The 144,179-nt window shown below is 35.9% G+C and overlaps 5 protein-coding genes and 1 long non-coding RNA gene across 13 annotated transcripts; 3 read left to right on the forward strand and 3 right to left on the reverse strand.

The window, feature by feature from the left end:
- Positions 1–3,758: 3,758 nt before the first annotated feature.
- Positions 3,759–4,998, forward strand: LOC107830195 (chlorophyll a-b binding protein 13, chloroplastic). The gene is made up of 3 exons (XM_016657680.2): positions 3,759–3,989; positions 4,061–4,222; positions 4,400–4,998. Exons 1-3 carry the CDS (start codon positions 3,873–3,875, stop codon positions 4,907–4,909), a joined length of 789 nt encoding a protein of 262 aa, XP_016513166.1. The 5' UTR covers positions 3,759–3,872; the 3' UTR covers positions 4,910–4,998.
- A 450-nt stretch (positions 4,999–5,448) lies between these two features.
- On the reverse strand, positions 5,449–18,693 carry LOC107830177 (myosin-2). 4 transcript variants are annotated; one of them, XR_012695670.1, is made up of 25 exons: positions 17,924–18,693; positions 17,560–17,661; positions 17,331–17,474; positions 17,094–17,244; positions 16,947–16,974; positions 16,597–16,765; positions 16,442–16,505; positions 16,295–16,308; positions 16,109–16,193; positions 15,018–15,121; positions 14,764–14,902; positions 14,047–14,165; positions 13,731–13,883; positions 13,548–13,637; positions 12,369–12,446; positions 11,794–11,949; positions 11,403–11,606; positions 11,065–11,270; positions 10,852–10,987; positions 8,628–8,757; positions 8,172–8,282; positions 8,001–8,101; positions 7,776–7,845; positions 7,050–7,253; positions 5,449–6,255 (listed from the first exon to the last, which is right to left on the reverse strand). XR_012695670.1 is itself a non-coding variant. In XM_016657664.2 (24 exons), the coding sequence occupies exons 1-24, from the start codon at positions 18,242–18,244 to the stop codon at positions 5,794–5,796; spliced, it is 3,471 nt and encodes a 1,156-aa protein (XP_016513150.1). In that variant the 5' UTR covers positions 18,245–18,693; the 3' UTR covers positions 5,449–5,793. The 4 variants fall into 4 exon arrangements, 2 of the variants coding, with proteins under 2 accessions (XP_016513150.1, XP_016513144.1); XR_012695671.1 differs by having other exon boundaries at positions 5,449–6,258; XM_016657664.2 differs by lacking the exon at positions 7,776–7,845.
- Positions 18,694–51,108: 32,415 nt separating this feature from the next.
- Positions 51,109–53,788, forward strand: LOC142164726 (uncharacterized). Its single transcript, XR_012695672.1, has 3 exons — positions 51,109–51,263; positions 51,365–51,419; positions 53,422–53,788. It is a non-coding gene; the product is annotated as an uncharacterized LOC142164726 (long non-coding RNA).
- A 395-nt stretch (positions 53,789–54,183) lies between these two features.
- LOC107810678 (cytochrome c-type biogenesis ccda-like chloroplastic protein) lies at positions 54,184–65,157 on the forward strand. 5 transcript variants are annotated; one of them, XM_075223162.1, is made up of 12 exons: positions 54,184–54,341; positions 54,651–54,806; positions 60,471–60,526; positions 61,381–61,511; positions 61,607–61,692; positions 61,786–61,817; positions 62,578–62,739; positions 63,567–63,639; positions 63,763–63,863; positions 64,203–64,295; positions 64,567–64,613; positions 64,760–65,157. In XM_075223162.1, exons 1-12 carry the CDS (start codon positions 54,281–54,283, stop codon positions 64,830–64,832), a joined length of 1,071 nt encoding a protein of 356 aa, XP_075079263.1. In that variant the 5' UTR covers positions 54,184–54,280; the 3' UTR covers positions 64,833–65,157. The 5 variants fall into 5 exon arrangements, with proteins under 5 accessions (XP_075079263.1, XP_075079264.1, XP_075079267.1 ...); XM_075223163.1 differs by having other exon boundaries at positions 60,474–60,526; XM_075223164.1 differs by having other exon boundaries at positions 54,207–54,345.
- An 8,216-nt stretch (positions 65,158–73,373) lies between these two features.
- LOC107825110 (uncharacterized) lies at positions 73,374–76,226 on the reverse strand. Its single transcript, XM_016651946.2, has 2 exons — positions 75,560–76,226; positions 73,374–74,367 (listed from the first exon to the last, which is right to left on the reverse strand). Exons 1-2 carry the CDS (start codon positions 76,224–76,226, stop codon positions 73,982–73,984), a joined length of 1,053 nt encoding a protein of 350 aa, XP_016507432.2. The 3' UTR covers positions 73,374–73,981.
- Positions 76,227–112,637: 36,411 nt separating this feature from the next.
- LOC107762820 (ADP-ribosylation factor GTPase-activating protein AGD5-like) lies at positions 112,638–119,957 on the reverse strand. Its single transcript, XM_075223168.1, has 11 exons — positions 119,708–119,957; positions 118,405–118,463; positions 118,172–118,262; positions 116,599–116,653; positions 116,390–116,480; positions 116,049–116,283; positions 115,408–115,615; positions 114,981–115,165; positions 114,660–114,896; positions 114,481–114,539; positions 112,638–112,989 (listed from the first exon to the last, which is right to left on the reverse strand). Exons 1-11 carry the CDS (start codon positions 119,756–119,758, stop codon positions 112,836–112,838), a joined length of 1,425 nt encoding a protein of 474 aa, XP_075079269.1. The 5' UTR covers positions 119,759–119,957; the 3' UTR covers positions 112,638–112,835.
- Between the last annotated feature and the right edge of the window lie 24,222 nt (positions 119,958–144,179).

The following is a 144,179-nucleotide window of genomic DNA, read 5'->3' on the forward strand; positions in this document are numbered from 1 at the left end:
CAACGAAAGACAAAGAAGGACATGTGGGAGGTGTTTTGCGGTGGTTGAATTGCTAGAAGATCAAGTGTGAAAAGTAGAAGTCGAGTAGTTGCTTAAAGGAGAGGGTTGAACCAAAGTGGGAGAGTGGCAGAGTAACATATGAGCTCTGTGGTAGGATGGTCACACGCCTTGAGGAAAGTCTGGAGCCATTTGGCAAATTCATGGTGGACAACGACTAGGTCAATGGATTGTTATTTAGGTGCAACATGACTTCGAGTTTGGAATGCATTTTTGGACGTTTAGCTGATGCCAATGGGGAAGAAGGAATCTCGGTAGGTCTCAGGGTTATATAATTGTAGCTTCAAACTAAGTGGGAGAGCCCCAGCGTCTATGATTGGACTGTGTGTTTGTCTACTTGTGCGGTTTCTGGTTATCAGTGTATTGCTGGGTTATTATGATTAAGAAAAAAAATCAGTAGTAATTTGAGCAAAGGATTTGAGGAATATGTGCTATCTTTGGCCTTATCGGTTCATGTTCAGGTTTTAGGAAGACTTAAGAGTTTATGCTTCGTGTGAATGTGATATATAAGGAAAGGAATTCAGTAAGTTACTTCTTGGAGAGGGTGTTTATGTGCTAGCAGGGCCTTGGAGTGTGACTATATTCGGTAACAAGTTAGAGTGCATGACTCTCAACAATGGACCTAGTAGGTTCAAAATTAAAGCTCAGTGCCTAAGGATTTCGAGTTCGTGGTATGGTTAAGTATCGAACCTTTGCAGCGGATTATAAAAATGGCTTGGAGTGTTCTATGTTATCTTCGGTCTGCAGTGTAGCATTGGAGGAATGGGAGAAAATAACTTAGAAATTCATAGAGGAATTTTCAGAATGGGTGTACTAGTTGAAGATGCGAATGTGCGCATAATGAGGGTATGAGATGATTTGTGGGTTTTGAGACAATGTGGTCTAGTGAAATGGGATCACTCAGGATGAGTGCGGATTGATTTCGTTATATTTTGAATGGAGCCATTGTTATTTCTAAGGAAAGTTTAGAGTAAATTAGAAGAAGTTGGTTCGATAGCAATAGATATTATCCCTGGAGAGTTTTTGCCATTTCCTGAGAAATGGAATTTCACACGTAAGTGGTATACTTGTATTTTTATCGCTTTGTCCATAGTGGAGGCGGGCTCCATAAAGGCATCTTTTCATTCCATGATAGATAGCAGAGCATGGTGGCCACGCTTGCTGAAATGCATTATTCCCCCGCAGAATATCTTGGGGGAATAAAGGCTCAGCAATCGAGCTAGGGTTAGCTCCTCTTCCTGGCATAGACGTCGAAGACAAGCGACTATCCTCCACACAGAAGGACTTACTTGAGCCAAGCATACTTGATAGAGGATGTAGAACTCCACGATGACGGAGTCAATCTCACTACTCAAAGAAAATGCCCCCAAAGTAAAGGGATACGTATAGAAATACGTAAAACCCTTCTTGGGTAAGGTTATCCGCTCCGCCAGGTCGGGAGCAATAATGTCTAAATTTTGGCAACGACAGTCTTCCGTCACAGTAGTAATACTGGAAGGATGGATGGCAGAAGGGTATAAACTAATGGCCCATGTACGAGGATTAGCAGAAGAAAATTTATCTTCGAAGTTTTTAGTTGTAACAAGACTTCTAGGGATGATGGAGCTCACCGTAGGAGGAGGAGCCTCATTGACTTTCCTTTATTCTTTGAGGAACTAGGATTTTAGAAGAGGAAGTCATTCTTTATCAGCAAAAATAAGGAACTCAGGAAGAAGGTTAAAGAAAGCTTGAAGACAAAGTGCGAGTTGAGTAAAGAGAGTTGGAGAAAGTTCAAAGAATTATGAAATGTAAATGAAGAAGTTTGATGTGTATAAGTAAAGCAATAGACGGCTAAAATTGTGGCCATAATTACCTCGATAACCGGCAAAAGTGATGTTGAATCGTTGGATGACGCGTGTTCGGGGCATTAAATGCGGAGAGACACACGTCTAATCAACCATCAAAAACTTTTCAAAGGGTGTTAGAGAGTTTCCCGCCAAGAAAGGTATCACTACCAACTTCCCGGTGACACAAAGTTATGACACCAGAAAGAAGAGGGACTATCTATATGGAAAAAAATATGTTCATATCTAATGGCCGCATGAGAAAGAAACATGTGAAATCGAAGGCAGAAGATAATCAAACCCGGAGGCAATGATCCCGCTTGTCATCGGAGAGAATGATACTCATAAAGACATTATAAATGCCGTCATCTGGTAGCATTCAATGAAGAATATTCTACAGTATTAAGTGCATAATCCGTTACAGAGAATATGGCTCACCGTTACACATTCTTCAATGGCCCTCATAATTGTCATTAAAGGGAGCTTAATCCTAGGACCGTGTTCCTTATGTGTAACTATAAATAGTGAGCTCTATCATCATTGTAAGGACACGAATTTTCTGACAAGCATATACTATACTTCATCAAAAGCTCAAATAACATTTTACTTTCTTGCTTATTTGCACTGTTCTTATTGCTCCCGGTAGTTGTGCGCCCCGAACCAAGATATCTGCCGTTTATCTCAATTTTAAAGCTAAGTCTTATATTTTTGTCTAATTCGTCTGTTATTTTTGGATCTTATTAACTTGTTTATAAACCACGTATAAATTCAATTATACCGTTTTACGGGTAAGCAAATATATAAGCCAAATTTATCGTTAATGTTTAGGTACGTATAATCTTAAAGTTATATATGTTCCAATTCAGTATATTATGTGTCGTTTTAATTTGTTTTATTTTTGTTTCTCTTGGTGTTCTTTTTTAAAGTTTATTGAGGATTCTAGATGAGCTGAAACTATTTAAGAAAATTAGTGCTACCCGTGCATCGGTTTTGAAATAAACTAAGGTCTGACAGAAACTAATTAAAGTGGAATATGCCAAACTGTCCAAAATTTTCAAATCTAGTATTTTTGTCTGCAAAAATTTTCATTATTTTGTAAGCAGTCAAGTATCGTCGTTCGTAATAATTATGCCAAACTCAATTACAAACCCTTAACTCTTTAGAACAAATTAAGGCTGGCTTACTATTTGTCATAAGCTTTTTTCACCATTTAAAAATTTCTAGTTATTTGCCTTAATGGTAACATGAACATTGCCAGTTGTCTCAGTTATCTACTCCATATATACATTAGCAATAGGGGCACGGAGCTAGCCCTTTGGATACGGATTTAGCTTAACCCAGTAATTTTTGTCCAAACTCCGTATTTGTTTAAAAAACTATTGAATTATACACAAATTATTAATTTAGAACTCAGTAATTTAAAAGAATTAAAATATTGAACCCATAAGTTTCAAATAACTATTTTGGAGAACTTCATCAAACGTTGTTCTGTCTGCTAAAAGAAACCTCCATTATGCCAGTAATTTTGGAGTATACATTTGAATTGGAGAGGTTCGAGTTTAAGGTTTCCAAGAGATTTTAAACTAAAACGTTTTAAAATTTGTAGATTATCTCTGCTTGTACGCGAGTAATGATGGATTGTGCAACAGTACATGAGTACGTAGTCTAACTGTCGTATAGTAATTACTCTGTTATTAACAGTTTGCTATAGAAAGATAATAATCTGGATAGGAGGATATGACTTGGAGATACTAAAATCATCTAAACACTTCTCATTGGTTGATGCACAAGCACAACTTCAAAAAAAATCTCACACCACAATTTCCTGTCCGTGCAATCTTAGCCACCCACGTAATATTGTCACTTTCTAAACACAAGAACTAGTATCCTTTGGGATGGACCCTCCATATTTTTAGCAGTTGTATATATACATTGTGCAAGAAACTTAGTCAAATGTGAAGTCCAAGAGAGAAATTAAGAAAGAAAGAGAGAATGGCAGCAACCGGCAGCTCCGCCACTGTTGTTAGAGCAACTCCATTCTTGGGCCAGATCAAATATGCCAACCCTCTTAGAGATGTAGTTCCAATGGGCTCTGCCAAATTCACCATGGTAAATTTTTCGTCTCCTTCTTTATAGAAAATACTTAATTCAGTTGAACTCATTTTGTTCAATGTTGTTAGAGTAATGATTTGTGGTATGGACCTGACCGTGTCAAGTACTTGGGACCCTTTTCTGCTCAAACTCCTTCCTACTTGACTGGAGAATTCCCTGGTGATTACGGATGGGACACAGCCGGTTTATCTGCTGATCCTGAGGCCTTTGCCAAGAACAGAGCTCTTGAGGTACTTTCTTTTTCTTTTACTCAAGTCCGGATAAAAGAGAAAAGTTATCGAACAATTATGTAAAAAAGGATAATTGATCTTCTGAATGTTACATAAGATTTGTATAACTGTGGACACTAATTTAGGATTGAGATGTAGTTGATAGATTGATGATGATTAAAATTGTAACAATTCCAGGTCATCCATGGGCGATGGGCCATGCTTGGGGCACTGGGTTGCATCACCCCAGAAGTTCTTGAGAAATGGGTCAAAGTGGACTTTAAGGAACCAGTATGGTTCAAAGCTGGAGCCCAAATCTTCAGTGAAGGAGGACTGGACTATTTGGGCAACCCAAACCTTGTCCATGCTCAGAGCATTCTAGCAGTGTTGGGCTTCCAAGTAGTTCTAATGGGCCTTGTAGAAGGTTTCAGAATTAATGGGCTTCCTGGAGTTGGTGATGGCAACAATCTCTACCCAGGTGGCCAGTACTTTGACCCACTTGGTCTAGCAGATGACCCAACTACTTTTGCCGAACTCAAGGTAAAGGAGATCAAGAATGGAAGATTGGCCATGTTCTCTATGTTTGGATTCTTCGTTCAAGCTATTGTCACTGGCAAAGGTCCTCTTGAGAACCTTTTGGATCACCTTGACAACCCTGTTGCTAACAATGCATGGGTTTATGCAACTAAGTTTGTTCCTGGATCTTAAATTTTACATTTTGACTTCCTCCACAAGAGGCTTGTACCACTGATTCATTCAGAATGCAAATATTTGGCACTATTTTGCCATGTGATAAATACCACTAGCATTTCATTTAACTGATCTTGTGGTAAGGACTATGCCACAATCCAAGCAAGTTAACACTAGCTGTATTAATCTTCACTAGCCATGTGCATTCAAGCTCATCACATGTCCCAATATTATATAAATTAGAAGTAAAAGCACAACGCAATCTCTATATTTTCTACTAGCATATAAATTTCAGGCAGACTTAAAAAACTCCTAAAAAATACTGAAACTAAAGTAACTCATGTTAACAGGAATTAAACTAAGGGGCGAGTTACACGAATAGCCCATACGTAATAAACTAGGTCAACAATGGCAAAAAGAGTTAAAGGGAGAAACAAGAAGAAGAATGCATATGCTATCTTTCTGTATGGACTTTGAGCTTCTTCAGCTCACAAGAATCAGGATATGAGATGAGAATAACAAACGCTCTCTATCACGTTTGGCCACTCATTCTGGAGTTGTAAACAATCAAGTAATCACATTTCTGCAACTGATCACCATCTTTCAGTAACAACTAATTACAACATATGCTAATGCAAAAGCATGTGGACTGAGAAAACTCTAGTCCTATTCTGGCAAAGCTATCTAGTGTAATTACACAACCTAGCATTGTTTACAACAGGCTATTCACAAACACGCTCTTAACTATCTAGGGGGGATCAGAGGATCCATAACCGAGCGCACACACTATTTCCCAATCTCCACCAACTCTGCTATGTTACCAACCATAAGTTGGGGAAATTAGTTTCACCTATATATTTTAAAATACCCTAGGGAAGAAAACGACTGATTTTAAGCTAAAATCACTTGCTCTTCTTACCCCACCATTTTCTACGATTCTTCCCTGCTTTAGAACAACCAAGCTTGTGTACTTTTGCCTTTGTCTCCTTTAACCGGACCTTGTAATCTTTTTTCCATTCCTCAAACCTGCACTTCAGTCTTCGGTACTCATCTGCAGGATTAGTAGAATGTAACTGCCCTGGTTTCAAGTGAACAATTGCCAAGGCTTCGTCGTCAAAATTCTGCTTCCGCTGCTCAAATTCCAGTGTGAGGTGGCTGACTATGGCTAAACCACCATTAACCTCTCTATTAGCTCCAACACCTAAGCTGTTAGTAAATTTAACTGGGGTGCATCCCGCAGGAGTGTCCATAGATGTTGCGTCATCAGAATCATAATAGCGAGGAGATGGGGAACCTTCAGGCTTTCCAGGTCGACCAGTAGTATCACCAGCACCAAGACTGTTCTTGGCTGCAGCCAGACTAGCCTGCTTTAGCAAAACAATTGATGTATCACCAAATTAGAAATTTCATCATTAAATGTTACAGTTACCTTAGTAAATCCGGAAATAGAATTCACGAGTATAAAGTCAATTTCCAATAGAAATATAAAATACCATTAGCCAATTAAAGAAGATTCTGTTTTCATTTACAAACATCAGGCTTCAATTTTGTTTTCAGCCAATGAAAGGGACATGGTGATCAGCCAAGCAATTAAAATATTGCTTCATAACAAAAGATCTGCTGACGTGAATGATGAAAGGGACAAAGTAGACCAACCCCAACCAATGAAAGAAGATCTTTGTTTCCATTTACCATCATCAGGCTTCAATCTTCTTATTAAAAGAAATGGCAAGGATGCAATCTTTACACCCAATATCTCTCCAGACACGGTAAAGAAAAAGGATGTTGCCTATCTCAGGATAAATTAGCATTTCTCAAACTAATTCTCAATTGGCCCACGGATGTGAGAAGAAGCAGTAGCAATATCAGTAGAGCTCCATAGAACAATGGATACCAAGTACTCCCTCCGTCCCAATTTAGGTGACCGAGTTCAAATTTTGAGAGTCAGACGAATTATTCTTTAAATATAATTTTTCATAAGCCTTTTAAATATTTTAATTATTGAGATTTATATTACTTTTTACGTAGTTTCCATACATGCAAATTTTATTTCGAAAAAAAAGTTTGAATCTCGAAAAGTGAAAAATACCACATAAATTGGGATAGAGGGAGTACAAAAACAGATCAACTATCTAGGATCATATTGCAGCTTACTCACCTGCAATGATGCCATTTGCTTTTGCCACATCTCTTCCATTGACCTCATCTTGACCTCATATTCTAGGCATCGGGCCTCGAATAGGTTTAATTGTTCCTTCAGGGCAACATTTTCCATTTCCTTCTCTCCAAGGGTTGCCTCAGCCTTTAAAAGGCGCCTTTCGAGGTCTTCTACAACAGAAGGTAAAATTTCTCGAGGCAACTCCTGGTTGCATAAAAGATTCAAACTTACTACAGCATCAACTAGGTTCTCAAGCAGTCAATAAAAATATTAAAGACTACAGTGTTGCCTCCACGGTTTGCATTTAGGCTAATATCAGACTTCAAGACTGAGAAGCCATAGTGCAATAAGAATTAAGAAAAAAGGAAAGCATGAAAATGAAGCCATTATCCTGATTGATCAGTCAGTGACTCTTCGCAAGCTGTCTTTTTTTCTTTTTTTGCTTCTACAAGGGGAGTGGGGAAGGACTAATGCATAAACCAAAAAAGGCCTCCCTACCCAGTTCCCTCACTGTCTTTTTCTTTCAATCTTAATAATGAAATACCCGGCATTTTCAAGATGCCAAAACATTTCATCTTCCAAAGTAAGAATAAAACAATGAAAAAAGACCCCCCCCCCCCCCCCAAAAAAAAAAAAAAAAGAGACACCCTGAAATCAGAAATGCAATTGCATACCCAAAATTGGATTCAATATCCCAAAAAATGAAGGGAAAAAAAAAAGGAATACCTAAAGTTGGCTTCATCAAACAGGCCACCAAATTCTTAAAGATATTAGTCCCAAAGCAGATTTTACAATTCTGAACGAAGAAAGAAGAAAAGTTCAATAAAAAATTATGGAAAAGCTTTTATAGAAAACCAATTATTCTGTTATATGTTCTATTAAGAGAACAAAAACTGAGGCAAAGTGACCTAGTAATAGTAAGGATATCTTTGAATCTTTATGATAGAGTACCTTGGCTTCCATTTTTCTGCCTGTTTTTGGGATGTCTACATTTAACGTTTTTGCACTCTGCAGTTTATTAAGATCCTTTCGAGCCAACCATCCACGAATAGCTGCAATTAAAAAGACGTGTAAATCTATTTGATTTCATAATTGCAGAGATGCCAATACAAATAACTTTACCTGATTGTATCTGCACAACAGCCACCAGCTGCTCATCACTTTTGTGAGCCACCTTCGCCTTAGACCCCACCGAAGTATTATACCGGTTTCTTGCTATTTCACCACGAATAACTACAAGAACGAATTTTGAGTCAGAATATCAGGTAAAATTCAGCATTGAAAATCTTAAAATTTTACTATATTGATACATCAGCTCAGAATTGAACTGGTTTATATCATTAGTTACTTTTGGAACTTTCAGCATTGCTTCATATAGCAGGAAATTTTATATTTATTCTTTTTCTAAAATCATCAGAATGGCAGACCTGGTGCTCAACACTTTGAAGATATCTAATGTAGTCCTCAAATGGACAAATACTCATCAAAAACTGATAGACACAACATTGTTCATGAATATCATCTTCTATTGTATTCAAAAGAAAAAGGGAAAAAGAGCTGCAGAGGGATCTGCTTTACATGATTGAAGTGTGATTACTCCTCCTTTCAGCTCATGGAAGTAACAACGAGCACGATGACCACGAAAGCACTTCTGCACCTCAAGAGTACCTTGCAGAACTTGGTTTCTCACATCCTCCAATGCAGCAATCTACATGTTAGAGAGACAGAAATTCAAAGATAGGCACACAAAAGGAAATCCAATCTTCAATTGTATAAACCCATTGCCTCATTAGAAGACTGTATTGGTCATACATATCAGAGGAATTATGTTAGCCATAAACCATATTTTTCTTCATTTCTGATTGTTCTTCTTTCCAATATGCATGGGACTACTCACAAACCTTCTCCAAAAGGACATATGCATCCAAAAATATGATATGCATCCCGTTGTATAAGAACAAGGGTGATGTCCAGAGCTGTAACAACTATAGGGGCATCAAATTACTAAGTCATACCATGAAAGTTTGGGAGAGAGTGGTAGAAATGAGAGTGCGAAGGACGGTGTCTATTTCAGACAATCAGTTCGGGTTCATGCCGGGACGATCTACCACGGAAGTTATCCACCTTATTAGGAGGATGGTGGAACAATACAGAGATAAGAAGAAGAATCTCCACATGGTGTTTATTGATCTGGAGAAAGCGTACGATAAGGTTCCTAGGAAGGTCTTATGGAGCTGCTTAGAGGATAAAGGGGTCCCGAGTAACTATATTAGGGTGATTAAAGACATGTATGATGGAGCTAAGACTCGGGTTAGGACAGTAGGAGGCGACTCTGAACACTTTCCAGTTATTACGGGGTTGCACCAAGGGTCTGCGCTCAGCCCATTCCTATTTGCCCTGGTGATGGATGCACTGACTCATCATATTCAAGGGGAGGTTCCATGGTGCATGCTATTTGCTGATGACATTATTCTAATTGACGAGACAAGAGGCGGCGTCAACGAGAGGCTAGAGATTTGGAGACATGCTCTTGAGTCTAAAGGTTTCAAGTTGAGTAGGACGAAGACGGAATACCTCGAGTGCAAATTTGGAGTTGAGCCGACGGAAGAGGAGTTGAAGTGAGGCTTGACTCTCAAGTCATTCCCAAGAGAGGTAGTTTCAAGTACCTTGGATCGGTTATTCAGGGGATCGGGGAGATTGACGAGGATGTCACACACCGTATAGGGGTGGGGTGGATGAAGTGGAGGTTAGCATCGGGAGTCTTGTGTGACAAGAAAGTGCCACCGTTACTAAAAGGTAAATTTTATAGAGCAGTGGTTAGGCCTGCCATGTTGTATGGAACTGAATGTTGGCCGGTAAAGAACTCACACATCCAGAAGATGAAAGTAGCAGAGATGAGGATGTTGGGGTGGATGTGCGGGCATACAAGGATGGATAAGATTAGAAATGAAGATATTCGAGAGAAGGTGGGTGTGGCCCCATGGAGGACAAGATGCGGGAAGTAAGACTCAGATGGTTCGGGCACATTCAGAGGAGGAACACTGATGCACCGGTGAGGAGGTGTGAGCGACTGACTGTAGTGGGCACGCGGAGAGGTAGAGGAAGACCTAAGAAGTATTGGGGAGAGGTGATCAGACAGGACATGACGCGACTTAGGATTACTGAGGACATGGCCCTTGATAGGGAATTATGGAGGTCGAGCATTAAGGTTGTAGGTTAGGGGAGAGTGTGAATATTTCTACAGCACAATAGAGTGAGACTATCCAGTTAGGAGTTAGACTAGGAATGTCATTGGTCGTCTATTGATGCTGGGCTTTACCTTCTACCTTCTAGTTGTACTATACCAGCCATCTATTTCGTATTTCGTATTTTGTATTTCGTATTTCGTATGCTGTATTTCATATTTCATGTCTCTTGTATATTGTGGTTATTTTTATCACGCATTTTTATGGTACTAATATATCATCTCCTATTGCTTTTTTGAGCCGAGGGTCTCCTGGAAACAGTCTCTCTACCCTTCGGGGTAGGGGTAAGGTCTGCGTACATATTACCCTCCCCAGACCCCACTTGTGGGATTATACTGGGTCGTTGTTGTTGTTGTTGTTGGTGGTGTCCTGGCCAGCTTGTGCCCATATCAACGCACCACACTTTTATTTGTCATAATTTGCTTCAACTATATTGTAGTAAAAATTAGAAAAGATGTAAACTTTCTGCAGTGTCTTTTTGATGATTAGGGCAATGACATTATTGTTTGAAAAGTAAACCTATCTTCATGTCTGAAAACGAGGAACTATGAGCTCACCTGTCCTGCTCGGAAATATAACTTTGTATATCCAACTTGGTACAGTTCCGGAAGAATATCAAATTGCTGAAGAATGGAAACTGACATACTTAGAGGATCTTGACATGCATTATCCTTCACCAGAAGGAAGCCGTACCTAAAATACCGCATTCATATAAGTCAAAAACAACCAAAAGGACAAGTCGGCGACAAATTAAGGATCAAGTATGTCACCTGCTTGTGAATTCTTGATGTGTTAACCTAGTAGGATAGCCAGATCTTGATATTCTAACCACCTCAAGAACACCACAGGATCTGAGCTGTTGTATGATAAGATCTTTGTCACACATGCCAGGAACCTGCTTATTATTTGGTTTTATGCAACATATGAAGTGCGGTGTTGTATTTTCCAACTGCTGCATCAGTTTGAACAAATGATCCTGCCAGAAGTTTTTGATAAAGGGAAACCTTGAGCAACTATTGGGGTACCCTAAGATACAAACTTTTATTTTCTAAAGTGCTCAGTTTGTTAGCATGATCAAGTTCTATAAAGAAGTTGAGAAAATAACCACCTTAAACTTAGTTGCAACACTTTGCTTCTGAAAATCTGGCACCCCTGTATAGGTTGATGGACTCGAGAATTCTGTATCTTCATTAGCAGAAACAGAGGCAAACAGCTGAGGTAGCTGGCCGTTACTTGATGAGAGTAGCTGAATAATGTCAGAATGCAGTGCATCTCTGTTCTTTTCTAAGAAGCCAGTTGCATCATAAGTAACCTGGAAAAAACAAATATAAATAATTACTTTGTCCAGAGTTAGACAACTACAATGAGTAATTAACTCGGAGATTCCATAGAGTTAGACAAACTGAGTAATTGAGTACTAGATGACAAGAAAATACTACTTAATATCCGTAGAACTATAGCACATGACAAGAAAAGATGCATTTATAAGAGAAACTGACCTCTCCAGCATAATGGCGAATATGAAATTCTCCTCTTTCACCTTTAAAGCAAGGGTCAGATTTGATCTGCTGCTGAAGTTTACTCGCGAAGGTCAAATCAGTGGCTTTTAGGGAATTTGATTCTTCGTTCAACAAAGATATAAGCCCAATGGGTTTCTGCAAAATGAAAAATGACAGTTCATCGATCAACTGGTATGTCCATTCAAATACATGTGGTAAATTGCGTAGCCAAAATACAGAGATCTTCTTTATGATTGACTTGATATATTGCATTTTCACTACTTAACCCATAAGAAGGAATAGAACGATAAGAAAATTGTGGTGGCAGCTATATCAAATAGAACTTGTGACAATACGAACAGATGCATTTTTATCCTTTGCATCCAACTCAACAATTAAACATGGAAAGAGTAAGACTAAACGGAAAAAGATGTAAAAGGCCAAAAAGGAAAAAGAGCAACAGTGTGATTGCGTAATTAAGAATGAAAGTATAATCCAGGACAGAAGAAAGCTAGCAGATTATATAAACTCCTGACGCCAAGTAAATAGGAAAAAGAACCAAAAGGCAGAAATACCTTTTCGAAAAGATCCAGGCACTCTTGGTTGTCTTCAAAATCAACTTTTGTCCAATCAATTCCGTCCAATTCATATTCCTGAAATGAAAAAAACATCAGTTCTTGCATCGACATCTAAAAATGATGCTGTAAGGAATATCTTCAGGAGAGTAATAAAGCCCGAAAATACAACAGGAAAACTACAGACAGGAAAAATCTGAGTCTAACAATCTTGTGTTTTTCTGCGTAACATACAAATTTCTGCAGCAGCCACTGATCTTAAATGCCCTAATAGTTTCTGTTGAAGGTAAATTACTCTAGAGTTGATAAGGAAGAGGGTACTAGCAGTACAAACAAAATCATCAATACAATTGAAATGAGAAAAAAGTGAATAGAGAGGAAGAGAGAGCGTATTGTTTTATTCAACAGTCCAAATCCGCGATCGTACAATGTTTCCTTTGAATATGTAAAGTACAAGGCTAATTCTTAGAAAGCTTATGAGTGAAAATGGAAATGGCATTAAGTATGGAAAGTAACCTGAGAGCTGGAAGTAGTAAGCTTGAAGTTTGATTGCCTTGATGACAGGTGATAAAGAATGGATTAGATGCCTTCGCTTGTTCATTAGTCCGACTTATATAGGACATGAGTCTCTTAGGGTCCAAGTGTAGGCGGAGTCTCCATTGAAGAGACATGAATGAGGTCATGGACCATTATGGTGCAAATCTCATCCAGATTGTCGGGTTGATTGAGGAGTTTGTTGGACTCTCAACCTTATCCCTTGAGACTCGGGCAGAGGAATTGGTGTGGGAGCGTCGTGGCTTAACAAATTGAAGTCATGGCCAGTAAATATAGGGTGCTCGTATCATTATTCCGGCTCGTACAGGACGGTTTAAGAATGGATATTTGATCCCGGAACTGGTCGTATTGAGTCAGTAGTGCGAGTCGGTCACAGGCTTTGAGCCTTGGAGAGGGATGGTTTGTTCGGGGCTTAGCTAGTTTAGCACGCGTAAGGCACGTGCTATTTTTGACAACTACAATTTCTCAGCCCCAGTTCTCATAAAAAGTTTCACTCATTATAGTCAGCTTATGCAAAACCGGTAAAGAGACTTGTTCCGTTTTACCTCCTTTCAGTTAAAGAAGTTAGTAGAGGAAAGGGATGAAGCAATAAGAATGAACTGGGGAGGATCATGATATGCTTACCTCTTGTTCAAGTTTCAAAAGATGTCGGTTGACATGTTGCCGGAGCCTCTCATTTGCATAGTTTATGCAAAATTGTTCAAAACTGTTTCTCTGAAAAGTGGGAATGGGACTGTCAAGTTGGATACAAGAAATCTTCCTATGCAGTATAATAGTTCTTTTTAAAAAAGACACAAATAAATTTACCTTAAATGATTCAAAACCATAAATATCCAGAATATTTATGGATCTACCCTTCTGTTCTTTACCCATTGCAAGTTTTCTGTTCATTTGATCAACTATCCAGTCAAACAAGTTTGCATAAATGAACTTCGCCAATGTATCTCTTCTATCAGTTGCCTGATCAGATTCAACATGAGTCACGTTCTCAAGAGAAGAAATAGGATTGCTAAATTCATATATAAGAATAATTAATGAAAATAGCACATCTTCTGGTAAATATCAGAATGAAATGTGAAAAAAGAAAATCAGCAAGAGATGGAATATAAGCACTTCGATTAACCTGCTCCATAGTTAAACTCTTGGCAACCTTATCCTTGCCGACTTGTATTTGGCGTGTTGATAAAGCTAGCATGAGGTCATTTACTCTGCATCCAATCAAGCTAGCAGCATTTGTAACAGCTGCAATATAAAAGATGGTGAGAAACCAAACAGATAAACGGCCTCCATGGAAGCACAGAATATAAATGAATACTAAAAAGTGAAGACCTTGCAAACAAAGTGAAGCAAGAAACTTCACAATTATTGTAACAAAGTAAGACCATACAAGAGGTGCAGGAAAGAATTATCATAAGAAGCATAAGAAATTCGCATGAATCACAACAACAGAGGCTCTATAACAATGTAAACCGCTCATGGCCCAAAAAGTGGACAAGCCTAAGAGAGACCCTCAAAATTGCAGAGAAATGGAGTTAACAAGAGTACTTCTGGAGTTAACATAACTACTCCAGAGAAAAGCAGCCAACTGACAATGAGAAATATGATAGACTGCCCTTTACTCGAAATGGAAGAAAGTGTTTAAGCTGAAACCGATTATATGGATGCTGAGCAAAAGCTAAGTCAAGAGATTCACAGTTGGAAAGCTAATTTACAATTGACCAAGAGTACAATTACTTATATATGTATAAGATTATGAAAATTATATCTGTATTTATTTCAGCTTGAACAAAAGTAGAAGAGGATCAACATTAGCTAATGCTACATTGATAAGATAGCCCACCTTCATTTTGCACAACTTCAACATGGCTTGCATTGTCAATTACTTCGAATGTTATATTTCCCAGCCATAAAACTGAAGCAATCATCTGAAAAACATGCTCCTGATCCCTTTCAGAAATCCTAAAAGTATTTAGGGCTTCCTGGTGAAAGTAAGAGAAACAAAGGAAATAATTACAAAAAAAATCCAGCACGGCATTGAACTGAAAGAACAGAAATCAAACATAAGTTGACCATGTCTTATCCCTTAAGGCTCACCATAAGCTTACGAAATTCCTCAGCATCATCAATATCATGGATCACCAAGCAGTCACTCTGGTTGAGATATTTGTATTCAGATGCACCTTTCAACTTAAGTTTATCTGAGAATGAATCACATAGAAGTTCTCAAGAAGAAATCTTTCTGCAGCTTTTATAACTAATTTATCAACAAAAAATAGAATCTTTAACTAACACCCCTGCCCTCCTAAAGAAGAGAAATAGAAACAAAGAATTATCTAAAGTTGTACAGAGACCGTTGTGACTTCTAGGTCCTACAAAACCAAAACAGAAAATTTATAGAGCACCAGAAATAAAAGAGTCATTTCAATCTCTCTTTTTTTAATCAAGAAAAAGTCTGTTCAATCTCTTAAATGTTGTCTTTTCTAGTAAAACAAAAAATTATATACACATAATATTGAAAGAACTTCCATTAAACAGAGTTTTTAACTCCAATAAAATTTCTCACTTTTTAGATGATTCATAAGCTGTATGCCTAACTTCTAGATTTTTCTGCTCCAGAGTTCCACTTCCACTTTTTTTAATAACACTGGTGTCCGGTCTAACTGGTGACACAGCGCTCATATTTCACAGGTTGCGTGCATCCTCCGACCAGAACATACGTTTTTGGGCGACTCTACCCACCATAACACTGGTGTCCGGTTTACCCACCTAGTTTTGTCGCCTCTGCTGGGATTCAATCGCTGGTCCTCATGATTTTCTTTTCAGACCACCTTATGATGCAGTCCCACTTCCATGTTTAAGAAGATCTTGTTGAATTACTAAGTTTTGTGTCTATTAATTTACTCTTATATCCTATTACATTGATTGTTTACAACTTCAAAATCACAGCCCCTGCTTCATCTTTAAGATCGCTGAAATTTCAGTTCAGGAAAAGATATGCGGAAAACATCTCAGGAGTTGTAACCACACAGCATCAAAAACAGAAATTGTTTTGGCAATGAAGTTACATCGCTGACTAATTGCACAATCACAACCAATGGAGACGGCAATGTTTAAAGCCATGTGAAGCCCTACGAGTGAAATAAGCAATAACAACAGCACAATGAGGTCCAGTATCAATTACAGACCTCTCAAAGTAGGTGGAGCCCCAGCACATAGTTGGTAAAAGATATGGTAGGACCTCTCTCCATTGACCAGTTGAACTACTCTCGACTGACCAAAGAAGACATTATGTTTCAAAAGAATTAGATTGCAATTGTACTGATATAAATGCAACATGAAGATCCAGGGTAGAGAGGAGAAGAAAATCCCACCTTTTCAAGAAGTACTACTCATTGTTTTAGCATTAGCACATTGGACATGCACAAAGAATTATAAAAGTCAGTAACAATGCCAAAACAGTTAGGAAACGACAATTACAATAAATTGCAATATCTGAATCAAATTTTGTAGACACATACAGGTTTGTATTTTAGCACTGCATATCCTTCCTGTTGCACTAAAATGAATTTCAATCAACTTTCCCTGCATCCATCAGGGACAACTGTCAGAACAAGTGCAACAAATGGGGAAATAAAGGAAAGTAACGAAAAAAGAGTAAGGCATAGAGACTGACAAATCGACTAGAGTTGTTGTTCTTGGAAGTTTTGGCATTCCCAAAGGCCTCCAGTATGTAGCTTGTTTGCAGCACCTCCCTCTCTATTGCATTACGGCCTCCGCCAATCATAGCCAAGTATTCCATTGCAATCTTTGCTGTTTCCGTCTTCCCAGATCCACTTTCCCCACTGTATGATATGAAGAGAAATTAGTTCCTCCCAATCACTAAAATCACCTTGATTTGATAATTACTATCTAAGACATCAATCACTTTAACAGCCTCACTACTCCTTCGGGGTAGGGGTAAGGTAGAAATACACACTAAGTATCTCGCAGCACTAAAGATACCAAAGAGACATTTTCACCAACCTTATGATAATAGATTGACTTATTTCATCTGCACGATTCAAAAGGTAAAAGCAAAGAAATTAGGATCAGCTTGCATCTAAGGTTTTTAAAACAGCTAACGATGAACTATTTTGGTATAATAACAATGAATATGGTTCCGTGGAAAACCTTCCATCATTCGATCGTATGCAGTGTCAGCAATAGAATAAACATGAGGATCATTCAAGAACTTCTGTCTGTAAGCTGTAACAAATTCGTCCCCATACAATTGGATATCTTTGAAGGGATTGATTGCTATTAAAACAGGCCCTGCCGTACTCTGCAGGCATAGCGGGACAGAAAGATTAAAAGTGGAGAGACATGAAATTACAAAACGAGGCATATAGGCAGTTTAGTATTACGCACATATATTGTGTCCCGTGCATATCTGTGTTGAAGGTTGTGAAGAACTGATGGCTCATTCAAATAACTAAGTTGCATTAGATCATCCACACCCTCAAGAACGTCAGGATTAGCAGGTAAAAGCTCTCCTACAGGCACTGTCACAACCTATAGTACGACAATGTGTAAGTACCATGCAGCTAGTAACTTTAAATATTCATCATTTAGGAATAGCAGGTATACGTGAACTCACACTGCGATCAGATAGTAATACTGTAGCTTTATCTCCTGAAGATGATTGAACCTGTCCTGATACCCATTGTCCATTCCTCAGGCAACACCAGATGCGGAGCTTCTGAAACACAAATATAGCTCTTAGCTACATAGAAATACTATCTTTAGAACAACCCTCAAAATCTTCCAACAGTAAACAAACCAAACACAATTAAGAAAACAGGTGGAGCTCCAAAACTACGCACTAATCCATCATTGAATTAAGGCAACTATAAGAATAACTACCAGAACTACGGATCAATCTGAAACAAGAGTTATATGAATAAAGACAGTAAATTTACAGAAATGAAGACAATGCATTTCTGACAGTAACTATATTTTACCTTGTTAATAAAATAATTGATGTTAGGTTCCATTCCTTTAACCTTCTTATAAGCCCCAAAATTAGCATTCCTTTGCAACCCTTTAGACTCTTGTAATTTCTTGCTACTATTCTTCTCCAATTCAACATCTCCTTTAATTCCCAAGCTATTGGGCAACATTCGCTTCGGTGAGGGAGGCCTAGTCTTGGATTTAAGCTTGGGCCGAGCCGGTAATGCCGGTGGCAAGTCTTTGGGTTTCTCATTTTCGTCCCTTTTCCGGAGAGTTTCCAGCATTTCCTCTAACGAACTACGCGCCATAGAATTTGGCGAAACGGACAACATCCTTTTTTTTCCCTCAGAAGTAAGAATTATATGTACAAAAAATTTCTCATTCCAATAAGGGGAAAATAAAAGGGAACTTCTTTTTAGGCTAAATCAAGAACATGGGGTTGGCTCATTATGTCGAGTAAACAAACTTTTTGAGGAAGACAGAGAATAATAAGAGAAGCAAAATTGCCTAAAGACAGAAATAGATATTATCTAATGAGGAAAGAAGCTTTTTTTTTCTGGTTTATCAAAAAGAAAAAGGATGTTCACTTTTGTGTGCCGTGTGTTGGTTGGTTTTATATTTAGAAAAACAAAAACTGCCGTTCAGACAGAACCAAAATAGAAAATAATGGATATGAAATTTTGAAAATTTATCAGTTTTGGTCGAGTATGTAGTAATAGGATTGAAAGAACCGTTGGATTTTGATGAAGGAAATTTAAATAAATTTGAATTTAGTGATATAGTATCCTACTACTAGTAATGTACTTTGCTAAAATAGCGTAGACCTGAAATTTTGCATTGGCAGACAGAGACACCTGAAAGGAAGCGGATAAAATGTGGCATTTGGTGGAATCTAAATTTGGTCCTATAACTCTTCTCTAATTACAGTAGTAGGCTTCAATTTTTTAATTCTTCCGTTTTACTTCCTGCTTAAAGCATTTTTTGTTCTTTCTCTTGTGAATTTTTGTTTTACAAACAATATTATTCTACATGTTTAGAAAAAATTTAAATCCATGTACCGTTATATACTAATTTATTTATTATGTATTATTTTTTTTGTTTCTACCATGTACGTAAATATAGGATATATTCAGGTCAAATTACTAGCGTTTGGCCAATGATTCCCAAATTTGTTTTGGAAAATCTGAGTTGGGTGAAGTTTGGTTTGAAGATGAAAATGTGTTTGGACATAAGTTTTCAAAACATATTTTACTTTTTTTTAAAAAAAATTATGAACATGACTTATACCCACAAGTTCTAAAAACTATCACAAATACCCAATAGAACCTTTATCAATAACATTCATTATGGGTGTGTTTGGTATAACGGAAAATATTTTCCGTGGAAAATATTTTCTTGGAAAAACAAGTAGTAATCTTATTTATTTTCTGGTGTTTGGTACGCAAATTAAGGAAAATGACTTCTCTAGAGTATTCATAAATAATTTAGATATAATAAACATGAAGCCATAAACTTTCAAACCAACAACCTTCCGGACCCACAAATTTCATAAACTTTCGAACCGCTAAATTTTCAAAACCGCAGAATTTCAAACCCGTAAACTTTATAATTTTTAAACCCGTAAACTTCCAAACACATAAACCTCCGAACTCGTAATTTTGGAGCTTGTAAAATTTTGAGCCTTTAAACCGATAAATAATAAATTAAAACTGAAAAATATATTTAAAAATTTTTTTCGGGGGGAGGGGCTGGGGGGGCAGTAAAACGAAAAAAAATTAAAAAAAAAAATAAGGTAAAAAAAATATTTTTTTTTGCGGCGGGGGATGGAGGGGTAGTTGGGTGGGTGGTAACGGAAAAACTGAAATTTGAAAAAAGAAACCTTTTTTTGGAAAGGGGGTGGGTGGGTTGGTGAGGGTGGGGAAGGTTGAGAAGGAGCTTTGGAAAATGTTTTCCCTTCTCTTGATAAGGAAAACATTTTCCTCCAATTGGAGGAAAATGAATTCATAAGGAAAATGTTTTCCAAAATATTTAAGTCAACCAAACATGGGAAAATTGGAAACATTTTCCTTCATAACAAACACACCCTATATTATCGCAAACCAATAGTCCTGAACATAAATAAATTTGGTACAAAATTATCATTTTTATAATGAACTATACAATACACTATTTGATGACTGAGAAGACGAAGCAGCATGGTTACAAAATAATAAATGGTGGGCTCTTTTGTAAAATATAAAAGTTTGGGCAATTTTTTGAAAAAAAATAATAGTAATATTTTGAGCCAAAACCAGATTTTGAGCTAGTTTTGAGATTTGGATTTTAAAATTTGCTAAAATATAAATAAATTTATGAACAAATATACATTTGCCAGAAAAAAGAAATCCAAATAAATTTTGGCAAAATCTATGGTTAAACGTGTTCTAGATATTGGCATGCTCCATAATTTATCTTATAGTGGGGTTACTCAAATTTGTAAAGCTGAAAAGGGCATTTCCGCTTTTGTGGTTAGTTGCTTTTAGTTTTGATGTTTTTGTAGCTTATTGAGTTGTCTTATGTAGTGTAGTGTCACTTCAGACTCTTTTTTTTTCCTTTTCGGTAAGGTAGGAAATACTTAGTATCTTGTATAAGTATGATGTAAATGAAAGTTCTAATAATAATTTGAGGCAAATATTCCTTCTCAAAGAACTCGCGGGAAATATTAATACAAGTGTAAATTTGATCATTTATGTCATGGGATTCTATCAGAAAAGGAAACAGGAACCTGATTAGCTTCTTGATATTCAAATAGAAGGTACTATCTATAAAATATTAAGCGAAATTCGAAATAAAATATAAAAAGAAAAAAACAGTCATCCTAATGGTGTTCATAGCTAAATTGGAATCATATTGGAATATCCTTAGCTAGTTACCTTTATCGCTATGGCCTATGAGCGATCCCTTTCAAGCATCTCGGGATAAGGATAGGAGTCCGATAATATCCCGTTTGGCATAAAAATTATTTCAGTATTTACAATTTTTGTTTGAGAATGAGTATTTGCTGATTGCTGAACTTTAAATGACATATTGAAAATGGAAAAATGTGTATTGAAAAGAGTTTATTTTTCTTAAGTGAAAATTATGTGACGTCCGTAATAAAGGACGGTCTCATGGCTGGCTCGAGGACGAGGCTAGTAAAGCCTTTTGCTTTAGGCCCCAAAACTTTTGAGGCCCCAAAAAATGTTAATGGTAAAATACGTAATAATATTTTGACTTAGACAATTTTGAACTTTGTAGAATAAAAGTATAAAATCTGTGTAAAAAGGTTTTTAAAAAAACAAAGAATATTTACTATTTAACATAAGAAATATTCTAGAACTTCGAATTAAACTGCTCAAATCTTTGTATTAACAAATAAAGTTTTTTACATCAAGATCCAAGGTAATGTATTATAAATACATGGCTAACATCTTATTAATTTGAATTAACCCTTGATAATATAAATAATAATAATATTACTAAATGAAGCTAAAAGTCATATATCTTGTATGAACTATTATATAAATAAGTAGAGAAGGAAAAAAGACAACATCAAAGTTTTTGTATATATTTGTATAGGTGTATAAAATTTAGATTCTTATTAAAATTCGGCTTTAGGCCACTAAATTAGTTGAGCCGCACTTGGACGGTCCAAAGAGGACGAACAAAAAAGGACTAACATGCTTATGATGAATGAGTGTGCATGATACCTTAGGTTAAGAGTCTCACAATGAAATGGGAGAGAAAAACGAAAAATTTTATATAGCACATTACAAAGTCACATGATCGATGATGGTGTAATCCCGAGCGGCAAATCTGTGAGATGAATTAGGTTAAAGCAAAAAATACTCAGAGGCCGGACACTCTTTCTATACAATATATATATATATATATATATACGCTGATTCCTTAAGGGGTGATGTATTCTAACCTTTTATTTTTCTTTTCAGATTCACCTCAAATACTCTTTTTGTATTTCAACATGAGACACCATTAACACTCTCATTACAAACATCTAATTTAACCATAAATATTTGAATAATACGCTATTATACCTTTTTTATTTTGATTTCTAGTCATCAACATCTGAATAATATGTCAGTATCTTTTCATTTTGAATTTCTAACCACGTGAACATTTGAATAATAGCTGCAAGCATGGTGTCACATGTTTGTAATCAATTTTTTATAATAAGGTTCTTTATACTTACGACCAAACTCCTCCAAATGAATCTTCAATAGTTCATATCCAACATAATTGTGCATCATAAATTTATGCGAAATGCTTTCTATAAGGAATGAATGTTAGGCATGGACCAATAGAGCAAAGGTGTGAGGTGTCCTTTGTGTATTTTCGCTTTAGTTTAATTATGTACTGCTTTCGAATATATGTTGAGTGATATAGCAACATTACATCCCATAAAAGTATCAATTATCTACCGTGATTGTGCAATTTTTTTATGCTACAATTTAACTAGTAATTATAATATGTTATCACTTTATTTTTTAAGTTACAAGAAATGGATAATATGACATGCATAGATAATTACATGTCATTATGGATCAACTTATTCTAAAAGTTAAACATTTTTTACACTATTAATGCACAAAATATAATGTACTCATCCTATATTATGGTAATCTTAGTCTCTAGTACTAGTATATTCTAGTACCATAAAAAATACTATTAGCATATTTTTAAAAAAGAAACGATAGGAGAAGAAGACGAAAACGTAACAATCCTTAACGATATCATGTTGTTCATTGGAGCCATGTAAGTGACTTCAAAATTTAAACTTTTGAAGCAGGTAACATTTGAAAACTGGGCTGGAAAATGTCAAAATTATTAATTGTTTATATGACACAAAGTCAAAGATTAACACAATGACTTATTATTTTTAAAAGAAATTGTGCCAAATTTTTCTCTGGTAAAGAAACGTCCTTTTCCGTTGAAAAACAAAAAAAAAAAAAAAAAAACTTTTTCCCACAAAAAAGGGATTTGTCTTTGTTGACAAAATTAAATAGAATGGAATCAATGGATATATTAGTTTGTAATTTGTTCTCTGTATTTACTGTTATATTTTGTATTTAAATTATTTACGGATGCCATAAATATATTTCAATAGATAGTGTCCCGAAGCTTATCAATTCGTCAGCAAAACTGATGTTGGGAATTAAAAGCAAATTTGACACTGTTTCTTGGCCATTATTAATGATTATAGCTTTAGACAGATAATACGTTAATTGAGGAAAACAAACATGCAAAGATAGACGAGTTAAAGACAAAGTGCGAATTTCTAACAAATCTAAAAGTGGGCCATGACCAAACCTAATCCTCCATATGTGTTGGAGATCAAAGCTCTCAGATGCCACGTTGACGTGATTGTGATCAATGATCATGGCCCATTATATCCATCCAGCTGCACCTCAATCCACCCCACCTCATTTTATTTATCATTAATTATTAATTGGTATACAGTCCTATTATCTATTACTACTACTGTTTATTAAACTAGTATTAGTACTCACGCACTAATTATGTCAAATATTTAAATTATTTGGATTGTATATAAATAATCTTAAAATTTATACTTTCTTAGTAAATATTGATAATCATTGGATATTAATTACATGAAAAAAATTAACTATTTCTTCTATTTTTCCTTTTTGATACCATTTTGCCGGTGTTATTGGATCCTAAAAATAGTCAGGAATCAAAATAATAACTCATATTTATGGCAAAACAATCAAATGTTGAGACAATGAATGACTTTTTGGATAAGACTTAACTCTTTTACTACTACTTGAACTCTTATTTGGTGTGTTGATATCTATTAAAAATATTTCTTTCTCAAAATTTCAGTTTCTAAAATATTATTTTTCAATAATAATTATTTTTATAATAATATAATTTAAAATATTATTCTTAATTCAAACCATTGTAGTTAGCTATCTAAAAATATAAAAAATTCTTTAGCTAGTGAATTTTTTTACTCCATTTTGATATTTGACACTAACCATATTAAATATCTGAGTTATTTGAATTATATGTAAATAACTTTAACATTTAAACCTTCTAAATAATTATAGATAATCGTCATATATTAATTAAGAAACACTACATGAAAAAAGACTAACATTTTCTCAATTCTCGTAGTGATAATTTTATTTTTGCACTATTCTCATAGGTGTCATTGGAACCTAAAAATAACCACAAAGTGAAATAGTAATTCATATTTATGGCAAAGTGTCACACCTTCTTTTTCGCCCGCGCCGCCGCAAAGGGACGCGGAAGGGAGTTTTTCCAATTAAAGGGCAATCGAAACGGGATTTTATTTAAAGATTCAGAGTCGCCACTTGGGAGATTTGTGGTGTCCCAAGTCACCGGTTGAATCCCGAATCGAGGAAAAGAATGACTCTGTTTAACAGTCTGCGCACCAGAAATCCGGATAAGGAATTCTGTTAACCCGGGAGAAGGTGTTAGGCATTCCCGAGTTCTGTGGTTCTAGCACGGTCGCTCAACTGTCATATTCGGCTTGATTATCTGATTTTATATAATTATGAACCTACGTGCAAATTTTAACTATTTACCGCTTTGTTATTATTTATTCAAAGAATTGCAACGTCGTGAGAATGCATCTCGAATTGCGCCACATAAATGTACCCGCAATTTTTGATACGTTCCAACTTCGTTGAGATTTGGATTTGGGTCACATAAATGTGCACCCGAGTTTAGTAAAATAACATTATTAAATACGCGCCTAAAGACTAATGCGTTGTTATTTTGAGAAAAAAGTCGTAAAGTTCGCTATGCGGCCTGTCTCGAAATCTAAGCATTCGAAATAACTGTCCGTTGAGGGCCCTGCAATTTGTGTATTCTTGTTTATCGAGGCTCGTCTCATTCATTATTTTTTTAAAGGAATTTGCAACGTCATGAACATGCATCTCGAACCACGTCACAATCAATTTACCCGTGATTAGCGACACATTTCGACTCCGTTGAGATTTGGATTTGGGTCACATCAATGTACACCCGCATTTAAGAAAGTAAATTATTAAAGACACGCCTAAAGCGACTAGCACATTATTATTTTTGAGAAGGCCGTGAAATCTTGCTAAAACGGCCCATCCGAAGTCTAATTAATTATTAACCATTTATTGAGAGCCACGCAGCTTGCGTTTTATTTGGCGAGGCTCGTCTCATTTATTTTTAAAGGGCATTCCTAAAGTGACTACATTTCTATTAAGTTTGTCTCTAAAAGAAACGAGAAAAGTCTTAATTAATTACATGCTTGACAAGTAGTTATTGGATTAAAGTAGATGATAACGGTAATTTACACTCGAACTCGTAAAAATGGAGAAATGTTTCATGCCTTTATTCTATAAGTGAACTACTAAAGCTGAAATTACAAAATGCATACAAAACTGTCAAGATATTCAAAACAAACTAACCATTCTCCAAATTGATTTAAACTAACATTCCTAAAATTGATTTAAACTATTGGAATTAACGGCTAGGAAATGTTATCAACACGGATTCGAATATTGGCCTATATGCTGCCTAACGGAATCGAACACTGCCTATTTAAAATCTGCCTCAAATACAAAAAGAAAGCTAGAGATGAAATATGACAACTAATCCCTTAACTTATTTGTTCATTCTACAAATTACATATTTAACTACATGGAGTCTGTAATTGACAACTACAAACTATAGTTTGAAAACCAAACAGTTCCGGTTAAATACAAGACTACGTCATGCATTCCAGTTGAGTTATAAAACTAAACTATATAAATACTTGTCACATATCTTATTAAACTATAGATACAACACTAATTCATCAAACACCCTAGCATTTCATTTCACTTTCACATCTCACAGCCACATCAGATTGATTCGAAAATGTACCTAGAAAGGGACCACAAGGAAAAGGAAGAAAAGGATCAGCAGGAGCAGTAGCAACACACAGCAACAACAACAGTAACGGAAACAGAACAGCCTAGTAACAGTGTTTAATAAAACCTTTTTTAGATTGAAAGACCAGTTAATGTTTTTCCTTTTTTTTCTGACCCCTCAATTCTCTCTTAATGTTCAGAAAATCCTCCTCTTAACTTGTGTCAAGCTCTTCTTCTTTATAGCCAAACTTGAAGCACTTAAATTAAATCACACCATCTTCTCCTCATCCCCCTTTTGAATCCCACTACTTAATGTTTTGTCCCCCACTATATTAAACAAATATATTAGTTCCCACTACCACATATCTTTTCTTTATTTAATTCTCTTATTCCCCACTACCGCATGCTTTGTCCCCCACTATATTAAACAATGTATTAATGCCCACTACCATATGTCTTGCCCCCACTATGTATTAAAAATGTATTAATTTAATATTATTAGTACTTAGTGGACAGAACACTCAAATTATCATTTTTTAAAACTTAAAATCCCGAAAATGCCCCTGAAACTACTGAAATTACCATTCTACCCACATCCCTTTCAATCTGTACCAAAACCATATCAGCTATAACCAATTCACCTAATCAATGATCCAATTAACAAACAAACTCTGAATAACAAACTCGTCCAAACAAACTCCTAATTGACAACGTTCATGAATTAACAACAGAGTCAGATTCATATCCGAACTTAACGGGACAAATAAGTAGATTTAAATCACTAAACTCAACATCAGTTGAACTCAAACTAAATCAAACAACATCATAACAAAGATAAATAATTCAAACTAAATCAAAAACTAAAGACCAACACATAAACACTCGACATTAAATCACTTGATGAAAAACTAACGAACTTCAAACAAAAATGAACACGAATTATCTCTAACACAAACAAAGACCTGGGTTCTAATTCAAACTAACCTATCGGAACACGAACATAATCATAGAAAGAAGAAAAGGAGCGGAAGATGAATTCACTGAATGAAAACTAAAAGAAAAGAGAACGGAAACCTATTAGTTTGAAGTCCGGGTTCGAACGGAACCTCGACGTATGACTGAGCATGACCTCAACGTACTGCCTGGAGATGGAGTTGCTGACGAAGAAGAAGAAACAGCAACAGCAGCAGCGCTGCTTGACGTGAGGGAGCTGGTGGTTTGGCGATGGTTTTTCCGGCGATTGGAGGATCGATGGCTTCAGGTGTTGGTCGTCGGACTGACGAAGAAGAAGACACAGCAACCGTGGTTGCTGGAGATGGCAGTAGGGTTGTTTGAAGCGACGTGGTCATTCATGGCTGGAGGTCGACGGACTGGTGAAGCTGCACGAAGCAGCGACTCACGTCGAGGAATGAGGAGGAGCAGGGACGACTGGTCGCTTGGTTTTGGACTGGAGGTTGACGTGGTCTTTCATGGTGGTTCGTCCATGGCTGGAGTTGAAGACGAAGCAGAAGAAAAAGGCAGCCATGGGAGGGTGGTTTTGAGCTGGAGGGGTCGCTTGGGTAAGGTGGTTTGTTTGGAGAAGGAGAGGAGAGGGGGCGGGCAGGTGTGACTGTGTGTGGCTGCGTCGCTGGTCCGTCGTGAGGATGGTGGTCGTTTGGAGTAGATGGTGGTGAGGAGGGCAGCCATGGGACGTGAGGGGGAAGGGGGGTGGTTTGGGGATGATGAAGATGAGAGGGGGGCGGGGTGGTTTTAGGGTTTTTGGGGTTGGGAAAATGAAAATATGAAAATGGGGGTTGGGATTCGTTTGGGTTATGGGGCGGACTGGGTCGGGTCGACCCGGTGGGGGTTATTTGGTTTGGGCCTGGTTGATTTAAATTAAAATGTGGCCCAATCCGATTTTCTTCTTATTTCCAATGCTTTTTTTTCTTCTTTTATTTTTTCTTAAACTAAAAATAAATTCTAAAAATCTTAAATTATCCTATAGAACTAAATTAATTTATAAAAATGCAAATTAACTCTTAATAACAATTAACACACAATTAAATAGCAATTACGATAAAATCACACAATTTGGACATTAAATGCTAAAAATGCAACGTACATTATTTTTATGATTTTTTTGTTCTTGTAAAACAAACTTAATTGCTCCTAATTGTAGAATTAAATCCTAAATGTAAAATGCGACATATTTTTGTATTTCTTTTATTAATTTAACAAATAAACATGCACGGACAAATACAAATAATTATCCAAAAATGCCACGAAAATTCTCAAAATTGCACACAAAGGAAAATTGTTTTATTTTGAATTTTTGGGAGTAATTCTCACATTGGTCAAAAATCACGTGCTTACAGATGCCCCTCTTTTTCCGAAAACACGAAGAGTTTTCGTGCAAAGATAAAGTAAGCAGATACGAGCGATTTTTGCCCATCCGAGTACTCCATGTGAAGCAATTTTTGAAAGATTTAACCGAACCTTTGCTTCAAAGGTTTCCTACATATCCCTGGCTAGAAGGGAATCAGGTTAGTGTAGTTCGGGAAGTTTTGGTAGTTGGGACTACCATGAGACTGCAATGTTACTGATGTTGCATGCTGTTATTACTGTTTGCCGACCTCCTTATTACACCATGCTGAAAGAAAACAAGAAGCTAGACTAAACTAAAGTCTATGAATTACAAAATCTTATCTAGATCTTCAGCCATGCTCTTGTGTCTCTTGTTGCTTTGATGTCTCGGTGACTCCTTTGGTATTTCTTTACTTCTGATTTGTATTTTATTCTCCCTTGACTTCCAATCTCGAACTGCTTATTTCCTTCTCGTGAGCTTCGCATTATCTTTCCATTGGATCTTGAACTTCCTTCCTCTGCTGGGGATTTTTATTGTTTCCCGCTGGGGATTTCGGTTGTATTCCTCTGCTTTACTGGCTTCAACACCAATCACTTCTTCAACACCAATTACTTCTGGCTCGACTTGTGGTCTTCCTTCTGATTTCTGCTGGGGTTTTTTGTTGTAACCCTCCGCTTTACTGACTTCAAACTTCCATGTATTCCTCTGTTATATGGGCGGACTCCCAACTTCAAAACTTAAAATGTAAATACTGAAATGTATTCCTCTGTTATGTGGGCGGGCTCCCAACCTCAACCAACAACTTCGAAAAATAAATCGTCATTCTGTTCTTCAGGCGGGGCTCCTGACCCCAACAACAACTTTGAAAAATAAATCGTCATTCCGTTCTTTAGGGGGGGCTCCTGACCTCAACAACAACATTGAAAAATAAATCGCCATTCTGTTCTTCAGGGGGGGCTCCTGACCTCAACAGCAACTTCGAAAAATAAATCGCCATTCTGTTCTTCAGGGGGGCTCCGAGATTTCAACAACTTCGAAAAATAAATCGCCATTCTGTTCTTCAGGGGGGCTCCTGACCTCAACAACAACTTTGAAAAATAAATCGCCATTCCTTTCTTCAGGCGGGCGAGACTTCAACAATAACTTCGAAAAATAAAACGCCATTCCGTTCTTCAGGCGGGGCTCCTGACCTTAACTTCGAAAAATAAATCGTCATTCTGTTCTTCAGGCGGGGCTCCTGACCTCAACAACATCTTCGAAAATAAAGCGACATTCCTTTCTTCAGGTGGGCGATATTTCCACAACAACTTCGAAAAATAAATCGTCATTCCGTTCTTCAGGCGGGGCTCCTGACCTCAACAACAACTTTGAAAAATAAATCGTCATTCCTTTCTTCAAGCGGGCGAGATTTCAACGACAACTTCGAAAAATAAATTGACATTTTGTTCTTCAGGTGGGGCTCCTGACCTCAACAACAACTTCGAAAAATAAATCGTCATTCCGTTCTTCGGGGGGCTCCTGACCTCAACAACAACTTTAAAAAATAAATCGTCATTTTGTTATTCAGGGGGGGCTCCTGACCTCAACAACAACTTCGAAAAATAAATCGACATTCTGTTCTTCAGGGGGGCTCCTGACCTCAACAACAACTTCGAAAAATAAATCTTCATTCTGTTCTTCAGGGGGGCTCCTGACCTCAACAACAACTTTGAAAAATAAATCGCCATACTATTCTTCAGGTGGGCGAGACTTCAACAACTTTCTTAAATTTTAACACCTTCATTCTCCAGGCGGACTTCTGATTTCAACAACTTCTTAAAAATTTCAACACCTCCATTCTCCAGGCGGGCTCCTGATTTCAACAACTTCTTAAAAATTTCAACACCTCCATTCTCCAGACGGGCTCCTGATTTTAGGAAAACTGAACATTGATAATATTAAGAAAACTAAAAAAAGTGGCTCCCCTTTTTTTCAAAATCAAACTTCCACTTTTTCAAATTATCCTAGGAGAATATTCGTCAGACTAAGACGTTTATCCTAGGAGAAAATTCATCAGACTAAGATTGTGATCCTAGGAGAAAGTTCATCAAACTAAGATTTTGATCCTAGGAGAAGATTCATCCGACTAAGACGTTTATCCTAGGAGAAAATTCATCAGACTAAGATTTTGATCATAGGAGAAGATTCATCCGGCTAAGACGTTTATCCTAGGAGAAAATTCATCTGACTAAGACGTTTATCCTAGGAGAAAATTCATCAAACTAAGATTTTGATTCTAGGAGAAGATTCATCCGACTAAGACGTTTATCCTAGGAGAAAATTCATCATACTAAGATTGTGATCCTAGGAGAAGATTCATCTGACTAAGACGTTTATCCTAGGAGAAAATTCATCAGACTAAGATTGTGATCCTAGGAGAAGATTCATCCGACTAAGACGTTTATCCTAGGAGAAAATTCATCAGACTAAGATTGTGATCCTAGGAGAAAATTCATCCGACTAAGACGTTTATCCTAGGATAAAATTCATCCGACTAAGACGTTTATCCTAGGAGAAAATTCACCAGACTAAGATTTTGATCCTAGGAGAAGATTCATCCGACTAAGACGTTTATCCTAGGAAAAATTCATCAGACTAGGTCTATTTTTGTTATCTTAGGAGAAAGATTTATCAGACTAAGATTTCTATCCTAGGAGAAAAATTCATCAGACTAAGATTGTGATCCTAGGAGAAAGATTCATCAGACTAGGTCTACTTTTGTTATTTTAGGAGAAAGATTCATCAGACTAAGATTTCTATCCTAGGAGAAAGATTCATCAAACTAAGATTTTGTATTGAGAGGAAAATCCATCAGACTAGGACTTTTATCCTAGAAGGAAAAAGGTGAAGATCAATGGCATGATTTTATGCACAATAGCAAGACAATTAAAGACAAAAATTTTGAGAAACTTCCCTTTGTCGGCTCTTTTATTCTTTTCTTTTTCTCTTTTTTTTTGAACCATTTTCCTTGCCCTGCTTTGTTCTTGTTTCACACAAAAAAAATTGCCAGTTTTGAAAATGGTGGTCGGTTTGTGGCCTTTGGTCTTGAGCAGCTTGGATTTTGCTCGATCAGCTTGAGTCAGCTTCAACAGCCTTTTGCTCTGCATCAACCCTAATTGTTTCACACCCGGTACCATTGTATTTCTGGCTCAATCAGCCTTATCCCAACCGGAGATCTTTTCTTAGATGATCTTTTCTGATATCTTAGCACTTTGTCTGTCAGAGAGAATCACAAGTTATCTTTGTTTGCGCCAACCCGGCTGACAAGAGTCTTTTGGGGGAGCCTTTGTATGAGTCCTTAAGGCATGTTTACATTAACAACTGAGTTTGCTGGCCAAATTTACTTTGTACAACTGAAAAGCTGGTGGCAGATTTTGAAATCTTTTCTTGCTTGTTTTGAGAAGGACTGACTCAGGGTGAATGACACAATGACGCAAAGAAAAATATTAACAAGAAATGCCCCTGTCGGAAGGACAGAAGGAAGAATTTTTTTTTTTCAATAACTAGCCTTAATAATCATGACATGCATTTTGGACTCAATGGCCTGATCTATCAAACTAATCCAATCTTCCTTTTTACCATTCTTATGATCTTTGAAGTCGGGCCTATCCATGCCAATCCTTTGCATCAGCTTCACGACTCACTTTCGACTAGTAGCGCCCGAGGGGTTTTCACCAACAAGTCTCTCTCATCTATTCATCTCTGCTTACCGTCGTCTTACAATGCCCGTGAGGGTTTTCACTAGTAAGACTCTCTCATTTTTCTTCTCTATTTTTTTTACTTTCTTGCGCAAACATCCTGACAGTGTTATATGTTGCGTGACAATCATTGCTCATTGCATGCTTCTCTTGGCATTCTTGAAGGCATATCGGGAGGTCTTTATTTGGAAGGTTTTGGATAGGGTTGGAAAGAAGGGTCGACATGAAGGCTCAAAGTAGACTCAAAATGAGGGGGTGTAGACTTACAACTCTTGGAATAGACTCTTTCAAAAGTGAAATAAAATTTTTGCCCCAGTTTCAGATGCTGGGGATTTTTGAATTTTTCTATTTTTTCTTTTCTTTTCTTCTAAATTCTTATTTGGTTGGACCGAACCGTGAGGCTGCCTACGTATCCTTATTTTTTTAAGGAATCAGGTCGAACGTAGTTCAAACATCTAACCTAACTATAATTTTCATCATTATTTCTTCTTCTTTTTTCAAAACAAGTTGCCCCAGCTTCTATTTTTGGAGGCAGACAATCCTTTTCTTTTTTTTTCTTGAACTTTCTAAGAATTGCCCCAGTTTGTACTCTTGGGACATGGACTCTTTTAATCTTTTTTTATCTTTTCTTTTTTTTTCTTCGTTTTTTTCATTTTCCGACTCTAAACTTTATTCCAAAAGAGGGTGGTCAAAGAAAATAACACATGCTCAAAGGGGTGGCAAAGGATATAAAGTGTTTGGGTAGCAAAAAAAGGGCCTCCTAGTCTCGAGAATGCCAATCATGCTATATTTTTGCGATCCCAGCATTGACGAACATGTCTGTCTTCTTGGTGTGTCGTGGTCACAAGACACTTTCCATCCCTTAATGTCAAACTTTCCAACAAACTTCAATTGATTCTTCCTCAAGCCCAATCTTCACAATAATTTGAAGGTGAATTTTGCTCGAACTTAGTCCCAAAGTACTTCAACGTTTAAATCAGTTTTTAAGATCTGGCCAAAATTTCTGCATGCATGTCATGTCATTAGAACTAATGAGAAAAGAACTAGAAATAGAATGACACAAAAGGACAAACTGTATTTTATTGAACAAGGATGGAAGGGTTTGACAACTAAACAAGCAACCTAAAATCCGAGTACAGCCCTAAAATAACCCAGCTAAAGAAAATAGCAACAGAACAGACAGACAAGACTCATACAAACAGAATGGAGGGATAGAAGGGTTTGACTCAATAAAATAAATAAAATCTGGATCACGACCCTGAAATAACCCAGATAATAGAAAAATATCAAAACAAGCTACCAAGATTCCTTCCTAGTGAGGAGGGAATGACTTTTCAATTGCTAGACTTGACATTTAGCCACAAATTTGCTCATCAGAATTAGCAGAGCCTTCTCCAATTTCAACATCATTAACTTCAGTCAGCAAGCTCCCGAGAGGATTCTCAAACTCCATGTCACCGGGTATCTTCCCCATAAAGTGTTCATCATGATGTGCAGGTAAAGGATTTTGCGCGATATTCTGGGTGTCACTATCTTGGATCACAATCAGATTTTCCTGGATCATCCTTACTATTTCTCTTTTCAAATCCCGACAGCTTTCAACATTGTGCCCCTGAGCATTGGAATGGTATTCACAGCTTTTAGAAGGGTCAAAGCTTCTTGCACGGGGGTCCACATGATTTGGAGGAATAGGTGCAATCATGTCATGATATTTTAACTTCTCAAACAAGCTTGCATAGGACTCTCCTATTGGCGTAAAATTATCTTTCAACCTTTGTTCCCCTTTATACCTCTGGCTTGGATGTGGGTTATAGGGCACCTGAATATTTTGTGGAGGCTGTTGGAGGTTTCGTGATGCTCGTGCTCGCCTTCTGGTGTGTTTTGGTAGTTGGGCAACATACTGAGGTGGAGCGACAAAGTATTGAGGGTTCTGAGGTGGATAATACTGCTCAGGGGAGTCATGGAAAACTTGAGGAGGCTGATCATACCTTCGAGATGTTCTCTGACGTCTTCTCGACCCTAATGTCATCATGATTTCTTCCATCTTCTCATTTGTGTCGCTAAAATTATCAGACTCAACCCGGACAGCCTGAGTTGCGGCTTTAAAAACTGCTTGACTTATAATTTTGCCTGTCTTAAGACCATTCTCTATCATTTCTCCCATTTTGATTGCTTCCGAGAAGGATTTGCCAACTGCGGACATCATGTTTTGAAAGTAATCTGGCTCTTGCGCTTGAAGGAAGATAGTTATTAGCTCGTGGTCATCCATGGGTGGCTTAACTCGAGTTGTTTACTCTCTCCATTTAATGGCATATTCCCTGAAACTTTCACTTGGTTTCTTCTTCAGGTTTGAAAGGGAAATGCGGTCTGGGGCAATGTCGATGCTGTATTGGAACTGTTTGACAAAGGCCTGTGCCATGTCATCCCAGACATACCAGCGAGACGTGTCTTGATCCATAAACCATTCGGAGGCTACTCCCGTAAGGCTTTCCACAAAATAAGCCATCAACAATTCTTCATTTCTTCCCGCACCTCTCAGTTGATTGCAATACCTTTTCAGGTGGGCTATGGGATCTCCATGTCCATCGTACTTTTCAAATTTGGGAGTCTTGAAACCAGGCGGCAAGTGGACATCAGGGAACATACATAGATCTTTGAAGGCAACACTCTTTTGACCTGCCGACCCTTGCATGTTTGTCAACCATTGTTCTAAGCTTTTCACTCTTTGGGTCATTTCTTCCTGTACCATCTTTCGGGCATGCTTCTCAATCTTTGCAGGAAGATCAAACGAGTACAAGTGATACTCAGGAGAGTGGTACTGCTCTTGTTGTGTCGCAAATTGTGACTCATGATGAGGCTGTCCTTGACCACTGGCCCATGCTTGACACATTTCGGTCATTTGCGGTTTCAGTATTCTATTTTTCTCCAGCACAGTAGATTCTTGTTGAACCCTCTGACCCTGAGTCTCTTAAGAACTTGTAACAGCTTCGATGTCAGTTATCATTTTCCTTGGATCTTGTGTTTCCATCTTACCACAAGTAGACCACCTCAGCTTTCTTCACAATTCAAAACATGTTAGAATGGACTCAGTCGGTCCTTATTATTATCAATATTTTTCATTTCTGCATTTTCTTCTTCTTTTTAATGGTGATCGAACCTGATATGGGTTGCCTACGTATCATGTGGGAACATGAATCAGATCTTGCGTAGTTCGGAAAGATCTGGAATAAAGTAAATAAACTAACTTTTTTTTTTGGATTTCGAATTTTCTTTTCTTTTTCACTTTTTTTTCAAAAGAAAGACTTATAAAGAAGAAAGAGAATATTTGTGGGTTTTGATTTTTCTTCAGCATTCTTGCAGAGAAAGACTTCTAAAGAAGAAAGCTTTTTTTTTTGAATTTTCGAAAAAAAACTTCTAAAGAATAAAGGAAATATTTTTGGACTATTACTCTGAATTTATGAAAGAAATACTACAAAAGAAAAGAAAAAATATTTTTGAATTTTGAATTTTTAAACAAATATTTTTGGATTTTGAGAGAGATTAAAAGGAAATATTTTTGTATTATTTTTTTTAAAAAAAATTGAGGTCTAAAAGAAAGACTTTCTAAAGAAGCGGGTAATGAAATTTTTTTTTGGATTTTTTGAATATGGTGGGCCGGAACCGAAGAGGTTTGCCTACGTATCTCACATCCGGTGAGAATCAGACCCGCGTAGTTCGTCCAACATAAACTAAACTTGTAAACAAGACTCCTTTCTTTTGTTTTTCAAATAAATCAAACTAAAAAAGACAATTTTTTCATTTTTCAAAATTTCGGCAGGGTTTTGACACTACTTGGACATTGGTTTTATTTTTCTAAAAACAAGTAGTTATCTCCCTACACTGCTATTTTTCTTTTTCTTTTTTTTTCACAATTTTTCAAAAATTCTCGATTTCAGAAACCGGTCAGCATGCAGATCTGAAGCAAATAAATGTGCAAAACAAACAGGATGCAGCAGGATGGTCTTTTTTCATTTCAGGTTGCTTGTCCTAGACGGACCCAACCCCTGTGTTGAGTCCCCTAAGTCAAATGCAACATGATGCAAATAAACGTTCCTACTAGGGATCCGGCATGAAGTCAAGTTATTCTAGGTTCAACCTGGGTATATGTTCTAGACGGTGTACCCGAGCGGACAACTCGAGTTGAGGAATGAGCTCCTTTCCGGGAACCAAAAGGCCAGCCGGCTTAGAAACTTTCCGAGCCTCTTTTATTTCAGGGTATGACACTAACAGAATAGGGAGTCTCAACCAGTAAGCACATCCCCGGAGGTGAGAAGAGAAGGTTTCAGCACAGTTTATATGTACAGTTCAAATAATATCAAAGCGGTAAAAAAGTATCATTTTGCACATTTAGGCCAAAACATGTAATAAGATCAAATAATAAATAAAGCCAAATATAACAATTCATCTAAGCTCGAATTCTGAACCCTGAACCAGAGATTCTGAGTTTATTCCCCAGCAGAGTCGCCAGAGCTGTCACACCTCCTCTTTCGCCCGCGCCGCCGCAAAGGGACGCGGAAGAGAGTTTTTCCAATTAAAGGACAATCGAAACGGGATTTTATTTAAAGATTCAGAGTCGCCACTTGGGAGATTTGTGGTGTCCCAAGTCACCGGTTGAATCCCGAATCGAGGTAAAGAATGGCTCTGTTTAACAGTCTGCGCACCAGAAATCCGGATAAGGAATTCTGTTAACCCGGGAGAAGGTGTTAGGCATTCCCGAGTTCCGTGGTTCTAGCACGGTCGCTCAACTGTCATATTCGGCTTGATTATCTGATTTTATACAATTATGAACCTACGTGCAAATTTTAACTGTTTACCGCTTTGTTATTATTTATTCAAAGAATTGCAACGTCGTGAGAATGCATCTCGAATTGCGCCACATAAATGTACCCGCAATTTTTGATACGTTCCAACTTCGTTGAGATTTGGATTTGGGTCACATAAATGTGCACCCGAGTTTAGGAAAATAACATTATTAAATACGCGCCTAAAGACTAACGCATTGTTATTTTGAGAAAAGCCGTAAAGTTCGCTATGCGGCCTGTCTCGAAATCTAAGCATTCGAAATAACTATCCGTTGAGGGCCCCGCAATTTATGTATTCTTGTTTGTCGAGGCTCGTCTCATTCATTATTTTTTTAAAGGAATTTGCAACGTCATGAACATGCATCTCGAACCACGTCACAATCAATTTACCCGTGATTAGCGACACATTTCGACTCCGTTGAGATTTGGATTTGGGTCACATCAATGTACACACGCATTTAAGAAAGTAAATTATTAAAGACGCGCCTAAAGCGACTAGCGCATTATTATTTTTGAGAAGGCCGTGAAATCTTGCTAAAACGGCCCATCCGAAGTCTAATTAATTATTAACCATTTATTGAGGGCCCCGCAGCTTGCGTTTTATTTGGCGAGGCTCGTCTCATTTATTTTTAAAGGGCAATCCTAAAGTGACTACATTTCTATTAAGTTTGTCTCTAAAAGAAACGAGAAAAGTCTTAATTAATTACATGCTTGACAAGTAGTTATTGGATTAAAGTAGATGATAACGGTAATTTACACTCGAACTCGTAAAAATGGAGAAATGTTTTGTGCCTTTATTATATAAGTGAACTACTAAAGCTGAAATTACAAAATGCATACAAAACTGTCAAGATATTCAAAACAAACTAACCATTCTCCAAATTTATTTAAACTAACATTCCTAAAATTGATTTAAACTATTGGAATTAACGGCTAGGAAATGTTATCAATACGGATTCGAATATTGGCCTATATGCTGCCTAACGGAATCGAACACTGCCTATTTAAAATCTGCCTCAAATACAAAAGAAAGCTAGAGATGAAATATGGCAACTAATCCCTTAACTTATTTGTTCATTCTACAAATTACATATTTAACTACATGGAGTCTGTAATTGACAACTACAAACTATAGTTTGAAAAACAAACAGTTCCGGTTAAATACAAGACTACGTCATGCATTCCAGTTGAGTTATAAAACTAAACTATATAAATACTTGTCACATATCTTATTAAACTATAGATACAACACTAATTCATCAAACAACCTAGCATTTCATTTCACTTTCACATCTCACAGCCACATCAGTATTGATTCGAAAATGTACCTGGAAAGGGACCACAAGGAAAAGGAAGAAAAAGATCAGCAGGAGCAGTAGCAACAACACAGCAACAACAACAATAACGGAAATAGAACAACCCAATAACAGTGTTTAATAAAACCTTTTTTAGATTGAAAGACCAGTTAATATTTTTCCTTTTTTTTTCTCACCCCTCAATTCTCTCTTAATGTTCAGAAAATCCTCCTCTTAACTTGTATCAAGCTCTTCTTCTTTATAGCCAAACTTGAAGCACTTAAATTAAGTCACACCATCTTCTCCTCATCCCCCTTTTGAATCCCACTACTTAATGTTTTATCCCCCACTATATTAAACAGATATATTAGTTCCCATTACCACATATCTTTTCTTTATTTAATTCTCTTATTCCCCACTACCGCATGCTTTGTCCCCCACTATATTAAACAATGTATTAATGCCCACTACCATATGTCTTGCCCCCCACTATGTATTAAAAAATGTATTAATTTAATATTATTAGTACTTAGTGGACAGAACACTCAAATTAATCATTTTTTAAAACTTAAAATCCCGAAAATGCCCCTAAAACTACTGAAATTACCATTCTACCCCATCTCTTTCAATCTGTACCAAAACCATATCAGCTATAACCAATTCACCTAATCAACGATCCAATTAACAAACAAACTCTGAATAACAAACTCACCCAAACAAACTCCTAATTGACAACGTTCATGAATTAACAACAGAGTGAGATTCATATCCAAACTTAACGGGACAAACAAGTAGATTTAAATCACTAAATTCAACATCAGTTGAACTCAAACTAAATCAAACAACATCATAACAAAGATGAATTATTCAAACTAAATCAAAAACTAAAGACCATCAGATAAACACTCGACATTAAATCACTTGATGAAAAACTAACGAACTTCAAACAAAAATGAACACGAATTATCTCTAACACAAACAAAGACCTGGGTTCGAATTCAAACCAACATATCGGAACACGAACATAATCATAGAAAGAAGAAAAGGAGCGGAAGATGAATTCACTGAACGAAAACTAAAAGAAAAGAGAACGAAAACCTACTAGTTTGAAGTCCGGGTTCGAACGGAACCTCGACGTACTGCCTCAACGTATGACTGAGCATGACCTCGACGTACTGCCTGGAGATGGAGTTGCTGACGAAGAAGAAAAAATAGTAACAGCAGCAGCGCTGCTTGACGTGAGGGAGCTGGTGGTTTGGCGATGGTTTTTCCGGCGATTGGAGGATCGATGGCTTCAGGTGTTGGTCTCCGGACTGACGAAGAAGAAGACACAGCAGCCATGGTTGCTGGAGATGGCAGTGGGGTTGCTTGAAGCGACGTGGTCGTTCATGGCTGGAGGTCGACGAACTGGTGAAGCTGCACGAAGTAGCGACTCACGTCGAGGAATGGGGAGGAGCAGGGACGACTGGTCGCTTGGTTTTGGACTGGAGGTTGACGTGGTTGTTCATGGTGGTTCGTCCATGGCTGGAGTTGAAGACGAAGCAAAAGAAAAAGGCAGTCATGGGAGGGTGGTTTTGAGCTGGAGGGGTCGCTTGGGTAAGGTGGTTCGTTTGGAGAAGGAGAGGAGAGGGGGCGGGCAGGTGTGGATGCGTGTGGCTACGTCGTTGGTCCGTCGTGAGGCTGGTGGTCATTTGGAGTAGATGGTGGTGAGGAGGGCAGCCATGGGACGTGAGGGGGAAGGGGGTGGTTTGGGGATGATGAAGAGGAGAGGGGCGGGTGGTTTTAGGGTTTTTGGTGTTGGGAAAATGAAAATATGAAAATGGGGGTTGGGATTCATTTGGGTTATGGGGCGGACTGGGTCGGGTCGACCCGGTGGGAGTTATTTGGTTTGGGCCTGGTTGATTTAAATTAAAAGGTGGCCCAATCCGATTTTCTTCTTATTTCCAATGCTTTTTTTTCTTCTTTTATTTTTTCTTAAACTAAAACTAAATTCTAAAAATTCTAAATTATCCTATAGAACTAAATTAATTTATAAAAATGCAAATTAACTCTTAATAACAATTAACACACAATTAAATAGCAATTACGATAAAATCACACAATTTGGACATTAAATGCTAAAAATGCAACGTACATTATTTTTATGATTTTTTTGTTCTTGTAAAACAAACTTAATTGCTCCTAATTGTATAATTAAATCCTAAATGCAAAATGCGACATATTTTTGTATTTTTTTATTAATTTAACAAATAAACATGCACGGACAAATACAAATAATTATCCAAAAATGCCACGAAAATTCTCAAAATTGCACACAAAGGAAAATTGTTTTATTTTGAATTTTTGGGAGTAATTCTCACATTGGTCAAAAATCACGTGCTTACACAAAGTACAAAGGTTGACACGATATAAACGATTCTTTGATTACGACGTGACTCTTATACTACGATTATGACGTGACTTTTATACTACGACTTGAACTCTTATTTGGTATGATTTTATCTTTCAAAAAATATTTCTATTTTGAAATTTCAATTTCTAAAACTTTATATATATTATAATAATGATTATCTTTATAATGATGCAAGTGAAGATATTATCCTTAATTTAAAATTTACTTTAATCGGCTATCTAAAAATTTAAATAATTTTTTGGTCGGATTTATTTTAGTATGACTCCACTTTAAGTTTATCGATATTTGTAGCCCCAGAATTTGAATTTTTAATATCCTATATATACAAAAAAAATTGTTCTTTGAATCATTAGATGTTAAATTAATTGATTGTTATTATAAAACATTGCATATATTGTCTTAAAATTATCAAGTAGTTTATTTTTCGACACCATACTTGGCTTAACCTCAATGCAAACTACTCAAATTCGAATATCATATCAGTTTGTTAGTAATAGTAATTTTTTAAAAACGACAAATAACGTAAATTAAAAAAAAATATTTGAAGATATCCTTATCTTATAATCTATGTATTTGAGTTGAAAAAAAAATATTAGAAATCGGTGAGATTAACTTTCAAATTTTTTATACTCAACAAAGATGAAACATAAGAAAAAATTTGTTGTCATCTTTTATTTCTTGTTTTTAGATCTTTCTAACATTTTTTTTCAATATTTATTTTCCTTTATCTTATTTTTTATGTCATTATTTCTTTTGTTACAAAAAATTATTTTTTTCACTATAAAAGGAAGAGTTTTAATAAAAATTGTCTACATATAAACTTTAATAATATTTTTAGTCTTTGGTTGAAATTATTTCATTTTTTCTTTTGGCTTTATCTAATCAGCCTAAATCGGTGCTCACCCGACCACTTAAATTAAAAAATTAAATGATGTGCAATTTATATATAATTCATATATAATATGTGTATAATCGTGTGTTGCCGGTATATCATCTATTTATATTAGCTATAAAAAGTAAATAATAAATATGGCAGGATATTATGTAAATATTTCATAAGATTTCGATATTTTGAGTTTATCCATGGTATAACTTCTATTATAATAATTTTAAAACTCTCTACTAATGTTAAAAAATATCTTATCTTTTTATTATCTTTGAATTAAAAAAAATTAAAGAGTTTTTTCGAAATAATTTGTTTACATTTTTATAAAAAAAATATTTCACTTCATACAATTTTTTTTTATATATACTCTTTGTTACACTTAAAAGTCGCTATAGAAACTATCAATTAGAAACCAATTTATCTCTTGTTGAGTTTGAAAAAAAACCTTTCACATAATCTAATGATTCAAAACTAATATTCTTCAACGAAACAAATATTATACCCTTGCAATATTGGCTTGACTACAGTTAAATGAAGGGGTTTCAGCTTATACCCTTCAATTCCTTGAATGTGCTAAATTGAAACTAATGATAGCAATTGTATAGCTAAAGTTTTGTTATTTGTTTAATGTCCATTTATGCAAATTGACTCTTCAAACAAATATTCTTCAAAAGAAAAAAGAAACAACTTTTTTTATTATTGACTGATTTTGTGATGTTTCTTTCTCCAGCATGTATGTTTACTTTATTATATATGTAAGTAAACTTTTATTTGGTTTTGTAAATTCTTTTTTGTTATTTAGATAAACATAGACGTATACCCTATATATTATATTTATTTTAAAAGTATTTCATTTTATTCAAATATGGCTACAGTGTTTCAAAGAACTATACTTATAGGATTTTAAATGTGAAAGAATTTATAGTTATATGGAGTAGTTTTTTTTTTTTTTGGCTAGAGGCGAAGTAGTATTTAAATAATTATAAAAAATAATAAAAGTTCCTAACATTATTACATATGATCATTAATCGAATTAAGTATGATGACATGATAAAAAAAGATAAATTTTGTTTTTAATCTTAATTCGGATTTTAGAACTTTATCTATAAATTCAAAATTATCTTTTAATTCAAATTCTGTGTGTGTGTGTCTATATATATATTATTATATTTGTATTTGTATTTAACTAAAATAATCGTATTTAACTAAAATAGTCAAATATAGAATAAAGTTACCATATACTATTGACATTTATTAGCTTGTCACTTGGCTTAACCATAATGTCAATTATATATGGTAACTTTCTTGATTTAATATATATATATATATTTTAATTCAAATTCCGTATATATATATTATATTTGTATTTAACTAAAATAGTCAAATATAGAATAAAGTTACCATATACTATTGATATTTATTAGCTTGCCACTTGGCTTAACCATAATGTCAATTATATATGGTAACTTTCTTGCTTTAATATATATATAGATTATTGTAAACTATTACTTTTCTCCTAGATTTGAGTTAAGAAATAAGGCATCTATTGAAACTGGTTACATACCTCCATAATTGAACTCCACAGATGAGTATAAATAGCATAATCTAAGTCCATATACTTACTCACACTCAATTTTTGCATCAAATTATATTAATTTATTATGATTAAATGATATGTTAATTAACTACGGTCAAGTGATATAATTTTATATGCATACCTATATTATGCATTTGTTAATTTACCGCAAAAAAACTAGACAATGAGTAAGGTCATTTTTCTCTCTCTATATATAATATATTAGTCTACGCTTCCCTTTCTGTTTGCTACCTGACTACTAACTTTTTACTGGCATGTGCTTCGATTAGCTTTAATCATGGCATGGAGTATCATTACAGAAGCGGAGGAATTGTGATTGCATGTGATATTGTGAGATGAATGCTAATACCCCAAAAAAGTTCATAAAAGTGTTCCAATTTATCTCTCTTTTTCCCCCTTTCTAATGCTACTTTCTCTCTTTAGTTAGCTTCTTCCCTTCTTTCTTTGGGGTTCAATTATAGTCTCCGATCCTGTCATCCATTTCTCGCTAGTTTTTACGATAGCACTTCACTTTCTGGGGTAAAACAAACAAAATAACAAAAAGGAAAACAAAGTTTCTTTCTTCAGTTCTGGGCTCCAGCGGACTGGAGAATAGGGGTGTTCAAAACCGAACCGAAACCGAAGCTTAATGACTTATTGGTATTGGGTTAACGGTTTAATGGGCGGGAAACGAATTGAAATTTTTTCATTAACGACTTATCGATTTGGGAGCGGATTATTCAATTTTCTTAACGGATAATCCGTTAACCCGTTAAGAATATATATATATATATATATATATATATATATATATATATATGCAAATTGGTTACTAAATTTGATCTTGAATCAAATAGGCATATCAAATTGCTATATGAAGATCGTCCATCATGGGCATTACCATACTTGAAAGGATATTTTTTTGCTCGAATGACAACAACTGGACGCTAAGAATCTATTAATGCATCTTTGAAAAGATTTTTACATGCAAGAACTAGTTTAAAAGAACTTGTTGAGCAGGTTGGTACAACGGTCAACATAAGAAACCATGCCAGTGAAGAGGCAACGATGCGACAAAAAGTATTACAATCCTCAAATTAAGACATTCATGCCAATGGAGAAACATGCATCAAAAGTCCCCATACCTTTTGCCTTTAAGTTATTACAGGATGAGATAATACTCTCTGTTGAATATGATTTATTTTCAAATAGTGATGGATCTTATATTGTGCGCCACTACAGCAAAACAGATGGTGGACGTTTTGTTTATTGGAATCCACTAGAAGAGGTTGTTCAATGTTCTTGCCAAGAGTTGAATTTTAAGGAATTTTGTGCAGGCATTCTAGTCGAGTACTTAATGCTCATAATTATTTCACGTTACCAGAGAAATACTTGTCGGCTAGATGGAGGCAAGAAAATTCATTGGTACTAAAATTCTCATATGATGAATCTCAGTAAGGATGATAATTAGTTCCAAAATCTTCAATCTATAGTTAGAGATTTGACTCGTGAATCAGTAAAGACGAAATGTCGTCTTGATTGTGCCAAAAGGGAATTAGGAAGAGTGTTGCAAGTTATTCAATGTCTTCCTGAAAATGAGCACATCATTGATGAGCATGAACATGTTGATATTAGTCAATCTACAGAACATAGTTCTCCAGATGAAGATTGTCATATTGAAAATCCCCAACAATCTCAGACAAAAGGAAGGAAGAAAGGGAAAAGGTTAATTGGTGGTGTTGAAGCTGCTAAAAAAACAAGATACTGCCATGTTCCTAATTTAGGTGGAACTGGTCATGACTTAAGAAATTGTCCACTCAAAAGAAAAATAACTGAAATTCCAATATCTCAATCTCCCCACAAGCAAGTGTAGTTTCATTATATTTAACTCCTATTAAATTGCTAGATATTCATAATGTATATAAATTAAAATCAAATTTTTTTGTGTTGTAGGTTTCAAAACGGATGGACAAGGAAGCTATGAGGTGATCCAGTTGTTATGGAGTCCTTTTGCTCATTGAAAAAAGTCAATGTAGATTGTCATTGTTAATAGATAGTACTGCAAAAATCATAAATTGCAACAACTCATTTTTTTGATTATGGATAGAAACATTTTTGGTAACTGAAAGAATCTGTTCTATATTTCTTAAAATGTTTAAGATGACTACAAGACGAGGGGGACTTTAGGCCTAACCTCTAATACTTACAAAATTCATAAATAAACTACTAATTTCTACAGAAAACAATATTAGAGGTGATTGTCCTTCCTTTTTCAAGAATTACAAGTGTTATGAATATGAAAACTTTTAGAGCTTCTGTAGTATCAAATGTTTCTGCAGTCGCGCCCTCCAGCTTCTTAGTTTCATGCTTTGTACAATTATAATCTTGTAAAACTTGAGACAATCAGTCAATGGATAAAAATAAGTTGCAACTTGAGAATCACTGCAGATGTTGGAAAGAAAAATTTCAGTTTGTAAAACATAGTTCGTGAGAGCATATAACATATCTTAATGTCTTTATAATAGACAATCACAACTTAAAAAATATTCCTACATTGCAAATCTTAATAATAATTTATTTCATTAAGGCGAACAAGCGATCCAACAACAATTGAAATGAAAATGGAAGAGGTAATTCTTTGACAATAGAATCATATATAAATATGTGAATCCAGGTCCATTGGTTAGACAACCAGCACATATAAGTCGCAATAAATACTAAAAGCGACATCAGGCTAGTAGAAGGTTCACTCTGCACCTTTAACCCATCAATTGGGCATGAGAGCATGCTTCTAATGTAAGTTCTCCGATGACCTCTAATATCAGTCTCATCCTTGACACCACCAAGGAAGATGCATACAAACTTTCTGCCCAGAGTAACTGAAATTGATGAAGCCAAAAATATCTTCCTAACCCTTGGTGGACCAACAAAGTACAACAATGCCTCTTAGCAGATAAAAAACAAGAATTTTTTATATGGAATTCCACAACCAAGTAAGGAAACATACGTAAGAAAATATTTGTGGGATTAAAGTGTTGCACCCTCCAACTTCTAATTCATGATTTGTACAATCATAAGCTTGTAAAAGTTGAGACAAAAAATCAATGGGTAATACCTGTAGAAGTTGAAAAAAAAATCTAGTTTTTCATCACCCTCAATTTGCATCGCAACTACCCTGCAAATTACTTGATTATCAAAACGTTCTGTCTGGATAACTTCAAGAGCTTACAAATAAGAAGTGTATCTATCATAAACTATAATTTTGCAACAGAAATTATGAAGAAGTCACTATTATCTTCAATAAGAACTTCCTATATAGGATTCCACAACCAAGTAAGGAAACGGAGGTAAGAAAACATTTGTGAGAGTAAACTGCTCCGTGAAATGTACATCTCGATTTAAAAAATCTATTTTTGACCCAAGATTAAAACTTTACTACGATTAAAAAATTCACTCGGAACTTATCTTTAGCCCCAAAATTGTGAGACAAGTGCAAATTTAAGGATGCTTACAGTGACCCAACACTAGAACGTTGTGTTACCACCAACAATGTCGATGTCTCTATGTTTCCCATCAATTTTACTTGTATAATATCAAAAATCCTGAATCATGGATGAACTTGGAGGAAGATCTATAAAAAATCGACATTAAGTTGAAAAGAAAAGGAAAAATTTAGGAGATTATAGAAATTCTTCGAGATTTAGGTTGAGCTTACAAAACTGATATTGGATGTCGAAAATGAAGCTTAGACTTCAAGAAATTCATCTCTACCAGCTGATTAGGAATAGAATGAGAAGAGGAAAGAGTTAAAGGGATTTCTGACGGGAGAGAGATCAGATTTATTTGGGTTTATTTTTTGGGATTTGGGGAAGGACAAAAAAGCCCTTAAGCTTAATTTGGTGGCCCTTAAATAATGAGGGTATTTTCGCGAAATACATCATATATATATATATATATATATATATATATATATATATATATTAAATATCAAAAACCCTTCCACTTCAGTCTTCCACTCTTCCACTACTCTATCTCTAAGTTCTAACGCCTAAATATTCCTAAATAATCAAAATTATGAAAAATATGTAACATAATCCTCATTAATTACTTTACAAAAGGCAGAAAGTTCATAATCAAATTCAAGCATACAAATGTTTTGGAATACTCATACATATGAAGTAGTATTACATTATAAACAAGTCTTTCCTAGGCATACTGCATAAAGGATGCAATATTACTGAACTTGACAAGATAAGTTAGCCAATGCATCAGTTATAAGATATAGGTGAGGGTGTAGAGATGTCTTTTTCAGGCATGAGCAATGAATATTACGGACACCTGATGAAAGGTGATGCGCCTGAAATCTTAATCGTAAATATGAACTAAGTGAGTTTTCAATTTGTAAGGGAGCTACATCCAGACATGGATTAACACTCCCATATGGGTTCTGAATTAGTACTCCGTTTATAGGTGCATATTTTCTAGTAATTCTGATTGAATATAGATTGAATAATGCCGATAAACCGTCAGATAAGAGCTAAACCGATACCAATCCGCCCGATATCTTATCGGATGGATAGTGGATTAATACATTTAAAAGCCGATAACCGATAAGCCAAACCGTTAAGAATAAATAACCGCCCGATGAGCAGTCCTACTGCAGAAGTGCAACCCTGGGTCAGCGTGTCGATACAACTTCAAAAGTAATCAAAATTTAGTCACTTTTCATATAAAGATAAATTTGAACGAAAACACTGTTCAAAATTCGAAAAATATTTTAGCATAATATATTATACTGGAATTCCAGTATAATATACTGGAGTTCCAGTATAATATACTGGAGTTCCAGTATAATATACCGGTCCATCATAATATGCTGGAAGTTCATGCACATGTGCTCCAATCTCCAGTATATTATGCTGGAACTTTTCGTGTTGCACCAAAATAGTGGCTATTTTTCAATGACTTTGCAAAAGCTAGCTATTTTTCAATTACCAGTCCGAAAACTGGCTAGCCCGTGCTATTTTTACATTATATTATTATGCGAACCAACAGTTTGGACTTGTGAAAATAGCACGAGCTAGCCAGTTTTCGGACTGGTAATCAAAAAATAGCCAGCGTTTGCAAAGTCATTGAAAAATAGCCACTATTTTACAGCAACACGGAATGTTCCAGCATAATATACTGGAGATTGGTACACTTGTTTATAAACTTCTAGCATATTATATTGGAACTCCAACACACGAAAAGTTCCATCATAATATACTGAAGATTGGAGCACATGTATATGAACTTCCAGCATTTTATGTTGGACCAGTATATTATGCTAGAACTCCAATATATTATGCTGGAAGTTCATTATATTATACTGGAACGCCAATATATTATGCTGGAATATTTTCTGAATTTTGAATAGTGTTTTCGTTCAGATTTATCTTTACATGAAAAGTGGCTAAAATTCGATTACTTTTGAAACTGTGACTATTTTTCAATTACCACTTATAAATCTGACTATTTTTGAACTTCACCCATTGGACTTGGATGCTTTTATTTCCGAAAAAATGACATTGTATAGCCGCTCTTAAAATAATAGCTGAAATTATATACTTTTTGAATATCTATACATTTCTGTATATTATATAAAAAATATAAATTTTATATACTTTTATGATTTCCGGATGTAAATAATTTCGCATGCATGCTAAAAGTGATATTTGCCCCTTTTTTTGTCTGCACAAAATTTGGATAAAATTCACAACTCGCCATTTTTCTCATGTTGTTAATGAAGCCATTATCATAGAATTTTAAATTTTACTGGTGAAACTCTATGGTATTTTTCCAAAAAGTAGTTAGTCCGTGCTATTACTACAAAAAAAATTATGCACATTATATTTATTTAAAATATCAGTATATGTAGGAGTAAATTATACTATTATTTAATCGACTTACATTTATTATCTTCGTATGCATTAAAAAAAAATTCACACACAACGAAACCTTAGTGCATCCACCTATAATTTTCTTAATCTTTATCCACACAAATTCGTTTGTAGTTTTGACTTTTGAATAACTTTTTAATTGCAAAATTTCCCATATCCAAGAAAAATGCCGTTATCTCAATTCTCACCAACGATCTTAATGGGGGCATTTTCATTTATATTCCGGAAAAGGTCCAAAAATATTCTTGAACTATTCGAAATAGTTCAAAAATATCATTCATTTATTTTTGGTGCCAAAAATATCCATGTCGTCTATGTTTTGGCACAAAAATACCCCTAAACTGTTAGTTTTGCCATTGAAGCTGACATGGTAGTCCATCCTTACGTGGTCGTCCACCTAAGCAATCCACATGTGAAAATTATTTTTTCGGAAATTTTATTTTTCCAGAATTTTTTAATAAAATAAAAATCAACATTTATTCTGAAAAAAGTAAAAAGATTCGAAAAAAATATTTATTTCGGAATTTTTTTAATTAAAATACAAAATCAACACTTATTCCGAAAAAAGTAAAAAATTTACGAAAAAATTATTCTTGATTCAGGTTTATGATTTGATTAAAAAACTCCATTGTTCTCTTTTGTGAATTTATGATTATAGATATCGAGAATTCATATAACCGATCCCAACTTGTTTAGGATTAAGAAACCAGTGTCTTTGTTGTTGTACAAATAAAGTTTTAATTTTTTTCTTGTAAACATTGTATGTTACTTTTTTTTTGGAGCTAAAGAATGTAGTTGAAACTATACAGGGATAATGTTCCAAGACATAACTACGCTATTACTGGATTCAAAAGCATTCAAAGACATAACTCCGAAATTCACAAATTAATCTTAAATTCACAAAAGAGAACAATGGAGTTTTTTAATCAAATCATAAACCCCAATCAAGAATAATTTTTCGTAAATTTTTTACTTTTTTCGGAATAAGTATTGATTTTGTATTTTACTTAAAAAAATCCGAAATAAATATTTTTTTCGATTTTTTTTTTACTTTTTTCAGAATAAATGTTGATTTTATATTTTATTAAAAAATTCTGGAAAAATAAAATTTTCGAAAAAATAATTTTCACATATGGATTGCTTAGGTGGACGACCACGTAAACAATTCTAACCCAGTTGGACTGCCATGTCAGCTTCAATGGTAAAACTAACGATTTAGGGGCATTTTTGGGCCAAAACATAGACGACAGAGATATTTTTTGCACAAAAAATAAACGGGGGATATTTTTGAGCTATTTCGAATAGTTCGAGGATATTTTTGGACCTTTTCCATTTATATTCCTTTTGGGGTCACCATTGAAGTTATACCCGCATTGCATAAAATCTTACAGAGTGTATCTGCTCGGATCTGAAATAGTTCATTCTCTTTAATGTAATTTCAAAAATTAAATCTGAAGTTCTTCTATCTTTCAAATGTAACTTCAGAAATTCGAATCTGAAGTAGTTCAATCTCTTCAATGCAACTTCAGAAATCAAATCTGAAGTACTTCTATTTTTCAAATGCATCAAAAATTCGAATCTTAAGTAGTTTAATCTATTGAATGCAACTTCATATTTCGAATCTTAAGTTCTGAAACATAAATTTGTTCTTCGAATTTCAACAATTCAATACACGAGCCAATGCCCAAATCTACTCCAAATGAGCTCAAATTTGAAACATAACTTTCAAATATTATAAAGAAAAAATCTCAATCATCAAAACAATAAAATTTAACAATTTTTTTACAACTAAGAAGAAGAAACTTTAAGCAAAAAGAAGAAGAAAACAGTAGTAAAGAAGAAATGAAAAGTGTATGTATTAGAAGTTATTCAAAAAATTTCGGTATCAATAAACCTTTTTAAAAAGGTGGATACAAATTCAATCAGTGACACAAAACTGGGCACCACACGAAAATTGGGATCCTTACACAAATAACCGGCTATATTCATTGTCTAGTTTTTTTTAGCCATATACATAAATTATGTATTCATTATACACAATTATACATATATAATACATAAATTTTTTATATATATATATTATACATCCATCAGTTATTTTTAATTTAAGTGGTTGAGTGAGTGGCTATTTGGGTTAATTCTTCAAAATTTTACATCCTAAATGGGCTCCAAAATTATCTTACTAGACTAGCTCCAGCTAGTGAGCGGCCTCCTGGCCCATCACGCAATCCGACCAGACTATTTCGATTTGCTGGACCCTAAACCCTTCCGTTGCAATTACAACTGCACAAGAAATCCTTACGTCTCCCTGTTCGCATAGCTATGGCGAAAAACAGAAACAAGAATAAGAAAAATGGTCGTGCAGCTATGGATGTCTCCTCTGACAAGACGGTCACGGGTCCCCAAGGTAATTAACTACTGTAATATTTCCCTGTCTTCGTTATCATTCTCTTACAAAAATTTCCGTAATTCCTGTTGAGTCATTATATGTCTATTGCTTAATTTCAGAAATGGATACTTCAGAGTCAGCAGCTCCAAAACCACATATAGGTGGATCACATAGGTCAGTTGTTTAATGTTCAATTTGTGTTATAAATACTTAATGATTAACAATCAAACTTGGTGCTCTCTAGAAAAATTGAGTTAAGGTGTGCTTTGTACATACTCCAGTAATTACACTCTCATGTATAATAAAATTCATAAAATTCTGAACTATTCTTGAGACAGTTTGGGGAAAAGAATAGTTTTTATCTAGCTAAGTTTGGCTGTTTTAAATTCTTTACCTAGGAATTCTATCCCTCTTGTGAGGTAACATATCACTTATCTGTAAACAGAAAAATGGATAAACATTGACTTTCAAATGTAAATAAAAGCCTTATGAGCTAATTCCTATCTGATGAACATGCGTGTAGAAGCACGTTGTAATGTGTTGAAACATATTTCAATAGTATGTTTGTTCACTAGCAATTTTTTGGGAACAGGGTTTGTTCGCTGGCAATTTTACTTAGATTATGCGCTACTCATTGTTTCATTATGTTGTATGATCATAAGAATCGACTCCGAAATACCTAGTACTTATAATTTATAATCAGTATCCCTTGTTATCATATTAATTTTTGAAAGACTGATATACTATTATCTTAAGAAGTGGCTTGGCGTGCTTCCTAGGAATTACTAATAGGATAAGATCGCATTATGCAAATTAGTCTACTTTAAGTTCTCCCATCACTATGCATATGCTTGTACCAACCTTTTTTTGGAGAGCAACGTATGCAGTCAGATGTCATTGCCGCTCCTTATAGTTTTTAGGATGCTTCTTTTTCTACCTGTACCAAATGTCAATACCCAGTTATTCCTTGATAGTTATCCATTGGGACTGTCATTGCTCTTGGATGGCTCTATTGACTTGCTATGAGACAAGATTATCTTAATTCATGAGCATGGGAAAGGATAAAAAGGAAAAGATCTTCGACTCTATTGTGGCTCTTTCGGCAATGATCCTGGATTTAACTGGAAGTGATAATTTACATAGCTTTGTAGGAAGGGCGCACTTTGCTAGGAGATAAGCTGCAGATATCAAAAATGAGAATCTTCGTCATCAGGATCTTAATGTTGATCTCTCTGAGAAACATTTTTTTGGTGTTCTTTTTCCCTTCCTTTTGTTGTTGTAAGGTGGTATTCGAGCTTTGCTGATTGGATTTGCTGTTAAGGCTACCAGGGGTTTAGTGGTACCGGTGTTGAAGCTGTATATATGTGCGAATAGTAGTGGGTTGATTTTGTAGTAAGGCGGTGAATAAATGCTAATTGACCCAATTGACTGGGTAGTGCAACCGGAGGTAGATAGTTTATAGGTGTGCCGGTCAGTTGGTGATTTTTCTTTAGTTTCTATTTATGCATACACTGCATTAGGCCTGTCTGTCTAGGTAACGTGGTAAATGGAAAAGGCATCTATCCTAAGATGCTTCACGCCGTGTATTAGAAGCTGACAACTCTAACTTCCTCCCTTGGTATCCATGCGGGTCTAGCTCCAATGTCTGAAGCGACCCCTAACCGTCCATTGCCTCAAACCAGGTTTTCTGATGACAGAACATATGAAGCATTTTAGTCTTGTTATTTAGGGGCCGCAAAAAGAAGCACATGGAGTTGATGGAGAAGTTAAGAAGTTCATGAGGTTAACACCTCTTTTTGTCAATAATATGAAGCGAAAGCTAAATAAGAAGTGACAATTAAAGCTTCTTGCATGCAGAGGCGGATTTAGGGGGGCGGAAGCCGAAAAATTACACTTACAAGGCAAAATTTATTTTCTACCTCTTTATATTATGTTTTGAATCCCCTTAACACAGCCCAAAAGCATAGCTTAGTGGTCAAGGGGGTTCAAAACCTTTGTGAGGTTATTGGTTCAATTCCCACTAGCTACAATCTCTTTTAATTTTTTAATTCTTTTTTGAACCCTCTTAGCGGAAATCCTGCCTCTGCCACTGCCTGCATGTGTGTATCTAGGGTGCAGGCAAATTTACACTTGGAATTCCTCACTTTCTGCTCACGTCATATATTTGTTATTGCAGAAAGATGAAGGGAGTACAGATGAAAAGGTCAAAGAATGTCCGGAAAATGAAGGCCATTGCCAAGGCTATTTCAAAAAATGAGAAATTGGAGGAAAGAGTCACGAGGAACGAAAGCAAGATTGAGAGAACTCAACATGCCAAAAAGTTATATGAATGAATGGATGGTTCTTTCGTCTGATTAGCTATGGAAGAGTGATGATTTTGTTTATTAATGTTCACTCCTAGGGCTTGTCAATGTAAAAGTTATATCTTCTTCATTATAATTGTCTAGCCTAAGCTTGTCAATGTTTTTGCATTTTCGAGTTAAACAACGATAGCGTGCAAATACTACTAGAATTGAATGAAATGCCATATCATTGGAAACTAACATGTGTAGCATGTGCTTGATCCAATAATATATTAACTTGTTAAGGCAAATATTTTATAATAGAGGAATGAATTGTAAATCGTTAGGAAAAGTTCCAATGCAAGGGTAACTCTAAACAATAATAAAAGTTTAAGGCTAAATATGGATCCTTTCTATCGAACAATTTGGATACATGAAGTCGACCAATTTCTAGTTGGAGCAAAAGTGAGCGATTTCAAATAATACGTGGACAAATTTGAACAATTTGTCAAATAAGTTTAGCACGCAAGAACATACTACAAAGTTGTCTTATAGCTCTATAGCTTTAACAAGATATGAAAGTATAGTGATCTGTGTAATATATGAAACTTTAAGGAGTGTATACGATAAGTTAAAACTTTACAGGAGGTATGTGTAATTTTTCTTTAAATGGACTAGAGAGAAAAATGAAAAAATATCAGCGGTTCCATCAACAGACCAAGCTCATTGCTATTAGTCTTCTACCTCTCTCTCATGGCGCTCCAGCTTGCTATCACTATCTCCAGCTTCAAGCATCTTCCACGAAGAATTCAGGGCAAGTAATTCCTCTTCAAACCTTGCCTGTTATCTTATGTATCCCCAATTTTTTCTTCTTCCTTTTTTTTTAATCTGATTATTCTTGAGGTCAATAGCTCGGCCAATTCAGTTATTTGTTCCTTTTGGTACAAATTTTGAATTCTAGTGCTTCGTTAGAAGTTTTGACACATGTATTTTGGTCCAATTGGATATAGTGTCTGCTTTCTGATTATTTACTGTATTAAAATTTCTATTTAATCATGTGATTTCTGTATTAGATTGTTATCTAAAACTGCGGAATTCTACTTTTCTCTGTTCATTCTTCTAGGTGCGCATTGCAATGTGGATCAAAGGAAAATGCTTAGCAGAAACATCTCATCGGGCAAAGAAAAACCGAAGGATCTCTGTGAAAATGTTTTTTCTTTGTCAAAGGCTTGCACCAGTACTCCAATTAGATGCACAATGTTCACCAGTGCTGTCTTAGGTATTCTCCTTGGACAATCTCAGTAATCATGAAAGTTCTTACTAGGGAGAGGTATATTCTTTTAGCATTCTAGTTCAATTGCCAGGGAAAATCATATATATGATGTTGATGTGCTCAGCAGTAGTAACATGTCCAGTTGTCCACAATTTGAGACTTGACTGCATAACCAGTGGCGGAGCCATACAAGGGGATTAAAAAATGTCAGACCTGGGATTTGAACCCCGTTGCCACTTTATTAGAACTTTTGCTTGACATAAGGGGATTCAACAGCTAATTTATAACCAAAACCTAGTTTCTGCCCTATTTGCACAGTATAAATTTTCGATGATGGGGAGTCAATTGAACTCCTTTCATTCAAGCAAGCTCCGACTTTGACTACAAAGAGCAACCAAAGATAGAAGCAATATACACAGAAAAAATATTACTCTAAAATATGCCTTACTAAAACGAGCAGCCAATCATTTCTTCAAGCGGACTGGTATATGTGCTTCAAAACGTAAAACAGAAGCTTAAAAGATTGTCTTGACAAGACTTCTTAATCCCCTAGAAGCCTTGCATTTCCTTGCCTTCTAAATTTTCCACTAACTGCTAAGGGAGCAAACCATGCCATATTGCTCAATGCCCCACTGCACGTTTTCTCTCACTAAACCATAACATGGTAACAAAGGCAATTCCTTTGAAGGGGAATCATGATCCGTTCAATCCAAAACATGTTCTGAACTGCTTTGGCGATGGAGTAATAAATGAATGACCAAGTCAAAGATTGTAGCTAGGGGTGTTCATAAAAATCCGGAAACCTGAACCAAACCGAAAACCATACCAAACCGACCAAAAAAACCGATACTTTTTGGTTTGGTTTGGTTTAGTTTTGGTTTTGAAATTTAAAAACCGATCAAATTTGGTTTGGTTTTGGTTTTAATAAAAAAAAACTGAACCAAACCGAATATATGAGTAGCTATTTTAAATTTATTATTACACCTATATATATATATGTATACTTTTATACAAAGTTTCAAAATTTTTATAATTAATGTTAATCGTTTGCACTTTTAGTACAGGTCTTTACCTTTATATTCTAGTTTGACTGGTAGTTTTCTTTTGTTAAGTGTAAGAATCTATTTCATGTTAAAAATAATATATTTTTAATTGAGTCCTTAAATTATTCATCACTATTTGATTCAATTATCATCAATATATCTTGGTAAATAATAGATTTCTCAAAGGGCAATTGATTTGATAGTGTTACGTTGAAAATGTGGTCGCCGAAATATGTGTTTGGTAGTGTATGTCTTATATTTAAGAAAAAACCGACATAATATTGATCATGCCCAGCTTGTTACAAAGGTAATCAACTCGAATTCCATTCAACGCCTTTGTGAACAAATCAGCCGGTTGCTCTCCTGTCTTCACGTAGCCAGTGGAGATCAAGTTCTCCTGAATCTTCTCACGAATAAAATGGCAGTCAACCTCAATATGCTTAGTTCTTTCATGATACACCGGATTTGACGCAATATGGAGGGCAACTTGATTGTCACACCAGAGTTTTGCTGGTATTGGATGCTCTAACCCAATTTCAGTCAACAGATGATGTATCCACATAATCTCACATGTAGACTGTGACATAGCTCTATACTCGGATTCTGCACTAGATCGAGATACAACACTTTGCTTCTTACTCCTCCGTGATACCAAGTTTCCTCCAACAAAGACACAATAACCTGTAGTAGATCTATCAATTTTCGATCCAGCCCAGTCAGCATCTGCAAAACACTCAATACGAGTATGATTGTGATTGCTATATAAGTCCTGGAGCTCCTTTCAAGTAACATAAAATCTGTTCCAAAGATGCCCAATGTTTGACTGTTGGTGCAGACATGAACTGGCTAACAACACTTACCGCAAAAGCAATATCTGGACGAGTCACAGTAAGGTAGTTTAATTTCTCAACTAACCTCCTGTATCTCTCTGGATCGTCAAAAGGATCACCATCATCTTTCATAAGATGCACATTAGGAACCATTGGAGTACTGTAAGGTTTAGCTGCCAACTTTCCAGTTTCTGCAAGCAAGTCAAGAATGTACTTTCTCTGAGACAAAAGAAATCCCTTCTTGCTTCTATTTACTTCTACTCCCAAAAAGTATTTCAACTGGCCCAAGTCCTTTGTATGAAACCTAGTATGCAGAATAGACTTGAGGGAAGAAATCCCAACATAGTCACTTCGTGTGATAACAATATCATCAACATATACAACGAGGAGAATAATGCCAGCTACTGATTTCTGATAGAAGACTGAGTGATCGCACTTACTCCTTTTCGACCCAAACTTTTGAACTACCTCACTGAACTTGCCAAACCAAGCTCGTGGACTCTGCTTCAAGCCATACAAGGACTTCTTCAAATGACAGACTTTCCCATACCCCCCCTGAGCAACAAAACCGGGTGGTTGCTCCATATACACTTCCTCCTGAAGATCACCATGTAGGAACGCATTCTTGATATCCAACTGATGTAAAGGCCAATTCTCGGACGCAGCTAGAGAAATAAATAAGCGGACAGAAGTGAGTTTGGCAACCAGGGAGAAGGTGTCAGAATAATCCACCCCATAACTCTGAGCATACCCTTTCGCCACAAGTTTGGCCTTAAGTCTTGCCACAGAACCATCTGGATTAACTTTAACTGTAAAGACCCACTTGCATCCCACTGGTTTCTTTCCCTTTGGTAAATCTACCAAATCCCATGTGTGGTTGTCCTCTAAAGCATGTATTTCCTCAAGTATTGCATCAGACCATCCGGGATGATTCAAAGCCTCCTTCACTGTTTTGGGTACGGAGATGGAGTCTAGAGAAGCAATCATAGATCTAGACGTAGAGGATAAGTGGTCATAGGAAACAAAGTTAGCAACAGAATATGTCGATTTGCAAGTACATGTACCTTTGCGAAGAGCAATAGGAAGATCAAGGTTATCTGGAGGATCAGGCAAAGAAGAATCAGATGATGCAGGAACTGGTGCGGGACATGTATCATTTGTCTCTCGCCTCCGTGAATAAACTTGAACAATTGGAGGTCTTGCTGGAGCAGGTACTGATGGCATAATAGTCGATTGGTGCTCAATAGAAGAACTGGGAGATCGAAGAGTATCATCTGATTGTTCTGTCAAAGTACGGGTAACCTGATATACTAGCCACTCATCTTCCTCCCCCTGGCTTGTAGAAATGGGAGGTGCATAGAAGAATGGTGTAGTCTCTAAAAATACCACATCAGTTGACACTAAATATTTGCCAAGCTCAGTAGAATAACATCGATACCCCTTCTGAAGGCGAGAATAACCCAAGAAAACATACTTTACAGCCTTGGGATCCAACTTGGAAAGAGATGGTCGAACATCTCGAACATAACATGTGCTTCCAAACACCTTAGGTTCCACCGGAAATAATGACTTGTTCGGAAAAAGAACACTATAAGACACATTACCATTGAGTACACTAGATGGCATGCGATTAATCAGAAAACAAGCCGTAGAAACCGCATCAGCCCAGAACTGTTTAGGAACCTTCATTTGGAACAAAAGTGCTCGAGCTGTCTCAAGTAGATGCCTGAAAAATGAGTAAACACTTCAGAGCGGCTCTTCATAAAGTAAATCCAAGTCATTCGAGAAAAATCATCTATAAAAGTGATAAAATACTTATGCCCAGTTTTAGAAACAACCGGACATGGTCCCCAAACATCAGAATGGACCAACTCAAAAGCTGACTCAGCTCGCTTATTAACCCTTGGACTTAACGAGATGCAATGGTGTTTTGGAAATCGACATGACTCACAATCCAATGATGAAATATTCTGAAACTGAGGACGGAGCTTCTTTAACAAAGGCAAAGAGGGATGTCCAAGTCGACAATGTGCTTCAAAAGGAGACACGATATTAGAGCATGCAACAGACCGTGGCTCCCAGTTATCAAGAATGTAGAGATCACCAGATATATATTCTTTACCAATAACCTGCATCGTCTTAAGATCTAAAAACAAACAATGATCGGGAAAGAATGCAACACAACAATTAAGGTTTTTGGTAATTTTACTAACAAAAATCAAGTTATAGGCCAAGTTTGGTAGACTTAATACAGATGACAGGGTAATAGAGGAAGTTTGTTTAACAGTCCCAGATCTAACACTGCTACAAGTTGATCCATCAGCTACAGTAACCGGAGAGAGTGCTTTATGTGAGCGATAGCTAGAAAAAATATTTGGATTACCTGTCATGTGATTTGTAGCACCATAATCGATCACCCATTTATTGGAAGAGGTGATAAGACATGTTTTATCTGACCCAGCAAAGGCAGTAACTGAAGAAGATTCCTTAACTGATTTATGATGTTGAAGGAATTTTAGAAACTCATCCGAAACCAAGATTGTTGGACTAGGAGTTGTTGCATTATTATTCTTTACCATCATTTTTTTTCTTTCAATAACAAACTGATTAAACTAACAGAGGTCCCCGAAGCTAAAAGATACTCAAACAGATCCAGGTAGATACGAAATTAACAATCTATTAAACATGATTCAACTTTAATAATCCACTCAACCAAATTAGAGAACCAAACGAATTTGTCCCCAACTCAAACAAAATTAGAGACCAACAAAGTTTAAGGAAAGACCCAACAGACAATATCAAGTCACTAATCGATCACCACAGTGAGTCAAAAATAAAGATGCAAGCTTCTCACACAGGCAACCTCCAAGAAAAATAACACATAATTAAAGAAATCGAATAACCAATAAACCAAACTCAAACCTGACCAAACAAAGTGAGAATAAGATTTGGTCTGAGGTTGTTCTTTGCCAAAATGTGGTTCTATGATCAGAGAACCACCACAAGTCAACTGGAAATGTCAAAAAGACCTCAGATTAGCTTCCGACCAAGGAATTTCCGGCAGCGGATTCGACTCAACTCCGGCGAGCAGTAGACCTGCTCTGATACCATATAAAGTATAGAGACAATAGAGAAATCTCTCTTGTGTTGTATTCAAGAAATAACAAGTATATATACAAGTACATAGAGCCTTAACTATGGAAAGAATCAAAAAAGAAATCCTATAAGTCTGCTGTGAATCCCTATAATTATGCTAGCTATGTATATTACATAAGATTATATCTACATTCAGATTATGTCTACATTCATTATCTAACAGTTTTTTTAGGGAAAAACCGATCCAAACCGAACCATGAACACCCCTATAGCCTAAAATTACTCTTATACTGTGATTTTGTTCCAGTGATTTTCTTCATCAAAATCAAATCCCCTCACTTACATGGGCATCTGAATGACATTAAGGGAAGCTGGACTCACTTGAGTATACTGATTTACTCAGAACTGCTGATGCCTTTTTACTGTAACTTGCTGAGCCCTGTTGCAGGAATCATTATTTCTGTTTCTTTACTGATTATGTATTATATGAGCTGTTTCATGTGTTTTTTTCAGATAGTTTGTGGACTTGAGTTGTGACATCGGTATTAAAGTCATTGAGTAACTGTAGCTTGCATTTTATATTGGCTTTTCCAATGGTTTGGACTTCTTCTTTTCTGTTTGTAAATGCTTGTGCATATTTTCATAATTATTTCATGCTTTGCAAGAAGATAACATTAATTATTTCTGTCTTCACATTTTAGCAGCAAATTTGGTTGCAACACATGCTGCAGATGCTGTGACCATGGAAAACATGATGGTGAGGATTCTTCCTTGTCAACCTTAAGTGTCTTACTTTGTTACTTGGTGCTTGTTGTCTCTTCTAGCCAGGGGGAAGAGGGTGCTTTGTTTTCTGTTGCATATATCCCTGGGCTATTGGGCTCTGTAAAACCATCATAGCACATGATAACATAAGATGACCTATCCAACATCTGTTTGATCCATGTTACCTTTTCTTTCTTCTTTTCTGTTCCCACTAGTCTCAAATTTACGTTCCATGTACTAATTACGTGGATGTGTGTCTTTTTTTCTGACCTATTGATTCTTTTCTTAGTACTCTGTTCTGTTTACTTATTCTTTATGAAAATAACAGTGACAGGAATAACATTAACAATTTAGAGTAAAGTAGTTCATAGAAGACTTTTTCCTGAGAAGCTAAATTTGTTGTACTTTCTGCAGCAGTTTGTATGTCTATTTTCTGGCTTAATGGAGATTTGTACTTAACAATCTTTATGGCGATAACATGTGGAAATTTTAATCTTTTATACACCAGTGTTAATGATGACACATTAATTAGATGCCTGGTTACATAAGATATGAGACCCTTGTTCAAACCTCAACAATTTGAGGGAACTGATGAACTATATAAACTTTGGACTGCAACTTGACCCACTGATCGAGCTAAATGAATAAAGCCACTTGTTCTCTGTACTGTGGGCCCAATTGAGTTTTATCTTTTTTATGCGTAGTTGCATTTGCTGGACATTTTTCTGTGGTTTTTTGCAATATAAGCTGGTATTCATTTGCTAGTGGAATGTATTGTCACATAACACACCGGTAAATCTTCACTGGATCATATGCTAAGGGGACTGTCATTTTCTTCATTGGCTTCAGGATTTTTCTAGTGCTGTCTATACTTTAGCTGATGGAAGCGTTGGAGATATTTTTGGTGGCCTTCTGTATTCTGCTGGTCAACAAGCTAATGAAGCTGTTCAGGGCCAGTTGACTGCTCTTAGTTTCACCAGGTCTAAATCTTGTATCATTTAAATTGCGTCTGGTACTGATAAAATGTATTTACAAACGTTTTGTAATTCTGATTCTTAGACTTTTCTCTTTGCAGTGTGGCCACTATTTTTGGTGCAGGGCTTGTAACTAGTCTTTCCCCTTGTACACTCAGTGTGCTGCCTCTGACCCTTGGTTATATTGGTAGGACTTGGAAGTTGAATCTTTGCTCTCTAAATATGAATCATAAGGTCTCTCCTCTCTGATACTATTTTTTGTTCTTTGAAAATGGTCTAGGGGCTTTTGGCTCTGGGAAAAGCAGAGTAGCGGTAAGAACCTTAACTTTATATTTAATTTTTTACTGTTTGTTCTTTGTCCTTTCCATTTTTGATGTGCATTATTTGCAATGAAGGAACATAAATTACATACCATATAGAAAATATTTTCCAGGTTTACATGTAAATCCTTTAAGGGGTGAATGTTATTTGGCTTATATGTCTTGATGGACGGCATGTGTATGATTTTCTCTATGATAATCATCTGTCTCAATTTCCACTTTGGGGCGTATAGAAAAAGTTCGAAATGATTCTAGATTTCAAATTCTCTTAACTAATCAAATTTAACGTTGTTTTTATTTGCGTAGTATTTGGTGTAACATGGCTACTGTAAATTTCACGAACTCTGATGCCATGGTTGACTTCCTTAGCTCAGTACAGAACTTAGTAATGGCACGTTACGTTTGGCTGTAACTCTCTCACATCATTTGCTTTTTGCTGGTTGTCATCCATAGAAGTTACACTTTACTGATAAAAATCATAAAAATATTGATCAAGTTTGAACTTCGATGTGACGTTTTTTCCATCAAACTAAGTTTGCAATCTACTAGAAATCAAACTAATCTCTTAATTTTTATACTCCACATCCAACCAAAAGGTGCGATATTTAATGTGAAAGGAGTACTAGAAAGTAGAAATTGCAGTTTCTATGAACAGAGCTTTGCAGGGTTCTGCATTTTCCACCTGACAACCTACTAGGGCATAGTGCTAGTTCAAATTTCATTGCTTTCACTTGGGCTATCCTCTTGGACAGGTTGTTGGGGATTCAATTGCATTTGCCCTGGGATTGGCAACCACGCTAGCACTGCTGGGCATTGCAGCTGCATTTGCTGGAAAGGCATATGGGCAAATAGGACAAGGGCTGCCTGTGGCTGCTTCTTTTTTAGCTATTGTTATGGGTTTAAACCTGTTAGAGGTAACTACATATGTTGAATGTTTAAATAGTGTGGTAATATCTTTTTATTTTAAGTATCAGTTGAGTACTATTGTTTTTAATCTTTATTGAAACCATGGTTGCATTTTTGTTTTGCCTGATCTTCAGAGCTTTGTCCTATTAAGGTATTAGGGCTTATTCGTTTAATATATTAATAATTTTGCTTGCATAAATAAGTATCAGTTAAAAAAAAGTTGATGTTCTTATGCAATACCAGATGTTGCAACATCACCTTTATTGTAATGAGAACTTGTATAGGAAAAGACAGTGTGATATGTGTTGGCGTTTGAATAAAATGATGACTGATAGTTTTGGTACCTGGATAGTGAAAATTGTGGGTAAAACCATCAGATCTAATTACAATTGTGTTTTTGGATTTAGTCAAAATTATGCTTTTACTGTTTAGAGGTTTCTTAGACGCAAAACATGCGAATATAGGTACAAGTCATATTAGTGATTGGTTTGGAATTAGTTCTAGTCTTGAGACTATCTTTCTGACCCTTATGACGTATATGTTCCTACTGAAGTTCATAATTAAGTTTCGTACCAGCAATTAACATGTTCCATACTCTTCCCTCCATAATCAAAAGGGCAAGTCAATTCACTAGAATTTGGGGAGCTTTATATTAGCATGTTTTATGTTTTAACGTTTAACTAGTAGCAAGAACTGAATGAATTTATCATCGAGCTTTATGAAAACAACTATAAATGGTACAAAAGAAGCATTATTTGCTAGTTTTCAGTTTGCGTTATTGGTTCCGTGCTTATATGCATTTACTTATGGTCTTCCTTCAATAACAATGCTGCAGGTAATAGAGTTACAACTTCCCTCATTTTTCGACAACTTTGATCCTCGATCAGCAGCTGCTAGCTTTCCTTCAAGTAATTAGCTATAACTTTTACCCTTCATTCTTGTTAGGACATAATCTCGGTTAGTTTGGGTATGGGAATGCTTGCGGTAAGCTAGATATTATAGTTTGACATTTTATACATTTGATTGTCTAGGTGTTCAAGCTTATTTGGCTGGTCTTACATTTGCCTTAGCTGCGTCACCATGCAGTACACCAGTACTAGCAACCTTGCTCGGCTATGTTGCTACTTCTCGGGTACCACAAATTTTGATATTTTGGTTCTCAGGATGATGAAATGATGGTTATCTTATGTTTGCTTCTTTTCTTTCTTTGGAAAGGGGCCTTCCAAAAAAAGTGACACAAAAAGCACAAGCATATGACCACCATCTTGGTCATTTTACTTAATCTTTGAGAGAATTAGGGTTATGTCATCAGGATTTCCTTCATATAGAAGTATTTTATAATGCATGCCGTGAATCAAATAGTTCAGCACCTGGCATTGACCATTAGAATTGCACACTGTCTTTGCATGTTATTTATTTTGGTTATAACTAGGTTGAATATAATTATCTTCTTAATAATCTTCTATAACAGGATCCAATCATTGGGGGCAGCTTGCTGTTGACATACACAACGGGCTACGTTACTCCCTTACTTCTTGCTGCCTCTTTTGCTGGAGCATTACAGGTAATCCATATGGTCCAAATAATTGTTATTGTGGCCAGCAACCTTTAGATGGTCTGAGGACCTCATGTTGCAGCATCCACGTTATAGAGCTCTGCATTTTAAGACAATTATTTTAAGAATTCTTTCTCCACTTCAATGCCACTCATCCTGCTTCCTTGTCTTCTCTCATGTTTCTTACGATTACTCTTGCCTGCTTGAGTTGCTGCTTGTATACGTTCATTATAAATTTTTTTCACCATTTAAGTTCTGACCAACTGCATGTCATTTGCAGAGTATACTTTCATTCCGCAAGTTCTCAGCATGGATCAATCCAGTCAGGTAAATTGTCTGTGAAATTTATGGCACAATTAGTCAGAGATACCTTAAATTTCTTCTACTTCAGTCACTTCTTCTCTAATACCATCTTAATCACATTCTTCTAGTACTCATCCAGATATTTGCCTGCTTAATTATTTATTTTGCAGTGGTGCACTACTATTAGGTGGGGGTGTCTATACCTTTCTCGACAAGCTTTTTCCGGTGACAATGGCTATGTAGGCTAATCAGCTATTCAAATAGCAACAGCTGGAATGGGGATGAGCTTTACCTGCTTCTTCTTACTGTTTGAGTTGCTTATGCTCAGGCACAGCATCGTTGAGTTACATAGATCAAAGTTTCAAGTGAATGAGTAAGCAAAGGTACCATATGTACATTGGATCTGTAACTTTCACTCCTACATCGTTGTAGAATGTTGTTGATATGTACCGGATATATCTTTCAGTTAGAATTAAGAAACAATAGAATCATGTATGTATGAGAACGTAATGCTTTTGTGTAAAGAGATAAAGTTGTAAGATCAATAGAACCTTTATTTCAAATAAAATTCGATGCACGGATAGCTTCTGATAAGGTGTCTCCTTTACAATTATGCATTAATTTTAAAATGAAATGCCATGAGACAAAACATGGTGATTGTAGAGAGCTCAACTTCAAACCAAGAGTTCGAGCCACCAAAGGAACAAGTGCAGAAAACCATTATTGACAAAAGGGACGATTGGTGGGTTATTCCCAAAAGTTTTAGAAGTTACGCTCATTTCAGGTGTACATTTTTCTAATTTAAATAAGAGAGAATTTTGACAGAATAGTTAGTTATAGCTTATCTTACCCCATCGTCTGAAGCTGTGAAGTACTGAGCAGTTACCTATCTCTTCAATTTCATAATCAACTTCTATTGAAATTTTTTGGAAGAAATTCAAAAATAGTTAGATTTATAAGTGATCATTCAAAAATAGCCACAGTTTCAAAAGTAATCGAAATTTAGCCACTTTTGATGTAAAGTTAAATCTGAACAAAAACACTGTTCAATATCCGGAAAAATACTCCAGTATATTATACTGGAGTTCCAGCATAAGTATACTGGAACTCCAGTATATTATATTGGAGTTCCAGTATAATATACCGGTATAGCATAATATACTGGAGATTGGAGCACCTGTGCACCATCTCCAGTATATTATACTCGAACTTTCTGCGTGTTGGAGTTCCAGCATAATATGCTAGAAGTACATACACAGGTGCACCGATCTCCAGTATAATATGCTGGAACTTTTCGTGTTGCAGTAAAATAATGGCTATTTTTCAATTTTGCAAACGCTGACTATTTTTAAATGACCAGTCCAAAAACTGGATAGCTCGTGCTATTTTTACAAGACTTTTACATGAGTTAGTGACAAGCATTTATAAAGAGTAGTGCTTTTTTTCTTTTTCTTTATCTCGTTGGAAGTTTTAATTTGTTATAAAGATATAAGGAAATCAACATTCCTTTTCCACTGTAGGTGTTATAAATTTATTACTCCATTATGTTAAGTATGCCCATCTTTAAGAGTGACATTTAACCTAAATTTGATATTCTTAATTTGGAAAAGAAGAGAAGTGTTTATTTCATTATTAGGATGACATGTGCGCAAGCAGCTGACCTATGGTAGCCAAAATAATAGAAGTAAATAAAAAAGAATAGATTAAAAAGAAAAAAAAGTAAAGTATATATTAATAATAACTTGATGGGAGGGACAATTAAAAAAGAGCTGGGTGTCCACTACCGGTATGGCTTTGAATGCAAATGCTTTAGTGAAGAATGGGGGATCTGCAGTCTTATGAACTAACAGTAGCGCTGCATCTACTTTGGTTCAGTTCTCATTATTTTCTGAAGTACTTTAAAGCTGCGTGACGATAAAACTCATTATCTGCTGAAATACTTGAAAGTCTCGTGACATGTTGTGAATAACTTAAAGATTAAATATCCTACTTTATGTCCATCATCTTTACTTTTTATACTTATAAAAAACTATGTAATTGCAATGGAAAGATACAAAGAAGAAAACACTTCTTCCTTCTTTCTATCTCTTCTTATTTATATTTTACTGCATTGTTTTTATTTTATAATAGAAAGCTTTTCTCTCATCTGTTTAATTAGAGTCTAACATAAAGCTACATGGATTAGGGCTGTTCATTCAGATCAGATATCCGAAATCCGAACCGATCCATTCAATTTTGGATTTCGGATTGCATCGGATTTCAGATTGTGTTTTTTAAAATTTCGGATTTCGGATCGGATTCGGATTGGTATATTTTAATCCGATCCGATCCGAAATCCGAAATTATTAAGGCATGTATATTACTACACTTTAATTTCAGATAGTCAGTACTTCCTTTACATCAACCTCCAAGTTATTACCCTTACAATTGCTAGATTTAGCTATATTGGCACCATAGTACTCTCATAATTGCATAAACATGAATTTTTCTTAATGTATTGCTTCTTTTACAAAGAAAATATACACATTAGTTTAACTTTGAGGCATAATAATACGATCTGAAATCCGATCCAATCCAAACTTTAAAATCCAATCCAATCCGATATAATTCGGATCGGATTCAGATTGCATTTTCTAAAATCCGAAATTCGAATCCGAAATGTGCTAAATCCGATCCGATCCGTGCACAGCCCTAACATGGATAATGTAATTGTTATTGGACATTCATCATTATACAATTAATTATATTCTACAGTAAAATTCTTCATATTTGATCAAATGACATGCAAATTTGGACAGTCCAATGTTATCAACCATGAGGATGACTTAGTTATATTGTTGGAGGAAAATGACTTAATCACATTATTGTTGGAACTTGGAAGATGAATTTGGAGAGTGGAATCTGAGCTAATTTCTAAACAATTCTTTATTAATCAGGCAAGGACAAAATATTGTGTATTATTACTAATATATGGAGGCTCCAGTGACAAACTAAGCTACTGAAGGTTTTCAGAGTTAGGTACTCTCCCTTCAACTTTTTTTTCTCCAGCGTTAATTTCTCCGTCGTTCGTCATTCCCTTAGTTGAAACCTGGCTCTGATACCACCTTTGCACGTCCTTAGTTGTTAACTAAGTACACGTGCGGCACTTGACAACTCGCTTACGATCTTGCACAACTTGCTCACGCTCTTGCTATGTCAAGTCAGCCTTACTACATTCAAGATCGCTAAGAGAATGGAAGAAAGAATACAAGAGAATTGTTAAAGAAAGCTTTGTATTAGAGAGAACTTGAATTGTTTGCTTGGTGAATTACAAATGAATGACCCCCTTTATATACTAGTCTCCTAGGGGCTAGTGTGTAAATATTAATTACTACACAAGTTCTTGATATTTACAAGATAAGGGTTTTTTCTAGAATTCTCTACAAGCCTAGAAGATTCCAAGGACTTTCCTAACAAATCCATAAGGATCTAGGTTCTTCCTAAGGAAATGTCCATACGTCTCTAGAGTCTTCTCACAAATGCTAGCCTTCTTCTTATGTAAGCTTCCACATGACATTAATATATGCCAAATGGCGCTTATGTGGCATGATGACATGGCGGGTCATCACACTCTCCCCCACCCAATATTGCGACGACCGACGACCGTGGCGCAATGCTGCTGCATAAACTCTCGGATTTTATCTTTCAATTGCCACAAGTCTTCATATCGTTCCCACGTGGCCTCCTCCGGTGATTGCCCTTTCCAATGGACGAGGAACATAGTGGTGGCTTTTTGCCCTTGTTTTCGCCTGGCCTGGTAATCTATGATAGCCTCAATCTCCCGATCATGCGAGGCGGTGATAGTCATTGGCGCCCGACTTGATTGGCCCCTACTCGGATCATCCTTATCTTCATGATATGGCTTAAGCATGCTGGCATGGAAGACAGGGTAGATCTTAAGATACGATGGCATGTCAAGCTTGTATAAGATCTTGCCTACCTTGGCGACGATCTTAAATGGCCCCTCATACTTGCGAATCAGATTCTGATGCATGCCCCATAGTGCCTTGAACTGTCTTGGGTTAAACTTCACCATGACCATGTCCCCAACTCCATAGTATGTGGGACGCCGCTTACGGTCCGCAAACTTCTTCATCTTCTTAGCTGCCTTATCCAAGTAGGACTTAGCAGTGTCGAGCTGCTCCTCCCATCCTTTAGCCATATGATAAATTTCCAAACTCTTTCCCTCGAATGCGGCTGGTAATAAATGTGGAGTTTGTGGTTGTTGGCCTGTGGCTAGCTCAAATGGTGTCCGCCCAGTGGACTCACTCCGCTGCAAGTTATAAGAGAATTGGGCGATGTCTAGGAGCTTTGCCCAATCTTTCTGATGCGCACTTACATAATGCTTCAAGTAGCATTCTAGTAAGGCATTGACTCGTTCCGTTTGTCCATCTGTCTGTGGGTGGAAACCAGTAGAAAAGTGCAGTTCCGTGCCAAGTATGTCGAACAACTCTCTCCAAAAGTTCCCAGTGAAGCGGGGGTCTCGAGCACTGATGATATGCCTTGGTAAGCCCCAATACTTTACCACGTTCTTAAAGAATAGCTTGGCGGCTTCCTTAGCGGTGCAACCCGGTGAGGCAGGCATGAAGGTGGCATACTTGGAAAATCTATCCACGACCACTATAATAGTACCATAACCATCAGACTTCAGTAGGCAAGTGATAAAGTCCATAGTCACGCTCTCCCATGGACGCTCTGCAACTGGTAGTGTCTCCAAAAGTCCTCCAGGTTGTTGTTGTTCAACCTTGTCCTGTTGACAGACAAGACAAGTCTGCACATAACACTCTATGTCATCTCGCATGCGTGGCCAATAGTAGACTGACTCAACCAAGGCCCTAGTGCGACGTTGACCTGGATGACCAGCCCACATTGTGTCATGACTCTCCCTTATGATCCGTCGTCTAATGTCTCCAAACTTAGGAATGTAGACCCGCCGACCTGTGGTAAGTAGTAGGCCGTCTTCTATCCAAAACCGTCTCGTCTTGCCTTTGTTAGCTAACTCGATAAGCTGTCTGGCTGCTGGATCATGTTGCATGCCTTCTTTTATAGCCTCCCGAATGTCCCATCTCGCTGAAGTGATTGCAGCAAGCTCGACTTTCCGGCTCAAGGCATCAGTTACAACATTACCTTTTCCCGACTTATACTCCAGCGCATAATCAAACTCGGCTAAGAAATCCTTCCACCTAGCCTGCTTTGGTGTGAGTTTCTTCTGTGTCTAAAAGTAGCTAGTAGCCACATTATCAGTCTTGACCACGAACCTTGACCCGAGCAGATAATGTCTCCATGTACGAAGGCAATGCACAATGGCAGTCATTTCCTTCTCTTGTATCGTGTAACGCTGCTCCGTCTCATTTAACTTGCGGCTCTCAAATGCTATGAGATGCTTATCCTGCATCATGACACCCTTAATGGCAAAGTCTGAGGCATCTGTGTGCAGCTCAAAAGTCTTGGCAAAGTCAGGTAATGCCAAGACTGGCTCCTCTGTTACAGCTGCCTTAAGGCATTCAAATGCCTTTTGACAATGCTCCGTCCAAACCCATGGCTTGTTCGTCTTTAGCAACTCAGTCAATGGTGCGGCCTTTGCTGAGTATCCATTGATGAATCGACGATAGTAGTTAACAAGGCCAAGGAAGGATCTCAACTCAGTTACCTTTATAGGTGCCTCCCACTCCTAGATAGCACATACCTTAGCCTCGTCCATGCGTAGCTCTCCATTGCTAATGACATGGCCCAAGAAGTGCACCTTTGATTGCTCACATTTCTCTCTCTTGATGTATAGCTCGTTCTCTCGCAAGACTTGGAAAACCTTCCTTAAGTGCTCCATGTGCTCCTCCAAGGTGTTGTTGTAGATGACTATGTCGTCTAGGTAGACTACCACGAACTGATCAAGGTAGGGACGGAAGATCTTGTTCATAAGGGAGCAAAATGTGGCCGGTGCATTGGTTAAGCCGAAGGGCATCACCAACCACTCAAAGGCTCCATATCTCGTCACACATGCTGTCTTTGGCTCATCCCCTTCCGCAATGCGAACCTGGTAGTAGCCCTTTCGAAGATCCACCTTGGTAGAGTACTTGGCTTGCCCAAGTCTATCGAACAAGTCAGCAATGAGCGGGATCGGGTACTTATTCTTCACGGTGACCTTATTAAGTGCTCGGTAGTCTATGCACAAACGCAACGATCCATCCTTCTTCTTCTGGAACAATACTTGTGCACCAAAAGGTGCCTTTGATGGGCGAATGTGACCAGCATCCAACAACTCTTTCAATTGTTTCTTGAGCTCCTCCAGCTCGGGCGGTGCCATACGATATGGGGCAAATGCGGGTGGTTTAGCCCCTGGCTCCAACTCAATCTTATGATCCACCTCTCGCCTAGGCGGCAAGTGCTTAGGCAACTCCTCGGGCATGACATCTTTGTTCTCCTCAAGCAACTTCTCTATGCAAGGCGGCACTGTCTCTTGAAAATTCTTGTCTTCCTCTAGACTTGCAATGGTTGCCACGAACGTGGGCTCCCCCTTCTTGATCCCCTTGACAACCTGCATAGCTGAGAGTTGTGCTTGGATCTATCCGTGTGGCATAGTCACTGTAGGTACCATGCAAGCTCTTTCTCGCTTCATAACCAAGAGACGTTGGAGGTAGGGGTCGATTAAAGTATGACAATGTCTAAAGAACTATTGCCCCAGTATGATGTCAAAGATATCCATAGCGGTTACGGTAAAGTTTGTCATACCTTTCCAAGTTCCCAATTTGACACCAACTCCATTAGCTACCCCACGAGCATTCTGTATCTCGGCATTCACGGTCTTGACGCGAGAGTTGGTTGGAGCAAGCTTCAATTCTAGTCTCTTTGCGGTAGCCTCAGTCACGAAATTATGAGTTGCTCCAGTGTCCACCATTGCACGAGCGAGCTTGTTGTTGATGGTGAGATCCACGTACTGATTTCCATTCTCGGTAGGTTGGATAGCTTGCTTCGTGACAACACTACATAATCCTATCATACCCAACTGTGTGGTTCCCGGACTCTCTCCTTGTGGCTGCTCCTTCCGCTCACGTACCATGGCACTGAGGCTCTTGAGGTAAGGACAATTCCTGAAGCCATGTGGCCCTCCGCATATATAGCATACCTTCTTCTCGACCTGTGTCTTCTTATCGGCGTAGCCCTGACGGCCACTCGACTTTTTGAAATCTTGAGTCTTGGAGTATTGTTGTTGTATCTCCTTGCCTTTGCCACGGTCTCCCCCACCTTTGACATTGTTAATCTTTGACTCCTTGCCATTGCCTTTGTCGTGCTTGTCATGCCTGAAGTCCATCAATGATTCGACCTCCACTATGGCTTGGTCTATATCAGTGACTTGTCGGCGTTGCAACTCCTGCTTAGCCCAATTTTGCAACCCGTCCATGAAGTGGAACAACAAGTCATCATTGGTCAAGTTGGGGATTTGAAGCATAAGGGTAGTGAACTCCTTGACATAGTTACATATGCTCCCTATTTGCTTCAATTCCCTAAGCTTGCACCTTGCCTCGTACAAGACATTGTTTGGAAAAAACTGTCGCTTGAACTTCGCTTTGAACTGATCTCATGTGGTAATAGTACATAGACCTTTATCCACATCGGCTATCTTCCTTCTCCACCATAGCATGACAGTCTCTGAGAGGTACAATACCGCAGTGTTGATCTTGGCCTTGTCGTCCCTCACTTTACCATGCCTGAAGTAGTTCTCCAAGTGCCAAAGGAAGTTTTCCACTTCTTGTGCATCATGAACACCTTTGTACACCGGGGGTTGTGGACCCTCGATCTTGGCCTCCCTCGTCACCACAACATTGCTGGCTACCTCGGTCACGCCAGCATTGACATGCTCCTCGAGTGACTCTATCTTTGCCTTCATAGCATCGATAGTACTCAAAGCCTCCATGAGTCTGCACTCTAAGGTAGTGATGGTTTGCCTTAGTTCCATCTCAAACTGTGTACGTCCCTCCAAGTCATTTCAGATACTCTCAATCTCTTCAAGAGTGTTCCCATCAAGAACGTTAAGATGCCTTCCACTTTCCCCAAGCGTTGTCCAAAGATCTCCATGGCATCCATCCCCACGTTCATCTTCATCACCCATTCTTTACCGAGCGAGACGTCCTCTGGAAGGACCTCCACTTCATCCTCGCTCGCCTCAATGGCAGATGGTTCTTGGGATGTAAGCCCTTCGTTTGACACAACCTCAGGTGGCACCTCCTGGCTCTGGTTGGTGGCATTCCTCTTTTTGCTACGGCCGATCTTGCCAGCAACATCCTGGATGACGTTGGCTTGGGTGTTGGCAGCGTTAATTTCTCTGTCGTTCGCCATTCCCTTAGTTGAAGGAAATGTCCATACCTCTCTAGAATCTTCTCACAAATGCTAGCCTTCTTCTTATGTAAGCTTCCACATGGCATTAATATATGCCAAATAGCGCCTATGTGGCATGATGACATGGCGGGTCATCACACTTTACTCCAAAACCTTTTTATATGATTATTATCTCACAATCACTGTATTTTAAAATTATGGTAATTTTCTAGTTCTTGATAATCAAATTAGTAAGAACCGATAAACAATTTGAGCAGACAAAATGTCGATTTTTTAAAGAAAAGAAAGATGGTTTAAAATATCACGTTCGGAATGGGGCAAATTAGTATTCCCCTCCTCACCTTGGTCCTGTAGCTAATCTCATTACCGAATTTGAGCCTTTCACTTGCGATAAAACACTGATGGCCTCAATTTTCCCGATCGAAATGACGACAAACCATGCGTTTATTTTGCATTTTCATCATCGTTATCAATCTTCCAAAAAGCTCATATACTCTTTTTAGCAGTCACTACATAATCATGTGATACTTTCATTCATGGCATGAAAGAAAAAAGTGTTATGGGAGGGGATTCTCAAATTTAATTTATTAATACTATCTCAAGTTTCCGTCATCCTACACACTCTTTTACTGTTACAGAGAATCGCGCCAACTTAGCTTCTATGGTTAAATGAAGCAAAGGACAGAAATCCCAAGTAGATCTAGCTTATTTGTTTTATAGATTTCATCAATTTTTGGTTTGGAAGCCATCATCCCTACCCAATTTGCTCATTTGTTTGCTTAATGCACTTACCCACAAAACAGTAAGGTAAACTGCAAAATGGGAGAAGACAAACTAATTCATTCGTTACGCTACAGGTTTTAATTCTTTTAAGAGAAAATTTTATACGATCATATGTCAAAGCCATCAAATTTCATAATGTCCAAAAGAAATAAAAGATTACTTTTCGCTATTGCCATCAAACATGGGGAAAAAGAGAGAGTTTCTCTCCGTTTATGTGCATAAAACAGCATCTGAAATTGTTAATGTGCGCCTCGATTGATCATCTCGGTATACTGTTGCAACGACTGCTGCCTCTGCAACCTCATATCCTCATTAAACTTCTTAATAAAAGCTTCAACTCGCCTGTTGAGCTCGTCCTGACTCAGCGATGGTTCTTTCTTGAGTTTCCCTGAACCAGGTGACCCAGTCAGCAGCGGCGAGTTGCCGGTGTTACGATCCTTGAACGTCTCGCATTTCTTCATCTTCTGCTGTGGTGGGTTGTTGCGACCACCGTGTGTCTCCCACGTGTCAGATTTTCTCAAGTGCCTCGTCAACGGCATTGCTCGCCCTTCTGTTATTGTCTTCCACGTACTCTCCAGCGTGTCCTGCCGTTTAGGCTTTGATACTTTCAGTGTCTTCTTTCCACCTGTATCAGCAGAATTTGAGTTTATTTAGTATATTACTAGCGATATCAAAAAATATTAGTCAAGTAAATTATGATTTAACTATATCTAATTTTTTTGATAAGTATTACACTTTGGTATTGTTGCACAAATAACCGGCCAGATTCAATGCTTAATTTTTCTAGTCGATATACATATATTATACATAAATATACATGAATTATGCATATATGTTACTTCCTTCGGTTCATAATAAGTGATAAATTTGCTTTGGGCACACCCATTAAGGAAATACTAAATTCTAGATGAAAATAGTTAGTATGACTAAACTACCCTCCATTAAATGTTGTACCATAGTTATAGTAAGCACTTCTCTTCTCAAATGTGAGGAGTAAATGACTTTTTATGGATACGTACATAAGGGTAATTTTGAAAAAAAAAATAAATTTTTTCTTGATCATATAAATAGACACTTATTTTGGACCAAAATAAAAAATCAAATTGGTCACTTATTATTGACCGGAGAGAGTATATATTAATTGGCTATTTGATTTAGCCATTAATTTACTAGCACATATTAAATTATACTAATAACATAAAAGCATATTATTAATGCATATAACTTAAATCCATTTATTTTTAACGGCTAACAAAGCATGGGTTATGGATGAGAAAGCACAAAAATGGATATACATGACTATTTTTGGGCTTATCGTATGGAAGTGTGAGCCGTGAGGTTGCAAAATAAGTTTTGCGATTTTTAAGTCATGTGTTTGTCGTTTTCCTTTAGTTTCTAAGGGATAATTTTCGACTTTACGGAGACCAAATCCCGTAATCCATTTTGAACTGTTACTTAAGTCAGCTCAGATTTTGCTAATAAGCTGCTCAATGGGCCATCAAGTAAAAAGCGTAAACTAATTAGGAATCTTACAAGTACATTTAAATTTAAAAAAGTGCTTTGGATAAGGGCCACTAGTTTCTAAAATCTGACAAAGGACCTAATAATACACTAGCCGCCCAACTACAACGGTAACAATTTGAACCACAAGTTACCGTTATCGACTGATTTCGCCGGAGATGTAAAGCGCACAACAATTAAGGACTTATTCAGAACCTAATCACTGTTCCGACCAGCTTAGTTGTTAGTGTGCCTGAATTAACTTACACACACAGAGAGACATATACGTTGAAAAAAAATGAGGAATTTGAATTTACCTTCGGGACTGGATTTGACATTTTTCCGGTGACTAAATCTGGCAGAAGCTGGAGGTTTCTCGGCCGAAAATCCTGAAACAACGGAATAATCTAAAGAGTCCTGTCTCATCACCGGCGCCCGAGTGGATTTCGAGATCACGACCTCGTCTCCGTGAGCAACAAAAGCATTCACGTTGAACGATGTCTCTTTCTCCGATACACGTGCATCCACTTGAGCGTACGGATTAAAAACTTCCGGAACTTTCTCGACCTTTGCATCGTAAACACCAGCAGTAGGATACTCGTAAACCATCGGCCTCGCCTCCACCGCCTGATTCTTCAAGACGGCGCCGTTCAGGTCATGAAGGACCGGAGAGTAGTAGTCTGTGGACGGCCTTACATCCTTAATCGGGTGAAACTGGGTCAAATTCTCTGGCGAAACGGCCGCCAGCGCCGGAGATGAGTTCTCATCGAGCTTGTTCTGCAACTTGGAAGAGGCAACAATTGTGATGATAATGCAGTTGATGACGAGGTATAGGTACGGAGGTTTAAGCCAGGAAACGACGCCGTTCCAAATAGACGGAACTTCACTGACGGCGAAGTCAGTGACAGCTGGAGCAGAGAGCTTTAACATAATAGCAGCAGATAAAACGGTAGTCGAAATCAGGAAAATTTTGAGGGATAACATGGAGTTAGTTGAACTTTGAAACAACATAGCCATGTTTCTTTCGCCGCCGGCTAGCTCCGACCGGTGTTTCACGTTTGCTTATGATTTGGGGAAGAGCCAAATGAGAATGAAGAGTTACGCTAAGCAACTTTAGAATATGTAGAGGCGAACCGTTACTTATATATACTGATTTTTTCTTTTCTTTTTCAGTTTTTATAACATGTTTCGCTAAGTTTATTTTTGGGCAAAATAATTTTTTTTTTACCAAAAGTACTTTTGGCGTCAATTTGAGGTGTTTGACCAAGCTTTTCGAAGAAAAAAAGTATTTTTGAGGAGAAGCAGAAGCAGTTTTGGAGAAGTAGAAAAAAGTAGTTTCTTTCCAAAAATACTTTTTTTGAGAAACACTTTTGAGAAAAATACACTTAGAAGCAATTTTTTAAAGCTTGGTCAAATACTAAGTGCTGCTCAGAAGTGTTTTTCAAATTAATTAGTCAAACATAAATTATTTCTCGCCAAAAGTACTTTTGAGAAAAACACTTTTAAAAAAAAGTACCTCTCAAAATAAGTTTGATTTTTGCAGCTTGATCAAACGGGCTATTAGACTGTGACACTGTGGAATTTGCTAAGAAAAAATGACAACTCATTTCGAGCTATACTTTTAAGGTGTTAAGGTGTAATCTGTAAAACAAAGTAAGTATAATTAGTTACATCTAATTTAATTATTTTTTATTTAATTTAATTTAAACATATTAACAGTATAAAAAATTTAATTAAGTAGGAGCCGATAACTTGAAAAAATAAAGTTTAATATTTTTGAATATAAATCTATTTACTATTTGAGGGAAATATATATATATATATATATATGCTAGTCAAATCATTTTTTCATAGGCTAATAAATGTATTGCTCCTGTTAAGCTTTTAATAGAATAATAATAACAATTCATGGATGAAAAGCATTTGTCCCATAATCAAATGTAAATAATTACGTTCTTTATCGATTTTAGATTATAAATACCAGTGGGGATGATTACTTATGTATCACTCCATTAGTCAACATGCTAAGGCACAGAATAGAAGATAGGTAAAAACTTTTTCACTCCCCATGTATATATCAATCTAATGAATACTTGATATAATTTATATATATAATTTTGTTTCTACCCACGATAATTTAAACTCTTTTCAAGTAAAATGCATGTCCGAATATTAGGGGTATACATGGACCGGATTGGTTCGATTTTTATCAAAACCATATATAGAGTTTGGTCGATGTTAAAACTCCTCCTAGGAAATTAAGCTCCTGTTCTGCCATAAATTTTGGGAGCTTTTTTCAATTTTTGTTTTTAAATATCTCTTTATTTATAAATTTTTAGAAATCCGAAAAATTGCTCTGGATTAGTTATCGAAGTTTTTTACCCACAAAAATTTAAACTCTTTTCAAGTAAAATGCATATCCAAATACAATTTCAACTTTCAAAAATTATTTTTCATTTCATCTTCAAAAAATCATTTTTCCAAGTTTCAACCAAATTTATCATTTATGTCCATATGCTAGCTAAGTATCGCATCCAAAGTAAAATTCTATCAGTCTCTAGACATGGTCATAAGCCAACAATAGTTTAACAAATAAATGATTCCAATTAGAAGAGAAAATTTGTAATTTAATTATGTGAAATCTCAACCAGCCAATCCGATCGGCATGTAAGGTGGGCATTTAATAGTGTGGAGAATTCAACAAGTTTCATTGGAAGTACATGGGGATTAGTTGGACAGTTTGCTTCAAGAATTTGACTAGAGAAATAAATAACAGTGCCTAAACTGACTTAGATGTAGTCTGAAGAGGAGGATTATTAAACTTAGAAAAATAAAATATATAATTCAACACGAGCTAACGTTGGATCCGGGAACGGGAAGTGTTTACCAAATGAGTCGCTGTGCCAACCGACCATACTTGAGCATGTCCTATTCGAGATTTAAAAAACACATATTTACGAGTTAAATCTTAAATTTTGAGCTGAGTAATATCATACTGCTTATTTTTTATATGAATTTAGGTTATATATATCGCCGTATAAAAATATTTACATTATCAAGTTATATTTATCGATTATAATATATATTTATTTTAATATATCATTTATTTTATTTTTAAGATTATATATTTCACATTTTAAAGAAACTTCTCTATAAATAATTTTTGATAGTGTAAAATAATTCTTACATCGACGTTTTATATACCTTAAATCACTTTTGTACCAATAGATATGTACTCCATTGTTTTTAAAATGCAATGGATGCGTTGACACTTTCTGCCGAAAATGTTCATCTGCCGTACGCATATTGATGGTATATTGTCATGCAGCTGAAAATCAGGTGTAGACGTGTTTATAAACTAATTTTCATATGATTATGCAGCTGGAAAACTAGTCCAGACGTGTTTATTAACTAATTATATACAAATGTATTGGGAAAAATTGCATTTATATATGCAAGTGACATGTTGAGACACGTGGACTGATCAAATAGTCAAAGAATTATAATTAGTCAAGAGGCACGGACAGCAATAGAAACAAGCAAAGACAAAGAAAGAGGCACGAGAGGACATTCGAAGGATTCAGCGCCCGTACCTATTTAAATCATTTATCAAAAGGAATGGATCTGACCATAATAAAGAGCGCAGATATGGATTCGACAGACATTAAATACTGGATACGTTAGAGAATTTGTATTGATTACAATGATTGTGTAACATAGTATTCAATATCTTTAATTATTCATAATAGCCTCATTATGATTTGGGGAAACCGCATATCTTCAAGATACCTATAAAAGGGAGGTATCTGATTACTTGTAAACACAAGACACAATTGGAATATACTTTGATTTACTTGTTTTTCTCCTGATTACACTCTGATTACTATAAATTACTTTCTTCTACATATTCTTTTGATTATCAATAACCCGCGTTCTTCTAAATTCTAGCTTTGACTGAAATTCTATTTTTTGGTTAAACAAATTGGTTCTGTTACCGGAAATCTGATAATCTATTTTCTTTTCACTTGACCTTCCTTGTTACATCAATTATGTCGAATAACAATGACAACGCCCCAGGAAACCAAGAGAACCAACAAAGTCAGGGAGGCCCACAGAATATTAACATTCAAGTTCCAACTCCGCAGGACTCTCCACGGCAATCTCGTGAGGGTACTCCTGATGGATCTCAAATAAACGAGTATGTTCAATTTGAAAATGCTGAAGCTGTTGATGAAGCTTTGCAGAAATTAATTACTGCTCAGGTCAACAAAGCTGTTGAGGCGCTTGTTAACCAGTTACCTGTTGCAACACCCACACCTTCTCCAAATAATAACACTATAGAAAACCCTCGTTCCGGGCTTGTTAACTCAGGCGGCGGTGGAACTCCCAGTAAACCATAGGAGAGAGAACCAGGTAATGTAATTAATTCTGATTTACAAAATTTAGTACTAATCTTGCAGAGACAGCTCAAGGAGCAAAGTGAACGCATAGAGCAGATACCCGGGGTGCCGCCCATAATCAAAGGGGTAGACATGGACAGATATTCGCAATAACCCTGAAAGCCAAGTGCTGCCCCACTCCCAATTCCAACAAAGTTCAAAATGCCTGATATTCCAAAGTATGATGGAACAACAAACCCATGAGACCACGTGACTGCATTCACAACGGGCGTAAAAGGCAATGATTTGACTAAGCAGGAGATCGAATCGGTATTAGTCAAGAAATTTGGTGAAACACTCACCAAAGGAGCACTAACTTGGTATTCCCTTTTACCTGAAAATTCTATAAACTCTTTTACTGAGCTTGCAGATTCTTTCATCAAAGCACACTCGGGAGCCCAAAAAGTGTAAAAAAGAATGGAGGATATTTTCAAAATTAAGCAAGGAGATTCAGAATTGCTTAGAGAATTCGTGGACAGATTTCAATGCGAAAGAATGACATTGCCGCGTGTACCTGATAACTGGGCAGCTATAGAATTCACAAGCAATTTGAATGAAAAAATCTCGGAAGCTACGAGAAGACTCAAGGAAAGCCTTCGAGAATTCCCAACTACAACGTGGAATGATATTTATAAAAGGTATAGTACGAAGTTGAAGATTGAGGAAGATACTGTTCCCCGATCTAAAAAAGAAGAAAGTATACATTTAAGACGTGCAGAGAACGAAAAAAGATCCGGTAAAAACAGGTATGAGCCCTATATGGGACCTGCGGGAAAGACTCGCGATCAAAACAGGATAATCAAAGGCATGATCACAGATCAAGAAACAAAGAATCAGGTTCTTCATCAAGATTTAGGAACGAGCGAAACAACTATGAGTCACGGGATAATGATAGAAATTTAAAACCGAGATTCGGAGGTTACAACTTCAACGTCAGCACCTCCGAGCTCGTAGCTATTTTGAAAAACATGGGAGATAAGGTTCGATGGCCAAAGGAAGTGAGATCGAATCCAAACAGGCGCAACCCTGACCATTGGTGCGAGTTCCATAATGATCACGTGCATAAAACAACATATTGCAGATTTTTACAAAGTGAAGTTGATCATTTATTAAAACAAGGATATCTTACTGAGTTGTTCAGCGAGAAAGGCAAGCAAGCATACATGAAGAACATGCAGGAGCCTCCAAAACCACCTTCTCCCAAAAGAACTATTAACATTATAAGTGTGGGTGAAGAATCAATGGTGTGTCATATACTATAGCTAACAATACTTCCAAAGTAACTATTACCCAAGGGAAACGGGTGCGGCATGTTCTAGAAGAAGGCAATATTACATTCAATGATGCAGATACAGATGGCATATTAATCCTTCATAACGATGCACTGGTAATATCTTTAATTGTGTATGATACTAATGTGAAACGAGTTTTGATTGATCCAGGTAGTTCCGTGAAAATTATTTTGCTAAGGTGCTACGTGAGATGCAAGCTGAAGATGGAGTAATACCAAAGACGCATACTCTATCTGGATTTGATAATTCCAGTGTCGTCACAAAAGGAGAGGTAACACTCACCACTTTTGCTGAAGGGGTCGTCAAAGATACAAAGTTCCAGGTAGTAGACATGGAGATGGCTTACAACATGATTCTGGGGAGACCATGGATCCATGAAATGGATGCTTTTACTTCAACCTTGCATCAAGTTATCAAATTTCCATCACCATATGGAATTTGTCAAATTCGCGGAGATCAACATACGTCCAGGGCTATTAACTCCGTTGCAGATATAAGAGCGAGAAGTGGAGGCAAATAGCAATCACAGAAGGCAGTTGAGGACATCACAACACAAACCTCAACTGAACAAGCGCGAACAGATGTATACTTAAGGCCTGATACCATTCAAGAACCAGAAGAGAATGAAGATATCAAAACAACGATAGAGGAATTAGAACCTGTCGTGTTATTCGCTCAATGGCCTAATAAAAAAGTCTATGTCGGAGCTAATCTTGACCAAGGAATGAAAGGTAAGTTAATTGAATTTTTAAAAACTAACATGGACTGCTTTGCTTGGTCCCACTCTGACATGATAGGAATACCACCGGAGGTGATGACTCATAAACTAAATGAAGATCCGTCATATCCTCCTGTGAAACAAAAGAAAAGAAAGTAGGGAACTTTCAAGAATCAGGTGATTCAAGAAGAAGTCCAAAAATTGCTAAAAATTGGTTCCATTCGAGAGGTAAAATATCCTAACTGGTTAGCCAATATTGTTGTGGTTCCAAAAAAATGGTAAGTGGCGGGTTTGTGTAGATTATACAGATCTTAACAAAGCCTGCCCTAAAGATTCTTTTCCACTACCACACATAGATCAATTGATTGATGCAACTGCATGTCACAAATTGCTAAGTTTTTTAGATGCATATTCAGGTTATAATCAGATTAAAATGGATCTGGCAGATGAAGAAAAAACTTCATTCATAACAGACAGGGGAACTTATTGTTATAAAGTAATGCCCTTTGGTCTAAAGAATGCAGGTGCAACGTATCAGAGGTTAGTTACCAAAATGTTTCAGGAATATTTAGAAAAGACAATGGAGGTATATATAGATGATATGCTTGTTAAAACTCAGTACTCAAAAAATCACATATCACACTTATCTGACACATTTTCAATTTTGCACAAATATAATATGAAGTTAAATCCCGAAAATGTGCATTTGGCGTTGCATCAGGCAAGTTTTTGGGTTTTCTTGTTTCTAACCATGGAATTGAAGTAAATCCTGCACAAATTAAAGCCATTGAGGAAATCCCTGCCATACTTTCAAACAAGAAAGAAGTTCAAAGATTAACAGGGAGAATTGCGGCCTTGGGAAGATTCATCTATAAATCATCAGAGAAGTGTTTTAAATTCTTCTCAGCTCTTAAGAAGCAGGATCATTTTGAATGGAATGACGAATGTCAACAAACACTTAGGAATTTGAAAACGTACTTATCAAATCCACCTTTGTTGGCAAAACCAAAAGCTGGGGAAAAGCTACTCCTCTACCTTGCTATTTTGGAGGTGGCGGTAAGTGCTGTTTTGGTCCGAGAAGAGCAAGGTAAACAATCACCTATCTATTACGTAAGTAAATCTTTGTTAGATGCAGAGACGAGGTATCCTCAGTTAGAAAAACTTGCACTTGCGTTAATCATGGCATCTATAAAGTTAAGACCTTACTTTCAGTGTCATCCTATCGTTGTGGTAACTACCTACCCTTTACGTAACATATTACATAAGCATGAATTATCAGGTAGGTTAGCTAAGTGGGCAATAGAGCTAAGTGAATACGAAATTGCATACCAATTTAGAACTGCTATAAAATCACAAGTATTAGCTGATTTCGTGGCTGATTTTAATCAGGGAATACAGTTAGAAGCAGAAAAAGAATTACAGGTGTTCAATGGAGCTAACCCAGGAACTTGGACTTTATTCACTAATGGCTCATCTAACGTGAGAGGAGCAGGTTTGGAGGTAGTATTGGTACCACCTACGGGTGAAACCATTCGGCAAGCTATTACATTCCATAACTAACAATGAGGCAGAATGTGAGGCTATGATTGCAGGTTTAGAACTGGCACGAGAACTTGGCAAAAATCAGATTATAATCAAGAGTGATTCACAACTCGTAGTTAATCAAATGCTGGGGACTGATACAGCCAGGGAAGCAAGGATGCAGCAGTACTTGGAAAAGGTACGGGAATTGATAAAACAATTTCAAGATTGGAAAATTTGACAAATACCCAGGGACGAAAATCTTGAAGCATATGCCCTGGCAAATCTCGCATCTACGGCCGACGTGGCAAACGATGCAAATGCCTCAGTAATACATTTATTTCATTCAGTTCTTGATTCTGATGCGAATGAGGTAAATTGTAATAACTTAACCTGGGATTGGAGGAACGAAATTGTTGCTTTTTTGTAGTATGGAACAGTACCTGATGACAAGAAAAAGGCTTATGCGCTTCGAAGGCAAGCCGCTCAGTACTACTTAAAACAAGGCAATCTATATCGTAAAATGTTCGGTGGACCCTTAGCAAGATGCTTTGGACCTTCGCAAACAAAGTATGTAATGAGAGAAATACACGAGGGTCATTGCGGGAATCACGCAGGTGGAAGATCACTAGTAAAAACCTTAATTAGGGCAGATTATTACTGGCCTAAAATGGAAGAGGAGGCAGAACATTTCGTGGCCAAATGTGATAAATGCCAGAGGTACGGTAACAATATGCATAGACCTGTGGAATTATTACATCCGGTCATTGCACCATGGCCATTTATGAAATAGAGAATGGATATCGTAGGTCCATTACCGCAAGCAAAAGAACAGATAAAATTTTTGCTTGTTCTCACTGATTATTTTACTAAATGGGTAGAGGCAGGTGCATTCAAACAGGTGCGAGAAAAGGAAGTCAGAGACTTTATTTGGCGGAATATCATATGTCGATTCGGTGTACAAAGGAGATCGTCTCTGATAATGGTCCTCAGTTTATTGGAGCTCAGATCACGGAATTTTTTCAAAGCTGGCAAATTAAAAGGATTATGTCAACACCCTATCATCTGGTGGGTAATGGACAGGCAGAATCAGCAAACAAAGTCATTATCAACAATTTAAAGAAACTACTAGAGGAATCAAAAGGAAACTGGCCTGAAGTGTTACCTGGAGTTTTATGGGCATATCGCACAACTGCAAAAACAAGTGCAGGTGAAACACCGTTCTCATTGGTTTATGGAGCTGAGGCTTTAATTCTAGTTGAGATAGGGGAACCAAGTACACGGTTCACATAGGCGACACAAAAATCTAATGACAAGGAGATGCGGGTCAACCTAAATTTACTCGAGGGGCGGAGAGAAGCTGCTTTAATAAGAATGGCTGCACAAAAGCAAGTCATAGAACGATACTACAATAGAAAAGCACACCTCAGGTTCTTCAAAATTGGGGACTTCATTCTTAAAAAGGTTTTTCAGTCTACAAAGGTAGCTAACACAGGGAAATTAATTCCAACATGGGAAGGACCCTATAGAGTGCGTGATGTTGCAGGAAAAGGAGCATATGAACTGGAGACAATGGATGGCAAGATACTACCTTCGCAATGGAATGCTGTTCATTTAAAGAGATACTGTTTCTAAGGAAAATCCACGGTCAGGTATAACCATTTTAAATCTCATTTTTGAATTGTTAAAATTTTACTAACGATTTTAGATGATAGGCAAAACGCTAACCCGTACTAAATGATGAGTCAAGACCTGTAAGGCATATGGAGTAACCTAAAATTCCTGGCCTAGGGTTGCAATTATTCTGATAGAAATGCAAACGGGTTATGCAGTCTTCATCTATAATCGTCCCTCCGAGTCCCGTATGTTTTTCCTTTTCAGGAAAAGGACCAAATGAGAGAAACTATCAAGTGCTCGAGGCTTCATACTTCAACACTCAAACAGTTGGGGAACTACATAATATACACGGACATGTGTATAAAGAAGGCAAAGAAGATTAAGGAAAAATCAAGCCTAAAAGAGTCAAGTGCAGAGTAAAAGTCATAAAGCCACGAGCTAAGGCCAAAGAAAAACCTCACTATAGTTAGGGTAAAGGCTATGTACTAAAACGGGTTATAAGGAAAAACCCCGTGTCTATTATTCTTCTTTTAAATGTGTTACAAGAAAAATAGTTATGAGAAATTTATAGATGTAATTCAAATACATGTAAAGTTTTATTCGGAACTAGACAAGGTTCAAAAATAAAAACTTGTCAAAGTTATTTCAGAGAAACATGTGTATTCCTATTTCTTTTGTCATATGATAATACCATTATGAAGTTGAGACGTCTTCTTCATTAAGTATTGGAATATAAAAGGGCCCTCTTTTATAAAACTCATGTTTAAATTAATCATGGGTTAACAGAAGCATTTTTCGGAAAACAAAATGCAAATTATTCTGTAAGTCCTTAAAAATAAAGGCGAGAATAAAGCAAGCAGAAGTTTAAGATAAAAAACTTCTTAATATGTAAAAAATAAATCTAAGACTAAGTTCGAACTTAGTCATAAAACTACGAAATTGTTTAGATTGCCCCATTAAAAGACTTGGGGACTGACGTTTCTAAAATCAACCCTCAAATGAAGTTAAGGGCTTGATTACAATCTTCCAAAATCAAAACAAAAACAAAATCATTTGAATGATTAAAACTGGTCACTGAGAAGTTTGTGGTATTGAGGTAGGAACGTCAATAGCAGCAGGCTCAATTTGGGTAGGTGCATCAATATGCGCGGTTTCAACTTGGCTTGCAGCAACGGGCTCGATCGGGTTTGAAATAGTCATGATACCCGTATCAGCTTCAACATTCATGAGAGCTTCAGCCACGGGAACTTCATCCATGAGAGAAGGGAAGTCTTGAGTTTGTTGAGCCTTTTCAATGGTTTCGTTGATTTTAGCTAACTCCAACTCCAGGTTGAAGTTTTCTTGGCCAGCTTCAAGTAGGGTATCACGACGGGAATTCAAAAAAGCCCAACTTGCCTCAACAGCAGATTTTTCTTCAAGGATCTCATAATCCTTTTCCCAAGCAGCGATCTCATTTTTTAGCTCTTCATTTCAGCCAAGGCGGAGCTGTGGGAAGCTAGAAGAGAGGCGTGGGAGCATTCTAAAGCACACACCTTATTAGCAAAGATTCTGAGGTCTTCTTGTGCTTGAGTCAAATTTTGCACAAACTCCCCAGCGTAAACTTCCTTTTGGTTTAAAAGAGCCTTTAATTCTCCGATCTCTTCACTAGCTTTTGTAAGCATGTGACTTTTTCCCTATATGAGAATCACTCCCAAAAATTCCAAAAATAAAACAATTCTTTGTTTGTTTGCAATTGTTGTGAAATTTGTATTATTTTTCTTGTATTGTTTGCATTTGTCTGTGCATGTTTATTTGTTATATTAATAAAAAATATAAAAATATGTCGCATTTGCATTTAATATTTAATTCTACAGTTAGGAGTAATTAAGTTTGTTTTACAAAATGAAAAAATCATAAAAATATGTATTTTTTGCATTTTTGGCATTTGACGTCCAAATTGTGTGATTTTATCGTTAATTGCTATTTAATTGTGTGTTAATTGTTATTAGGAGATAATTTGTATTTTTAGATAATTTTGGGTTTTTATAATTTAATCTTAGCATTTTTAGCTTTATTATTTAGGAAATTGAATAAATAGAAAAGAACAAAAATAGAAGAAATCGGATTGGGCCTTTTCTTCAAATTTTAAACCAAATGCCCAGCCTTCCCCTACGACCCGGTCCATTTCAAACCGGGTCGACCCAGTCCATAACCCCAAAGACCCAACCCCTTTGTTTCATTTTCATTTTTGATCCCCCTCAAAACCTAAAACCTAGAACTATCTGCCCCCTCCCCCCTCTCTCTTCCTCTCCATCTTCTCCAAGCCCATCCATGGCTGCCCCTCAAGCTCGACCATGGCCCTTCCTCGTCGACACACACACACACTCACACACGCACCAGCAGCTCCATAGCTGCCCTCCTCCATCGAGCTCCAGTCGCAGCACCTCCAACACCATCGTCGAAACCATCCAAAACACCAAACGACCAGACGACCCCTTCCATCGAACACCCTTCACCAATCCAGCCATATCGCCTCAAAAAGCCCCAGCACCACCCCTTCATCGAGCTTCGTCTTCGTCGTCGAGCTCCATCGAGCTTCATATTCGTTGTCAAGCTCGAACTCCCATGGCGGCTTTCTTTCTCGACGACCAGCAGCGACCACCAAACGACCACCCTTCACCAGTCGTTCGTTGCTACTGCTTCTGCTTCGTCAACCACGAACAGCTCCAGCCACCGCCATCTTCCTCCTCCATCGAGCTCCAGTCGCGAGCTTCACCATGAGCGACCTCATGTCGCGAGCTCCAGCCATCAACGACGCCATCAACGAGCAGCTCTAGCATGACGTGAAGCAGTTCGCCTTCACCTCCATGGCGTGTTGCCCGGGAAAAACCTTTTTCTTCATTACTAAGCAGCCATTTTCCAGCTTCTTCTTCGTCCCGTTTCTGTTGTACGAAGCCAGCAAAGTTCGAGCGAGAATCAGTGTCGATTTCGTCGAGTTACAGTGCGTCGAGTTTACCATTCGAACCCAGGTTCTTTGTTTGTATTAGAGAAGATTTGTGTTCATTTCTGTTTGAAGTTTGTTACTTTTCAAGTTTTTCAAGTGTGTTTATAATGTCGAGTGTTTATTTTAGTTTGAGTCATTCATCTTCAGTATAATATTGTTTGATTCATTTTGAGTTCAATTAATTATTGAGTTTAGTGATTTGAATCTACTTGTTCGTTATGTTCAATTTGTTACTGTTATTGAATCTGAAAGTATGTTTGTTGTTAAAAATGTTGTTCAGTCAAAATAATTCCAGTTTGTTTCTTTGCTGTTCATCATTTAGTTTGAATTTCTTGTTTGAATTTGTTTAGGAATTGGTTATAGTTGTTGTATTTTGTTTAGAAGTGATTAGGCGGATTGGATATAGCTGATGGAGTAGAATGGTAAATTGCAGTATTTTCAGGGATAAAATGGTAATTTCAGTAAGTTCGGAGGGGTATTTTTGGAATTGAAAATTTGAACAATTATTTAATCTGACTGCTCCGTCCACTAGGCATTAACAATATTAAAATAGTACATGGTGGGGGACAAGACATAAATTAGTGGGGAGGTGATATATTTGTTTAATATAATGGGGGACAAGACATAATGGAGTGAGAATAACTCTTTAGTTTAATATAATAGAGGACAAAACACAAAATAGTAGGGAATAATTTATTTGTTTAAGGTAGTGGGGAACAAAGCATGCAATGATGGGAATATTTCGGGGAGTGGTTCAAGACAAGAGTCTTGTTATAAATAGAGTCATTTTTTGACACAAAAGGAAGGGACTTAGACTTTTGGGGAGAGACTTGGAAGAAGAAAAAAGAAAGTTGAGAGAGTTGACTGAATTTTGAGAAATCAGAATTTGAGAGCAAAAGAGAAAAATAAGTTGAACTTTTACTTGAATAATTTCCGTTTGCCTTTCCTTGAGTGTTATTCAAAATCAGTAAACTACTGCATCTTGTATCTGTCTCTCTTCTGCTTTGACTGCGATTGTATTTTGGTACTGCCAGTTTTCAATCTGTTACTGGGTTATTCTACTGGTCGTTACTGGTTTTGCTGTGTTGCTGAACTTGTTTGTTGCTGTGTATTTACGCTACTGCTGTTTCCACTGATCTTCATCTTCTTTCCTTGCTTTCCAAATACCAGGTACACAAACTGGTACACTGGTGCATCTTGTAAGCTACTCGAAGCATGAATGCAAAAAGTGGGAAAGATTTGAAGCTGTAGTTTAATGTAGTCTTTTCTTTCTTTTACTGTCTATATTTAGAACATTCTATGCGCTGCCCATGTAAACTTTTTAAACGACTCACTTTCGAAACTCAACTATAATAACTCGTGAGCATGTAAATAAGTTAGAACTCTTTTTCTTTCACTATAGAGACGAACGGAATAGAAAACATAGTCACTATAGGTCGATCCTTTTAAAATAAAAATGAGGCGTGCCTTGCCAAACAAAAAATGAAAATTGTGGGGCCCTCAATAATTGGTCATAATAAAATACTTAGAACTTGGGATGGACTATTTAGTAAATTTCACTGCCTTCCCCAAAGATAACAACGCGTTAGACTCTTTAGACGCGATTTAATTAAATTACATTCTTAAATTCGGGTGCGCATTTATGTGACCCAAATCCAAATCTTAACGGAGTCGGAATGTATTAACAACCACGGGCGCATTGATTGTGATGTGGTTCGAAATACATTTTCACGACGTTGCATTTCCATAAAAAATAAATAACAATAAAAAGCGGTTTTAAACCTAATAAAAGCACACAAGTTATAACATGTATTAAAATCAGATATTTAGCCATTATAACAATTTAAGCGACCGTGCTAGAACCACGGGATTCGGGGGTGCCTAACACCTTCCCTCGGGTCAACAGAATTCCTTACTTAGAATTTCTGGTTCGCAGACTTCATTTGGAAAGTCGAATATTTTCCTCGAATTGGGATTCAAGATAAACCGGTGACTTGGGACACCAAAAGCCAAACCTTTCCCAAGTGGCGACTCTGAATTAAATAAATAATTCCATTTCGAATATTGTCACTTAAATTGGAAAAACTCCCTCACGCATTTATCTTTTGGGGTAGGCGCGCAAAAAGGAGGTGTGACAGCTCTGGCGACTCTGCTGGGGACCCAAACCCAGAACTTCGGTTCAGGGTTCAAGAATTCGAGCTTAGAATAACTGTTATAGTTGGCTTGTTTTATCTGATTTTTACATGTTGAGCCTAAATGTGATAACTAACTGCTTTTACCTCTTTGATATTTTGTGAACTGTATATAAACTGTGCCGAAACCCATCTCCTCTCTGAGTCTTCTAAATCATTAAGAAAGGTGCACTTCGTGTGACTTCTTTTCTGTTTAGAGTCAATCCCATTTTTGGAACGAGGTTCGGATAAGTTGCAAAGCCGGGTTGAGCTTCTGTATCCCCGGTACGCTTCCCCCCCCTCGGCTCGAGCTGTCCGCTCGGGTAAGCCAGGTCTAGAACAAACACCCAGGTTCTGAACCTAGAATAACTCAACTTCATGCCAGATCCCTAGTAGGAACGCTTATCTGCATCATGTGCATTTTTGACTTAGGGGACTCAACACAGGGGTTGGGTCCGTCTAGGAATAGCAACCTGAAACAGAAAAGACCATCCTGATGCATCCTACTTACTGCTTGTGCATTTTATTTGCTTTGGACTTGCATGCTGACCGGTTTTGAATATTGGGAAAATTTGAAAAAAAAAGAGAAAGAAAAATAGCAGTGTATAGGGTTAATCTTCTGCTTTGAAAAATAACAATGTCCAAATAGTGTCGAAACTCTGCCGAAATTTTTTTAAAAATATTTTTATTTTTAATAGTTTGTTTTACTAAAAGCAAAGGAAAAATAAAAAAAGAGTCTTTATTTTTGGAAATTGTTCGCAGAAAAAGAAAAAGAAAAGAGTCTTTATTTTAGTTTGGGAATAGGTTGTTTTATTGTTTGTTGAAAATGAAAAGAAAAAAAAAGAGTCGTTATTCTGTCTTGTTTTCAAAAAATATAAAAGGAAAATAGTCTGTCTTGCCATGAAAAATGAATATGAAAAAAGTCTTGTTTTTTTAAAAATAATTTTTTTTATTTGTTTATGAAATGCCCAAAAATAAAATGAAAAGAGTCGTGCTTTGAAAGTGGTTTGTTATTTGCTTATGAAATGCCAAAAATGAAAATGAAAAAAAGTCTTGTTTTTTTTTAAAAAAAAATATAGTTTGTTTTATTACCGAACTATGCGGGTCTGATTCTCACCGGATGTGAGATACGTAGGCAAACCTCATCGGTTCCGACCACAATTTTCAAATAATCCAAAAATATTTTCTTCCAGTCCCTTCTTTGAAAATATTTCCTTAAAAATTTTTTTTAAAAAAAATGGTTTCCTTCGTTCTAATATCTTTCATACAAAAAAAAAAGAAAAAAATCAATAAAAATCAAAATCTAAAATACGAGTTTCCTTCATTCTGAAGTATTCTTCCAAAAATCCAAAAAAAATATCAGAAACAAAAATCCAAAAATTGCTCTTTAGCTGTCTTTATTTTGTAAATATCCATAAAACTTTGAAAATATGAGTCCTAAAATATTTTCTCTTTTCTTTAGAAGTGCTTTTGTAAATAAATAAAAAAAAACTCAAAAATCCAAAATATTTTCTTAAAAGTGCCTCTTTCGAAATTAAGAGGTGACAACCAAAATCCAAAGAAAATATTTTCTTTCTTATTTAGAAAAAGAGAGAACAAATGAAAATTCAAACAAAAATATTTTCTTTTTTACTTCTAAAATTCTCAAAGTTCCAAAGAAAAGGAATTTTTAGAAGTTTTTCTTTCAAAAAATAAAAATAGAGTCAAATTCAAAAAAATATCCTTTTCTTCTTTTAAAGCATTTTTTTTAGAAAAATCCAAAAAGAAACAAAAATCCAAAAAAAACTTTATTCTTTTAAAGCATTTTTTGTTAAAAAAAAAGAGTTAGTTTACTTACTCCATTCACGACCTCCCGAACTACGCAAGATCTGATTCATGCGGGGTCATGATACGTAGGTAATCCCCATCGGATTCGATCATAGCCATAAAATAATTGAGTAAAAAATGAAAAAAAAAAGAGAAAAAAAATTAAAAAAAAAAGTGCCAAAACAAAAAAAAGAGCGGCAAAAACAAGATCAAGAGTGGTTAAAGAGAGGCAGGAATAAAAGAAAAGAGGTACATAGTGAAAATGGCTAGTTTAAGGTCGGGATGAAACATGCAACCCGTTCAAACACATGGTAGAAACGTTTAACTGTTTAGGTGCATTGCATCCCAACGTGCGATTTCCTATATGTTAAATGCCTCAAAACTAACAAGGTTGTGTGTGTGAGTAAATTAGCCAGGTTCTGTTCAGGTGATTGGTTTTGTTGGTATGCGTTGATGAATGTGCAACCTTACACGCAGCCACAAATATTATCCACAAAACTGAGCTCCACTTCCCAGAAATGTCTATCCTTACCAAGCTCCACATAATCCTCAATCAGATGTTCCCCGGTACAATCCTCGCCCAAGAGAGTCTTTCAGAAAGAATCAGTTCACCCCTATTGGTGAATCGTATTCAAGCTTGTTCCAAAAACTGATTAGGCTAGATCTATTGCAGCTAGTGGACCAAATTCGGCTGAACCCCGAGTCCCCACCACACTGAGCTGACACTATATGTGAATACCACTCTGGAGCAGTGAGGCACAGTACAAAGGACTGTTGGACCCTCAAAAGGACAGTTGAAGATTCGATTGAAGCTGAAAGAATCGTTTTTCGGGATGAAGAAGCTCCTGATGTGATGAACAATCTGTTGCCCGCCCACAACAACAGGCCAATAGTCGGAATGATTTGTGAAGATGAGGAATTTGATCCGGCACTGAAGGCCATTACAACCATTGCCGAGATAGAAGAAAAGTCATAAAATGGTTGCCAAACATGAAAGTTCCCCATCAGACGGGAGTTTCGGTAGCCAGTCTTGCTATCCTTTCTGCATCCAGATTATCTCAGGGTGTGATCCAGATGTTTTACTTTATTGTCTTACTTTCTTGTATAAACCCTTCTATCTTCAGAAAATTCAAAAAAATTCAATCATAATAAAAAAATGAAATTAATATTTCACTGTCTAGGAATGTCTCTTCTCTTAATCTTGTCATTTTTCTTTCTTATTCTCTTTTCAATTCTCTTAAATGCAGATTTTAATAACACGACATGTTTGCGGACTTCATGCCCGGATCCTGAAAGCTGTCAGACCTTGAAATAATGAATCAAGGATTAGATCGCAATGAAGATACGTTTAAGAAAATAAAACAAAGAGTTGGAAAAGCTGAAAGAAAATTGGGTCCAGATTGGAAAAGTACATACATTGCAACAAGAGTACTGCCAAAAGAGTGCGTTGTACTTGGGACACATCGAAGGAAATACCCTTGAAATAACTGTCAATGCAAATGCAGTCTAAAGGTACTATGTTGGATCCTACATATAGTTCTAATATTTTCCGGTTGAGATGACGAAGGCTTTCATTCTCGCTACTCAAATACTATCAACCCTTTGCAAACTTATTTGAGCTGGTTACTTTTCTTTGATTACCCTCTTTGGAACCTGAAAGTATTATTGAAAAATAAAATGAAAAAAAAAGAAATTGAAATGAAAAAGAAAAATGAAAAAAAAGAAGAAGAAAGAATTGGAAAAATAAGAAAATATATATATACAAAAAAAAGGAAGAAAAGAAAATGAAAATGAAAAAAAAGGGAAACGGAAGGGAAGAAGAAAGAGAAAAACAAAACAAAACAGAAAAACAAAAGGAAAAATAGAAAAAACAAAAGAAAACCAAACACAAAGTTAGCCTGAACTACGTCTGACTTGATTCCGAAAGGATACGTAGGCAGCCTCTCTCTGGAGTTCAGTCACACCAAAACAAAAATCCAAAGTCCCCCAAAAGTGAAACTGGGGCAGAAGTTATAATGGTTCGGCAATGATCCCGCCCAAAAGGTTCCAAAGTTGTAGTTTAATCCAAATTCTTTTCAACCCAAACCTTGTTCAAGTCCTTCTGATCAATCGGCAAAGCGGTTCAAAATGGGAGGATGGAGTTATTTGGATCTGATACAACAAAATGAGAGGAATAAAATGAGAGAGTCTTATTGGTGAAAACCCACACGGGCACCGTAAGGCGACGGTAAGCAGAGAAAATCAAAATGAGAGTCTTGTTAGTGAACACCCACACGGGCACTATAAGGAGATGGTAAGAAATGAAATGAAAAATGCCAGCTCGTGAAAACCCACAAAGGGTGCTCATGATCGAAAATAAGATCCTCACAGCCATCGACATCAACAGAGTCCTGGCAAGGTTCCTCGGTATTCAAGGCAAAGTTGTGATGAATTTTTAGAGTCGGACGGTTTATACAGATCAGGCATCCAGTCCAAAAGGCATGTCATGTTCATTGAAGTCCGCATGTACTCCAGATAAGTCCTTCTCTCCTTTCCCCGAAAGGGACACTTCTAGTTTTAAACTCATTCTCCATTCAATTATTTGTTTCTCTTTGAATCCCTTTTGGTCTAACACTGTTCCAAAACCAAGACAAAGAAAGGATGGCAAGACTGATTTACAGGGCTTTCGTTTGATACACACTAATGTGCAAAAGGCACCTAACCTCAGCAGGTGCATCAAGTCGACCTCGACTGGCCATGGAGGCCGATGCTCAGGAATCAAAACTCTTGGAAGGAGAAAATCAAATTAAAGCGCCTATAAAGGCAATTGAAGTTGAAAGGGTTGAGTTTCACATGGCTAATCGCCTTAGCGAAGTTGAAGAAACCAAGGTACCCCCAAATGCTCTAAAATTGAAGTTGGAAGAAAGAAGACAAAAAAGAAAGGCCTACAAAGGCAAAATAAAGTTGGAAAGGTTAAGTCCCACACGATTAGCCACTGCAGTTAGGTTTGAGGATCAAAAATTCCCTGATGCTCCGGAAAAAAAAATGATTAGCCTGAACTATGTCTGACTTGATTCCGAAAGGATACGTAGGCAGCCTCTCTCTGGGGTTCAGTCACACCAAAATAAAAATCCAAATTCCCTCAAAATGAAACTGGGGCAGATGTTATAATGGTCCCGCGGTAATCCCGTTTTGAATGGTTCCAAAGTTGTAAATCGATCCAAATCATTTTTACCCAAATCCTTTCAAGTCCTTACGATCAATCAGTGAGAGTGGTCAAGGATCAGAGGATACAACTACTTGGATCCGAGGCAAGAAAATGAGAGAAATAAAACGAGAGATTCTTATTGGTGAAAACCCACACGGGCACCGTAAGGCAATGGCGAGCAGAGAAATCAAAAATGAGAGAGCTTGTTTAGTAAAAACTCGCAAAGAGTGCTATCAGGCGACAGTGAGAAGAGAAATGAGAGAGGTCGACTAGCGAAGACCCGCAAAGGGCGCTGTCGGCCGAAAAGATGATTTCACCTCAGAAAGTTCTGGCAAGGTTCCCTGGTTTGGAAGCATAGATCCGTTTGGTTGATGAGAAAATGCAAGTTCGTGAGGGCCGGGCATCCAGTCCGAAAAGCATGTCATGTCAATTTAAAGCCAGCATGCGCCTCAGATAAGTCTTTCTTTTCCCCCAAAAGGGATGCTTCTCTTTTAAATTCATTTTTTCGCTCTTTGTTTACCTTTCTTTGAATCCCTTTCGGCTTAACCCTAAATTCCAAAACGTGCTAGAAAGAAAAGGTAGCAGGACCAGTTTCACAGAGCTCCGTCAAGCAAGAAGTAAAGAAAATACCCAGCCTCAGTAGTGCGTCAGTCCAATCCCGACTGATCATGATGTTGATTACCTCCAAAGTAAAGGCATTAAAAAAAATCCCCAATGAGATCTGCCCCAGTAAAGATCCCCAAGCAGAATGAGATGGAAGAACCAAAGCCTTACACGGGCGAATCATCATGAAATCCTAAAATCCGAGTCTTATCAGTTTGAAAGGGGGTCGCCTTTGAAGCCAATCGATGACGAAGTTCCTCAACAAAAATGAGGCTGGGACCAAGCAATTGGAATGATCAAGGCCACCGAACCAACCACCGTTTTCAAACTGACAATTGTTCTTTCTTTGGAAAATTGAAACAGGTGCAATCCAAAGCAACCGTGCAAGAAGCAGGTGCAACCAAAAGGGAAAATAAATGCACAAGTGCAAGAAACAGCTTTGTAGCAAGGAATCAACCCAAAAGGGAAGTTTCCTCCAAATTCTTTCCTGCATTTTTACTAAAAAAAATAAATAATAAAAAAAAAACGAAAAGAGAAATAAGAAGAAAATTCCAAAAAAAAGGTTAGTTTAGAATCCCCGATATCAACCTATTTTTCGCCAATATTAGGGCTCCAATCCCTAAGTTGAGATTTTAAACATAGGGCCTCCATTCCCTAGTCGTCTTTACCAATATTAAGGCTTCAATCCCTAAGTTGAGATTTTAGACATAGGGTCTCCATTCCCTAGTCGCCTTTACCAATATTAGGGCTCCAATCCCTAAGTTGAGATTTTAGACATAGGGCCTTCATTCCCTAGTCGTCTTTAGCCAACATTAGGGCTCCAATCCCTGAGTTGAGCAATTTTCATTTAGCCGACATTAGGGCTCCAATCCCTGAGTTGAGCAATTTTCTTTTAGCCGACATTAGGGCTCCAATCCCTGAGTTGAGCAAGTTTCCTTTAGCCAACATTAGGGCTCCAATCCCTGAGTTGAGCGATTTTCTTTTAGCCGACATTAGGGCTCCAATCCCTGAGTTGAGCAAGTTTTCTTTAGCCGACATTAGGGCTCCAATCCCAGAGTCGAGCGGTTTTCCTTTTTTAGCCAATATTAGGGCTCCAATCCCTGATTTGAGCATTTTTCCTTTTGCACACATTAGGGCCCCAATCCCTGAGTTGCGCGTTTTAGGCTTGAGGTTTCCAATCCCCTCATCAATTCTGTAGATTTTTATGGGCACCAATCCCTGAGTTGAGCGATTTTCTTTTAGCCGACATTAGGGCTCCAATTCCTGAGTTGAGTGATTTTCTTTTAACCGACATTAGGGCTCCAATCCTTGAGTTGAGCAATTTTCTTTAGCTGACATTAGGGCTCCAATCCCTGAGTTGATCAATTTTCTTTAGCCGACATTAGGGCTCCAATCCCTGAGTTGAGCAATTTTCTTTAGCCGACATTAGGGCTCCAATCCCTGAGTTGAGCAAGTTTCCTTTAGCTGACATTAGGGCTCCAATCCCTGAGTTGAGCAATTTTCTTTTAGCCGACATTAGGGCTCCAATCCCTGAGTTGAGCGATTTTTCCTTTAGCCTATATTAGGGATCCAATCCCTGAGTTGAGCAATTTTCCTTTAGCCGACGTTAGGGCTCCAATCCCTGAGTTGAGCGATTTTTCCTTTAGCCGACATTAGGGCTCCAATCCCTGAGTCGAGCAAGTTTCCTTTACCAATATTAGGGCTCCAATCCCGAAGTTGAGATTTTAGACATAGGGCCTCCATTCCCTAGTCACCTTTAGCCGACATTAGGGCCCCAATCCCTGAGTTGAGCAAATTTTCCTTTAACCGACATTAGGGCTCCAATCCCTGAGTTGAGCGATTTTCCTTTTAGCCGACATTAGGGCTCCAATACCTGAGTTGAGCGACTTTCTTTTAGCCGACATTAAGGCTCCAATCCCTGAGTTAAGCGTTTTTCTTTTAGCCGACATTAGGGCTCCAATCCCTGAGTCGAGCGGTTTTCCCTTTTTAGCCAATATTAGGGCTCCAATCCCTGAGTTGAGCGTTTTGCCTTTTGCAAACATTAGGGCTCCAATCCCTGAGTTGCGCCTTTTAGACTTGGGGTTTCCAATCCCCTCATCAATTCTGTAGATTTTTATGGCAATTAACTCACGAAATTTTCCTAGTGAAACTGGGGCAGAAAAATTTCGTTCGTTTGTTTGTTTTGTTGTCTGAGCAGGTTTGACCTCGAAGCACAGGGATCGAGATGACCTACAGAGTGAGTCTCAATCCAGAATAAAGAAAGGAAGGAAAGAACAAAGAAGATGAGCCCAAATACTGGAGCAAACAAAGTGCAGATCGCTCAAAATCTGATTGAAGTCACGAGCTCCGCCAATACCGTTTCACTCAATGCTGCAGAAATAAACAAGCACCTACAACTTGCAAGCATCAAGATTCAGATCGAAGTCTACAAGCAGAATCAGCTAAGACTCAAGATCAAGTTGCAAAAGAATTATAGATGGGAATCTTGTAACTAGTAGTTGATAGGCATAGCTAGCTTAGTTTTAATTCTCCTATGGTGTAATAAGGAGATCGGTAAAGCAGTAGTAACAGCACGCAACAACAGTAACAGCAGTATTGCAGTCCCATGGCAGTCCCAACTACCAAAACTTCCCGAACTACATTAACCTGATTCCCCTTTAGCCAGGGATATGTAGGAAACCTTTGAAGCAAAGGTTCGGTTAAATCTTTTTTAAAAAAAATGCTTCACACGGAGTACTCGGATGGGCAAAAATCACTCACTTTATCTTTGCACGAAAACTCTTCGTATTTTCGGACAAAGAGGGGCAGCTGTAATGTGATGACCCGACCCGTCGTCTCATGAGTTACTACCCCGTTCTTCCCATTTTCTGCTTTCTTATGTTTCATTACCGGTATGGGGTTCGTTAGAATTGATTTGGAATGATTTTGATAAGAAATGAGACACTTAGTCTCTTTTAAGAAGGCTTAAGTTGGAAAAGTCAACCGGATGTTGACTTGTGAGTTAGAGGGCTCGGAATTGAATTCCGATGATTCGGTTAGCTCCGAGTGATGATTTAAGACTTAGGAGCGCAATCGAAAGTAATTTTGGAGGTCCGGTGAAGAAGTTAGCCTATTTTGGTGAAGTTAGTATTTTTGCGATTTCCGTTTGATAGGTGAAATTTTGATCCGGGAGTCGGAATGGAATTCCGAGAGTTGATGTAGATTTGTTATTTCATTTTGGACTTGTGTGCAAAATTTGAAGTCAGTCGGACGTGATTTGATAGGTTTCGACATCGGAAATAGAAGTTGGAAGTTCTAAAGTTCATAAAGCTTGGATAGGAGGTTGATTCATGATTTTAGCGTTGTTCGATGTGATTTGAGGCCTCGATAAAGTCCGTAATGTATTTTGGGACTGGTTGGTGTTATTGGTCGGGGTCCCGGGGGCCTCGGGTGTGTTTCGGATGCCCAACGGGTCATTTTTGGAAGATTTTTGCCGTTTTGAGCATAAATGTAATGATCTAAAGGTTCATTTTTAGTTCTAGAGATCTAAATTTGATTTCAAGACTTCTAGAATTTAAATCATGAATTATAGGACTTATCTGGAAATTTTGGTTTAATTTCATCAAGTCGCGATTGGGTTTTTGACGCGAAATGTGAGATAATTGTTTAACGAGCGAAATGGGTATTGAACTAGGCAAACGAGCTCCGAATTGAGTTTCGATTGAAGAGTTGTGTTCGTATTATTATTTTTGACTCATAGGAATAAGAATCGTATAATTCCGAGTTCGTATGATGGAGTTAGAGCCATTTTAGTGAAAAATGGTTGTGCTGCAAATTTCTTAAAAAGCTGCTGTATTTTCTGCAGCAGTGAACAGTACCCGCGCGTGAACAGTACCCGATTTTGGGTCATTTTTGCACCATTTTCAGTCATTTTTGAGAGCTTTTGGACGGGGATTGAAAGGAGTTTCAACTGAGATCAATTAGAGGTAAGTTTTATGAGTTAAATACATGATTTTATTGAAGAATCATCCTTGAAATCCATGAAAACATAGCCAAATTATAAGAAATTAGGGCTTGAGATTGAAATTCTAAAATGGTGATTTTAGGGGCCAAATGGACTCCGATTTTTGTGAATTTAGTATGTATAGACTCGTGGAGAGATAAGGATCGTATTGATGTAAAAATTGCTGAGTTTCGATATGTGGGCCCGGGGCTAGGGTTTTGCAAATTTCATGAATTTCGACATTTCTCGATTGTTTTCGATTGGGTATTATTCCCTTAGAATATTGTGATGTATTCGCTTTGATTTTGGTTAGATTCGACGCGCGTGGAGGCCGGTTTAATGGTCAAAGGCGTCGCGGGCTAGAGATTTCACTGGTTCGAGGTGAGTAATACTTGTAAATGATATCTTGAGGGTTTGAAACCCCGAATTTGCACATCATAGTACTGTATTGAGGTGACTTGCACGCCGAATATGAGCGTGGGGTGGAGCACCGTTAGGGATTGTGACTTGGTCCATCCCGGTTGTTGATTTTACTGCTTATTTGACTGAAATTACTTGTTATCATCATAATTTGGGCTGATTGCCATGTTTGGGGCCTTGTGCCGACTTGTAAAATCCTTCGAGGATTGATATTACTGCTTAGCATGATTTGCATATCATCTAACTTCAGTCCAAGGTTTTAAATGTTGTTTTGCAAACCCAGTCGTATTTCTAAGTTTTGAAAACTTAAATGATATTTTAAATGCATTTCGGGTTGGAAACTTCGATTTTGTAAATGCCCAAGGGGCTTATTATATTATTTTCTGGACTGATTATAAAGTGACTTGAAACAGTGGTAACAATGACACTGTGTGATATACTTGAAACAGTGGTAACAATGACACTGTGTGATATACTTGAAACAATGGTAACAATGACACTGTGTGATATACTTGAAACAGTAGTAACAATGACACTGGATGATATACTTGAACAGTGGTAACAATGGCACTGTATGATATAAATTGGTCAGGTAACAATGGCTGACCGGTCAGGTAACAATGACTGACCAAGATATTGCGCTTGGGTTGTAGGAGCCCCTCCGGAGTCTGTACACACCCCCAGTGAGCGCCGTCGACGATAAATAAATATGGATGGCTCGGGCTGCACGCCGCAGTGGGTACTGGAATGTACCATCATATGCATTGCATTGCATTCATGCATTTGTTCATTATTTGTTGTTGTGATATTTCTGGAGATATTTATCTGCTTTTGCTGGTGCTATCTGATCCTTGAGTGTTGGGGCCCGAGTGGCTGACCAGGAACGAAGATATTGCCCGAGGGGCGGGTTTCTGTGCATAGTGACACTGATGGATGGAATTATTCTGCAACTGTTAAAAAGATTATTTTCAAAAGAGGTTTAAAACTGAGTCAGATATTTTATAAAGGATTTTCATGGAATTACTGTTTTCAAAAAGGGTTGTACCGTCTTAGATAGCATGATGAAGTGTACTTACGTGATTTCTTATTGCCCAGTTATTATTTACTCTTATTACCACTGAGTTGGAAGTACTCACTTTACTCCCTGCACCTCGCGTGCAGTTGCAGGTACTGTTCACCCGGTAGCGGGTTATTAGCGGACTGAAGGTATACTATTGTAGCTGAGCAAGGTGACTGTCAGCGTTCACGGCACCGTATTTCTTCATTGATTCTAAATTCCATTATGTATATTGGTGGTCTTGTATTAGTATTTAGATCTTTAGATGCTCGTGGCTTGTGACACCCCGATTTCGGGCTGAGTCGGGATGGTTTCCATTATTCTATCATGTTTACTTCGCACTTGTGATTATATTATCTGCGAATCAGACTTATTCCTGCTAAGACCTAAAACTATCCCCCCCCCTCCCCCCCTCTCTCTTCCTCTCCATCTTCTCCAAGCCCATCCATGGCTGCCCCTCAAGCTCGACCATGGCCCTTCCTCGTCGACACACACACACACTCACACACGCACCAGCAGCTCCATAGCTGCCCTCCTCCATCGAGCTCCAGTCGCAGCACCTCCAACACCATCGTCGAAACCATCCAAAACACCAAACGACCAGACGACCCCTTCCATCGAACACCCTTCACCAATCCAGCCATATCGCCTCAAAAAGCCCCAGCATCACCCCTTCATCGAGCTTCGTCTTCGTTGTCGAGCTTCATCGAGCTTCGTCTTCGTTGTCAAGCTCGAGCTCCCATGGCGACTTTCTTTCTCGACGACCAGCAGCGACCACCAAACGACCACCCTTCACCAGTCGTTCATTGCTGCTGCTTCTGCTTCGTCAACCACGAACAGCTCCAGCCACCGCCATCTGCCTCCTCCATCGAGCTCTAGTCGCGAGCTTCACCATGAGCGACCTCATGTCGCGAGCTCCAGCCATCAACGACGCCATCAGCGAGCAGCTCCAGCATGATGTGAAGCAGTCCACCTTCACCTCCATGGCGTGTTGCCCGGGAACAACCTTTTTCTTCATTACTAAGATGCCATTTTCCAGCTTCTTCTTCGTCCCGTTTCTGTTGTACGAAGCCAGCAAAGTTCGAGCGAGAATCAATGTCGATTTCGTCGAGTTACAGTGTGTCGAGGTTACCATTCGAACCCAGGTTCTTTGTTTGTATTAGAGAAGATTTGTCATTTCTGTTTGAAGTTTGTTACTTTTCGAGTTTTTCAAGTGTGTTTATAATGTCGAGTGTTTATTTTAGTTTGAGTCATTCATCTTCAGTATAATGTTGTTTGATTCATTTTGAGTTCAATTAATTATTGAGTTTAGTGATTTGAATCTACTTGTTCGTTATGTTCAATTTGTTACTGTTATTGAATCTGAAAGTATGTTTGTTGTTAAAAATGTTGTTCAGTCAAAATAATTCCAGTTTGTTTCTTTGTTGTTCATCATTTAGTTTGAATTTGTTTAGGAATTGGTTATAGCTGTTGTATTTTGTTTAGAATTGATTAGGCGGATTGGATATAGCTGATGGAGTAGAATGGTAAATTACAGTATTTTCAGGGGTAAAATGGTAATTTCAGTAAGTTCGGAGGGGTATTTTTGGAATTGAAAATTTGAACAATTATTTAATCTGAGTGCTCCGTCCACTAGGTATTAACAATATTAAAATAGTACATGGTGGGGGACAAGACATAAATTAGTGGGGAGGTGATATATTTGTTTAATATAATGGGAGACAAGACATAATGGAGTGGGAATAACTCTTTAGTTTAATATAGTGGGGGATAAGACACAAAATAGTAGGGAATAATTCATTTGTTTAAGGTAGTGGGGAACAATGCATGCAATGATGGGAATATTTCGGGGAGTGGTTCAAGACAAGAGTCTTGTTATAAATAGAGTCATTTTTTGACACAAAAGGAAGGGACTTAGAGAGAGACTTTTGGGGAGAGACTTGGAAGAAGAAAAAAGAAAGTTGAGAGAGTTGACTGAATTTTGAGAAATCAGAATTTGAGAGCAAAAGAGAAAAACAAGTTGAACTTTTACTTGAATAATTTCCGTTTGCCTTTCCTTGAGTGTTATTCAAAATCAGTAAACTACTACATCTTGTATCTGTCTCTCTTCTGCTTTGACTGCGATTGCATTTTGGTACTGCCGATTTTCAATCTGTTACTAGGTTATTCTACTGGTCGTTACTGGTTTTGCTGTGTTGCTGAACTTGTTTGTTGCTGTGTATTTACGCTACTGCTACTTCCACTGATCTTCATCTTCTTTCCTTGCTTTCCAAATACCAGGTACACAAACTGGTACACTGGTGCATCTTGTAAGCTACTCGAAGCATGAATGCAAAAAGTGGGAAAGATTTGAAGTTTTAGTTTAATGTAGTCTTTTCTTTCTTTTACTGTCTGTATTTAGAACATTCTATGCGCTGCTCATGTAAACTCTTTAAACGACTCACTTTCGAAACTCAATTATAATAACTCGTGAGCATGTAAATAAGTTAGAACTCTTTTTCTTTCACTATAGAGACGAACGGAATAGAAAACATAGTCACTATAGGTCGATCCTTTGAAAATAAAAATGAGGCGTGCCTTGCCAAACAAAAAATGTAAATTGCGGGGCCCTCAATAATTGGTCATAATAAAATACTTAGAACTTGGGATGGACTGTTTAGTGAATTTCACTGCCTTCCCCAAAGATAACAACGCGTTAGACTCTTTAGGCGCGATTTAATTAAATTACATTCTTAAATTCGGGTGCGCATTTATGTGACCCAAATTCAAATCTCAACAGAGTCGGAATGTATTAACAACCACGGGCGCATTGATTGTGACGTGGTTTGAAATACATTTTCACGACGTTGCAATTCCATAAAAAATAAATAATAATAAAAGCGGTTTTAAACCTAATAAAAGCACACAAGTTATAACATGTATTAAAATCAGATATTTAGCCATTATAACAATTTAAGCGACCGTGCTAGAACCACGGGATTCGGGGTGCCTAACACCTTCCCTCGGGTCAACAGAATTCCTTACTTAGAATTTCTGGTTCGCAGACTTAATTTGGAAAGTCGAATATTTTCCTCGAATTGGTATTCAAGATAAACCGGTGACTTGGGACACCAAAAGCCAAACCTTTCCCAAGTGGCGACTCTGAATTAAATAAATAATCACATTTCGAATATTGTCACTTAAATTGGAAAAACTCCCTCACGCATTTATCCTTCGGGGTAGGCGCGCAAAAAGGATGTGTGACAGCTTTAGATAGCTGCTTTGAGAAGGAGGACTCGAGACGCTCTTTGTCTTTCTTCGCTTGGTGTGAAGAAGCTTTTGCAACCGCCAATTCTGAAGTTAAAGCCCGTACTCGCTGCTCTAAGGTATTCTTGCTCTCTTGTAAGCTTTCTATATCAAGTTGAGCACTCTCAAATTGCCCCTTCCAATTGGTTGCTTCCAATTGAGAGTCGTGTGTTATCTTCTCCAAAGGGGCAATTCTTTTCATCAACTCTGTGCCGATGAGATTAGCCTAAAAAATAAGAGAAGAAATAAGAATCTCAAAGATGAAAAATTTTGCAAAGTAAAAAAGGGAGAGAAGGAAAATACCTTCATAGTGGCATGCACGATATCATTCATTAAAGTCAGGGAACTGTGGCTCTCCAGCTTTGCTTTTTCAATTGGGCCAATAAGAGGCTCCAACCATACATCCGCCTGACCTGACTTTCTCAAAAGACTGTTCTCAGCAGGAATTTCAATAGTTACCCGCCTCGTAGCGGCACTTCTACTTGAAGAGCATGTTTTAGTATGATGAACTATAGGAGGGGGAATAGTCAAAGGAGGAGCCGGAGAAGAGGTAAGAGTAGTAGAAGAAGGAACGGAAATAGCGGGGGCCAGTAAAGAAGGAATCACAGGCACGGGTAATGAAAAAGACGATAAAGGTATTTCGTCTAAAACAGGCGCGACATCTTCACGACCAAATCCACTGACGAAAAGTTAGTCGATAGACTCACGAGTATCGTGGGGAGTGACGTCATCATCAAGAATTATTATTGGGGTTTCAACAGGTTCGGTAAGAGAAACCGAAACTTCAGCTTCGTTATCGGAAATGATGCGTCTCCTAACTCGTGGCCTCGTTACCAAGGAACTCTCATTTTCCTCTTCTTCAGAATTTTCCTCTTCAGCAGCCTTCCTTTTCGCAGAAGAGGAACCCAAGACTATTTCTCGGGCTCTCTCTAAATAGATATGGGTTCACGAAGGAGTACGAGTCCCCAAAGAGACACAAGAGGCTGCAACTGCTTCAGCAGTAACCCCTCGAATAGCAAATCCTGACAAAAAGAAGGATAAAAGTTAAAACAATAAAGGAGAATATAGGCACGAAAAGAACAAAATGTGAACTCTTACCATGAGTCTTTACCTTCCAACCAAAGCGGTTAGAAAGTATTTTCCAAGATCTACCGTCCATTGGCGCGATCTTCAGCAATTTGTCTACCCAACCACGGAAATTGGGAACATCCCCCACAACTCCCATGGTTGCTAAAAAAAAGGGGAGGAGGTAAAATTATAAAAGTTGATAAACTTGAAAGAAGAAGGTACGAGAGGGATAAAAGACCTAAGTTCAAAATTCCACTTCTCAGGGAAGGGAACATTATCTTCACCCACTAAACCAACAGTGGGGGCAACAACAAATCGGGTACACCAGCCACGATCATTGACATCTTCAGGGCTCACCAAAACCCTCTTACTCCTGGCTACTAGTGTAAAAACATCATTACGAAAAAGCCTAGGTGAGTAAAGATGAATCAAGTGAGGGAAAGTAAATGGAGCTTCAGCTTTAGTGGCTAAATGCCTTAAACAGGCAACAACTCTTCATATGATTGGGCCAATTTGACCCAAGCAGACATTGAAGAAACGGCAAAATTCAAGAATGACTAGTCGATTGCTGGTCTAAACCCTAAATTAAAAGGGTAAGTGTAAACAAAAGAGAACCCAGTTAAATAGGAAGTAATTCTCTGATTCGGATTAGGAATAATAATGGGAAAATCATTACTCCAATGACAGTCCTTACGAACCACAAGAGTCAAAACCTCTGTAATTTGAGTAGGGTAATCATCGACACGATCTAATGCAGAAACCTGGTTTCTAAGAGATTCTCTGTCATGGTAAAAAGACAATTCTGAAGGGACTATCTCATCTACTAAAGGTTCGTGTAAAGTTTCAGAATGATCTTTACCCCTAGAAGAAGATTTGCGAGAAAGGGAACCTCTGGTTCTAGAGGAAGGACCAGAACTAGAAGAAGGCATAGACGAACTGCCTCGAGTAGATCCTAAACTACGAAGTCTACCTCCCCTTCTGTGCCTAACAGAGGCATTGGGGAAGGAGTCAGTAATGAAAACTCTCTCAGGGCTAGGGCTTGGAGAAGACATATCGAAGAGGAATGATCTAAGGAAGAAGTAAATAGAGATTTGGAGAAATGAGTGTTCAATAAGCTTTATGTGATAAAAGACAATGGAAAAAAATATATTTATACCGATAAGCAACCGCCAAAGGTAAAAGTGCGGAAGTGGAAAGATCATAATTATGATAACTGGCACTTTATTAATAGTGGAACCGTAAAAACCTTGAAAAAGGCTGCAAAAATTGCAGAGCCAATGAAAAATTGATACGTGTACGAAATATTAAATGGAAGCGACAATTGAAGCGTCAATTTTGTCATAGCATTAATGGTGACAAAAATTCTCGTTTTAATGAAATCCACTTCCCAAATATTCAATTGATGAATAAATAGAAAGTGGGGGGACTATCTGTATTGGGAAAAATTGCATTTATATATGCATGTGACATGTTGAGACACGTGGACTGGTCAAATAGTCAAAGAATTATAATTAGTCAAGAGGCATGGGCAGCAATAGAAATGAGCAAAGGCAAAGAAAGAGGCACGGGAGGACATTCGAAGGATTCAGCGCTCGTACCTATTTAAATCATTTATCAAAAGGAATGGATCTGACCATAATAAAGAGCGCAGATACGGAATTCGACATGCATTAAATACTGGATACGTTAGAGAATTTGTATTGATTACAATGATTGTGTAACATAGCATTCAATGTCTTTAATTATTCATAATAGCCTCATTATGATTTGGGGAGACCACATATCTTCAAGATACCTATAAAAGAGAGGTATCTGATTACTTGTAAACACAAGACACAATTGGAATATACTTTGATTTACTTGTTTTTCTCCTGATTACACTCTGGTTACTATAAATTACTTTCTTCTACATATTCTTTTGATTATCAATAATTCGTGTTCTTCTAAATTCTAACTTTGACTAAAATTCTATTTTATGGTTAAACAACAGATGATATGTGAAAGGTAATATAATGACGGGCAATGTAATTCAAGTAATAGGAAGTCCTCTTTTTTCCCTTTTTCTTTTTCTCTTTGAATATAATTTCATTTCTGGTTGTTAATATTTTTTTAATTAATAGGTTGGAAAAACGGAATAGAAAAAGAAGGAAAAAAACAAATTCAGTTACATTTATTACCCGGAGGACGCAAGCATGAGAGATCCGATCTAAGCTAGCAATAACAGTCTGTTGTTACTTAGCTTGTGACAGATCAATTAAGAAATAAAATACTTAGAAAATCACACATGCACAACGACCGAAGCCAAAAACAGGTTAAAAACGTAGAATTTACTCTTATTTATTACACATTTGTATTCTGGTTCAATTTTTCTAAATAGTTAAAGTTCGAGTCGGTCCAACTTTTTTTTATCTATTTTGACAAGAGTGAGCTCATAATTTTTTATGATTATGCCTGGTTGATGTTGTTAAAAATGTCGAACAGATCAGTTCAAAATACCCATACGTAGTTTAAAAATTGTGTGATGATCGTATGTTTAGCTAATGAATTAGTTAATCATTGAAAAGCTCAAAATTCGAATCCGAATCTACAAAGAAATAGAATCCGAGACAAGATTTAGCTCAAATACAAAGAAATAGAATCCAATATTCTCTCATTTCTTTGTCTTTCTTTAATTTAGAGTTTAAGTTATATACATCATCAATGTACGTAGGTAATTCTTTTACAGTATTAGTTAATTAATCCAAAAACATATACTATATGTAACTAAGTTTCCTTAAAATATAAAATTTATAATCTTAAAGATAAGACAGAATACTTGTTACAATAAGAAAAGGTAACTTTGAGATGTTCATAGTGTTTAGCTAATGCACGCCAATCTCCAAAAGTCCTTGGTTGATGTTCACAATACATAGGCTTTCATTAGCTCCAATTTTATTTTTATTTAAAAAAAAAGAATATCATAATAGTAAAAGATGAATTCATCTCAATTAACAAAGACATTATTTTAGACACAACTTTTGCTCGTCTATACGAGGAACTAAGGAACAAAGATGGGGAGAAGAAGTTATTCCGACTCGCTAAGGCGAGAGAGAGGACAACTCGGGATCTGGACCAAGTGAGGTGCATAAAAGATGATGACGGCAAAGTTTTGATGGGAGATGACCAGATTAAGAGGAGGTGGCAGACCTACTTTCATAAACTTCTAAGTGAAGAAGGGGATCATGATATTATACTTGGGGAATTGAGGAATGCCGGCAGTCCCCACGAATTAAGTAATTGTAGGGACATTGAGATCGATGAAGTCATGGAGGCAATGCGTAAGATGAAAAGGGGCAGAGCTACCGGGCCAGACCAAATTCCGGTTGAACTTTGGAGGTGTGTGGGTAGAGCAGGCTTGGAATGGCTTACTGGATTGTTTAGTGTTATATTCAAGACTAATAGGATGCCTGAAGAGTGGAGGTGGAGTACAATGGTTCCGTTGTATAAGAACAAAGGTGATGTCCAGAGCTGTAACAACTATAGGGGCATCAAATTACTAAGTCATACCATGAAAGTTTGGGAGAGAGTGGTAGAAATGAGAGTGCGAAGGACGGTGTCTATTTCAGACAACCAGTTCGGGTTCATGCCGGGACGATCTACCACAGAAGCTATCCAACCTTATTAGGAGGATGGTGGAACAGTACAGGGATAGGAAGAAGGATCTCCACATGGTGTTTATTGATCTGGAGAAAGCGTACGATAGGGTTCCTAGGGAGGTCTTATGGAGCTGCTTAGAGGATAAAGGGGTCCCGGTTGACTATATTAGGGTGATTAAAGACATGTATGCTGGAGCTAAGACTCGGGTTAGGACAGTAGGAGGCGACTCTGAACACTTTCCAGTTAGTACGGGGTTGCACCAAGGGTCTGCGCTCAGCCCATTCCTATTTGCCCTGGTGATGGATGCACTGACTCACCATATTCAAGGGGAGGTGCCATGGTTCATGCTATTTGCTGATGACATTATTCTAAATGACGAGACATGAGGCGGCGTCAACGAGAGGCTAGAAGATTTGGAGACATGCTCTTGAGTCTAAAGGTTTCAAGTTGAGCAGGACGAAGACGGAATACCTCGAGTGCAAATTTGGGGTTGAGCCGACGGAAGCGGGAGTTGAAGTGAGGCTTGACTCTCAAGTCATTCCCAAGAGGGGTAGTTTCAAGTACCTTGGATCGGTTATTCAGGGGATTGGGGAGATTGACGAGGATGTCACACACCGTATAGGGGTGGGGTGGATGAAGTGGAGGTTAGCGTCGGGAGTCTTGTGTGACAAGAAAGTGCCACCGTTACTAAAAGGTAAGTTTTATAGAGCAGTGGTTAGGCCTGCCATGTTATATGGAACTGAATGTTGGCCGGTAAAGAACTCACACATCCAGAAGATGAAAGTAGCAGAGATGAGGATGTTGAGGTGGATGTGCGGGCATACAAGGATGGATAAGATTAGGAATGAAGATATTCGAGAGAAGGTGGGCGTGGCCCCCATGGAGGACAAGATGCGGGAAGTAAGACTCAGATGGTTCGAGCACATTCAGAGGAGGAGCACTGATGCACCGGTGAGGAGGTGTGAGCGACTGGCTGTAGTGGGCACGCGGAGAGGTAGAGGGCGACCTAAGAAGTATTGGGGAGAGGTGATCAGACAGGACATGGCGCGACTTAAGATTACTGAGGACATGGCCCTTGACAGGGAATTATGGAGGTCGAGCATTAAGGTTGTAGGTTAGGGGAAAATTGTGAATATTTCTACAGCACAATAGAGTGAGACTAGCCAGTTAGGAGTTAGACTAAGAATGTCATTGGTCGTCTATTGATGCAGGGCTTTACCTGCTAGTTTTTACTATACTAGCCATCTATTTCGTATTCTGTATTTCATATCTCTTATATTGTTGTTATTTTATTATGCATTTTTATGGTACTAATATATCGTCTCCTGTTGCTTTTTTGAGCCGAGGGTCTCCTGGAAACAGCCTCTCTACCCTTCGGGGTAGGGGTAAGGTTTGCGTACATATTACCCTCCCCAGACCCCGCTTGTGGAATTATACTGGGTCGTTGTTGTTGTTGTTGTTTGTATTATTTTAGACATGCAATCCAAAAAGAAAGAAAGATATATAAGTCGCTCGAAAAAAAACTCTTTTAATTAAGAGCCTGAAACCAACCAAGTCCTCTACTCAGCCCTGGTAGAAAGATTATGGGTATCAATGGGTTTTTTTACTGTGGACAAAGAGAGGTGATGATTTTGGGGTGTAGTGTGTTTCTTACGGTGATGATTTTGGGTAAGTATAAAGAGAGGTGATGATTTTGGGTAAGGACAAAGACAAATATAGTTTTCCTTGGAAAAAAGAAGAGTATCTTAAATGTAGGGGATTATGTGTAACTGATACACAATATTTAATGTATGTTTCATTTCCTCCTTTTTATGGTTTTGTATAAAACTAGTAAATATATGTATATAAAGTAATTAATAAGGAACCTAAATAAATATAGTAAATAGGTTTCTATTATAATATAGCTAGGTAAAAATTCCTTATTTAAACAGTTACCTGTCATTAATTTTAAAACAGCTTGGCGGTGCAAATTTCTTTATAGAATAAGTAAATACTTCAAAAATTCATTAACCTTTGCAGTACTTAAAAGAAAGAGAAACTTTCAGAAATCACTATATTTTAGTGGTTATTAGCTAGTTGTAGCTATCATTTATTATATTACTTTCTATAGCTATGTTTTCAGTTTTTTTAGAGTATATTCGATGTATTTAAGCTAATGTATTCATGAATACAGTAGCATTTCTAGCCGTGAAACAGGGGATTACAGCTAGACAGATTTTTGTATTCGACTGTATTTACGGTGTGAAACAGGGGATTACAGCTAGACAGATTATTGTATTCGGCTATATTCACGATATGTATTTGTGAATACAGTAACGTAAATAGCGCAATTCATTGTCTATTTAGCAGTTTTTAAATGGAAAGTGAATCAATTAACATAATAAACTCCTAATATAACTCAACAAACTCAATTATAACACACAAAATTTTGTATTCCAGTTATAAAAAAGATTCTCAGCCGAAAAATACCCCAAAAACATAGCAATCTTCAGAGAAAAAATGCTGAATATTTTTCTCAGTCGATAAATACAACAAAAACAGAGCAATTTGAATACATATATACATCTGAATACATAAATTATATTAATTAAAAAAATATATGAATACATTTATGGAATACAACGAGACAGTGAATACAATGAAATACATGGAATACAGCGAGATACATTGAAATACAATGAAAAAAAAGGTAACAGACTTCAATGAAAATACAGCGATATATATTGAAATATATTAACAGAAAATTCAAGTTGCTCAGCCCCAAACTCCGTCGTCTTTGTTCAAGAACAACCCTAATGTTGTCTCGTCGAGAGGGCCGCGATACTGACTAGAAACGCCACTGTTCCTATTACCATAATATCCTCACGTGCGCTTCAAAAAACCTATTCTTTACAATTGAATTTGAATGGCGCTTGTGGATTGGGACGGAAAATCTCAGATTGGGCAAAACGACGAAGAGAAGAGGAAGACAGAGATTTATATAGAGTTTTGTTTCTAAATTCCAGATTGGTAATATAATCTGAAGAGAAGAGGAAGATGCAGAACCCTAAAACCCTCACGTTTCGATCCGAGCAGCAAATAATTTTCTGGCATTACAATGCTTCCCTCAATTTTTCTCTCTCATTCCCGTTTCGATCTGTATTTGGGAGAATTGTGGTTGCATTCATGGAGAAATACTGGAGTTGAGAGAGAGAGATGGTGGAGAAAAATCTGAAAGAAAGAGAAATAATACAATGCGTATTTTATGACTTAAGAGTAGAAGGTGACCATAAATAGATATTTAGCTATAAAATCAAAAGGTAGTTATGAAATATAATTTTTTAAAAGGACATCTATTTTTTGAAATAAATAAGGTATCAACCTTTGCTATAAGAGGTAACTAATCCTAAAAGTAGTATGTTCAACTTTACCCAGGTGGGCTGCTGTGTTTAGCAACTAGATGGAAAGCTTTAATATCTTTTAATCTCGCCCAAGGAGCAACCAAACTTATAGTAATTGCAAGGGAAGCTAAAACGGAAAATAGCATTTCTTTAGATTAAGGGAGATTATAGGGGAACATCACCCAGAACAGTAAATGCATGAATGAGGGAAAGGGAGGAAAAGAATCGAATTCCATCCAATCTTGAGCGCTTATTTTTTTCCAGATACAACAATACAAATCAAGCCATAACCTGAAAACTCAATATTGCTCCCTCTACATTAGTTTACAATCTCCAAAGCAGGAGTAGAACAACAAAAGCTAATTTCCCTGTGGAAAAAACAATTTGTATACTAACAACTAGTATGCTTCCTTTCTCGTGTAGAGTTTTCAGCGTTTTGAGAACATCCCCTGCGTCAAAGAGGAAAAGTCGTATTCTTTTGTCGACTGCGTAGAACTTGATGAAATAGGAGTAGCTGCCTGCATGCTAGGTCCAGACGGCAAAATACCGTTGCTGGAAGAATTTTGTCCCATCGAGTAGAAGCTGCAAAATAAAAAGATAACTATCAATTACATCTCCATCATAAAATACAAAATGAAAAATTAAACAAGTACCCAAAATTTGTTCCTGCTAAGCACAATAAATGGTACAACTATCAAAAATTTATTTCCTAAGGTTCCTTACCCAACATCAGTATTAAACTAAATCAAAATGTAAAAGACGATTGGCAGCTGAGCTCGTCAATGTAAATTGGCTATCAAAATCAGGTCATATGAATAAATCCGTCCTAATCCAAAAATAAAATAAAAATACAAGCCATCAAAAGCAACTGATAATCCAATATAGACATAGCTTCCAAAATCAGATCAGCAGATGTAGCTGTGAAAATCCCCAAACAACTGCAAACATTCAGATCTAGAAATCAAAATCACTCCAGTTTCTGTCAAAAGGAAAAAAACTGTGGGGAAGATGATGCGACCTTGTCTCTTCAAATGGTCGCACAAAATTAGCCATGTTTGACTAAAGTTAATATATTTTTCTACCAGTAGAAGAATATAAGACAACAAGGCACAGCCAGTAGAGTGATCTAAAAATAGCAAGAAACTTAGCTGCCATACAACAATAACATACTCAGTGTGATCCCACACAAGTGAGGGTGGGGCCTTGTGCGATGTAGAAAGGCTGTTTTAGATAGACCTTGGTCTCAAGAAAAACGTTTTCAAAACAGGTTTAAAAAATACAAGAGTAAAAAAGCTAAGATGAAATACTGAAGAAAAAGAAAGTGATGACAACAAAAATAGAAACCTAGCCGCCATAAATATAATCAAATGAATCAGGTGCGTCATATTAGATTTACCAGGGGGGGGGGTTGTATGCGTGCAAGAGCAAGAAGGGATTAGAAAGGAAAAGGGTAATAAGGCTCCATGGATTATGCGATTGCCCTCTTCTACTTGATCATCACTAAATCTGTTTTACTTTTTATTGCAAGAGAGTCTTCTATTGTATACTTAAACCAACTATGAATGGATCAAAAGTCAGAAACTAAGTTCACGTTCAACTGTTTCCTTTTGAGGGAAAAAGGTTAAGTGAATTAGTGTCTCAAAACTCTAGGATCAAATAATACTATCCGATGGGGTCTATCCACAATCCACTATTAGCCAGAGGAATAAAAGGAGAGAGCCTTGCAATCAAATGTCATGTTGCTCGGACTCTCCAAAAGTGCTGCCGCACCGTGTCGGATCCTCCAAAAATGCACTAAATTTGGAGGATCCGACACGCACCCAACAATATTTTTGAAGAGTCCGAGTAACAGAGATCAAATGGAAAAAGCAGCTGGGATCTAGCAAATTGTGAGTTACGGGATATCATTCAAGAGATTTAAACGGCCAAAAATCGGCAGGATATGCTGCATTGCGTTAAGTTGTTCAATATAAGGTCTTAACAACAGGCCCTCTAAGGACAATGCAGCAGTCGCAGCAGTCGCAGCAGTCACAACAGTCTACATTTAACCAACAACAGGTCAGAGGTTAATACCTGGATGTTGAAAGTGGCACAGCGTTCCCAACTACATGTGTCGGTCCCATATTGCCTACCTAGTTTAGAAGCAAAATAAACAGCTTTGAGCAGAGTCTTAAAGACAAAAGGTCAATGACAAAATTTGATATCCATGTGTAATTTTTCTCTTCCCTTGATAAATAATACTCGTGTTCTACCTGCATATATTTCTCCGGCTCAGTCTTACCAGCTGCTGGCATCATCACACCAGGGAACTGATAGCCTAAATTTGGCCAATTTTGATTTACCATATTGGCGCCGTTAGGGCCTTGCTGTGCATTCACAGGAATTTTTACAGCGCCACCAGCAGCAGCCGCAGCCATTAGTAAAGACTGTTGTTGTGCCAGCATGGCGAGCTGTTGTTGATGCATAGCAAAAGGTGACACCATATTGGACTGTAAAGGCCAACATCATTTTTAGATAAAAGCAGAAAAGTTAAACATGACCAAAAACTTCAACTTCTTGTAGCAGTATTGTACCTTGTCAAAAAGGCTCATTATATCATTTTTTACATCTTTCTGCGGCTTCCCGGATGAGGCAGAAGGCAGAATTGATGGTAAATCCTGGAATAAATCTTCAATTCCAGAAGCAGAAGCAGATTGAGACTTCTGATCATCAGTTTTTGTAGCCCCCGTTTTTTCTGCTTTTGTTGCTTCTTGAGCAGCTGCAAAGTTCACAACTTTCTTTATAGGAGAAAATGAGCTACAAGAGGAGTATTACAGCTTCAATTCAAATCCCAAGAAAAAATGCACGCTGTTGATTTCTCAAACTCATTTCATAACCTCTCTCTAAGCTAATGGAAGAAAGACGACTGCACTCTCTAAATGTTAATTGTAAAAAAAAAAAGGGGGGGGGGGGGGGGAAGAAAAAGAAATACGTTTCAAACAAAACTGAGGCTTAACATACACTGGAAACCTGCCCATGAGTTATCATCGGTAGAAGCTGCTTCCGAGCCATTGTCACTTGGAGAATCCATAGAAAGCATGTCAAAAAGATCAGTAGCATAATCAACTTTAGGAGGATTCGTAGCTTCTGCAACCTGCTTTATAGATTCAGCGACTACAACAGGCTCTGCTTTCTGATTTGTCTGGTAAGCAACCTGACTCGAACTTACCTGCAAGTAGTCAAAACTATGATAAAGTGTTGATTCTAATCCAGAAAGACTAACAAGTAGTAAGAAATAACAAACAGCAGTTAGGAGCAGTTATACACAAGGACTAACGAGGGGATATGGATACACCACATACCTAACCTAAAAAATTAAGATGCAAGTATCTCGTAACTCAAAAGCAGTATGAGTAAGAGCTGCTTAATTCAACAATACGGGTAAAGAATCAATACTCAACACCAATAATAACTGCAACCAAACCCTAACGGCTAAGATCCAATCAGCTCATATACCTAAGGCAAGTCCAGTAGATATACCAGCAAATGAAGAGGATTTCAATCAAAAAAAGACATGAGACAACAATGAGACAAAAACATTACACCTGAAAGGTAAAAAAATGTGGAGAAAGCCAATTTGATGAATATAAAGTTTAACATACATGCTCTGGCCCTCTAGGAGGCAGTGGTATACTGACTCTAGCAGCAGGTATATCTTGCTTTGTGTTCGGGGCTTGAACGTTCTTCCTCTCATCAGATGCAACCCCTGAGTTAGTCGCATGTCCACGCCCACTTCTATCACTGTTTTGTTGCCATTGCACTGAAGCCCTCTCTTCTTGAACCCTGGAAGGTGGTTTTTGTATCCCATCCTTAGGGACCCACCTCTTATCTTCATATCTTAACAAAACACAGGAGATGCCATGGATAAGTACAAAATAATAGATTGAGGGAAGAAGACCACATGAAGGTATAAATTGTTAGGAGAGACTAAGTAAGCACGTACTTTGCTCGGATGAAATTCTCAATACCAACTCTATCATAATTTGGAGGCAGCTCTGCTTCCCAATAACTATTTGACCTCTCATTTCCCATTGCTATATGAACCCAAGAGATAAAAAGTAGAGGAAGAAAAAGACGGTTATCTAAAATTAAAAAATTTCTCTATCAAATCAAAATCTAAACTTTGATAATTATAGGAAACAGATATCTTACATTGAATAAATGCAACTTGTTCAGGAAGCCATGTGTCTAGAGTAGCTGATCTGACCTGTAATTTCAGAGACATCAGAGAATACAACAAAAAAATTGAAGTAACATTCTTACAGACTAGAAGGTCAGAGAGGATTCATATAGCCTACCCTAACTTGTTTGGGACTTAGGCACAGTCGTTGTCGCCAATAATCATTCAGAGCACAATGAGTTGTTTTTCTTAAAGTGAATATTTTTATTCAATATGTAAGATGTGGAATTTTTATTTTTTATTTTTATAAGAAGAGATGTGGAATTATATCCCGCATACAGGCAACATACCAAAAAGTAGAGAACCTACAAAAGAAAAAGTATGTGCTCTGGGAAAGACACCCAATCTTCTATAGAAACAAGAACCTCATGGGTTTGACTAAAAATAAGAGGTTATTCCTCAAATGTATAAAACTAGACTCAACCTACAATAAGCCATTTAAAAATACAGTTTTTTGTGTGTGTGGGTGTGGGGGGGGGGGGGGGATCCAGAAACAGAAGGACGAGAATAGAGAGAAATTATCACATGTTCCAATTGATAGATGCTGTGTATTAAAAAAAAGTGCACAAGGATTATTGTGATTATTATGCATATAGTTATCAAACCAGACTACAAGAGACACCTAATCTTCTATAGAAAAATGAAACCCATGGGTTTGACGAAAAATGAGGCAATTCCTCAAATGTACAAAATCTAGACTGAAACCACAATGAGCCATTTAAAATACAAGGATTGTTGGGGAAAAAAGAGCTCCAGAAAAAGTTGAAGAATGAGACTTGAGAGAAATCTGATCACATGTTCCAAGTTCGCAGATACTTCACAACCACACATTAACAAAAAGTACACAATGGTTATTGTGATTATTATGCATAAAATTATTGTTTCGTGGACTTTTGCCTAATAATTACTAGCATTTTTCAGCAAACTCTTTTGCCGGACGAAAGCAGCAAACAAGTTCCAAAGACAATATTCATTGCAATTACTCATTTCAAGGATTGTGGGTATTAGTTAAATGACTCCATTCAGCCGACATGTCTTCATGACATTAAGATGTTAGAAATTATTTCCTGGATTCTCATCATAAAACACAGAGAAGATGAGGAAATGTAGAGTGATTTTCCAAACAAAGTACATGACTATCCCTCTAAATCAGAAGAGAATGCAATAACAGAGGAAGTTAGATTAGATTGAATATCAGCAGTAGAGTCATACAAATTATGAATTAATAGATGTGAAATGATCACCATCCTCGTGATCAAAAATCAACATATGTTAAGTAGGGGTGGCCGCAGCTGAAAAAGGAATGAGTTTTAAGTTTCAGTCGTAGTTAGTCATTCAAAGAATTTTATCTCAATCAAGAATATTAAGCAACAATACTATGGGAAACAGCAGCAACAACAAGGAATCTAAAGTTGACCATGACCTTTATTGTTCGCAATTTCTCAATTGGGACAACACTTATAGCTGAAATACATGCAAATGCTCACATCATTTCAGACTTTTAGAATATGTGGGACATTTTGGTCATGATGAGGAATATATCACCTTCGATATGTGCACCCCCAGACTTCTGTGGATCCCAGAGCATTGCATGCAAATAAATATCCCCAGGTTCACGCTTGCCCATCTAGGACCCCTGCATTGGTACAAAAGTAAAGTACGGTCAAAATAAGGACTCCAAAGAGTTTATTAAAACCAGTTCTGTTCAATTCAATGATCTATTAACAAGCACATCCGAGCTTCACTTTGCCACATTTGAGATACATCCTAATACGTACTTGGCTTTGCAATCTGCACATTCCCTGTTCTCGGGCAATTTAAGAAGTCCTTCTAGTATCTGCCAAAAAGCCCAGCGATGAGTTAACTTGATGTGAACACACACATTAATCGAAAATAAACCCACCAGAAAATCAAATGTGAAGGGAAAAATCATTATATAATCCACACATGAATCGGAAATATACCAACCAGGAAATAAACTGTGAAGGGTAAATTCATTATATAATGCACACATGAATCGAAATAAACCGACCAGGAAATAAACTGTGAAGGGGAAGTTCATTATAGAACCAAAAACTACATAATGATAATCATGCTTCCTTATGGTCTTCCTGTGGTTAATCATGTTATTTGCTTTGATTAAAGAAAATTTTATCTTTCTACCTCCAAGGAAAATAAGTGAGGGGCTAAGAGTAGAGGAAGAAGAACAGATACCACAGTTTCCTTTTTCTTTTCTCGCAGTATTAATACTTACATGACATGTGCACAGCTTTGGTGATTAAGAATTCTAAATCAGGACTTAATGCCTTCAACTCAGATGCTAGTATAGCTTTGGCAGTCAGGACTTCCAAAATCGGGAAGAGGAAATTCTCATAGAGACATTGGATTAAACTGGTTTCACACTGCTTCTTAATTATGAAGAAACTATCTTTCCTGTATCTCTCCATGGGTAAAGCTCTGGAGATCTCTATTCAACAATAGATCATCTCAATGCTTCACATATAATTTCTATTCACACTTCTGTAAACATTTCTAGCTAGCAATATCACTAAGAAGAAAGTTGACGGCAGAATGGTCAAATGTTCAAAGGCTTTGACTTTAGGTTCTCAATACCAGCTATATTCGTATTCGAATCAACTGAACAAGCTAAGAAAGGAATAATATGTCGATAGTGCCTTGGTAATATGAACAAATTTCACCTAATGTCCTTAAATTATTTAAAACAAATAAAAAATGATGAGTATCCGGGAAAGCTGTCTATTTTTCCTTTTCTATTAGGAAAAGAATGAACATCCAAAATTCAAATTTCAAGCCAGCTGCTTTGAACCAGATCATCATTTCAGTGCTCAAACTATCATATACGAATAAAATTAGCAATAAGAGTCCAATTTTAAGGAAAGGGGAAAAATGATCCACTAAGCCCCAAATCTCAAATATAAATTGATAAGAGCCAATAAAATATATCCACAAAAACTAACCAAGAGTCAGACTTTATCAAATCTAACTTAGATCAAAACTAACTTAGATCAAACGAGAAAAAAAGAAATTTGGGGAAAAATCATGAATCGGAAGTATATATACCTTTCTGTGCTTAGCATTAAGCTCTTTTGTAACATTAGCCTTCTCGTTCATGGTGGCGACGGGCAAAAGGTTTTAACGGAAATGGAATTGGCCGACGGAGAGAGAAGATATCGGAAAAAATGAAACTTGCTGATCTGATTCCTCTCTCTCTCTCTCTCTCTCTCCGACGCGTAAAAATCAATATATGACCCAACGAGGAAATGCAACTGGATGAGAAATGAGGAGGAATCGCACCTGTCTCTCTTTGATTTTGACTTATTTATTTGCTTTTTATTTATTTATTTGCTTTAACTTGTCTTTTTTTTTTTTTTCATTCCTACTTTGTGTTCCCGTGCGAACTGGGGCGCTGGTGTAAATATATGGCTAGTTCACACGCGTGAATTAGTGGAAGTAGGTCCACCATAAATACCATAGCCTTATTAAAAATCTGTGCTATTTGTACGTCATGTGGATTTTGAAGTATTAAATATTTATTTTTTACTTTGAACTTAAACATGAATTTTTAAATTAAATGAATTATATACAATTTTTATTAATTTTGTTCTTATGAGAAATAAATCTTTTTTAAAACAAATAATAGAATAGTTTAAGTACTCGAATAGTAATAATAAAATTATATAAAATAAGATAAAAGGATTATTTTATTAAATCTGCTTGTTAACATTTATCCACACCCAATTTTTTTCACTTCACTTTCCTATTCTTTTTACTGTTTTAGAACTATCAAGGGGTCCGAACATAGAATGGTGGAATGAAAAAATAATTGAATTTTTTCCCTTTTCATACTAACCTAAAACTGGTAGTCGTTAAATCAAATACCAATTTTGTTTAAAGCTTTTTTGGTATATGAGACGTTTCCTCCAATAAATGTTTTTCACTCTTACGAATACGATCCCTGGCTGCCATTTTTTTTTTCCTTCTAACTTTTAATTGGCAGCGTATATATTTATGGGTTCTACTTTCGATATTTGAGGTCCAGTAGCACCAAGCTATCCTAAATTCATGTGCGTCAATTTAATTTTTTTCATAATTTTGTGTGTTTGTTTCGTAAATTATTAATATTTAATTATTTAATTGGACAGAGTTTGTGTTTGATCTATCAATATAGTAGATACTTAAACTATAGGGATTCTACGCTAAAAAGCTCTACATTTTACTACGCTTAAAGGTTCTATATTTTACTACGCTAAAAGAGCACTAATCTTTAAGCAAATAAATAATCTAAACTAAATAAAAACAACAAATATATTTTAATAACATAACATTCACGAAATTACATATAAAACAGTAAAAGAAATTTAAGAACATTTTTATTAACAAAAGAAAATGATTTCTCAACTTTTAAATATTTTTTTAAAACACTAATATCTTAATCCGGATAAAAATATCATACTAGTTTAATCGCAAACAAAACACAAAACAACATGGAAACACATTAAAGATAACTAATATGCATTATTATACGAGTTTCGACATAAACTAAATTGGAATACCTCGATTTATGATTTTAGAAAAGGTGAAAATTGAAATTTTAAGCCCGAAACGAGAAAACCACAACAATAGAAGGCTTAGGTTGGATGTGGGACCTACAATCTTATTTTTTTGTGTGACGAGTGGGGTCCACTCGGATTTTTTATGGAGAAAAAGAGGGGGATGGGGGGGGCGTTGTTAGCGACTTAGGGTGTTTTAAAAATGAGGGGGGAGGGGGGGTCTGTTTCTGTTGTGTAGGGAAGAAGAAAGGCTTTTTAATTAAGAGGTATAGCGTGGTATTAATCGGCGCTATATATAACGCGGTATTACTTCGCGCTATATATAACGCGGTATTACTCCGCGCTATACCTTAACGGCAGAAATGTCGTTAAAGTATAGCACGTTGTAATACCACGTTATATATAAAAAAGTGTCTTTTTTTTAGGAGTAAAAACGTATTTTGAGTCCAAAAACCCCAACATTTAGGTTTGTTAGATAACTCCAAGGCTTAACAAAAATAATTGGTTTAGTTAAATAACTCCAATGCTTTTGATGGTTTGTTGGCTAAATAAGTCTCTATTACACTATTTTGCTTAGTGCCCGACCCCACCGAAACAAACTGTGACAGCAAAGTGCCAACTTATCTGCAGTGTTTAAGTTTATTTATCTATTTATTTTTTCTTTTTCACCTAGTGTTTAAAAAGTTTAGGTTTGCCTACAATTTCTCTTCTTTTTTGAAGTGGTGTTTTAAATTTGGGTTAAATTTCCCTTCCTCGTTTTGGGTAAGAATTAACTTAAATTGTCATTCACCCGACGTTTAAATAAAAAATAGATGGTAAAAATATAATACATGTATAATTTATATATATTATTTACAAAAAAGTAGTAAACAAAATACTCAACCGGCTATTTGCGTAAAATTTCATTTGTTTCCAAAAAATTGCATAAATATGATAGTTTAGGGATGATTTTTAATTTTTGAACCCTGCATATCTTGTATGGAGAACTTCAAAGTAAAAAATTAAAAGTGTTGCCCATGAAATAAATGAGGGATAATACTTATTAAATTTAAAGTTCTGCCCATAAAGCAAACATAGACAAAAAATAGTGCTATTTGAGTACATTACGGGAATTTTTCCTATATATACTGTAATAGGAACTTATTTACCCACTTTCTCTAGGTTTTGTAGTTTTCAAAAAGTATCTAAATTTTATTTACAAATTATATATATTCCTCCCTTAAAAGGCTCTCACCTCATTAATAATGCATTTAATTAGAGGATTAATTATATCCTTTCCTTTTTTTCTCCTCTCCTCATTTCTTACATCCTAATTTCTTCTGTAGATCTCCTTTTCTCTCTCTTTGATAATTGTACGTCTTCAACAAAAAGCTGGTAATTTTGCTTTATTGTTGAATGATTTTGGTTGGAACTATCCAATACTGGATATAATGTCATAAAGGAAAATTCTATGTTCTTATTATCCTTAAAATATTAAGAAAGTGATCCCTAATCTAACAATTCCAATAACATGAGACTACTTTCCAGAATAGAAACAAAAAAAACTTTTTTGTGCAGTTACAAATTTATACACAAATGTCACGATATAAAAATATTCAGTTGCTAACCAAGTATCTTCAACAATTCAAAAATCCTTAAACTCTAGCAAAATTATTATTAATAGGATAATGACTCATACAAATCCAAATGTGAAATAGGACACAAACTTACAATTGCTCATGGCCATATACAACTAATGTACAATTATAATACATTTGGTATATAATTATATTTCTGCAACAATTATGATACAAATATTATTCATATTATAGAAGAGCCATGGGATGGTCGACCACTGCTCTGAAGAGTTGTACAAAAAGCTATGTTAATTGTATTACTAGTATTAGTACTCGCGCGATGCGCGGATACAAATCATGTCGGATTGTGATTTGGATTATTTGAATTATGTATAAATAACTTTAAAATACAAACCTTCTAGATAAAATTTATAGATAATCATTAGATATTAATTAAGAAGCAAGACATGAAACCATTTCGCAAATCTCATATTGGATAACCTGTTTTCTTTTTCTATATTTATATAATCCAATAGGTTAATTTTAGTACTTGAATTTCATTTCGTTATCAATATTAAAAATTACTAACTATGTCATGTGGTGATTTGTCTCGTTTAAACATATTAAATTATATTATTTTAATAAAATTCTCAGTATTAGTTTATTGGAAAAATGCATAAGTACCCCCCTGACCTATACCTAGATTCTCAACTACACATTTTTCCTTTGCGCGAATTCTATTACCCCCCCTAAACTTATTTTAAATGGAATTATTTGCACCGTTAACGCTAACGTAGCAGAGTGTGTGTATTTCACTCTCCCTTGGGAGAGAAGGGAGAGTGAGAAGCAAGAAAAAACGATTTTCAGATTATTTTTTATTCTTTTTTACCATTTTTCTTACTTTTTTTTTCCTTTTCCTTTTCCTTTGTCTTTTTTCTTTTACTTTTTTTTCGTTTCTTCTCTAATTTCGGCGGATATTCATTCACCGGCGACTTTGTCTAACTGTTTTTCTTCCATTTTTTCTTTTCACACACAAATTAAACTCTCAAAAAGATCTATTCATAAGCAAAACAAATTACACTCAGATTTGGGGGAAAAACTTCATCATTCGAAAAACTTCCCATGCCAGAAAAAAATGATGTATTAAAATTTTAACTGGAAAAAGTTTTCTCAGCTTATATTTGTTTTTATTTCTTTTGCTCTTCCTCCCACACATAAATTACACTTTCAAGAAATATATATATATATAAACAAAATACATTTAGATCGGGATAAAAATCTGTCACCGGAAAAAAGAATTCGCCAGAAAAAATGGTATTTGTGAATTTCCGACGACCACCATTTTATGCCGCCGATGACCGAAACAAAAAGAAATAGAATGAAATAACCAAAAAAATGAGAATAATAAGAAATAAGAAAAAAGATAAGGAAAAGAAGAAAGAATAAAAAAAGTACTAAAAATACATGTGGGGCGCGTGTAGCTCACCACTTGCCAAGAGTTTGGTTGTCTAGTTTTAGGGTGGTATTTGCTCCATTTAAAATAAGTTTAGGAGGGTAATAGGATTCCCGCAAAGAAAAAGTGTGTAGTTGAAAATTCGGGTATAGGTCAGGGGGTACTTATGCATTTTCCCTTAGTTTATTTTTTTTTTGTCTAAAGCTTAAATAAGTCTTATTCTTTTAAATTTTACACAATTTTTTTGTTCTTTGCTTATAATTATTAAATTATTTATTATTTGATATTATTATACTTTCATGTGGGTTTTTTGGCTTACTAATTGACTTAATATTTTGCTTATTATCCTTTTAATAAGTATCAATAAATATTATTTTTTTATTTTTGAAATTTAATATATTTTACGCTTTTATCCTTTTACTCGAAACTATTTTACTATTTAAATTTATAAATAATATTTTGGAATATTATTCAGTTATTTAATTTATTTTATTTTAAACTAATTTAATATATTCTCACATTATATCTATTTTTTTTCTCTATACAGTCTCTTCCCTACTAAGAGATTTTTAATTAATATTTTACTTGTAATCAAAATAATATCATATTTGACTTTAAGTTGTAACTTTGATTAGTATAAAATATTAATATATAAGTTCCTTGATTATTATATTCCAAATCTATTAAGTTTTTTTATATTTATTTTTTGTATTACATGCAATAAAAATCTCTTTTAGTTTCAAGATACAAAATTTGACTTTTAATTTTAGTTAATAAAATTACTTATATTAGATATTTATTTTATATTTTTTACATTTTAATTCTTATCTAGTAAGACTTTAATTTTTGGGGGTCATATCCATAGTTTGAGCATTCTCATCATAAATTTAAGAACTTTCTAATATTAAGCAAAATTGTCTTTTTCTTTCATTTCTAATATTTAATTTTTTTTTTCTTTTGCTATTATGTTATCAAATATATGGTATTATCACAGTTTCATATGGCTTTTAATTAATTTTCCACTTTATTTATTATTATTATCCATTATTATCCTTTAATATAATATAGATAAATTTAGAATTTTTTTAATTTTAAAATAAATATCTATTTTATTTTAAAAATATTGATTGAATTCTTAAGTTTTTAAAATTTATCAATAGTATTTTTAAGTATTTTATTTCACTTTATTTTATTTTCTAAACTAATTCTTAGCATAAATATTCTCACACTATTTTTAATATTTTTAAGTTCTTATTTTATCTGTTAGACATAAGTTGTGTGGTATTATCCACAATATCATCTTTCTTATCTTAATAGATAAATAACAACTTTCTCATCTCAAATTTAAATAATTTTTATCATTTTTCTTTATGATGAAAGTTTTGATTAATTTCTCTCTATTTATTCCTTATTTTTGCTATTCTATTATTCAATACATAATATTATTACATTGTTATGTGGCTTTCATTAGCTTGTTTAATTTAATATCTATTTCTACCACACTCATTTTATTATTAATCATAAAAGTTAATTTCTTATTTGTTTGAACACATTATATCTAATGATAATATTTTCACTATCATTTTATTTCTCCATGTACTATTTCTAAAAATAATAAAATCATGAAATGAAAGAAAGCGGATCAAGTGGTTAGTTAATAATTATATTTGTAAAGTTATCAAAATTTATTTAGTATAAGAATGTGAGTCAATTTTAATTGATTTCTACCATAAATTAAATTTGATCAAATTTAAGTTGTTTTAATCCTTATTAAATTTGTCTAAAAATCTATTTAGATTGTGTCTTAAAAATACTAAGTAGAAATATTTCTATTTAGATTATTTCTCCATGTACTATTTCTAAGTGACATTTTCTAAATATGCCACTTGGCTTAATGTCATGCCTCACTATAGTTAATATAATATAATATAATATAATATAATATAATATAATATAATATAATATAATATAATATAATATAATATATATTTTTTCTTATCTTATAAATAACTTTATACTTTACGTAAGATCTTATTTTACTGCTTGAATTTTTTAAATTTTTGAAGTCAATAAATCTTTAATATCTTAAGTAAGTTTTATTTTATATTTGAACTTACTTCAAAGTATAAATAGTCATAGGTTATCTCAATTTACGTTTTTCTATATTTTTTAATTTTTTTCTATTTTAGTTTTTTAATTAATTTTTTACCTCCATATTTCTAGCTAATTTAGAAGAAAATCTATGAGTGGATCAATATATATATATATATATATATATATATAAAGAGAGAGAGAGAGATTAGATTTGTCTAAGATATATTTAGATTATGTATAAGATTTATTAAACTACTTCCTTTAATTATGTTTCCATTTATAATTTCTAATAATTAATGTTGTTCTACAATTGCCAAGTGGCTTCATTTTAGCTTGCCACTTGGCTTAGCCACAATGCATACTACTCTCCTTTTAATATAACTAATATTAGTACTCGCGCGATGCGCGAATAATATTAAAGAATGTGAATTATGTCATGTGAATTATTAGCTTGTCGCTTGACTTAACCTCAATTGTTCTCCTTTTAATATAACATAAATATCTATTTTCTTATTCCCAAAATATTTTCTCGAAACTTTTATTCTATTGTTACGTTCATCTTCAAAAGTCTAAAGTTATTATAAACTAATAAATATTATAAATATCAACAAATTATCTCTATCCTTCACTTTGTACATTTTTATATGATGTTTTAATTAATTTGTCTCATTTAGAATTTCACCTATAATTGAAATAATATCAATACTCAGTACTAATCAAATATAGAAGATATAGATGCATATTACTCTCCTTTTAATATAATATAGATAAATAGATAGATTATAATATATTATATATGAATTTATTTTTTCTTTTTATTATAGTAAATTTTTTTGTTAACTTTTATTCTACTACTTAGATTAATATTTAAATTTATTAATAATATTATTTATTATTTTTATTTTATTTATTATGTAATTGTAAATTATAAATTTTCACACGCTATCTCCACCCCCTCTTCCTTTATTATTTTTCCTACTATAAATTTCATAAAGTTATTCTATTTAGTATTTAAGTCAATAATAGATTAAAAAAATAGAAGAGTATCTGCTCATATTTTTTCATCCTTGGAGTTTTTTCATATTAAAAAACTTGGATATGATCTGATTTATATATTTTTCAATTCAAAAGCGGTTTGGTTTAAGAAAATAAATTAACAGAATAGATATAGATTATTCTTATTCTTACTATGTAGTTATTATTTTTATCCTTTTTAAAATCTTACCAGTAAAGATAAGATAGTAGGTTGTATCTTAGAAAAATATTAACTTTCTTTCCATTCAGATTCAAAATAATCTTATTTAATATCTTTTCATTTAAATTGAAAAAATAATTTTACCCTTAAATTTAATTTAAAACTTATTATAACTATTGTCCTAAATTGCCAAGTGACTTTATAGTAGTTTGTCCCTTGACATAACCACAATGCAAACTTTATTCCTTTATATATATTTGACTTAAACACAATTTAGGAGAAATTAATTATGACATTTCATATCATATTTGTCAAACTAAATATTTTGTTAATACGTACCTAAATTAAAAAGATAATATCACCTAAATTTCAGTTGAAAATGTATCATGAAGGAAAATCAGTCCAAATTCAATCCTTTCATTTTTCATTTTGACCAAAATTAAAGAAATAATCTTCCTTAAATAAAAATATTTACTACATAAAACTTTCTTGAACAATTTACAAATTTGGTATTCTTCTAATCAACATAATGTTCCTAAATATACCATGTTTTCATATTATCTTTATCCTAATCTTGTCAATCTATATTAGATTTTGTGTTAAAAGTGCCAAGTGGCATTTTCTCAATAAGGCACTTGGTTTAACCTCATGCTTCACTACTCTCCTTTTAATATAATATAGATATAGATAGAAAAATTTTAATATCATAAGTAAATTTTAGTTTTATTTTATAGCTCCAAAGTACAAATAGTCATAGCTTATCTCAATTTATGTCTTTCTATATTTTTTATTTTTTTATTCTAGTTTTTTAATTAATTTTTTACCTCCATATTTCTAGCTAATATAGAAGAAAATCTATGAGTGAATATATATATACACACACACACACACACACAATATATATATATATATATATATATATATATATAGATAGATACAAATATACATATAAATATAAATATAGATATAAATATAAATATAGATATAAAGATTGGATTTGTCTAAGATCTATTTGGATTATGTATAAGATTTATTAAACTACTTTCATTAATTATGTTTTCATTTATAATTTGTAATTATTAATGTTGTCCTAAAATTTCCAAGTGGCTTCATTTTAGCTTGCCACTTGGCTTAATCACAATGCATACTACTCTCCTTTTAATATAACTAGTTTTAGTGTACGTGCGTTGCACGTGTGCATCACGTTAATAAATATAAAATATATATGAATTATAGAAAAATAGCAATGGAGGTTAAATTAAATGCAATATATGTTTAAATGATGAAAATAAATATTAGTACATTGATGCAATATATAGTTGAATTCAACATTTCTGAAAGAATTTAATGTAATTAGTTCTATAGTATCTATAATTATAAATATTTTATTATATAAGATACAAATATGGTAGGTTGTTATTTCATCTAACAACTCTTTGTAAACTCTACGTTCATAATGTCATTATACAAAAAAAAAAATTGCTCATTCAAAGTTAATCAAAATTATAGACAAGCCAAATGAACCTCCTCTTGTGTAAAAAAAATTTCTAGATTCTTATTGATCTAAGTCTAAATTCCCTACTTTGCACGTTCATCCAATACCAAATAAAAGTTAATACTATCCTAAACTCACTCCAAATACACTATGCTATTGATAACTTTGAAATTTCAAGAGTTCACATTATTGAGGTCAATTTTTTAAAATTATAGGGAGGGGTGGGGGTGGGGTGGGGTGGGGGGGATTGGGGGGAGGATGACAAATATATAGTTATTTCAAGAGTTCCAAAATGCATTAGTTTATCTTAAGTTTAAAAAATGAACTGTAGTTACAAATTCGCATAGTATGACTGTAGCTTAATTTATTTCTAAATTAACATCATTTTAGTTCAGTCTTCTAGAAATTTAAAGTTGAGATAATCAAAACTCTTAAAATGTTAATAGGAAAAAGGCGAACATACATTGTTGATGGATGTTTCATATTTTAGGCAATCAATTATTGATAATTTAGAGAGAAAGGAATACTATTATATACCTCATAGGCTAAGAATTAAAAAAACTTTAATGGAATGTACTAAACTCCAAAAGAATATTTATAAAAAAAACTGATCAAATAAAAAATGATTTAATAAGTTAAAATGTAACTCAATTTGAAGTCCTAATTGTTAGGATCTTCGTAAGTAAAATTCTAGTTGATTTGAAGTCCTAAATTAGGAAAATAATGAAATGACTATTTTGTCTAGTGTAAAATTAGCTTTTAAATAGTAAAAAAGATATTTCAATAAGGACTTCATGCTTTTAATATAGTATAGATAGATAAATAATTTCCTACGTAGTTTAAGTGAGAAAAAATCTAATAAATAATTTTTTATTAATTTAAAAGTTCTTATTATTAAGAAAATAAGTAATGACCCCAATTAGTCATATATTTTACTCAGGAAAATAAGTAATGACCCCAATTATTCCTCATAATTTGTATTTCTTAATTTTAATTTAATATGAAAGTAATAAAATAATTAAAAATATATTATTATTCACTGCTATTCAACTATGATAATCTCTTGGTTGAACTTTGTATAATCCATAAGAAATTAAGAATAATATATCTCAGTTTGCATTTAATAAATAAGATATCATATTACTTAATTTAATCAAAATATAATAGAAAATTATGTTAAGAAAATCATTCTTTTCCATTCTAAAGTATTGTCTTGTTATTAAATAAATTCCTTAAATTGAATTTATTTTAGTTCTTAGATTTTAAATTGATACGACATCTAGGGCCAAACTCCCAAATATTTGGTAAGAGAATATTTAAGTAAAATCGTTTTTAATATTTAGCTAAGAGTTATTGCTTAAATCTTTGGTGTTAGAAGTAATGAATTTTAAAAGGAAAGAATTTCTAAAGCTACATTTTTTCTTTATTTTAAATTCTTCGATTATAGAAGTTTTGTATATAGTTTGAATAAGGAGTGATTTAATATCTAAAATTTTAATTAATTTTGAAGTCCTAAGTATTAAAAAAAGATGATTATTCCTAAATATAAAAGAAACAATTAAATGTCAATTCCTAAATATTAGGGAGATAATTAAATAAATAATTTTTAAATATTAGGATAATATTTAAAAGACTATTTGTCTAGTCTGAACTCTAGTTTTAAAGGGTAAAAAAGGCGAACGATATTTCGCTAAGGGCCTTCGTGCTTTTAATATAGTATAGATATAGATATAGACTTATATGGCATTATCTAATTTCTTCACTTTTTGTCATGTGTGTTAGCACTTTCTTTTCTTTTTGGCCACCTATGCTGACGGAGCTATGGAGAATCATATATTTGCTCTCTTTTCGAAGACTACTCTTCATCCTCCTCCTATCCAATGACATCATTACTCTTAATTTTAAAATTCCTTTTTGTCAAAGAAGAATCCAGCTATTCAATAGCCATGAAACTGAAAAATCTTAGGAGAACTGGAGGAATACTTAGGCAACAATAGAAATGAAAGGAACTTAGATAGAAACATTAAAACCATAACTACGTTTGATGATATTAAATGTTAACTCCTTTGTAGATGGTAAACTTCATCATATAAATTTATTGAGGACATTTAGAACATAGAATTAGTTTCTTTCATGGCTTCTTTTTGACCTGGAGCTCCCTAGAAATACTTGCACAGATCTCAAATGAGTGTTCACCAATAATAGCATCATATACTTTTACTACCAGAACTATTTGTATATATTATGGATACCTTGCTCTTCTTATCATGTAATTTGAGTTAATTTAGTTAGATCATTGGTTCATACTTATTTTCTTTTTCTAGATTATGCTTTAAATAAACATGTCAAAGCTGCTTAAGACTCTTCCCTGTTTTATGGCTAGCTAGCTTCAATAACTCTTGAATCATATAAAGTTTGTGAAAATCATCCAAAACATGTAGTTTACTATTTGATAAAAGTTTAGTTTTTATATTCTCTCGAGTACTTCACTACTTCATACAATGTGGATTTCACATGATTTTCCTTGTAGGGTTTGTGACAGCATGTGTTTCCTTCAGGAGTGTCGTCCGAGTTCCCAGTGCTTATTTGGTCCAGATATATAGCATTTGGGTTGAAAGAACACAAATATATATAATATCAATAGAGCGAGATGATTTGGTGTTAAAAGGTTGTTTTCCTTCCTTCTGCAAGGATAAAAATTAATGCATGTTTGGGATGGGGCAAATATATCTGAATACAATTGGAAAGGTGAATAAGATACAAGGTTTGATTCAGGTTTTCTTATCTCCGATCCATTGTAACCTATATCGAGAAGCATATTTCTTGTTTGGCTCAGGTCTGCATGCTTGTAATCTCATAACTATTTATGGCAAAACCTATAATCTAACAATTAGGAACGTTGTATCTGCCCGTGACAATTAGGAAGGAATAATCGACAATTTTTGAGTTATTTCATCGTATTCAGAAACTAATTTCATCGTTGGATTTCCACCCTTTGGAATGTTTGTAATTCAAAGTTGTATGGAGTATGTGTTATCATCTATATTGGTTGATATCATTTAACATTTGAATATTGCGTTGAAGCTTGCTATTTTATGGCACAATTACGCCCAAAAAGGCAAAGGGAAAAGAAAAGTATTTCTGAAACTCTTTAAAGGAAAAGCCTCATGCAGACAGTTGGAAGCGCGACCAAGTAATATTGTTTGGCAGTGGTTTCTAATGTTTCGTACAACAACAAGTTATGTGATCCACATAAAATCAAAATATTATATTCTCGAAGCTTTCCATTTCAAATAATGCCTTATATTCTTAACTACCATTTTGCTCCCATTGTTCTTATCAAAGTTAACAAAGCAGTTTCTTTGTGTTAGCTATTCAAAAAAAATATATTCTTCCATATTTGTTCCAAACTACATAATTGAATTTACGAAATGGCAATTTTGGTGTATTTGCAGGTAAGAACATATAATACCACTCCCTCCGTCTCATAATATGTGTCATAGTTATTAAAAATAGTTATCTCAAATTATTTGTCATTTTAGAAGTTCAAGACAAAAGTGATTATATTTTTCCTTTTTTACCCTTAATAATCAATTGCATTCACATTTAGTAAAAATATTAGATAATGTCATTGATAGAGATGACACATAAATTAAGAACACTTCTATATATATATATATGTAAAGTTGGGAATTGAAAAAGTGATGTGGCACCTCTTATATGCTAGAATAGCCATTTATCTTTTTTATCCTTTTTTTTATAGAATTTTTATCTTTGTTTTTCCATTCATCTTATTTTCAAAAATCTATTTAATAGTGTCTAAATGTATTATTCAATAAATGAAAAAATATGTCCCATCGGTTACATCCGTTAAAAGATTAATGAGGAAACACATTCAAGTAAAAAGAAGATGAAAAGACAAAAACCTTTCATTGTTTAAAACTGTTTATTTGTAGTGACCCAAAAGGCCATCACTTGTTTTAAAACGAAATTCTGTGTTCTGAGGCCTTAAAAAACCTCTTTTAGCATCACCTCGATTTGCGTGCTCAGTCCGGGCGCATAGCCGGAAAGCCTGGATGTGAAAATCTGTAAAAAATGATAAATTTTGACTGTAAAATGAGCTAATTTGACTTCGGTCAATATTTTGGGTGAACGGACTCGGATAGGAAAATATGGGACTTGGGCGTATGCCTGGAATCGAATTCCGAGGTCCCAAGCCCAAGAAATGAATTTTCAAAAAAAATTATTTTCTGAAATTGTTTAAAGGAAATTTAAATGAATTTTGATTAGAACATGTTGGTATCGTGCCTGTATTTTGGTTCCGGCGCCCGGTACAGGTCTTATATATGATTTAAGATAATTCTGTAAAGCTTGGTAAGAACCGGAGCCCGTTTGACGTGATTCAGACCATAATTGAAAATTTTGATGTTTAAGAAGTTTTGATAAATTTCATTGATATTGAGGTTTAATTCGATGTTTTTGATGTTATTTCGGTGATATGAGTACACGAATGAGTCCGTGAGATGTTTTTGAGGTTGTGTGTATATATGGTTTGGAGCCCGAGGGCTTGCGTGAGTTTTGGATAGACCACAGGGTGCATTTTTGAACTTAGAAAAATTGCTGGTTTTCAGCTGTGCATAGCAGCCCTGCAGGCTTCGCAATTGCGAAGCCTGGCTCGCAAATGCGAGTGGCTTGTCGCAATTGCGAAGAAAGCCCAGGCCATCTTCCTCTCGCAAATGCGAGATTATCTTCGCAATTGCGAAGTTTTCCATTTTGGCCGGTGATCGCAAATGCGATGCTGTGGTCGCAATTCCCAAGTCGCAAATGCGACAGGTTGATCGCAAATGCGAAAATCTAGTCTTCCCTGAAGGGTTCGCAAATGCAAGCCCTGTTTCGCAATTCCCAAGTTAGCAGAGGTCGGGGTTCGCAATTGCGAACCCCTGTTCGCAATTCCCATACCTGCGACCTGCAACTTTTATACTTAGCCGATTTTAAAACCCATTTTTCATATTCCCTCAAACATAAACACACTTAGGCGATTTTCCAAGGATTCCTTCCTCTCCAAATCAATTGTAAGTCGTTTTTAACTAGTTTTCTTCAATCATTAACATCTTTTAACATGATTTCAACTTCAAATCAATAATTTTCATGGGGGAAATTGGGTGTTTTGGGTATAACCTAGGTTTTTCAAAAATTGGGGATTTGGACCTCGATTTGAGGTCCGATTTCAAAACAAATCATTTATTTGGGTTCGTAGGGGAATGGGTAATCGGGTTTTGGTTCAAACCTCGGGTTTTGACCATGTGGGTCCGGGGGTGATTTTTGACTTTTTGGGTAAAATTTTGAAAAACTCATTTTCATGCATTGGGGTTGATTCATTTAGCGTTTATTGATGTAATTAAGTAATTTGTGACTAGATATGAGCGAATTGACGGTGGAATCAAGGGTAAAGCTATAATTGAACCTTGAGTTGTGTTCGTGGCATCGAGGTAAGTGTTTGGTATAACCTTAACTTGAAGGATTAGGAGTTGAGTCCTATTTACTATGTGGTAATTGTTGAGTACAACGTATAGGCATGGTGACGAGTATCTATACGTTGGTGTCAAGCATGACCGCGAGTCTTATATTGTGATTTTCATGATTTCGTTGTATTATTCATGTCTTGGTGAAGATTTCTAATTGTTGTATAAAGTTTGTGGAAAGAATTGTGAACCATGATCATTGAGGAGTGTTGGCTCAAGTTGTATAACGAATTGTGAAAGTGTAAGTGACAATTGAACTTTTAGAGCATTGGCTCGAGTTGTGAAATGAGTTGTGAAGGTATAAGTGATAATTGAACCTCTAGAGCATTGACTCGAGTTGTGAAGTGAATCGTGAAGTAAAAGTGAGAAAGAGAAGAGATTATTATGTTGTCACCCTTCCTGGGCTATTGTTGATTTATTTGTTATCTCCATTGCCGGGATGTGGATGTTATTGATGTTGTTCCCTTGTCGGGATTTAATTGTTGACTTGTTGCTCCCTTGCCGAGATTCTTATTGCGAATTTCCTTTATTTTCTTGCCCTATTGTTTGTGATTGTAGTTTGGGTGAGGAAGAGAGCTAAAGCACGAAGGGTGATGCCGTGTAATTTATATTGATTCTTATGGTGAGGACGAGAGTAAAAGCACGAAGGGTGATGACATGCACTTATTTTTGATTTACCTAATTCTTACTGATAATTGAGTTATGTTGTCCTTTACGTTTATTTACTGATTTTCTGTTGTTACTTGATTTTATTTTGATGTTATAGATTCTCTTACCCTATTTGCCTTGTGATTGTTGTTTGGGTGAGGAAGAGCGTAAAACACAAAGGGTGATGTCGTATATTGTTTTGGAAAGAGAGTGTTAAAGCACGAAGGGTGATGCCGTGTATTGTTTTGGTGAGAGAGAGTAAAATCACGAAGGGGTGATGTCGTGCACTTGTCTTTGATCTCCTAATTTTTATTGATAACTATGTTACGGTTTCTCTACACTGAATTGTTGGTTTCTTGTTGATACTTGTTGTACCCCGCAACATGATTTTCCCTTCCTATTTTCAATTGAACTGTGGCGATCATCATACTTATTTGTTGCTCTTCTATTACTATTTGATGTTTTCCCCGCAGCATGCTTTCCCCCTCCCATACTTGACTGTATATGACTGTTTCATTCTGTACTTCTTTTCCGCTGTATATAGTTAAATTGCACAGGTTTATTTGGTAGTCTGGTCCTAACATCGTCATTACTTCGCCGAGGTTAGGCTAGGCACTTACCAGTACATGGGGTCGGTTGTGCTAATACTACATTCTGCACTCTTTTGTGCAGACCCCAGTGTTGTAGACTTCGGACCGCAGTGAGATTGCAGAATCTTGTTCATCAGGCGACCCGAGGTAGCTCTGCAGGCGTTCGTGGGCCTTGGCGTCTCCTTCTATCTACTTTCCTGTTTCTTACACTTATTTCCAGAGACAGTGTTGTATTTAATTCTTTCAGACCTCTATTTGCAGTATTCTTAGACCGTCTGTGAAACTGTGACACCAGTTCTGGGTAGTCGAAATCCAACCAGTTGTAATAGATATTCATGTTCAGATAGCTTATTGTTTTTCTTCCGCTTATGTTATATTCCGCTGTTTAAATGTTATCTCTTCACAATTGTTAATGAATATAAAATTAGGTTAAAAAGGTAAACTGTTCACATAATTGGCTTGCCTAGATCACATTAGTAGACACCATCACGACTCCCGAGGGTGAAAAATCCGGGTCGTGATAATTTTTACCATATAAAATAAAAGGTTTGGAGTTTCATGTTCTGTTGATGTTTAATCTGATCACTTATATTTTTTTTCTATCAAATTGTTTTCATTTTTCTTTTTTCTATCATTTTCTATTTACGTCCTTCTAAAATGTCTAACAACATAAAGTATTTTCTCTTCTTTTTCCAAAATTAATAATCCTTATATATATGTAATGCTGGGGCTTGAAAAAGTGATATGACACTTTCATCGACTAGAAAATGAATTTATCTAATTTCTTATGCTTTGGGGTATGTTTTGTTTCTTTTTCTTGAAAGTTTAGGTTGTCAGAGAATGCAAGATGAATCCCACCGAGGCTTCCATAGGACATAGTGTTTTTACTGATGATGTCCTAACAACACAGGTAACAACATAATAGTATGGACGTAATGAATTCTTCATATACTAAAGTTTAATTTATATTATATGATATTTACAGTTCTTGTAGTACTTTTTTGTGTTTTGGGAAATTAAGATGTTAAATGATATTCTTATTGGTAGTATTACGTTGTTCAGTACCGAAAATAATTCTTTATAAAGGCATATCATACTTCAGATATTACAAGTTCATTTTGCATAAGAGCTGTCCGAAGAAAACTTTCATTAAAATATAAAAATACTATAGAGTACTATTACCGTCTGCAAATTCAAATGTATTCCAACTTGCTTTTGGAAATGCTATAAATTTCTGACGATGAATGTAAAAATCTGACTTTGGGGGAGAATATGAAGCAAGTATAACCAAAGGTAAAAATCAAGTTTTCTATGCACTTGCCAAGGCTGACGAAAAGAGTACATTCTTTTTGATAAAAAAGTATTATTACCATGTTTTTTTTTTTACTTTCTTCGAGTTAAAAATTAAATCTTATTGCTTATACATGATTTTCTTTATAATATAATTATTAACATAAAAGAAATATAGTAAACTATCCTCAAAGTATTCTCATACTCTGTTATCCTCGAGTATTTTTATTTTAATTATCTTTATATAATTGAGCAGATAAATGTGATGATAAATTTAAGCTATCACCACTTACAACTTAAATCGTAAAATCATGAGTTTTCAAACTATTTATTAGAAATATTTTACTCGACTGATTATGCAAAATGAAAAAAATGATGTGTAATATGTTTGGACAATAGAAAAAGAACAAGAAGGAACCTCCCATTTTTATGATAAATGTGTGCCTAGAGTATTTTTCTCCTACTTTTTTTTCGGTGTCTTTGCTTCTAGGGTGTGGTACTTGGATCTGTTTTCTTTTTTGAATGGTTATTTTGCTCAATATACAAGATAGGTGGTGGAAATATTGAAATAAATAGACGATTTATTCATTATATTTTGTTAGGAGAAAAAATGGAAAATTGCAATTAACAAGCATTAAAAGGAGACTTAAGTTTTGGATTAGCAGGAAAGCGGGAGAAAAGGGAAAGAAATAACCCAAAAATAAATAAATTATAATATTAGAGGAAGTAACGTATGAAAGAAGGAGTTTTTAACCTTTTCATTTCATGAAGTTTTTCAAAAAACAAAAGGTCGATTATCTAATGAAAGAACGAAAATCAAATACCTTGCATGTATTCAATGTATATTGGACTAAAGATCATGTATTAAACCCACCACACACATATTTAAAGGCGTAAAAAATTAAAGTTCTTTTTCTCTGTAAATTTTTTAAAAAATCAAAATAATAAAAGCACAATTCATCTAAATAAAATATAATTTTTTTGTTTCATAAAAAAACTATTATTAATTGTAACGACCCGACTGATCGTTTTGCCTTCTAGGACCCTGTTCCCTTAAATAAAACTTTCCGTGCTTGCTTTAGCTAATTTACGACTTGTGGGGACAGTCGGTTCGGGAGTTGGAAGAGTTTTGAGTAAAATATGCTCATTTGATTCTTTAAGATTCTCTTAAAAGACTAAGTTTGACTTTGGTCAATATTTTGAGCAAACGGACCCAAATCCGTAATTTGATGGTCCCAGAGGGTCCGTGGGAAAATATGGGACCTGGGCATATGCCCGGGATCGAATTCCGAGGTCCCTAGCCCGAGTAATGAATTTTTTATTAGAAATTGTTAATTTGAAGTTTTAAGGATTTAAAGAAACTAAGTAATCATTGATTTCCTAGGTATCGAGCTCGTATTTTGGTTCTGAGACCTAATACATGTCCGAAATATCATTTAAGACTTGCCTGTAAAATTTGGTATCTGTCTGAATAGTTTAAGGGCGTTTTGGCCCGTTAGAGGGAAATTAAGAACATGAAGTTCATAAGTTTGATTCATTTGGTTTTAGGGGATGATTTCTAGATTTGGCATTGTTTCGGGTGTTCCAAAGGTTCGAGTAGGTCCGCCTCATGATTTCAGACTTGTCGGTATGTTCGGGCGGGGCCCGGAAGCCCCGAGCGTCAAACGGACAAGGCTCGAGTGAAGTGGAAAATTTGGAAAAGGGCTGAAGGATTGTTGCTTATGTCATAACCGCATCTGCGGTTCTTGGACCGCAGATGCGGGACCGCAGGTGCGGTTCTTCCATCGCAGAAGCGGCCCAGGTGGCCAGGCCAGGAAACCGCAGATGCGGCCCTGAGACCACAGATGCAGTCCCAACTTTCCCTCCCTTTTCGCAGATGCTGTCTAATTCTCGCAGATGCGGTCCCCTGACCGCAGATGCGGAAATTGATGGGCAGTGAGGTTCATTTAATACGAGTTCAATACCATTTTTATCACTTATACACTCTTCCATTAGCGATTTTGGAAGCTTTGGAGAGGAGATTTTCACTTAGCATTGTGAGGTAAGTTTATTCCATCCATCTTTAATTTAATACTTGCATATTAGATAGATTAAACACTAGAAATTAGGTAAAAATCAAGGGGTTAGAGCAAGACCTAGAGTTTTAATTAAACTTAGATTTAACCATGAAATTTATTATGAAATGAATTAGGAATCATATATTATTGATCCTTAGGTTGTAGAGAACAACTTCTTTCGAAAAATCTCGGAATCCGGGCACGTGGGCCCGGGGTCGGAATTTAGGAAACTTGTGTAAAAGGTTGAGAAATTGCTTAAATAGTTAGAATTCAATCTTGTGAGTCTATATTGACTAGTTCTTACTTCATTTAACTAGTTTGGGATTGTTCGGCTCCGAATTGAGGGCTTGGACTTGTTCTTGATATTTGGAAGTACGCTTGGAGCGAGGTGAGTCTCCTTTCTAACCTTGTAAGAGGGAATTGTCCTCATAGGTATAATAATCGAGAAAATTGCTACTAAATGCGGGGGCTACGTACGCACTAGGTGACGAGAGTCCGTGCGTAGCTACTATGACGTTAATTGCTTGGGTAGATTAGGACTCACATCATGCCTAAATTGTGAATATCTCCATATTAACTTGCTAATGTGATCATTTATGATATGTTAGAGACTTGGAAAGAAATAAAGGTGAACATGTGAACTTGTTGAACTCTTGTAAGAATCTATTTGTATATAAATGCGCCTTTGTGTGTATTCTTGATGTTTCTTGATATTTATGGATTGGGCCGATTGCCTCGGTGTAAATAGATGCATCTATGGTTCGCACCGTTCGACCCTCGGCAGTGCACAATTTATTTTCTGTTGGAGCGAGCCGTCGACCTCGACATAATGTGCGCATGATATTTATGCAAATTCTTATACATGACTTGTTTTGTTAAGTATTTTGAAATGTAAATGGCTAATTGAAATATGGACAAGAACATGATTATTGCTTTTCGTTATAAACTGTTGATTACTGGTGATCCCCATGCTTAGCATAACACTATCATATTATTTTGACCCTAGTAAGTATCAAGTCGACCTCTCGTCTCTACTTCTTAGAGATTAGACGGGATACTTACTGGGTACATATTGTTTATGTACTCATACTACACTTCTGTACTTAATTATACAGGATCTGAGGCAGGTATATCTGGTTACCAATCTGGTGCGCACCCCTGATTTAGTGACCGAGACTTCCACGGTGAGCTGCTTCCTTCCTATGCCGTTCAGCAGCCGGATGGAGTCTTTTCTTACTTTTGCTGTCTTTTCTATCTCTGATAGTAGGATAGAGACATTCTTTTGTACATTCTACTAGGATGCCTATACTTGTGACACCATGTCTTGACACACACATTAGTAGACATTTATTCTGGGTTGTATAATCGGGTTATATACATTATTGATCACTCTTGATTTTAAATCTAAATTGGAGCATCTGCTTTACTTGTTTCTGATAAAAGTAATATAGGAATTTAATTATGTTTCCGTGTTGGCTTGTCTGACAATGGTGTCGGGCGCCTTCATGACCTATTACGGAAATGGGTCGTGACATTAATCTTTTGGTGTCTTATAATCGCGCGAAGCGCGGAACATTCACTAGCTTAATAAGAGTAAAGTAGTCAAAAACTATTCTTTCTTAAGGGGCGTGCATAAAAAAATCACAACACATATTATGAGACGAGGGTAATAGTCTAGCTGAACAAATTGCTGGGCCCGTGCTCCACGGCATCAAACATCTAGTAATTATGATACAATCGTGATACAATTCTGAAAAATTGTGATATATTTTTGATCTTCATCTTTTTCAAGTTTCAATCACAACTCCAAATTTAAAGTGTGATACAATATTATATTATAATTGTATTAGTATTGTATCACGTATTGTTTTGATGTATCATAAACAACTTTCATACAATTGTGATATAGTTATGAAACAAATATGGTACAATTATGATACAATTATCATACAATCGTAATACAATTCGAAAACTTCTTTTTCTTCTTCGAGTTTCGATATAAATTTACCTAAAACCAACTCTAAAGTTAACCAATCTCCCTCAAAATTGATATATAAGTTCAAAAGTATATTATCAATTGTTTGCAAGAACACCCAATTCAAAACAAATCACAAATTCATAAAACCCGAATATTGATACAATTGTGATACAATTATCATACAATCATGATACTGTTCTGAAACTTCTTCTTTTTTCGAGTTTCAATCTGAAATTTTACGTAAAAACAAATCTAAACTTAACCAATCTCCCTCAAAATTGAGATATAAATTTCAAAGTATATTTTCAATCGTTTGCAAGAATACACAATCTGAACAAATCACAAATTTGTAAAATCCAAATATTAAATTCAAAATTTTTAATAGTTGTCAATGAAGAATACTTTGTTACTACAATTTTGGAAATAATGTTCATGGAATTGTGTGAAGATGGAGAGATTTGGGTTGATTTGTATGGAAGATTTAAGATTTTTTTTGAAAATGGGATGCAAACGTGATTTAGGGGGTTTGTATATATATGAATGATATATATGAGGGTTGGGGGGGGGGGGAGTAACGTGGGATGGGGGAAGGGGCTATTTCAGTTACATCCTAATTTAAGGGATACTCTCTTTATTAAGGTTTTGTATATAAGTAGTAAGTATAGATAGAGAATATAATTTTTAAGGAACCTATAGAAAAATGGTAAATAAATTTCTATTATAGTATAACTAGTGGATTTGTCCGCGCTATGCGCGGTAACAGAAGAACTACATCGTCTTTTTTCTAATATACAAATTAAAAAATTTACTTCAAATTCAAATATATAATTTAGTTTTAGTGTGTTTTATTATTACCACTTATATATATGTTTCACTTATTTTTCATCACTTGACTATTGTTCTTTTACAATTTAAAGAAAATTAATCTCTTTATTTGGACATTTTGTTGTTTTAGTATGATATATATATATATATATATATATATATATATATATATATATATATATTATAAACCTGAAGACTTTTAGGTAAAGTTATTTTACTAATATATCCTCTAAAAACTGAATGACTAAATTACCCTCTACTTAAAATTAAAATTATCTTCCATATTTTGTACTTAATGCCTTGGTAAAAAAATTTACAACATTAATAAAAAATAATTCCAATAATGGGTGTTGTTGTACGTGTTGGCCGTTATTGATATTATGGAGGATTCATTAATAGTAACAAGTTTTATGATATTTTTACACTTTCTTTCTATTCTTTCCATCCTTCAATTTCCTTTCTCCCTTTAAATCCTTTATAACATGAAGTATCAGTTATATTTTTTTATATTCTTTTCAGTTACAACTTCGCATCACTTAATTATGGAATTTGAAAGAATTCTTTACCATTAAATTTTTGAACAACATTATAAAAACAGACACATCATATGCATTCACTATCTTACTTTTCATGTGATCAAATTCAAACATTGTGCAGTGCCAATGAATAGAAGTTAACGCAAGGATTGGATGAGGTCAGGAACCAAGGCTTTAATAATCCAATACCATTTTGTAATTTTATGGCATCATCAATACTCCTACTATCTTAGAATAGTATTTCATGGTCTCTTTTGAAAATTTTTGTGTCACTTTATAAAACTGTACAATAATAAAGAGCTTTTATGTCAAATATTACTATTAAAATTCTTTTTTTTTTTTCATATCATTGTTCTTTTAATTTGGTATACTTGCTCAGCATGTGAAATAGATAGGCAAGTATAATTCTCTTTGATGTTGTTCTGGCTTCATCTTTTCTAAATTGTTTTTTGAGGATATATTCAAGTTAAATTATTGTATTATAGTTATTGTTGTTTAGAGAGCATAAAACTCTTGTTCACTCCAGTGCATAATCTTTTTTAAGTTTTTTTTTTTTTGGTTTCTTGCTTCTTACTTATCGTATAATAATTAGTTTTAATATTTTACATTCCCTCTACGAATTAGCTATCCAACCATGTGGATCATTGTTAAGAAAACTTTCTCGATGAAATATAATAAAATTGAAGCAGAAAGAAAATGTGAAAAGATTTGAAGAAAAAACTAATGTTTAAAACTACGAAGGAACGTGGAAGATAGAAAAATGACATGACAATTTTTGCATTTCTACTCAAATAATCAAAACACTCTTGTATGGGACACATGTGCAGCGCACGTGTCCAGACACTAGTATATATATATGGAATTTGAATTAAAATATAATTTTATATATAATTTTATTTTCCTTTTATTAGTTAGTTAAATTTTAGTACTTTCATAATTCTTCTGGTATTTATACCAAACTAACTAATTTAATATTAGCAGTTAAAAAAACTAAAGAGAGGATACACATTATTTAGCTATAGTTAAGTGATAACTTTGTATATGTCACGACCCAAACCCCGGACCCGGTCGTGATGACGCCTCTCGTGAAGACAAGGCCAGCCAGTCTAACACAATTCGTCCTTTTAAGCAGTTAAATAACATAAAAATAGTTTAAACATGATTTAATAGCAATATTTAGCGGAACTAGAGATAACAAAGTGGAAATCCATCCCGACACAGCCCTAACCGGGGTGTCACAAGTCACGAGCATCTATGATACTAAATCCTCAAATGTAACTACAGAGTTTCAAATACTGAACTAGAAACGTAGAGGAAATAAATAGAGAGGAGCTTCAGGTTGCGAACGCCAGCAGCTACCTAAAGACTCCTCGAAGATCCGCCTGAAGCTAGAATGAATCAGCACTCGGGAGCGGGCCTACTACGCCTGGATCTGCACACACGGTGCAGGGAGTAATGTGAGTACTCCGACCCAGTGAGTAATAAATATAAATAATGACTGAAGATAAGAAAACACGTAAGGCACAAGGACATTCTATAATGAAGCAGCAACGGAATCACTTAAGCATTTAGACAATGAAGAGACAAGTAAAGTTCAACAAGTAAAGCAAGTAATTGACAGGTAAGTAAACAGATAAAAGTTTGCTACTCGGGCACAGTAACCACAATCCGCACCTCGGGCAACAATCTCACATCACACTGGGTACCCGCGCTCACTGGGGGTGTACAGACTTCGGGAGGGGC

The sequence above is a fragment of the Nicotiana tabacum genome, chromosome 10, assembly GCF_000715075.1.
Source record: "Nicotiana tabacum cultivar K326 chromosome 10, ASM71507v2, whole genome shotgun sequence".
In the NCBI taxonomy this organism is placed as follows: Eukaryota; Viridiplantae; Streptophyta; class Magnoliopsida; order Solanales; family Solanaceae; genus Nicotiana; species Nicotiana tabacum.

Excerpts from the sequence above, each read along its gene's own strand:
- LOC107825110 (XM_016651946.2), bottom strand. The coding sequence starts at position 76,226 with ATGTTATCCCTCAAAATTTTCCTGATTTCGACTACCGTTTTATCTGCT. Across the intron at positions 74,368-75,559 it reads TGTCAAATCCAGTCCCGAAG|GTGGAAAGAAGACACTGAAA; the intron begins GTAAATTCAAAT and ends CTGCTGATACAG.
- LOC107830195 (XM_016657680.2), top strand. The coding sequence starts at position 3,873 with ATGGCAGCAACCGGCAGCTCCGCCACTGTTGTTAGAGCAACTCCATTC. Across the intron at positions 3,990-4,060 it reads GCTCTGCCAAATTCACCATG|AGTAATGATTTGTGGTATGG; the intron begins GTAAATTTTTCG and ends CAATGTTGTTAG. Across the intron at positions 4,223-4,399 it reads CCAAGAACAGAGCTCTTGAG|GTCATCCATGGGCGATGGGC; the intron begins GTACTTTCTTTT and ends TAACAATTCCAG.
- LOC107810678 (XM_075223162.1), top strand. The coding sequence starts at position 54,281 with ATGGCGCTCCAGCTTGCTATCACTATCTCCAGCTTCAAGCATCTTCCA. Across the intron at positions 54,342-54,650 it reads TCTTCCACGAAGAATTCAGG|GTGCGCATTGCAATGTGGAT; the intron begins GCAAGTAATTCC and ends TCATTCTTCTAG. Across the intron at positions 61,512-61,606 it reads ACTGCTCTTAGTTTCACCAG|TGTGGCCACTATTTTTGGTG; the intron begins GTCTAAATCTTG and ends TTCTCTTTGCAG.
- LOC107830177 (XM_016657658.2), bottom strand. The coding sequence starts at position 18,244 with ATGTTGTCCGTTTCGCCAAATTCTATGGCGCGTAGTTCGTTAGAGGAA. Across the intron at positions 15,122-16,108 it reads GGCTCCACCTACTTTGAGAG|ATAAACTTAAGTTGAAAGGT; the intron begins GTCTGTAATTGA and ends ATTCATTCTCAG. Across the intron at positions 6,259-7,049 it reads AGCAAATGGCATCATTGCAG|CAGGCTAGTCTGGCTGCAGC; the intron begins GTGAGTAAGCTG and ends GTTTTGCTAAAG.
- LOC107762820 (XM_075223168.1), bottom strand. The coding sequence starts at position 119,758 with ATGAACGAGAAGGCTAATGTTACAAAAGAGCTTAATGCTAAGCACAGA. Across the intron at positions 118,464-119,707 it reads TTAATGCTAAGCACAGAAAG|ATACTAGAAGGACTTCTTAA; the intron begins GTATATATACTT and ends GCTTTTTGGCAG. Across the intron at positions 118,263-118,404 it reads TGTGCAGATTGCAAAGCCAA|GGGTCCTAGATGGGCAAGCG; the intron begins GTACGTATTAGG and ends GTACCAATGCAG.